The 144,179-nt window shown below is 45.4% G+C and overlaps 1 protein-coding gene across 2 annotated transcripts; it reads right to left on the bottom strand.

Annotated features, from left to right (window-relative positions):
- Positions 1-81,325: 81,325 nt before the first annotated feature.
- On the bottom strand, positions 81,326-124,182 carry STK35 (serine/threonine kinase 35). Of its 2 annotated transcripts, none has more exons than XM_086932740.1 (3): positions 123,520-124,182; positions 110,203-110,958; positions 81,326-85,463 (listed from the first exon to the last, which is right to left on the bottom strand). In XM_086932740.1, exons 1-2 carry the CDS (start codon positions 124,010-124,012, stop codon positions 110,237-110,239), a joined length of 1,215 nt encoding a protein of 404 aa, XP_086788866.1. In that variant the 5' UTR covers positions 124,013-124,182; the 3' UTR covers positions 81,326-85,463; positions 110,203-110,236. The 2 variants fall into 2 exon arrangements, with proteins under 2 accessions (XP_086788866.1, XP_086788865.1); XM_086932739.1 differs by having other exon boundaries at positions 85,187-85,463; positions 110,207-110,958; positions 123,520-124,159.
- Between the last annotated feature and the right edge of the window lie 19,997 nt (positions 124,183-144,179).

The raw sequence follows: 144,179 nt of genomic DNA, 5'->3' as shown, positions 1-144,179 counted from the left end.
GACTATTTTCAAGAATTCGCCCCATCACCTTTAAGTGTCTGATTGCCAATAGTATGCCTGGAAACTTGAGTCTAGCTCAACCATCCAAGACTACTACAGCCAATGTTTATGAATTCTAAAAAGTAGTACATTTACATTCATTCAAGGAGTACTACTATGGGTGCAGATTTGCTACTTTTTTGGTAAACGATGTTAAATATATTTAAATTCCTAATGCAAAAAAGACCAAGTTAAAACATATTAGTGAAATCTGGATGACAGAAAAACAGACACAGACTTAGCACACAAGACCCCCAGACCCAATTACAAGCCAAAAATGTATTTATTTGGAGTGCATGGCACCCAAACCACCAGCCTCTGAAGTTATGCCCCGGGGCATTTGCACGCATATGTTGCACAAAGCTGCACAAGTGGCTTTGGAAATCGGACACTGACAGTCCACTCATGGAGGTGGTCCCCACAAGGGCCAGTGGTCTCTCGGTTCAGATTGCAAGCATGTCAAATAGGGGGGGTGCCTCTTAGTTGGCTAACCCTTAACTATCCTGGTGCTTAGTACATAGGGGCAGTTGGACACTCAGGTCCGATGTTAGTTTGTCTCTCTCAACTGTGAGAGAATTACACACACTGCGACATAGGTATGATGTAGGAACGGAACCAACTTGAGTTAGGGTAGTAGGGTGACTGAAGCTCAGTGTGGAAGACTAACTCCAGTTGAGGCTGAAAACCACAGTATCGGTGTGATGGTATGTGTTTCTCACTGTGTGTGCCCTGTCCTGTGCAGGAGACCGGGCAAGCAGCAGTAAATAAGCAGCTTTGCAACCTTATCAGAAGCTTCTATTGACGTACAATATTGAAGCTCTTGCTTTTTAAGTTCTAGTAGGATCAGTTGAACAGTTATATTTGTTCATCTTCGAAAACAAAGTGTGAACCCTGGTACCATGGTTTCACCAGATGTAAAGCTGGTGACTAGAGAGAGCCTCAGTCGCTGGTAAATTGGAGCCACATCGCACACGTTGCCCCGTGCTCCTCACCACTCCAGTGCTTAATTTGAGCTGGTTGTTTCCGGTGCCAGCACCAGCACTAAATTGCCGGAGCCTGCACTTATGACAGCTACCACATGGTGGCACTGTTTGCGTAATTTAAAGATGAGCAGAAAAACTGTTGTTTGTTAATTCAATATACATTAAAAACAACTAGCGCCTACCACCCAATACATTCTTAAAGCTTTGGCGGCCTCAGTCTGAATTGTCACACTTGTAGCAGTGCGATGGTTAGTAGTTGTGTAAGTACAGTGGCACTGTGTTGTGCATGCTGCGCTAGCCTCCTGACGAGGGCCCGGGCACATTTTTTTTTACCAAATTAAGCACTGTGCCACTCCAACAGCTCAGGGCACTCTCCTGTTAAAGCAGGCTGTGCCCTACGTGAGGCTTTTTTGGAGCAAGGGAATGACGCCCATCTCACATAGCGTGGATCTCTAGCAGGGGCGTAAGGTGCTATGTCCTGGCAATAAGTTCCAAAGGGGAAATAGAAAGTGCGAAAAGGGAAAAAAAAGGGATGGAGGAAAGAAGAGTGGAGGAGTGAGACAGAAAGACCAAGAGGAATAAAGAAGTGATAAAATGTGTAAGGGAGGATGAGTGAGACATGAAGGCTGTAGTGGGAAGAAGAAAGGAGGGATCAAAGAACAAGGATGAGTGAGACACAAAGGTTGTCAATGGAAAAAACATGAGGAAGGGAGCAAGACAAAGAGGATGAGTGAGACACGAAGACTGGAGGGAGGAAGAAGGGGACGATGGGTGAGATAGGAATGCTACAGCGGGATCAGTGAGGGAGCGAGGAAGGCAGAGTGAGTCAGCATGAATGCTGTAGAAATATTAATAGAGTAAGGAGGAACAAAGGAGGAATGCATGAGACAGAAAGGTCGAGAGGAAGATAGAAAGGATGAAAGGTAGATGGGAGCACAAGTGGGAAAGGTAAGTTGTAGAGGGAGCAAAGAACAAGCAAGGAAGGGAAGAGGAGCGAGAAATGAAGGCTTTACACGAGAGACGATGGATGATCGAGGAGGAAAGAAGAGTGAGTGAGACATGAAGGCTGTAGAGGAGAGACAAAGGATGATGGAGGAGAAAAGAAAATATTGTGAGACATGAAGTCTTTCGATGGAGAAAGGATCCGAAGAGGGAGTATAAAAATGAGTATGAGCGAGGCAGATGGTGTCAAGGGAAAGAGTATGGAGGGAGACAGAGGAGCAAGAAAGCAGTACATTAAAGGGATCCGGAGAAAAGAAAGGATGAAAATAAAGATTTGAGAAAGGAAAAAATGAAGAGAAGGTTGGCAGGAGATCATTCAGCCCCAGTTGCAGTCTGATACCACTTGAACGCCGGGAAGTTAGAGGTGTGGGCTCCTTTAAATTACTTCCATGCAAAGTAAAGCCACCTCGCTCAGGGTCGCTTGGACGTTTTGCTTGCCAACCAAATGATGCTCCAACAGTTGGCTGGGTGCATGTGGGGGGCGGTCGGTGAGGGAGTCAAGGATTTGGGCTGGGTGGGAATTGGAGGTAAGAATGTGGAGGTGGTGTGGGCGCATCAGCTCACCCACAGCCTCGCCAGCCAAGGAGGGGGAGAAGGTAAGTGTGTCAACATGTCATTGGGGATATGGAAGTAAGAAGTAAGGGTGGGTGGAGTTCGCGAAGCTGCACTATGATAAATTCCAAGGAGTTGCATTAAAACTCCAGGGAATTCCGCGGAGTACCGCTCTGCCAATGAGGTCATGGAATGTCAGGTGTACGAAGTCAATGGGCGTCGTTTGGCCGGAAATCTGCTTTCAGCCAGAGACTGTCAAACGCAAGCATCCACCAATACAAATAAATCAACCTTTACCTTTCACGAGGAGCAGCCTAAACTCTATCAGCTCTACCGTCTGCCCCACAAAGTCATTCTGGTATCAGCTAGAGGGCTCCAAGTGCCCCGGGACCCACCAGAAAATCCAACGCCAACTGTAGCAGTGACATTGGGAACGCTGTGCGGGATTCGGTAAACCCTGCTTCTTCAGCAGAGACGTTCAGCGCCTCACAGCCACCATACTCTACGCGCCAGTTCTGTATGCTGACATAGTAGGTACGATCCCTCTGCGCAGCTCTGACTCCACAATGAGAAATGATGCCCATTTCTTCATCTGGAATCAGGGATGCAGAAGATTGGTAAAAAAAGTTCATGTGACCGATTTCCTTGACCTGTAGGGGGCGTGTCCATGCCAACATCCAGTCCACAATAGCTTGCATAGGGGTGCAGAAAGTAGCAAAAGGCAGAATCACACATGGCTGCAGTGAGGTTGCTTGGGATAAGTGTTTCTTTTCAGCCTCCTTGTTACTGCTGCAACATACGTTCCAGGCAAACAACCTGAGAGATCGCAACAAACCAAGGCGCAAGTAAATCTTTTAGTTCATGCCTGCTCTGAGCTCCCCATGTCTGAAGGCGAGATGAGCGGGGACCAGCAGGAGAGACTCAGCCTTACGTATTCCCCCTTCAGTGGAGAAGTGTGGCTCAGGGGTTAGAGGCGGCAGACCTGGAGCTTGAGTTCGGCCCGGGACCAGGGTTCAATTCCCTGCCTCGGCGGGTCTTGGGCTCAAAAATTCCACGGACTCGTTAATTCTCGCTCCGGTGCCTACTCGACTCACGGGTTCACACTCTGCGACTCTGGGCAATAGCTTGCTTAATCTCCACAACGGCCCCTCGCGGTGGGATGCCTGACTTTCACCTTGTGGATACCCTGCCAGGGTTATCTCACAGGGGAATACCAGGACGGGTTCCCTAAGCAAGCGCTGAGATGCCCCAGGGTAAGTCGTGCGCTATATAAGTCTCATTCATTTCATTTCATTTCAGCAAGAAGGTCCTGTCGAGCCGCGGATAGCGCCTTCATACAGGATCTAATGGAAATAGTCCAGTGTGGTGACATGTTTCAGCCAGATCACGGAGAAACGGGCGCTGCCAGACCCAAGCCTACCTGCTGCATGCTGGGGTAGCTCCGCTGGGAGTTTTTGCTTCCTGCAGCCTTCCCTCCGCAGGACAAGGTCTCTCCCAAGTCCTCTCGCACTTGATCATTTTGTAAAAACAAGGGGTGGGTGGCAGGAGCAAACTCCACCACATGGCGGAATCTGAGTTTTTTGCTGAACTCTGCGCTCCCAGCGGAGCGAAGAGTTGGCAAAACTCTGCAAACTCCGCTGGTGGAGCGGAGTTCACTGCCCACACTTAGAAACAAGTAAAAGAAAAACTCAGAGTAGAATCAAGTAATGGCAAAGAAAATAGGTATCACTTTCGGACCTACTTGCTTTGGCAATCGTTTTTAGGCATGCCGTACAGCATCCCCAATGCTGTGCAGCAAGACTAGAGGAAATACGTTTAATATAAGGTGAGAGAGGAGAAGCAATGAGCGAGAAACCAACATGCGGCAAGCAAGGGAGAAGCATACTGACATGAGTGAGCAACACAAACTGGAGGCTGCAGAGAAGCAAGCTATAGGGAAAGCTGCAAAAAACACCCACTATTGTGGAGTGCTTAAGACAAAAGAAAAAAGTAGGTCCCTAAAAGTGAGCAGGGAAAGGACACAAGTAAATTGGTAGGTCCCTAAAAGTGAGCAGTGAAAGGACACAAGTAAATTGGTAATTCTCCAAGGGGGAGACAGTCACAAGATGAACAAGGAAAGCCCTTGGATAAGAAACAAGCAAATGAGAGGGACGAGAACGCCAAACAATTGTAAGCAATGGACAGCCTCCAAGCCCCTGTATGTTCTTAATAAGCCCACGAAATGTCTTACAACTGTGCTATCTGGTAGGCTTGACCTAAAAAGGAGGGTACATAGAAAAGGGAACAAATGTAAATGTATAATAATGTACTTTTGTTTATATGGTTGTAGTTAGTATTAAACTAGTTAACTACAAAAACAATTAATTAAAATTAATTTAGGGGTTGGGCTAGAATAATGTTATGAATTAGGTCAATAATTGTTAATGTAAAATAAATTGATCAACATTTTATTTACAGTAAATATTAACCCGTTTACCGCGGCGAAAATGTTGCCGCGGTAAGGGCGTTCGATGGATTGGGCAGGCCTGCGTCAGCCATTGGTTATGCGCAGCACCAGGGAGGTAGTGCTCGCGTCGGCCAACGTTGGTGCGATGATGTGTCTGCTATTGCCAGTCAAGCCTTTCTATAAGTGAGAATGCATCACCTGAAGGTGTGCGCCAACAATATGACGCTGGTGCCATTTTCCTTTTTTTTTTAATTGACTGATTGAAGAATGGCAGATGCACTTAGATTGGTTAATAAAAAGATGCTAAGTCAGCAAAACTACTGTTGATGGAGCAGAGATCCCAGCAGCAATTGGATGCTACTAGACTTTTCCAAAAAAATGAATGAAAACAAATAAATGATGTGTTGAGGAGGGTACTGGGTGTTCAGTGGAGGAAAGTAGCACCCAAGGGAGAGAGCTTGAAAACACATGTAGCCTTGGGGTGTGCTGGAAGGACAAGAAAACAGTAGTTTCCAAATAGGAGTAGTGGAAACATACAAGCCGTGCAAGCAAAAGGATGGTAGAGATTATATGCTCCAGTGGAGGGGGAGGGACAAACAAAATAAGCAAAAGGCAAGTCATCAAATAAGAAGAAACCAAATATGAGAAAAACAAAGATACCAATCTATAGAAAGCAAAGGGCTCCAAGCCAACTGTATGTATTTGGCAAGTCCAAAGTAGATCTTTTCCAATCAGACAGCTTGCACCGAGACCTAAAAAGCAGAATACTTAAACATATGTCTATAGCACTGCAAAACACAATGAACATGCTTATGAACTGGAGTTGAATACACTGAACTTGTGTGTAGAGTAAGGGAGACTTCGCTTTGGGGCTTATTCACAAACTGCATTTTGTAGTATGTTTAACAGTACTACTAAATGTAGTGCAAGATGCTTTTCACTAACCTACATGCAGAGGTCTACTTTTCCTCCTCTCCTATATTTTATTTGCCGGGATCTCCACCGCAAATAAGGAAATCTGTGTACACATAGGTATAAGTTTCAGTAGTAAATGTGGGTATAGACAGGAGTGGCCTAGGGAGGAATAAAAGGAGGTTAGGAGAGGGCTATAGCGGGGTGTAAGAAGGAACATGCACCCACCCATAAATGAGTGAATCCATTGCTAAATACAAACTGCACTTCTATAGTTACAACTGCCAAAAAGAACCCAAAACAGCTATAAACGTGTTCCATTTCAGAGCGTGAGTAAGCACCACACATGGCCAACTACTAGTTATATGACACCCTTTTACAATAAATAATGTAGGAAGCGCCTTAAAATAAAAGCCCATAGAAAGTACGGTTTTAATACATAACCTATTTTAACGTTTTAGAAACATAAATAAATGTAACTTAATGTTTAACAAATATTTGTAAAGAAAACATACATATTAGTTTAATGAAAAATACATTAGTAACCTTTCTTTAGTAAACATTGTAACTTATTTTTTTTTATTAAATATTTATATACATAAATATAAACAATTGTTAATACATAATCATAATAAATAAATATACATTTTATATTTTAGGTTGGATTTTTTTATTCAAATCTTTTTCAAAAATCTCATTACATTTATTTTAAAAAATTACATATTTAATAAAAATGTATGTTCACAGTGCTGTAGCATTTTTTGTTTTGTTATACATTCACGATACATATTTTAAATGTATTTATATTAATGTTTAGGATTAACCTATATTTATAGCTTACCATAGGATGTTCTCTGCCACAGTGGTGGAGTCTCCACCTGCATGTTAAAAGTTACAAGTAATTACACCTGTAAATTAGGCTTCACCCCCTGTTAGGGACATATAAGTCTATACTTTTGAGAAACTTTACACTTGTGTTAAATAGCCAAAAGTACTAAAGTTACTTAATTGTGTATGAGTTAACTTGCATGTGTACGTTTACACAGGGACTTTACAGTTGTGAAAAGCCCCCTTTGTGCCTATTTAGGAAAGCAAAATACAATGACCATATGATATAGTACCAGTCGTGCGGCTGCCAGGAAGCAGCAGTGAGGCGGTGTGGGCGGGGATCACTATATTGAAAAAAAACACTTACCACCTGGCCTGCCAAGTCAAGTCAAGTCAAGTCATAGAATTTATATAGCGCACTACATACCCAGAGGGTTTCAAGGCGCTTAGGAAGGGGAGGAGGATTACTTGTCAAATATCCACGTTTTAAGTTGCTTTCTGAATGCTGGGTGGTTCTGGGTAAGGCGAAGGTAAGCGGGGAGTGAGTTCCATGTTTTAGCAGCCAGGTATGAAAAGGATCTGCCTCCCATGGTGGTCTTGTTGATGCGAGGTACAGTGGCGAGGGCTTGGCTGGAAGAACGTAGTTGGCGGGAGGGGGTGTAAAAGGACAGTCGTGAGTTGAGGCATTCTGGTCCGATGTCGTAGAGTGATTTGTGTGCGTGGGTAAGCAGTCGGAAAGTGATCCTCTTATTGACGGGTAGCCAGTGGAGGTCTTTAAGGTGAGCAGAGATGTGTTCGTTGCGTGGGATGTCTAATATGAGCCTGGCTGAGGCGTTTTGGATTCGTTGGAGTTTCTTCTGGAGTTTTGCGGTAGTACCTGCGTAGAGGGTGTTTCCGTAGTCCAGTCGGCTCGTGACCAGAGCGTGGGTGACTGTTTTCCTTGTTTCGGGGGGGATCCAGCTAAATGTTTTTCTGAGCATGCGAAGAATGTTGAAGCAGGAAGAGGATACGGCGCTGACTTGTCTGTTCATTGAGAGTGAAGAATCCAGGATGACGCCTAGATTCCGTGCGTGGTCTGTTGGAATGGGTGCTTTTCCGAGGGCTTCCGGCCACCAGGAGTCGTCCCATGCAGAGGGGGATGTGCCTAAGATGAGGACTTCTGTTTTGTCTGAGTTCAGTTTCAGACGGCTTTGTTTCATCCATTCGGCAACTTCTTTCCTTCCTTCGTGTAGGTTAGTTTTGGCGGTGCTGGGATCATTGGTGAGAGAAAGGATCAGTTGAGTGTCATCCGCGTAAGAGATGATGTTGAGGTTGTGTTGGCGTGCGATGGCCGCGAGGGGGCTCATGTATACGTTGAAGAGGGTGGAACTGAGTGAGGATCCTTGTGGTACGCCGCATATGACTTCAGAGGCCTCGGACTTGAATGGTGGAAGGCGGACTCTCTGGGTTCTTCCGGTGAGGAACGAGGTGATCCATTCAAGTGCTTTTCCTTGGATTCCGATGTTATTGAGGCGTTGTAAAAGGGTGCTGTGGCAGACTGTGTCGAATGCTGCAGAGAGGTCAAGGAGGATGAGGGCGACTGTGTCTCCATTGTCCAGTAGAGTTCGGATGTCGTCTGTTGCTGCGATGAGGGCGGTCTCAGTGCTGTGTTTTGCTCGGAAGCCAGATTGTGAGGGGTCGAGGGATTTGTTGGCTTCGAGGAAGGCGGCGAGCTGGTTGTTGACAGCTTTCTCGATGACTTTGGCCGGGAATGGAAGAAGTGAGATGGGGCGGTAATTTTTGAGTTCGGTGGGGTCCGCTGTGGGTTTTTTCAGAAGGGCGGTGAGTTCAGCGTGTTTCCAGTCTTCCGGGAAGGTGGCGGAGTTGAAGGAGCAGTTGATGACGTCTCGGAGGTGCGGTGCTATGACGGAGTCTGCTTTGTTGAAGATGTGGTGAGGACATGGGTCTGTGGGGGATCCTGAGTGGATGGAATTCATCAGGCGGATGGTGTCCTCAGTGGAGATTGGGTTCCAGTCGTTAAGGGTGTTAAGCAGTGTGCTGGCAGGCCGACGCCGCCTTTCCTGCGTTCTCTTCCTGGCTTGAGAAACAGGAAGGACCAGGACTCCCACGCTCCCCGCAGCCAATCACAACGCGGCAATGCAGTGTTGTGATTGGTCTGAGCGTCATGACACAGCGCTCAGCCAGGGGCTGTAGGGGTGGGCATGTTCGCCATGCAGGCTGCATGGAGAAGGGGGAAAGTGCGCATGACTGGTTTGTGCGGTCCAAGAGCGTCAACCAAACTGTCATTTTTGCACTTGGAGGATTGTACCACTCCTCCCCTGCTCTTCAGCCCCGCCCTCTTATGTAAGCTGCCGCAGCAGGAGGACAAACTTAAAATGATGATACCAGTTATCATTTTATTTTTTACTTTCTTTTGCTGCTCCGAGGCAGTGGGGCGACGCTCCTCCGCCTTCATTTAGTAGGATAAAATACACTGACCATGCATTGACAGTAAGTGAAAATATACTGGACATGTTTGTAATATGTATCTTAAAATGCCCCAAATCTGTATTCAGTAAGGAAGAATAGATCGAATATGTACGATCAGTAAGGAAAATAGAATTTGTATTTAGGGACAATACACTGAACATGTGCTTGTATTCCGTAAGCATGCACTAAACATATGTTTGTGGTAAGGAAAAACCTGTGTACTGCAACTACCGGCAATACATTGAACGTGACCTTGCACTGAACATCAATTTATAGCAAGCAAGGCTTCGGCATGTTTTTCCCTTGTATTTCCCCTGACTCAGCACCATGTGAAATCGCCAGGCGAAATAGCCCAACTAGCTGTGTTCCCAAATAATGCATGTATGATTCCAGTTGATTAACTACTATTATGGGCCCATCAGACTCAACATGTAGAAGCAAGGTGCATGTTGTTAATAAAATGCAGAGTATACTGAATATTGTCACGCGAGCCCTCGAAACTCCTGTGCACCCGACTTATGTAGTCTAATATATACTTATGTTACGAGAAAAAACAGACCATACCTTTGCCAGAATGGGTGCTAGATAAGCGGAAAAGGATAGGGCGACCAGACGTCTCGGATTTGCCTGGATAGTCTTGGTTTTCCACCTGCTGTCCCGGCAGATTAAGGCAATTTTAGCTCTTGTCCCAGTTTTTAGAGGGGGCGACTGAAAACAGTGAGAGGCACTTTTTGGGTATTCTAAAGCTGACCTAGTTAGCAGCTGTTGAAAGTAAGCAATTTGATTAATATGTATGATGTTGGTTGTAGAAATTACATTTATTTTCTTAATGCATCTTTTGTTATCCTATGTTGAGGAGAGGAGTAATTCTGCGCCATTCCGTGGATGACAAATTGTAGTCCTATTTTTACGAAATGTCCCGGTATTTTGTTCTCAAGATCTGGTCACCCTAGAAAAGTAACACAATTTAATTTATAAAAATGTGAACAACAATTGATACACATAAGAATAATTACATAAGCTCTATATGTGCGATTTAATTAGGGAACCCCCACCTTTCCTGCTCACACTAGGATTTTTATTTTAAGAGCGAGGTCCTTTCTGTAATTCCTCCCACCAGTGTGGCACCCCCTTTACTTCGAGAATGTTCCCTGCCTTCCGTACCAGAGGCAGGTGTTCATTTGCTCTGAATATCATGGGTTTGCCTCTGCAAGTCTCTGTCCACAGCTGCAAGCCGAGACAGCAGCACGCGTGACAATCCGCCATGTTTACGTTTTTATAGATCACTTCATACCGTCAGTAGTGGGCCTCTCCCTGCCTGGAGGATTCTTCCAGTTCTCACAGATTATAAATGTGCGTGAACATAATAGCCTGTGACAGCGCGCACCGCGGGCGTTCTTCTGGGACTGGCCTCTCCTTGCGTGCGGGCTCGCGCTCGCTCGCGGCAGGAGATCCGCGGTCACGTGACCCTGGCGCGCGGGACTGGGTGCTTCAACCAATGATCCGATGGACGCTTAAGGACCCGAGCACGCGCCACCTTCTAAGCCGATGCCCCCGAACCCAAGAGAAGCCATTAGCGGGGAGCCCTTGCCTCGGAGGGACTGCCCGCGTGGAAATGTGTTCAAGCATGAGGGAAGTGAGAGAACAGAGTTATTCACAGTGAAAGCGGCAGCGTAAAAGGCCAAACTTAAGCAATATGGATGAGAATAGGAGAGTACAGAGTATAAAAGAAAATCGACAAGAGAGCAAAACTAAAAGACGAGACACAGGGAAGTAAAAATAAAAGCTAAGTAGACAGAGGCAAAGGTGGGCAGAGTCTGGAGAAGAGCGAAGGAAAAAGGAAAGAAGAGGGACACTAGGGAGAAAACACGAGGATCAGGAAAGTGATGGAGGGAGAAAGAGAGCAGAGACAAAAAAAGAGGAAGATTATTATAAAATGTGTCAAAAAGATGACAAAGGAGAAAGCCCCAAATACTCTTGTCCTGGCGCTCCTTACGATTTCTTTTGCGCCAGACTCTACCAGACTTCATGGACGTCTCATCTGCATATGATGCACCTTAACTTCAGTTTCAAGCTAGACCCCTGTGTACTACAAGCTTTGTCTCTTGAGGCATCTGCTGTATCTGACAACTATGTTCATCTACACAAGGGCTTTAAGTGGGCCGGGTCTCACAGGGTCTGAGCACCGGCAGTTTCATTAAGGGGGCCTCAAAACGGCTCTCTACCGGGCTCTGTTTTGTGCTCGAATGGGTCTCTACCAGGCTCTGTTTTGTGCCCTGGCACAGGCGGTCAGTTTTTATTTTCCAGACTGCAGTGACAGTAGGCAGATCGATATGCGCGCGGTGAGCATTGTAGGAGAAGGGGAATCCTTAAAAGAGAGTAATTTTTTCTCTGGATTTCCCTTCTCTTTTTGAATATCAGGGGCACCAACATTGTCTTGGTGTCACCACCAGGGCTTTAAGTGGAAGTGTTTTCAATATTATATACAAGCCATAGTTGCTGCTTATTTATCTTATGCAACTAGCAACCATTGACAAAGCCAATAGTCATTGACTTGTAGGTATGATGTGACTTGTTGTATCATATATCTGGACGCAATGACAGGAACAGCAAAATACAAGTCGGGTGGCACACTGTGCTAAAACACAGATGTTCAGCTTATGTGATTGTAAGCCATGCCCTTAATTACATGGACAACCCACCTTTTAGAGACCCCCCCCCCAGTTTTTTCATCTCACTTAAAGCCCTGCTTAAGGTCACTCTTAGAGTCAGGGGATGGATTGAAAGATCGCGTCAAGGTTAACAAGGCTAAATACTACCGGCACTAGAGTTGCTATTGAACAGCAAAAATGTGTAAGGGGCAGTCAACAGTGTTGATAGTTACTGCTGCAGGTGGAGTTACAATCTAGTCAAATTGACTGTTCGTCAGTGCTTACCCAAACCTTGTATCTCTTCTCGAGCCTACGTCCTTCATGTAATGTTTTCAAGAGGCATATAGCAAAGCCCAAGTGGCCGCTTTGCAGACGAAACACAAAAAAGTGAAATATATTTAGGAGGAATGTGCAAATCTTCAGCGAAGAAGCTCTAATCTAGCAGGGAGGCAGCCCCAAAGCCATTATGCAGCCCGTCCACTCTCACCTTATCAAATAAGTGGTCAGTCCGTCACTGAACTCGGCTTCGTCAGAAACAACAAGGCATAGAAAAGGGTCAACAGCCACCTGCGGTTCATCACATGAGCATGAAGGCAGAGTTGCTAGAAAGAAATCTCCAACCTTGCAACATTTAAAAATATACTGCACAGAGAACTTTGAGCTACTGTGCCATGTTTGATCGCCTATTGCAGAAGAAAACAACTGAATTGGTGACCTTCCAGGTGCCAAGGGAGGGTCATTCCTGTGGTGCACATACATGTGGACAGGAAAACATGAATTCCTGCTGCCACAGCTTTGTGTCAGTCCATCGGTGAATAGAGATAAATTAGACAGAAGATTCTAGAAAAAAGTGAGGACAAAAACAGAAAAAGAGAACAAAAGTGGAATAGAAGTCAGAGAAAGAAGAGAGGGGAAGAGAAAAAGTGAAGAACACAGAATGACCGAGTGAAACTACAGAGGGTGGCACGTTGGGAGTAGAAAATTGAATAAGGATGAGAAAAGGAATGTGAAAGTCATGTGGGGAGTTACAAAGAACAACTGGAAAGAAAAAAGGGAAAGCAAGAAAATAAGAGAAGATGAGATAAAGATTGACTAGACAGATGTGAAGAGCTAGAAAGAATGGCATAAAAAAGTATTGAGTCAAGTGAATGGAAAGATATGGGGATAGATAGATGAAGAAAGGGAGACGCAGGTTAGAAACAGACAGGAAAAAGGCAAAGCATGAAGGAGCTGAAGCGAGAGGAGAAAGCAAAAGCAAAAAATTAGACAGAAAGATGAGATTGCTGCATGACCTTCTTTGAAAAGAAAAATTCTGACTGTATAAGTTCGGGTGGACATCACCCAGGACCCGGAACCCTCTTCCATCCCAGCGTCTCCCCTGCACTGACCGCAACCTTTTAAATTGTCTCAAATCACGCAGTCTTAGAAAAAAATCATGCTGAAAAAAGTAATTCCTCTTTAATCTAACACGTTCACAAGTTCACTAGTGTTGGCATGCCTCGGGTATTGTATACTTATGTAGGCTGAACCACCTAGGAACAGGGCCTGAGAATTACGACGAATGGAGAAGCAAGACGCAGAAGTCAGTCTCAACTGTAAGAAGACCAGCAACGTAAAATAACATTTCAGGCTTAAAATTCTGGAAGTGAGCTCTCATCATTGGATGCTCAAATATGGCCTTACGTAAATCTTTGTGGGTGTACTACTTCCAAAAAAAAAACGGAAGGCTAGTGAGGTCTGTGCCATTGGGAATCCTCAATCATATTAGTTTCTCAATCCTGAGAGCAAAACTGTGAGTTGAGCAGCTAACTGTCTGACACTTTCATTATTGTGTTTAGTCTGGCCAATTTCTGGAAGTTTGCACTTAGTTAAAAAAATACGTAGTTACCTAAATTAGAATAAGACTGCCACAGTTGCCTGCACCTGGATGTCCTACAGGATCTCAGGCTGAAAGGATTTGTGTTTCAGCACTGCCAACTGAGCAGCAGGGGTGAACTATAATGGCTGCCGCATGTCCACATCACCCTCTTTTTCTACTTCCAGGAGACCCAATCTCTTACCTCCTACAGCAGGGAAAGAAGACGACAGACCAGCTCCACCAATAAAAAAGGTAAGCGGCTAACACTTCAAGCAGAAGTAGTTAAAAAAAATTGTAGAGTTACAAAGCCGCTGACATTTCAGTTTTTAGCACCAAATCTGAGTAAAGTGTGGAACCTTTTCATTATAATACAGGGTTATATATGAAGTCTTTGGTTTCTCGACTCATAATTCTAATGTTTCGGCTTTTTCAGGACTTTGCAAGTATCTAAATATTTTTATCAATTTGAAAATATAATAGCAAAGGGATCAAGAAATGTAGACACATCTACAGAAGGAACCCGTTTTATGGATCACATATCAGTGCTGTAATTTCTCTGAGGTTAATCACCAACATTTCATCAATTCTGAGGTATGAACCTTCTTCCATTTCAGAGCTGGTCTTAATGTGTGGGCAAAATCCAGAACTTTACACATAGCTGACTCCGTTCCAGCCCTACCAGCAATTTGGGTTTTTATTTTTTAGAAGAAATCTGAAATTCCAGGAATCAATAGGAATGAGTATTCAGGGTCATAGACAAAGTGTAATGCTCTTATACAAAAATTAATAATGTTAGATGTAAGATCCCATTAAAGTTAACAGCCATTGAGATTGTGCTCCAAGGTGACGAACTCACACCAATTAGGTGAGTTACCGGTTTTTTCGTGCTTTAGGTTCAGCATGCAGACAGACAAGATGTTCCGTGTGGGGAGAACTGCTAACCTGTCGGTATCAATCTATCCTCATGGCTTGCTCTTTGTAGAAGAGTACCAACTTGCCTCTTAGCCTGGAGGTCATTAGTTGGCAACGGCACGCCCATGTCCTGGGGAGCACCCACCCTGTGCCAGCGGCCCCCCTGATGTGAACGTGCTTCCATGGATCCCTGAACTCATCACTGCCGGCTAAGCGCACAGTGCTGACAGTCCTCATTCAGGACAGCTCAGGCAGAAGGAAGCCATGTGAGATCACTGTCAAAAGCAATTAGCAGGGGAATAATAGAGAAGAGAGGCAGAGACTGAGCTGTATCCGGGGGACAGGGTGTATATGTGTATGTGCGTGCATCGCACTGCCGCTCGGTGAGAACCTGACGTGCAGACAGGTTCAAAACAAACCCCCACATAAGATACAATTAGAATTATCTTCTCAAAATACACATCATCACCTTTTCCGTCAAAGTTCTCAACGCCCCCACCGAAAAAAAGCAGTTGCGAGTACCAGCTTTTTCAAGCCACTGCCTGGAATGAACACAAATGTAGAACTTGGAAAGTAGCATCCACTGCGAACTACACCAACTTTGTTTCAAAACAAGTACTTGCTTTAGACAAGATGCATCAGAATTTCCAAACACACTTTGTATCAGTACTAGCAGTTACACAATCAATCACTCTGATCCTCATCCAATCAATTTTCCAATGACCACCTCTTTTTTCTGCTATTCCAAGACCATTAACCCTAACACTTACAAAATAGTCACCATACCTAATGTAATTGACTCATGTAAGGTTCCCAGCCCCCATGATCCACACATCCAACTAAAGCCATAGTGTACACTGACCATATGCCACCTACTCAACCAGGACCTTCCTGCCCAACAGTGCACTCCTTAAAACCAACCAGCTAACTACCAAAGTGTCAACATCTACATTTTTTCCTTGATGCCTCTTTACTCTCATGACCATTCCCAGAATCTTTCAGAACAGGAGGGAATCCTACACTATACCAAAACTACCCACCAATTATCAACAAACCCTTAATGGGCAATGAATTGAGAAAACAGCTAAAATAAATTCTGACCTCACACCTGAATCCAACTATTCTCCACACACCAATGGTGTTTCAGATGCTCAGGCAAGAACCACCACAATCCTGGATGACATTGTCTCCCTAGTGATGCCTGAGGACAGCATTCCATGGTGGCACTCAAAGACCTCTCCACAGCATTAATCACCGCCGATCAAATGGTCCTTTTCTTTGTTTGCTCCACCCACAGTGCGGTCAACAGTTCTGGTCAGAGTGATCATAGGATTCTTGCAAAGGAAATCCAAGTTCATCCGCATCCTCCATGGCTTGTACACTGGATCTTCACAGCCCCACCCTAAATTCCCACCACAATCCTATTGTTCACTTCGGGGTCTTTGATGAGGGAAAGTATTATACTCAATATTCCTTCATGTCATCTGGGCACGAGCTGAAACTTTTCCTAACCAACCACCCTATACAAGGATCAAGTGTATATAAAAAAAAATGCAATATTATTTGATTGTCGGCTCCATATAGAGAATCGTACTTTAGCCTCACAAAATGTATTGACTATCTAATTCAAAAAGGTAAAGCATTTTTAAATTGTGCACATGTTCCATACAGTTCTCAAGGGAAAAATATTTTCTTTAATTTTTCAGCTGTTCAAACTTTCTGCCCAGAATTGATAAATCTCTGTAATCTCGGGGTCAGATGCTGTTCTGGTTTACTTTATTTACGCAATGACCTGGGTGGAATTGTGATGATTTCTCATTTTGAATGTGGTGGAACAGGGGGTATACAGCCTTTATGGATACCTCCACCAGTATCACATGTACTGATTTATTCTATCATGTGTTGTATTGTTTCACTAAATTTTTTTAAAAAAAATCTGTTATCTCATGTCCTGAAGCGTGCTTTTTCCTTCTCTTTTTCTTTTCTTTTTTGGACCGTAGAGAACAGACTTCAGGCTTCCATTTTATAAAACAAGGCTTCCTGGAATGAGGAAGGACTTACTTGTTAGATTAGTAACACCTTTCCAAGCAGATTTACACAAAATGGCCTCATCCCTAAATTTACACCTAGCATATATCCACAAAAATAATGTGTGCGATGTAGACGTTCTTTCTCAGTTTTTACCATTTATTACAGATATTCTAAGAGATTTTGCAACAAGGGTGTCCTGGTTGACCGGTCTTCAAAAGACAAGCAAAATGTTTCAGTTGCCTGATCAACGCTTGTGTATTTTTGCGGCTATTATCTACTAAGATTTCACTTGTGGAACACAGGTGACTGAACAATGTATAAGAATTTTGAAATTTAAGTCCAGGTTACAGGCCATTTCTTTACACCTTTGAAGGACAACATTTTATGCCTAGCAGGAAACAGATCATTCCTAATATTGAATCGGTTGTCCCAATCATGTCTGTGAAGCATGAATGACAGGCATAGAAAAATGTTTGGAAGACGAGTCGTAAAACGAATCTGCCCAGATTCAAGAAGATCAAGAAATAAATGAGCTAACTTTCAGGGTTTCACGATGCAGCCCGGCCAGACCTATTTCTCAAATTTTAGTTGTTGTGGAGTACCATCACTCCCACAGCCCAGGCTTGCACACAAGCCCTGATCAATTCACTCAAACAATCGGTATGTTTATTCGAGGCAGACCCGTGAAAGCACAATACAATTAGAGTATAATACATTGTAATAACCCTTACACAAAGATATAAATATTAACCCCTTCGCTGCGGCGGCTATTACCCGGCAGCGCTAAAGGGGTGGGGCGGCCGCGCGGCGGTTCCGTGCTTGTGACGGAACCGCTCCATCACGGCTCGCGGGTGAGCTGTGCTTGTGACGGAACGGTTCCATCACGAACCCGCCCGCCCATTAATTCGTCAGCGCAGGCGCGGAATTCGCGCAGTGCAGGAGCGGCGAGCGGGCCGTGACGGAACCGTTCCGTCACAAGCACAGCTCACCCGAGGCTTGTGACGGAACGGTTCCGTCACAAGCATACAAGCATGCAAGGGTTAAAAGATACAATTTAAAAAAAATTGAATACATCAAAATCATTTAGTCGTGCTTTCGGCTGACCTTACAAATCTATGACTAATTTCCTGCTGTCAGTCCACACAGTATAAAATATTACTCACACCAGTCACAATCAAGGGCGAAGTATCAGACTGTGATGTTCTAACCGCCTGGGGATAATTCCTATCACCTTAAGAGAGGCATAAAGGGCAAATGTATTGCTTCTGAACTTGATGGTAGGCAGGACAAAAAATAGAACATGCCCCAGGTTTTCAACAGCACTTTCATTGCACATGGTACAGATATTACTCAGCTTGCCACCTTTGTCCAATTTGTATGTAACATTTCTAATACCTAAAGTGCCATGCCTAAACTTAATAAAAATGTTTTTTTGTAAGGGACCGATGAGATTTCATCAAGTTAAGCTTCAAAAGCAGGCACTGGTTTCACACCCAAGAATAGACTGTCCTCAGTACCATTCTTTTAGACCCCCATTAATCTCCTAATATTGTTCTTCAGTCTAACTTTGGAACCACCAGTAACAGCCCACATTTTACTACCAGACTGTCATATGGCAAAGTACCAGCCGGATCCAACCTCAGGATCTCCTGAAAATCCGCCTTGTAGGTTCGGGTGTAGAGCTCAATCTTGTCCAATACAGTACAGGTCTAAATACAATAATATGTTCCATTTTCTTTTGGCCCAGGCCAAAATATAATGGAAGCGATGGTGTACTTTGAGGTAAGCTAACTAGTGATCTTGAAAATGTATTCTCTCCTAGTCAGTACGTTTTCCACCCCCCACATCTTCACACCGAGCGTCTGACTGAACCTTTGCTCCAAAAATTAGGAGTTTCAGGTTTAGTAAAGGATGCTCTATGCGTCCTTAAGATTGCTGCACCTCTGTGGAGCATTATAGTCATTCTCTTCAGAATGTGAGATTTCCAAGATAAAATTTTCATTCTAATGTTAAAAGAATCGACTGTAGAAACCATATCCAAAGGAATTCCACCCATCTTAAAGCTCCCCCTTAGATGTCTTGTGAGGGTACAATACCAAACATTTAATCTTTGGAATATTGATTTCTAAGCCCATAGAATCGCAGTAATTTTGGAAACCAGCCAGAAAATTCTGGATGCCCGTGGGGGTACGAAACATTATGACAATATCGTCAGCTAATAATAATTAGGACATCATTTAATTTGCTAGAATCATGTATACAACTCATGAGCTGTTTGCTCCGGTCGTTAATAAACAATGAGAAGAGAGTTTGGGCAATCACACAACCCTGCCGGACACCTCTACGAATCCGAATGCGTTCAGTAAGCTCAACCTCCCTTCCCTATCATAGTTCACTGTAGTTGTCAGCTTGTATTTGGTGAGTGCATGACTACGATGCCTCGTCCTTAAAACTGTTGCTTCCTGTACAATTCTACATGCCACATGATTTCTACGCTTTGCTTTAATATTGCTGTTGTCCACTTTTAAAAACACCTGATTTTAAAACTGCTTCTTTTGCACATTTGATTTTTAAAACTGCTTCTAATGCACTTTTGACAGCCGGCTCCTACCTGCTAGAGGTTCGCCGCTTCCGCATCTCTTTTATTTTGCCAGCGCCTTGCTCCACCACAAGTTTTCCAGTTTGTTGTGGAGGGCGCCGGCATACATTTGCAGTCCCTGCCCTCATTGGTTATGGAGGGTCACGCGCTGCGTTGCACTCAGGCGCCGCCTTATTTAGGCTCCAGGTTTCCTTCCGCGCACAGCGGACGCGTGCAGCGGGCGTGCGCCGATGTCGCGCCAAAGTCAAGTCCGTCTAAGCCCGTCCGCGCCAAGGGCAAGGGATGTTGGCTTTTCTACTATTTCTTCCTACAGAAGTGCTCTTTATTCTACTCAAGACTTTTTGGCTTTGAAGACCCCTAGACAGCCCTGCCACCACACACTCTGCCCGGAAGCGCTCCTAGTTGTAGCTGCACAGGTAAATACAGGCGCCCCAGAACATCGTGTGCCCCACAGATGCAGCTTACTACCGGGATGCCGAAGTCTCCCTCTCTGGTTATTGAAGAAGGCTTCCTCATTAACGCGAGATCTCTAATTAAAAATAATATTGCCTTTAAAGACTTTGTTTCCTTAAGGAAACCCTCCTGGGTATTCATCACGGAAACCTGGGCGTCGGAATCCCCAGGTCCCAATCTCGTTGACGCAATCCCTGAGGGCTATGTTTTAACTAGGATGGACAGAATTGGGCGAAGGGGAGGAGGGTTAGGTATTCCACACAAAAGTTCTTTCATCTGTCATACAAAATACCTTTCTACCTCTTTGGACTCCTTTCAGGCCATGTACTTCTCCATTAACTCCACTCCATCAGTTTCCTTCTCTGGCCTCCTATTTTATAGGCCCCCTGGTCCTAGACCCGCCTTTAGCCATGACCTGATGAAGATTTTAGAATCTTTTATTGATAGACCCAACATTACCTTGCTGGGAGATTTTAATTTTCACCTGGAAAATATGAGTTCGAAGGACACTTCTTCCCTGGTGGAAACTCTAGGCGCATGTGGCCTGATTCAACTTGTGAATAGCCCCACCCATTTAGCGGGTTACACGTTGGACGGAGTCTTCTCCAATGACCCTAGACTTAAGGTAGGCTCTCCGATCCCTCTTGCGTGGTCAGATCATCTGGCCGTCCCCCTGGAGTTTAAATTTCACCACTCTCTCCCCTCCCTCTCTGATTCCAGGAAGTGGGAATCAAGAAGGAACTATAAGGAGGTCAACAATGAGACACTTGTCCCTTTCATAAATAGATTTGGGATTCTCACTTTGAGGGACACTAATACCACTGCTCTTGAATTCTCTAACTCCATTTCGAGAGCCGTGGACATCCTGGCCCCTGCCAAACAACACTACTCTGCTAGAAAGAGACCGTCGGCACCCTGGTTCTCTGATGCGCTCATATTTCTAAGGCAGGGTTGCAGAAAACAGGAGAGGTTTTGGCGGGCTCACCTTGATCCCAAGGAGAAACAAATACATAAACGTCTCCTCAAAGAATGTAAACTGGCAATAATTGAGGAAAAGAGGGCTCACTTTGTTAAACTGACGGCCTACCTCAATTCTCCCAGAGACCTGTTTAAGATCGTAGACTCCCTTTCTGCTCCCCAGACGGTGGACCCCACAGGGGGATCTCAGGAGCTATGTGATAAAATCTCTATTTTCTTTCACACCAAAATAGCAGATATTTATAATTCGCTTGAATCCCTCAACCTTGAGTTGGGTTCTCCATCTCCCCCTGCCCCTCCCACTCCTGGATGTCGGGCGAATGAATTCTGCCCCAGCCTCCTTAATTTTCCCCTTCTTACTTTGGAGAGGATCAATCAGCTCCTTCACAAAACCAAATCCGGTTCCCCTCTGGATCCCTGCCCACTTAAGGTCCTTAAGGCCTATAGAGGTGGTTATGCCTCCCCTTCTAGAGGTGATGAACCAAGGAATCACGGAAAGAATCTTCAATTTTCGCTAGAAAATGGCAGTTGTTAAACCTTTCCTAAAGAAGGCCACATTGGATCCTGGGGTTTTGAAAAACTTCCGACCCATCTTTTTGTTACCCGCACCCGCAAAAATATTTGAATTACACCTTAACCATCACTTAAGCTCCTTCTTGGATGACTCTAGCTTGCTAGACCCTTCCCAACATGGCTTTCGAAGAGCTCACAGTACTGAATCCAGCACTTGCAGATAGTGCAAAACACGGTGGCCAGGATGGTTCTTAATCTCCCTAGACTCTCCTCAGCTTCCTGGGATAGGAGGAACCTGCATTGGCTGACCATCCAGTCTAGGATTTCTTTTAAGATCCTTTGTCTTGCTCATGGGGCTTTGTATGGTTCGGGCTCAGAGGGCATCAGGTCCCTCTAACACTTTTACTCCCCCAGTAGAGCTCTCTACTCGTCCAATAAAAACCTTCTTTCAGTTCCTAGATTTGGAAAAGCAAGGTGGGGAGGGAGAGCCTTCTCCACTCTGGTTCCGATGCTTTGGAACGCCCTTCCCCCTGAATTGGCAGGACAATCCTCTATTGTGCTTTTTTGTAAAGCATTAAAAACGTGGCTTTTGTAGAGGCTTATCCATAATTGTGCACTTGGAGAACTCCAAGCTGTACGATCTTTTGGCGCCTTGATGCCCTGGGGCTAAGTTGCGCGTTACAAGTCTCCCCTCATTCATTATGGAGACTAATTAATATTGTACGCAGATGTGTCTATACTCCCAAGGACCTGAGAGATGCCCACAACATCGACCTGGGTACCAAATTGAAAGCACCTTCAGGTCCACTAAAGTCACATATAGATGATCTTTCTTAAACCTGATCATTTTACTCACCTCCAGGACTGGAAAGAACAGCTGTTGGGCAGCTACCAGAACTCCAGGGGACCAAAACACATTTTTGAGATCACATGTGAGAACCTGCTTAGTGGTGTCAGGGGTTACTGGGTCTCAGCTGTCACAAATGGGGTCGTTTCCCACTAGTGTGTGTGGCCACAGTATAACAGTTGAATTAAAATGTTTTGAGCAAGTAATCCTTTTCAGCACTTCACTCTTGAGATAGCAGCGTTGAGCCATCCAAGGCTTGCTCACAGAGGTAATGTGTGCTTAGACACTCAGATCACAGTTAACCCGAAAACATAAGGCATGAGGCAACCACCCAGTCAGCGCTTTACTCTATAAAAAAGAGTCATTAAGAGTTGCCAGGATGACTTGCTAGCGATGGCTTCAAATGTATCTGGCTTTGCCATCCTTATTTATACTCAACGTTTTTGCATTCGTTTGTAATTCGGTGGCAGAATCCATTTCTTTCCCAAGCCGAAGGTACTGGTAAAGCACATTGAGCAATTTACTACTCCTTCTTTACCCATGCTATCTAGTGCATTTGTAAATAACGTCCAATCGTTTCCTGAAAACAATCTGGAAATTTTTGTTTTCCGAGCTTATTATCGAACAATCCGCCGTTCTGCACACTTAGAAAATCTTCATCATACTGCTCTAGATTATATCTAGATTGAGGCAGTGCTTCCCTGGTGTATCCTCCAACCAAAGATACATATGGAAATCCCTGGATAGCTGTAATCTCGTGAGTGCAGTCCCAAGGTGCACTGGCCGCTTCTCTCCCAACATGCTGTACCACTTGGGTAAAGTCTGCCATTGTGCTCACAGAAAGGGCCAAAAGACAAACTCCATCGGCCCCTTGGATCGCCTGTAAAATTATGGACCACCAGCTGAGAAAATCTTTTGAATTGGAAATTAAATCAGAGAATAGGTCTGCCCTTACGAATTGCAAATAACTGGTTAAAGTAGCTAGAGCTTCATTCTACTCTTCTTGATCTAATAATTCTAAAAACACACATTTAATGTAGCAATATTTCTCCATCTCAGTCTGTATGTGACAATCTGGGCACATTATTTAAAGAAAGGACTGAGAAAACCAGCCAAAGAATTCTACAAGTGGCTTTCCAGTGGGCTAAGGCTTTATGACTTTGGATCATTCTTCAAAGTCATTCTTATCTCAGTTATTTTGCTATTTTCTGCAACATTTACATCATAGCATTTCTAGCAAAGGCAAACATTAAATCAAACATATGTAAGATAGATAATTGTCTGCCATTGTAAGCTAATATGGACAATAATGTGAGTGTCAAAGCCTGTCCCTTTCAACTGGACTGCTTCTGAGATTTCCAAATACCTTGAGATAAGAAGGTGACTGTTTCGATGAAGGTTTTCTGCATGGCCCACCATGTTTTTCTGGCCTACCCAATTCCATTTCTACCATGAATTTGACAATCTACAAGTTTACTGTATGAGCTCTGTGTTTTTACTGTGCTGCTCAAATGGGTACTGTTTCTGCAAAGCAAATCTTCAACCTTAGTGATGGTGCCTCCTGCCCCGGCTACGAGACGACTGGCAGTGGTGGTAACCACACACGTTAAATAATGGCATTTCACACTGCTTACCTAGATTATATAGACTACCTGTTAACTGTGTAGATTGTTAGTCACATTTTAGGTAGAGTGGACTGCAAAATGCTCCATTTGTTCGCCATTTCACCAAGTTTTCTGAAGATCGCTACAGGAGATGGCTGATGCACACAATACACATGAGAGGACCAGACTTGTTCGTCACACCATAAAAGTGCTGGAATACTTCATGAAAGCCTCTTACCTTTGTTGGACTATTTTACCAGAGCACTTCGGGAACTGCCTGGTAAATGTGTCGCTTTTGGCCAACTTTTTAGAAAATTGCACTGTAAATTGCATCACCTGTACACTTATTTAAAACATTTTGAGTGATCAGTTTCTGGAAACCTCCTAGAAAAGTTTGGTATCACTCACTTTGCTCGCTCACTGAGGGCCAAACAGAATGTGGCATGGAAGCATGTAACGGGTGCTCGTTATCCGATAGAGAACCACAGCACACTTGCAAGAGAGGGAACTATATGAGCAGTATTGTCTACACTTTGTTGGACCTTAACCTCATGGTTGATATGGCATTTGAGTGTGTGTTCCCATCTGATTGGTTTGTCTTTGGGAGACACTTTAAAGCAAGGTTCTCCGATCTTTTCTGTAATATCTACTTTTGTTCAATGAAAGGCATCCTGAGGTACTAACAGTAAGGATGGAATGGTGGCCACCCCTTCTAAGATTGTCAGCAGTGATACCATCAGTGCATTAAACAGGGTTGCCATCAGTAAAATAAAAAAAATCATCAATTTGGAATGCCTCTAAATGGTTAATTATTAAATACCAGAGCACTTACTCTCCTGGCACCAATGTGATAATACGAGTAATACATCTCTCCAACTCAAATAACCGCTTTAAATACATTTTGAAAATTTGACCATTTTTCTCCACACATCAGCTTATGAATTATGAATATACACACATTTTCGTCTCCAATACATGTTTTTGTACTTTTGGCATGCATAGAATAATTCAACCAAGCAACAGCTGCTATAAAAATAGGCGGAATGCACCCAGGATAGCTACTCACAGGTACCTGAAGAGCTACTGGTAGCTCACGAGATACTCGTTAGGGACGCCTGAGTTTATCTCCAAGCTCTTACAGACCTTTTTGGCCTTGTTTATTATAACACCAAACCCCAATCTGATCATTTATGAACTAAGTGGTTTTGTTTTCATAATTTCAATGAGGTTTAACTGCAGCTATGCATGTATGTTTAGTATCACAAGCATGCCGCTCCCTAGTGAAGAACTTGGCACATTTAACTATCACACCAGTCTGTACATAGAAATGTTGCTCAACGTTTATCAAATCAACTTGACACAATTCTGCCCGTCTGTTTATTTCCAAACATTGCACACAGTAACACTTCCTTTGCTCAAGTTGGTACCTTTGCCATCAATGGTAAACATAATAGTCAAATCATCAGAACCGCCTCTTACATTTGATGGCAACTCAATGTTAGGCTGGCTTATATCAATCAATGAATCATAGCATCTGTAAAGCTCACTACATACCCGTGAGGATCTCAAGGCGCTTGGGGGGGGGGGGGTGGGGGGGAATGCTACTGTTTGAAGAGCCAGGTCTTGAGGAGTCTCCTGAAGGTTAGAAGGTCTTCGGTTTGTCATAGGCGGATGGGGAGGGTGTTCCATGTCTTGGCAGCGAGGTGGGAGAATGATCTGCCACCGGAGGTCACTCTTCGGATGCGGGGGACGATGGCGAGGGCGCGATCTGCAGACGGGCGGGGGTGTAGAAGCAGAGTCGTCTGTTGAGGTACGCTGGTCCAGTGTCGTGGAGTGCCTTGTGTTCGTGGATGAGGAGCTTGAAGGTTATCCTCTTGTTGATGGGGAGCCAGTGCAGGTCTTTCAGGTGGTGTGTGATGTGGCTGCAGCCGGGGATGTTGAGGATCAGTTGTGCGGAGGCGTTCTGGATGCGTTGGAGTCGTGACAGGAGTTTGGCCGGGGCTCCTGCGTAGAGTGCGTTGCCGTAATCCAGTCTACTGCTGATGAGGGCTTGGGTGACCGTCCTAATTTCAGTGGGGATCCACTTGAAGATCCTGCGAAGCGTGTTGAAGCAGGAGGAGGAGACGGGATTGACTTGATTTGTCATGGAGAGTGTGGGGTTATATGACAGCTACTAAGAAGGAACAATGCTTTTCAGATGTGATCAGTCTGACAAGCAATATACAGCGGAACGGGGATAAGGAAATTCTAGAACTTTATATCATGTGGCACGATCCAAAGAGCCTTCTCTTTTAATGGAATATTTTCTAGTTTCACCACATTAGGAATCACAATAGAACTATCCAGTGTGGAAGGTAAAAGCATCTCTGCCCGATATTGACTAACCCCAATAGTTGAGGAAAAGTGAGGGTCCCTGTAACTTTGGTTTCCACTTCAGGCTTCAATACATCAGCAAGTGGTGGAGTTGCTGCTTTAGCAACTCAGTTGTTTGAGTGTTTTGGCGGACAAAGACTTTAAGAGGTACCTATTTCTCCGCTTCGGCAGACATTGGGTGTACCTGAGCTGTGTCAGCCATACACATACAGCAGATGGATTTCCTCAGGGGCCTCCTATGGTTGTCAGGCAGGTTAAAGAGCATCCTAGCTCGAGGTCTTTGTAGAGTTCTTTAATTTGTTCAATACTATGATTTTGAGATTAAGATCCCCACTGATTCTGTTTGTTAGGATTTCACTTGGAATTTATATCAGTTCACTTCCAGGTTAGACAAGCTTAAGATTTCAGGCGAAGTCTGGAAAGCCGACTAAGAGGGTTTGGTATCCAATAAGTGAAGGATTTCTTCTAATAGCACCACAAATTGAGTTAATGATATCTGGATAAGACTCTCTTGTCTATCAGCATTCTAAGACAGAGATCCATAAAAAGATCCTCATTCAACTCAATTACTGTGGCTAGATAGGATAATGAACAAGTGATTTTAACGCAGAACTAAATACAACCCTCCCACACTCACCAAAAAACTAACAATGGTGTTGGCTGATTCAGGTCTGGGCGCTCCCTCTCTAGAAATGAGAATACATGGTGTTGAATTGTCGAAGCCTTGAATAGGGGGAACCTTTGCACATATAGTTTAGTTTCTGGTATGCCATATTGCATTACTTATTGCTCTTCAAGAAGGAGCACAGCTTGATCAGAGAATTAACACCCTCTCCAATTTTACCAAGAGTGAGGGATCAGTGCTGGAACACAACTAGAATTATCAGCCTTTCAAATTTTGGAAGGCAACCCTGGATTTGCTGTTAAACACATAGCCGTTTCCGAACCCATAGACGAGCTGCCTGCAGAGGAGCTGCCTTTGTGCTGTGACAATATTGCTAAGTGCACCACTGGCATGTGGGCCTTCTCATTTAGTGTAATGTGTGTCTCAAAATGAAGGATATGCCTACTGCCCGGCAGAGGTGAGCATTACCCAGATCCATCTTACATGCATGGGAGAGGAAGTCAACAAGATTGAGTTCTCCAGCGACTGTTAAGGAATTGTAGTCTCCCAGAACCATTGTTAGGAGTGGGACCAGGTACCCGGATCAGCCATGGGAGGATGTAAACTGCTTTCAGCAAGGTTTCTGTTGCAGGGCCAGCAGGAGAAGTTAGACCCAGCAAGAGATGGAGCAAAATTCAGGTCAGGTACAGATAAAGAAACTAGAATTGCCAAGTGCTTGAAGCGCATAGAAGGGTACACTACTCATTCTCAAGGGGAAAACTGTGCCATGGGAATGATTGACCGGACTACAGTAATCCTTGGATAAGAGTTGGAAACATTATTTTCCATTACTCTCCTCCAGGTTAATCGTTTTTAAGTAAGGCAGTGGCCCTACTGAATAAAGCATTACTGGTACCACTAGCTTTATTTTAACCCACCACATCCACGTCTACCACTTGATTCTGGCCCCATACCCGCACTTCATCCATACGGCAGTTGGAAAAAGAGCTCCGCTAAAGAGCCCCTCTTTGAGGTGTCGCCCGTTGGGTATTGCACCGCCGACCCAACGAGGAGCAGGCCCAAATGATGAAGCATGACACCTGAAAGGGTGTGTGAGGGAATTAAATCCAACAAAATGGATTCCCAGGGTGAATTTCTGACCACCCTACCATATTTCACCAACATCACTGGCTGTACCAATCTTCCCTTCGTTAGGAACAGCGCGAAAACCTTTTGAATAGAATGATTGACACAGTCATATCAAAGGAGATGGTCATATGAAATAAATTACAGAAATCAGAAACAGCTGTGCATGCAGATTTGACTTCATGTTACTTTCCCTCTGATGCTTTTTCATTTACTGATCACTAAGTGAGTGTTCTAATGCACTGGGAATGAATGGGGGGAGGGGGGGCATAAGAGCCCTTACTGCTATTGAGGAAACTGGGTGTTAGTGTATAATAATCATTGTCCCGAACATTAGGCCTGGGTGAAATTTTACTCACACCAGAGTATTTAGAGTAATTTTGTGCAACTTTTGTAATATAAAATTACTGAAAATTACACCATTTAGCATAATTTAGAGTCATTTGGGGGACAAATGCCTACCACATGACCACAGGAACAGAGCACGAGCAGCTGCTGGTTGTTGCTGTTAATGTTCTGTTGCATTCAGCACTATTTCTTAGCGCAAAATGCATCCTCTGTCTATTTTAGATCCACGGGTACATTTTGCACTATAAAAATAGAGCTAAATGCATGGTTACACTCCTCGGGTAATTCTGCATAATCTTATGTAATTTTGCTGTGATTATGCTATAGCAAATTATGCGAGTTACACCCACCCCTACCAATCATGACTGCTATTTGGTGTCAATATATTGGAATGATTCTCCTCTTAACCTTTTCGTTCCACTTTTCATATCACTTCAGATGCATTACCACTACACCCCAATGTCTTTCTTTACTTAGTTCCTCTAATTCAAGATGGCACCAGATTTCTGTTACAAAACAAGTGGGAATGCTACAGGACACATGGGGATCAACGGTACCTGCGCAGTGAAGCTTAGGACTGCAAATGAGATAAATATGAACTGTCAAAAATTGACTGGCCAGCTTAACCAATTGTCCCTGTTCTACTGTGAAAAGGCCGGGAGATGGGCTGGCGGTTCTTATATTGGGAAACTTGAGAGGCTGGATAAGCCCAAACACCCCTATCAGCACAAAGTGGATAGGCTGGATGGGCCTGGTGTCCTTGATCTACCAAATATGGGCCATCATGCATGGGTGATAGTTATCTGCAGGAAAAGGGTGGGCTTGGATAGGCCAGGCAATCTGCATCTGCCATGACCAGTAAGAGCTTGAGGAGGGTGGCAGCACGTTGCAGCCATGTCAGCAGCAGTCCTCCTAAGAGCATTATTGTTTTTGTAGTATTTGCAGTCACATTTGGAAGTATTCCTTATCCTTATAGCCACAGCAAGTCCTGGCTATCTCAGGACAAATGTTTCAAAGTATTTGCCTTTCTTCAGCAATGAGCAGGCCTTAGTTTCTGGGGGTGTTGAACATGTTGCTTTAAGTACCTCAGGTAAAGTAAATCTCCAAGCTCAGGTGCATCCCTTATGCCTTGTCAGCTACCACTGCTTCCTCTGCAAGAAGACAATTTAGAAGAGGTGGGGGTTCACTGCTGGGAAGTTAATCTGAGTCCTTCCAAGTGCATTATGGTCACATCAGTAAGCAGTCCTTAGATTTGGGGAGTTTTAAAATACCTTTTCTGGTCCTCTTGGAGCCTTTTGGTCTGCGGATGCACCTGCACTCTGGAGTGATATGTAACCTGACAGGCATTGAGAACCATATCCCGCATCCCCAAACTGGACAATTTTCCAGAGCTAAAAACACCAGCTGTGCCAGCACATGATGAACACGCTACTACCTGTAAGTAATTAAAGTGACTGTAATTTCAAACTGCTACTACCATAATGCATCTGGAAGAACTGGTGGTGTTATGCCAAGAATTTCACTCCCCTTCCCTTGACAGTAAGAACTGAAGGGTGTTATCTGATGTAAATTGTAGAAGGGATGGGCCTAGTGTGTTCATGAGCAGGATATGAGCAAAGTAAATAATTGGTTCCTAATCTGCAGGGGAGTGGGAAGGCTAGCCAAGCTGGGCAGTCCCACCAAGTTTGCTCCTCAGGTAGGAGACCTTCAAGGGGATATGTGCACATGCAACATGATTTCAGATACACATGTGCTATCACTGTGTGTTGACGCGCAGTTTCTCTGGAACCATTTCCAACAGAAAATGACACTTTTAAATCTTATGACTAACCTAAGCTTTCACATTTTGGCAGTTTGGGCTTATAACAACTGCGTTATGGAGCACAATAAGTGTGCGAGGCATTGTCTGGGATGCTTGGAGCTATTTGGAGTCAGCAGTCCTCCTGGGACAAGGGCAGACTAAATCAGTGACTGATCTGAGCATTGGTTGACTTGCCATCTCTAGTAAAGACCTAATTTTTTTATATATACATTTTGGATCTATAACTTAATTTACAGGTGTGCAGCTGTAAATGTAGGAGACACACGCATTGGGAGGTGAGTTGGAAGTTGTGCTGTCATATTGTCACCATTACCCCAGGCACAAAATGCTTCCAAGACCAGGGTTCCACAAACTGTAGCTTCCACCAGGTGTGATGTGGGGTCCTGTCTGGGGGGATATGGCCGTCAGTTATTGGCTACAGCTTGTCGTTGGGTACCCCCCCTTTCTGCTCTCCTTGCCCAGGTCCCGAGATCAAGAAGGTAGCAGCAGAAATAGAGAGTAGAAAACTGTCCTTAGCTCCTACTCTTACTTGGCTACGGGTGGGACAAATGGTTAAATGTTGCATAACGTCACATGCCACAAGCCTTTCTAAACCCTTCCCTCTGACTCTTTCCCCTCTGCCTCCCTTTTCCTCATCCCAAGCCTCCTCCTACTGCTATGAGCTCCCCCCAAAAAAAACAACAACAACAATTCTAAATCCTTCCCTTTTCCATACCTCTACTATCCTTTTTAATCCAATAACAGACTATCATGTCCACCACTCATTGACTTCATATACTAATTCACCACAGTAGCATGCTACTTGAAGATAAAGCGCTTCCACTCCTCCTCATGAGTAGCAAGGCTATATAAACGCGACGCAATTATAATGCAATGCTGCTCCTGACGTGAAGCACACGTTTGACGTCACACGCTGCACCTGACGTGAAGCACGCGTGTGACGTCACATGCTGCGGCCTGTACGTGAGGCGACGCGTTTGAAAAGGATGCACGACTTGGTCTCACCGGGGTAGGATTCAAATGGTCGGTGCAGGAAGGCTCATGGTGCGTGCATCGAGTGCAGGGACGGGGACGCCCGGAACTGGGCCAGAGACACCGTAAACGCATTTAATTTGTTTTCGAGCTCGGAGGTAGCAGGACTATAATAACCGCGCTGATAATGAGGAGGCCGCGATGCCAGGGCTGGCGGTGGCACTGCCCTCTCCCTCGGGCGGTACTCTTTGAGCGGCGGATGAGCATCTGCCTTTGTGCGAGGATTAATCAGCCCTGGCGGCTCGGTGGGAGCGTGGGATGCTGGCCGGCACTGGAATTTTCATTCCACTGACTCGCATCAGCCCTCCCCATCTCTGTGCCCCCGCCCAGCAAGTCACACTGGCAGCCAGAAGCGGAGCTCAACAGAGGAGGGCACGGCCGTGCCACTGGGCATAGGGCTACACATGTACCTATACCCCTGGTTTGCACTCCGGCACCTCTGCCACTACCCTTCCTGTCCATGGTCAGGAAGGCAGAGAGGCACGTAGAGAGAAAATGAACAAGGCTATAAAGCCGTCTCATCACCACCTAACAGCAAATATGAGGCTGTTGAGCAGCTAAGAAGTGGACAACGGTCAATGCAGTGATGTCACTGGAGGCTCAAAGGATGGATGCCTTCACCTTCGCTTTTCCCGAGCCATTTTGGGGAATCTGCAAACAAGGTTTTCCCCTCCCATGGATCCAGTTTAATTCCAACCCGGGCCTGTGAGGAGCAATAGTTGTTTTAAGTGTCCTCGGTGCTCTAGCTACACAAAGCTTTGGGTCCACCCGTCTCTAAATGAGGCTGGCAGATTAAGGTGTTTGTGAACAGGGGATTCAATTGCATTTGGGACAGCGTGACCTGTCAGTCAAACTCTAAATGAGATATTAACTTTACAACATCTGATCCAGAGCATGCGAGAAAGGCATTAAATGGCTCTGCAAAGGCTAATAAAATACTGCTTCGAAACAAGTACTTTGGTGTCACTCTTCAGAGCAGTCTGATCTGGAATCCACACCCAGGCAGTCTTGCAACTCGTATAGGGCAAACCCAGGCAATCCCATTCGGAATAGCTTTGGTACTGGCTGCCCTGAAAGAACCTTTGAGTCTAAGCCCACCTCTGTTTTTAACTTTCTGTCGGTGAACCCTTTGTATCTTATAGTTACCTGACAGTTCCACATTTGAGTTCCTTCAAACCACCTCTAATTCCCACAAAACGTGGACGCTTCTCAAACAAGAGCTCCCCGGAGTATCTAAAGGTGTATCCGGGGCATTAACTGGGTACATGAATACATTTCAGTATAGTGCCCTAAGATGCTTGCATCATTTAGAGGTGAGTGGGGGGGGGGAAATGAAGCTGAAATCTGTAGGAAATAAAGAATCCGGTGACCACAACTACATAGGTTAATGCACAAAGCTAAAACTAGGACAGAGCCTGGTTTATCTTGGCAAGCGTATTTGGATTTTAGTTTAGAGGTGTTTACAAGCACTGCAGAGATGTGTAAAGGCACGTGCAATTGCCCAGGGCACCCAACTTCTAAGTGGCACATTGGTAAAGTGATCTCTCACACCTCTATCTTTCTATATATATCAACCTCCCTTTCTCTCTCGATCCATCTCTCTCTGCTTGCCCCTACACAACCATGCTTTACATTTATTTCTTTCATCACCTATATCTGACTCCATCTTCTCTCTCCCTACCTGATCTCACCCAGTGTAAAGTTTAACTCAATATTGTTGGCATCAGAAGTGTTGAAAATTGATCTACGCTTATTATGAAAAAGCTAATATTCATGTGTGCCTTAACATGCGCTGTTACATTCTATTAATCGATTGCAACGTCATTTTTGTGTTTGCATGAAGACCACAGAAGCCTTAGCTTTGTTAAACACATTTTAAACAAACTATAGTTTGGATACTCCTGGCTGAACATTGCACATTTCTGCTGAATCGTGCTAGAAAAGCATAGCCTGGTTCTGGCATTGGCGCAATGAAGCGAGAATTTCTGAAAGTAGTAGAGTCAAGCTACTGCTAGTGTTAACTGAATCCCTGTGTCAAGGACTTCTGGCATCTCTTGACACATGCTCAATAGTAGATATCTACAAGCTTCGATGTGGTCACGTGTATCCACTACCATTTACTTGCACTGAAAGAAATTGTATTTCAAATGATAAGAAAATGTATGAATGTTCGCATTCATGAGGCAGCTGATCAAAAGCCACGCTCTGGCCCCTTGAAACATCTATTGCTTTGCGTATTTTTGATTTTTGATTGACTATTTTTGGATTAAAACCATTTTAGAATACAATGGTGTGTTTTCTTTCTACCATGTTATGGTCTGCTTTTTCCGATTTTTTGTCTTCCTGTCTTTTTGTGTGTATCTGAACCCCTAACTCTCCTTCCCTCTTCTTGTTGTTCACTGTCTCAATTCTTTCACTCTCGCCTTTCTCTCCTGGTCTTTTTAGCCGCTCACTGTCTTTGTCTTTCTCCCTTCCTGTCTATCTGTATCTCCCGTCTTTATTTCCCACGCTTCTGGCCTTCCTCTTATCTCTCCCTGTTTTTTCAGTTTTTCTTTTGCTCTTTCTCAATCTTTATCTCTCCCTGCCTATCTCCATTTCACTCTCTATCATCCTATACCGGTCTCTCCTATTTTTCGCTTACTCTTTCTGTTTTGCTGTCTCTTTTGTCTCTCCCGGTCTTTATCTTTTGGTTTCTCTACCCTGCACCCTCTCTCACAGTCTTTGTCACTTCTGATCTGCCGCTTTCCGCCCCTCTCTCTACCTCCACTGTCTTTTTAATCCCAGTCTATTCTCTTTGTGTGACATCTTGGGTTCACCTGCATTTCTTTTGCTGTATCTCCTGTTTCTCCATATTTCCCTGTCTTCATTTCCTTTTCTCCGCTTCTCCTGGTTATTCTCCCACGTCGGCTTTCTCGGTCTCTCTCTGTCCTTGGATTTCTTTTTTTTGGTGTCTTTCTCTCATGTCTCTCGGTACATTTTCTATTCATGTTTTCACTCTCTCCCTTTATTTGTCTTGCTGTTTCTCTGTCTCTCCAGCTTTCTCCCCTTTTCTGCCCACCCAGCGCTGCTCTTGAATAAACAACCAGTGTTTTGGGGCTCAGGACTCTATGCGCTTCATGCGAACTGAAAGGTTTCGGCTGTGAATAGCCGTGGCCATTCTTGGAGATGCCTCGTTTGTGTCAAATGCATGTCAGGCCTCCAAGCAGGTCTGCTGGACACTAAACACGTCCTCCTATTAATGGCTAAATATTTTTCAGCAGGGCGGCCTCTGCGCTCCGCCACAGCCCTCAAGCGCTTTCTTCTCTCGCATGTATATTTAATGGGAAGTTAACGTTCTGCAGCGAGCTCGTGCTCTGTGGAGCTGCTGGTACTCGAGGCACGAGAGGGTGCACGAGCAAGCAGTGGGGGCTCTCTGGTGGGGTCGCGAGCCGCTAAACCGCAATGCTGTGCAGAGCTCGGACCCCATGGGCACTGGATCCTGATAGGCTGCTGCTCCCCCTTTCACGTCCATCTCACCAGATACCCTCACACTGCCTCAGACATCAGTCCCTTTCCATTCTGATTGCGAACCTGTTTTCTAAAGCGCTTGTTCGCCCTCCCTTCTGTGCTGCAGACCTGCGGGCACAAGCTGAGGGGTGGAGAGGGAAATCTCAAAAGCATGGAGTAGCGTGCTACTCGCCAAAAAAGCGCCTTGTCAGGGGTAGTAAGCGATATATAAATGCAATTAACACTGGTTTGTTGTTGGTGGGTGCGTGCGTAGATGGATGGATGGATGGATGTACTGGAGGGGGGGGGGTGGGTGGATGGATGTACAGGAGGGGGGGGGATGGATGGGTGGGTGGGCATCATTTTGTAGGTCTCGCCTACTGCGATCAATGCACTGTCTGCTGGGAGAGTTATTGCTTACTATGAAGGGACTGGAGCCCGCCCATTGCTTACCTTTTATTGGCATCATCGATACTCTTCTTGGCTGCCTCCAAAGGGAGGGGGTGTTCTGCAATGCCTTTAACATAAATGGAAGAACCCAAGAGTGGAGTGTAGACTTAACCATAGGTTTAGTAATAGCAAAGCTTTTAAACAACCTCGATACCAACGAAATCACATCAATGGCCACGCCACCTTTCACATGGAATGCCTTAATTGCATACCACTGGGATCTCCAAGTAGAAAGGGAAAGATTTTTGTGAAAACCATCCAAGTAAAATTGCAGAAAAGAAGATACAGAACATTCTACTGAACAAAATTCCTGTGCAGAAGACTGAGCATCAAAAACTTCCCAGTGTATGGAATAGGCAGCAAGAGGAAATTATCGCCTAGATTTTTGTACTAAATCAATAATATGGGAAGGTAAATCTTCTTCCTCCAAACTCCTCCTTTCAACCTCCAGACCGAGAGGGAACAGCAAAGTTGCAATTGAGTGCAAAACCTCAGTGGTGCAGGAGAACGAGGAAAGATAGACGGGGATAACATGCCAAGCGCTCCAGGAGTGGAAACAAACTCCATCTGGTCCAGTAAGGGACCACCACAACTAGTTGGGTAATCTTCTGCTGAATCTTGCATAAGAGTCACTGAATCATAGGGTTGGAGGAACGGCGAAAAAGGAGTTTGAGGCCATTGCGAGGACAAAGCATCCATGCCCCCAAGCTCCCCGTTCTGGAATCCTGCAGCAAAACCTCAGAAAAAGAGCACAGCTCTTGGAGGCAAAAAGGTCCAGAAAGGAGGAGTTGAACCTCCTGCAAATGGCCTTGAACATGGTATGTGTCAGTCTCAACCTCTATATAGTAAAAGGGGAGTTTCAGGCTCGGCAAGTAACTTTAAATGCCAAATCAATGTGGCAGTAAAGCTGCACAACACAGGTTTAAACAGCCCACTTCTTTGGTTAGCACGAACAGCAGTGCAGGCCCACCAGCAGCATTTAATTTGCAGGCCTTTAGTACATGGAATACCATTTTACAAGGGACTTACAAGTAAATAAAATATGCTAAACAGGTGTAGACCATGCATACCATGTTTAAAGGAGAGAACACATTCCCTTTGGCATTCACTTTAGCACTGATTAGCAGTGGTAAAGTGGCCAGGGTCCTAAAGCAAACAAAAACAAGTCAGAAAATAAACAGGAGGAAGTTTGGATAACCCTGCAAACAGTACCACATTGTCCAGACCCTCAATGTATACTACTGACATGGATAGGAGATGAATACTGCCCACAGATCCAGACCAACTTGTTCAATGATTGGCATTGGGTACTTCCTGATGGTTTATGTACGCCACAGTCACTGTGTTGTCTGATGTTATCAGCACATTGCAGTGGGACACATATTTGCTGATGTGCTGTAGGGCATAGAAGACTGCCATCAATTTCCTCCAATTCCCTTTATTAAAGACCACTTTGCTTGGGTTGTCAAGGTCCCCAACGAAGTTCCCTAGCCCAATGCACTTGCATCGGTTGCTAATGTTAGCGGAAGGTCTGGATGCATCACTACTCGCTTGTAGAGGTTGTCCATGTTCATTCTCCACTGCAGAGCATGCTTGATGTCTAGGGAAACAGGAACCACAGAGTTTATATTCCTGACTGACAGGGAACCGAGGTATCGCAGTGATCTGATTGTAACCTCACACTTAATACTGTGAAAATTGCTGCTGCCGTATAGCCCTGCACCTCCATCCATTTAGACAAGGAGGCCTCTTTGCTCAAGAAGTTCCTTCTACAGAGTCTGGAGATGGACAGTTCCCTCCATGGGGAGAATCACCTTGCCCAACCGAGTATTGAATTGTGCTCCAATTAATTGATGATTCCTGGAAGGCAGAAGATCCCACCATGGCAGATTCAACAGGAACCCATGACGGTTTAGAGTAGCAATGGGCAAGGAGATATGTTGCTTTAGAACAGGGGTCTCCAAACCGGTCCTGGAGGGCCGGATGCATGCCAGATTTTTAAAATTACTACATGTATCTCAATGGGGATATCCAAAAAATCTAGCATGGATCCGGCCCTCCAGGACCGGTTAGGAGACCCCCTGCTTTAGAATGAGGCTTGAACCAGCCAGTCTTCGAGATATAGGACTAAAGACAGCCCTTTAAGATGAGGGTGGACTACCAGCAGTGCCACCATCCTCATGAAAACTCTCAGAGAGGACCGAAGCCCAAAAGGGAGATCTCTGTACTGCAAATGTTTGCCCCAAACACAAAACCGTAGGAACTTCTGATGTGACTTGCAAATTGGAACATGCAGATATGCGTCCATTAAGTTTAGAGCGGCTAGACAGGTATTCAGTTCTAACGGGAATAAATAATAATAATTCATATTTGTAAAGTGCGAATAGATCACCCTTTAACGGTTTCCAGGCGCTGGGGTCCGTTGGGGAGATTAAGTGAGCTATTGCCCAGTCACAGGATGCTGAGCTGCCGCTGGCCCCAGGGATCGAACCCTGAGCGCCGTGCTCCAGAGTCAGCCGCAATAACTGCAGGGCCACTCCTCTCTCCTCTGCAGGGTCTCCATCTTTAATGGCATCTTAAATGGTATCTTTTCCACCCACTTGTTAAGCAATTTCAGATCTTAGACAATTCGAAATCCCAGGAATAATGTCCCTCTTATGAACCAATAAAAAAATGCCTTCCTTTAATGCCATCTGCTTTTGTGATATTTGCAGTGATGATGGTTCCTGAAGACACTGGTGAAGAGACAAATTAGATGTCATAACCTCTCCGGATAATCTTCAGAACCCACGTGTCCGACTTTGTTGAATGTTGAAGGAAAGAAAATTCTGCCAGCAACCTCGTACTTGAAACCATCTGCTGCCACTATTATGAGATAGTCAGGAGCGCTGATTGGAGTTCTGTGGATCCTGTTTGCCTTTTGTTGGACCCGGCCCTTTAGGCAGGTTCACCCCTAGACTTTTTGCTTTTTCCTAGCCTGTTTATGGAACCTGGTGTTGGTGATTATAGGCCTCTGCGCACTTTTTCACTGTGGTACAGTGTAAAGTGCTTGAGCGCTCTGTGAATGAGTGGTGAGTGACCTGCCCTCCCATAGGAATGAATGGGCAATATGTATGCCCATGGTAGTTCCTGATGTGTGGGGAGTGCGGGGTCGAGTTTGGTATGTACAAACTCGTGAGACTGAATGCTGCAAAATGGTATATGTGGCATGATTGTGTCTAGTCTAGAAGCGCCACTTTTAGAAGTTGGCATATTTGTGTAGTGAGTCTGCTGGCACGTGATTGGCTGGTGAGCCTGGCCCAGGAGTGCCTGGGCCTGCTGGTGGATGGACTGTCTGGTTTGAGTAGGACAGGGTCTGCAGGGCCCCGGAGGAGGGGGGTCTAAGTCAGCCGTAGATGAAAGGCCCCATCTGCTGTCAGGGATGGGAGGAAAGAGCGTCTGGTGGTGCTGGGCCGTGCCTGCCTGCCCACCATGCTGGCTCTCCCTCCTGACGGCCCACTGTCACCTCTGACCTGAGGCTGGCAGGAGAGGGAAACCAGATACACCCAGTGCTCAGGGCCCCCTTGCACCAAGGCTTCAAAGACTTTTCTGTGTATAAGAAGGGGCTGTGTCTTCTTCCAAGATGTTTTTGTTTTCAACTTGAATCTGACAGGGGCTGCTGCTGCTTGGGCTCAGGGGAATCCCTGGGCTCTGCCCAGCCCTGGGCACCTGATGGACCTTCCTGGACTCCTGGGGGACCCTCTGCCTTGCCTGGGCTGATGGGGGGGACTTTGCTTTGCCCTCTGGGACCTTTGTGCAGCATGGTGGAGCTGCATTGCTGGAAGGACCTTGGTACTTTGTGTTCTAGCACCTTGGGAGCGCTTTGGTGCTTGCAGCCCTGGACGAGCGCTTTATTTTGATTATAGCACTGAGGCGCGCTTTGCCCGCCCTGGCGAGTGCCCACCTCGCTTATTTTTAATTTTATTTAACTTCGGCTGCCCACGCCGTGATTGCCGCTGCCCGGGGGCCTAAAGGTGCCCAGGAGCCGCTGTTTGCCTGTGCACGGCCGTGGACGAAGCCACGAAGGGGCCGCGACCTGATTGGCCGTCCCTCGGCAGGAGCCGCGCTCCGATTGGCCGTGGCAGGAGGCCTGTCCCCGAGAGCCGCGCTCCGATTGGCCGAAGATGCTACGCGTCATCAGGGGCTCGAGGAAGGAGCCGCGCTGGGATTGGACCAGCCTGGATGATGAGGGCGCTGCTTCGGAGAAGGGTGACCGGAGTGGCGGCGAGGAAGAGAGATGGCCGGTTAACAGGGCTCCCGTGTGTCGGGGGAGCCCTGCAACGAGAGGAGAGAGCGGAGGGGGCGCGGGGCACATTGTCGGTGCCTGCCCCTGCCGCCGGTGAAGCTGCCGAAGAGGAGAGCCCTGCGCTGCTTGGGAGAGTCCCCGCAGACCAGCGTCCCCCACGGGCAGTCCGGTGAGTGGAGCTGCCAGGTGGAGAGGGGGGGGCGCGAGAGCGAGCCACAGCGTAGGAGTCCCTGGCTATAGCGGGACTCCCACGCGAAGAGGGGACACTGATGTTGGTGCCGGTCGAGGCACTGAGGAAGGGCGGCCCCGAATGGCAGTGGGTCGGCCCACCGTGGTTATAGAGCCCACGAGGGGCTCTTGAGGGCCCGCAGTTGTTGCAGAAGTCCCTGTGAGGGGGCTTGGGGGCCAAGCTTGTGTAGAGCCCCGAGAAGGCGGCGGAGGCCATGTTAGGTAAAGGGGGCTTCGGGGCACATTGTTGGTGCCCGTCCCCTCCTGCCTCCGAGTGTGAGGGTTAGAGTCCGGTGAGGCTCATGGGGGCACCATTGTTTTTAGAGCCTGAGAGCTCCAACGTCTGGGGCATGTGCGATATGCCCAGAGCCTGTGTGGCTCCAGCAGTGGCGCAGTTGGCGCCTAAGGGCCAGTGAGGGCCCTGGCGCAGTTTTGTTGTTCCCCAGCCGCCCAGCACTTTGTGGGCAGCTGCCACGTTTAGGCTTTTTGTACTTTGAGACTGGCGCTGCATGGCAGCGCACCCTGACATTGAGACTCAGGGCGTCTGAGCCCCAACAAGGCCAGTTGGCCTAGGGACTGCCACAGGTAGTGGCTGATGTGAGTCTTTGCGCAATTATATGGTTATTGCACCTCTGAATGTGTTCTCTTGCATCATGTTATTCCTGCACCTCTGAATGTTTTTAGACATGTGATTCTTGCGCTATTGTATGGCTCTGGCACCCCTGAATGTATTTTATTGCATCATGTGCTTTACTCGACACCTCTGAATGTTTTATGCATTATGTGTCTTTCTTTTCCTGCGCTGCACCTCTGAATGTTTTAGTCATCATGTGTCTTCTTGCGCTGCACCCCTGAATGTATTTTATTGCATCATGAGCTCTGTTCTTAAACACAGCTGAATGTGTAGGTTTATGCGTCATGTGTTTCCCTTACTACTCCTCTGAATGTATATTTATGCATCATGGGTTTTTTCCTAGACCCCTAAATGCTGTGTGATACTTAGGTGGTTGCCCTTTTTAGTACAGGTGGTCCTAGTCCCCTGCGTGCCATGCTCCTAAGGGGTTTTGGGTTGCGTAGTGTGTACTTACCTGTTCCCAGTAGTTACTGGATGTGATTCATAACTGTTACTTTGTGCTACAGTGATTTTATATTCTTTTATTCTAATTTCTGACAAGTATTTCTATTTCGGAAAGTGTTGAGTATGACAGTGGCCCATGTGGCCCTGTCTTGTAAATAATCCCAAGTGAATATTACCCGTGCCAGTTGGCACCAGGTATATGTGTGATTTTATCTGATGTGTTTTTACAATACAAAAGTTATATTTATAACAACCTTGTGTGGAATCTCTTTTGTGGTGTGCCTAGTATGTTGTTGCTGTTGTGCGCTGACGCAAATGCTTTACACATTGCCTCTGAGTTTAGCCTAGACTGCTCGTGCCAAGCTACCAAGAGGGTGAGCAGGGGTTATCTTGGCGTGTGACTTCCTTGCCCTGACTAGAATGGTGGCTTCTGCCTGGCTTTGGCATCAGCCTTAGCCTACCAGAAATTGCCAGTTCTAACACCTTTCCTCTGGAATTTCCGGACAGAGGATCAGACTTGAAATCTTGCTTCCTATTTCATGTTCTGCTGTCTTTAGACGGCCATCTGAAGGACTGTGATTTATATTGGTATGAATTTTTAGGAAGACTCAGTTTGCGAAAAGTAAAGGAATGCTTTCGCTCTTTAAATATTTTATGCAATTTCTCCACTAGTTTTGGCCCAAAAAGTCTATCACCTTTGAACAGCATTTTCAAAGCAGCAGTCTTCTGAACGGAGTTTGTGCTCCAGTCTTTAAAGAATAGATTCTGCCTTGCAGCTACGGACACTCCACATGATAAAGAAGCCACCCGTACAACATCGAAAGAAATATCTGGTAGCAGTTCAACTTGCTTTTCCAGGGTTTCAACTAATACTAGGCACTGTGTACCCTCATGCATAGATTTAAACAGTTCCTTAAAATCAGATAACAAGGAAAGAGCAATATAATCCCCATACATTCAACATTCAACCACGAAGGGTTAAATGGGAACCATTGTTAACATTTTGTAGAGCTCATCGACTTTGTCTGCCAGATCCTTTGAAATGCTGGCCTCAGCCATAGAGGAACGACCAACAAGAGTAGCCACAACAGAGCCCACAAGTAATGAGCCTAGCACTTTCTCTTTCAACCCATCTAAAGGATACAGACTGGACATAAAGCGCGGAACATTAATCACGTTGGGGTCTCTCCACTCATTTAAGACCACATCAAGAGCATGCGGATGGATAGGGACACCCATAGTAACAGGCTTTTTGAACAGTCGCAGGACTGCATTCATAGAAGATTCAGATAGCTCTTCACCATCCACTCTCAGGCTCCCTTCTTCCATCCAACCCTCAGGCGCTGCAGACACAGAAGCACTTGCTAAATTGGGTCTATAAACGAGTGGATGAAAAGGAAGCAGATCTGAGGAGGCATGCTCAGAGATAATAGGCTTGCAGCACAAGAAGAGACCATTAGTCTGTGCCAAAAGCCAGCCTCGCTGCAATCAAAAGTGCTCCAGCTTCCAGACGCAAAGGCCACAATGATATCATGGAACCAACTGCACGCTGTAATCGCAGAACAAAAATTATTTTTACACTAGATCTACTGGCTCGGAAGAACCTTTACGCTCTTGATCACAAGGGAGGGTTCAACATTTCAGGATGCCAGGATCAAGCATGAGCACAAGCCAACACTGTGTGGGAGGCGCAGTCCTCTCCGCCATTTGATGCACACAAGGAGACCCAACATGCACCGAGCTCCACAAATCACCTTTTTAGGTGCTAAACATTCTCTCTGACCACCTAAACACCTCGCTCTGCAAACAGAAAACACCTTCATAAAAATAATAGAGGTGGGCGAGTCGCCAAATGAACAGGGAGGGCCAAGCCAAAGCAACGCAGGTCTGTCTCGGATCTTAGAGCCCGTACTCAAGCCAAACCCTAAACATCTTTGCTATGTGAATGATATAACAAATAGCACTTAAAATAGGATAACATCCTCCAAATTACAAAATAGTTATTTATTTAACGTGAGAAAGCTTTGACATTAATAGGGCACATTATAGCACGTCACTGCGAAGTACTAATTAAAAGTGATAGTTTTGTACAACTGGTATTCTGAACTCACATTTGGAAGTGCTTTCTTAAGCGATAATGGATAAATAAGAAGTTTTTGTGAAATACAATATTTGCCTCAGATTACAAAATTTAAGCAGGAAACCGCGATTTAGCTAGGTTTTCTGGTTTCACCTTGTGTCAGTAATACATATCCATTTGCCTTCTCTTACGTGAAGGCTTTGTTTTTACCTCTTAGTGCATTTATCTGCAGTTTTTGAAATGTAGAGCATACTCGATCCGAAGTTAATGGAGCGCATTGAATGAGTCCTAATCACATTTCACAAGGTCAAATGCATTGTTTACGGGTATGGCGAGATTAATTGTTTTGCCCAAAATCACAGGATGTTGATCTGATACCGAGACTCCAACCTGATTGCACAATCCTAACCGTTATGCCACATCCTGGGTCCAGGCCAAAGCCACATGAAGGCTCAGCACGTTATGGGCTCAAGTTTCAGGCTACAGCTTGGCTCGAGCTTTCACTGGCTTGCCCATCTCTAAAAAAATTAACGTGTCTTGACACAAGTATAGTGTCATAACCTGCTCCGTGTTCTGGCACTAGGATCCGGGGATGCAATACTCCCATTTAGTGTGTGTGGCATAACAGGCTGGTCCACATCAGCTGGAGCAAACATCCCCTCCATACTGGAGTAAACCCCTAACGCTAATCCTGCTGTTTTAGTGCATGCTGTTATGTTAAGGGTTTTTGTAAAGCGCTCGTATGTCCCCAGGTGCGTCTTGGCGCTAGCTGAGGAAAGGGGAACAAATAGGTCAGATAGTTAAGACTAATAAAAAGTAAAGTTTTGAGGGCCTTCCTGAAGGCTAAATGGTTGGGTTTTAATGTGCAAGAGATTGTTCCAGTCCTTTGAGGCTCCTAGCACGAAAATTCTTCTTCCTCAGAGGGCAAGTTTTGAATCTAGGAACTGGAACAAATTTGGCTGATGCAGATCTAAGGGAACGATTTGGTTCATAAACCAAGACCTATAAAGCTCTCCAGGCAGCTATCAACAGGATGTCTTTCGGGGTGAAAGATGGGGCTAGCTAAGTGAAGGGGCTAGCAAATTATTTTATTTTTGTGGACAGAAAGCTTGGGCATGATAGGATATAAGGATTACAATGAAAATGCTTGATTTTGTAGCTTCATAGAACGCAGCCCTGAAATGTAGTGCAGTTAAAAGTATAAACAAGTCCTATGTCACACTAGGAATTCTTTATGCGCACCCATTCTGAGGTGTAACCTTTGCCGTTTCAAATACAGTGAACTGGAACGTATGTGCATCAGACTACACTCGGGGATGGATGAAGCGCTAGATAAATGAACTGCAGTGCAATAGAGCCTCTGCGCAGCATTGCGTATCACAAAGTCAGGAATTGAGCCATCGAGATTTTTTTCACGTGACTAGAATTCGTGCAACAGGAACGTTCTGGGATATACCCCACCCGTGCTCCATTTCACACTACGATCTGGCTCTTATCAATGAGCCAAACGGCAAACTCTTGCTGTACTGTCACTCCCTTTGCTTCTTCACAATATATTTGTGGCTCTAAAACACTCAACACTAAAAATATTTTCTTTTCCAGTTGCCACACTTTACTCCAAGACTTCTGCACTGACGCAGAAAGAGTAGAACCAGAATGTTCCAGTGGAACCAAGCTACGCTCGAATGAAGAACGCAAGTCCAGGGCAACTTGTGTTCCGGGTCAGGGAGGACATAGCTTGGCTGTTCCCATTGGAGCAGGGTAGAAACTGAGGGGCATGGTGGGCAAAAGAACAACGGGCTGGAATACTATCCCAATTGATTACCAGCGGGTAGACGAATTGCAAGCATTTCTCCCATAACCTTTCCCGCGTTTGACGATATAAACAGTAGTGTCGTGAATTTCGCAGTCACTAATGCTTACCCCAACCAATGACTCCGATTTACCAGAATTTTCTTCGCTAATGGGGGGGGGGGTACTGCCTCATTTAGCAATAGAGAAGTGGCATATACATGGAGTATAAATCGAATGATGGGCAGGCAGCATGAGGTATTGGTATCTGAAAACTAAAAATATTGGGCTGGCAGGGAAGGGAGAGGACAAGAGGGTAACATGGACGGGCCGGATGAGTTATGTTCTACAACAAAGTACCACATGCTTCTAGTCTCTCGCCTTTACATGTGCAGGGCGCCAGTCTGGCTAGGGTTAGAGCCATGACCCGATTTGGACTCCTCCAAACACATTATTCTCCTGTGTTAGTCTTCAGGAATGTGGGCATGACACCCTGCCGAAGTGGCCTGCTACAGCATATGAGGTGAAGTGGAAATCTGGGCAAGTAAAGGGTTGTGTATGGTATAGTCAAGTTGCCATTTTGGATTGTTCTTCCAATGGAAATCGCACTCCTTTGGAACACGTGTACAGCTGTAACCACCACGGCTCTCTCGGAAATGGTGCACAGCTTCTTCCATCAACAAATTTGATAACTTTTGTTTGGCCTACTGGATGAAATTTCACTCATTGGCAAGTGTCCTTACCTTTAACAGAAAGCACAGACATGCTGGTAACTACCTGGATTACTGGGCCTTTTGTGATCACACTAGCTAAATGTAATACAGATCTTTGCTGCCCCTCTTGCCTAGAAGCATCAGAGAAACCCAAGCTGCACTGACTGCCACAGCACAGGTGGCGACAACACATGCAAACTTCTAAGAGAAGACCTCACACAGACCACCTTGTTCATATATAGTTGGCTGATCACTGCACTCACAAAAGCACTAGCCCCTATGACAAGCTTCACACTCACATCCATCAGAATACATTCAACAGAAACCTACTGTCCATCCAACACCACCTGGATGTGGCATGTAGTACGGCTATCTCAACAAGCAACAGCGCAGCTCATTCTCACCCAAACATACTTATTGCAAAGCACCTTATGAACTAAACTAATGCTTAGCCTTTTTAAAAGATGAAGAAAATTAGAATACCACAACATCATAGCTACTGACTTGGCTAGTTAGTATTCTGTCTAACCAACAATCTTTATAGCCCAGACAGCAGAGAACCAACAACCAAGCTCACTAAGAAACAGCAAACTCCCCTGCAACACGCACCCATAAACATTTAGTATAATGAAACACACTGTACTTCTACCCAGAGTAGCACAAACCATTACTGAATTGCTTTACAAATGTATTCCAACAAACAACCAAACAGCCAGAGATGACTGATGAATATTAAATATACAATAAGGAGTAAGAATTCACTCAAGATTAAGAAAGTGCTTTGGTGCCATGCTAATGCGTGAAAGTGCTATACACATGCTGATGGCATAATGCACAACTGTTCAAAGGGGAGAGCACAGAGATATCCACACAAATGCATTAGCTAGTTAGGCATTTATTTAAGCACCAGGCAGAGTATTTTTTTTAAAGTGTTTATAAAAGAAGTAAAAAAAAAAAATTAAAAAAAAAAAGGCGCAGAGTACACCTCACACAAAGACATGAAACCGGAAACGGCACAGGGCAAAACTCAAGCATTAGTAAAGCCTATAGATCATCATTTGATTAACCCGTGTGTGGTTGTGCAGAGGGGAGAATGTGATAAAGGTCAGACAGACGAGTGATAACAGTGATGGGTGAATGAATGGCTGAGTGAATGAGGCGTTTACGGAAAAATGCATGAACAAAAGGCTGGGCAAGTGCCTGCATAAACTGTTAAATGTGAGTGAACGGATGGAAGACTGGCTGGATGAATGAGTGAGCATAGTAACCAATGTTTTCTGTACTGGCAGCCCTAGAGGTCTATTCTTGAATCGACCTCCTCAACTGGTTATATTCATTCCCAACCCCTTTGCAACATGCAGTACACCAGGCTGTCACCCTGCAAACATTCTGGCAGAAGCAGGGCCCCAAATAACTTCCTAAACTGCCTATTCTATCCTTTTTTGGTAGACACTGGGTCTGATGGTCTGGGTGGGGGTCCAGTTATTGGCTGTTCTTACAGGTCTGTCTTCACAATGGAGGGTCCTCTCCAGTTTTCCCTATGGAGGCTGGCCACATGACCTGCATCCTCTGAGGTTAGTGCAGTACCCGTTCCCCCACTGCCTTGTAGTTCTTAATTTCTGTGGGTTCTGTTCAGTCACCTGAGGACGACAGAAGTGAGTAGGGAGGTAGACCAGTACCCCTCTTTCCAGGGCCAGACTTTTCCTCCCAGCCAGAGCCACCTCATGTCACGCGAAGGAATTAATAATCTGCCTAGCTCTCAGGTGCTGCTTGATGTCACAGTTGTGAGGGCTGGGGAACGGACCACAACAGTGGATCAAGCCAGACCGGGAGTCCGGTCAACACCGCCTTGCAATGTAAATCTACCGTAAAGTTGGGAGAGAAACCATGAAGACCTAAAAAGAGATACAACTGCCCCTTCAAAATTCTAATTTGGTTTCAGTCACACAAATCAGACCCTCTTTAAGGACAGGCCATAAGAGTGATATATGGGCTTACGCACAGACAGGTGAAAGGGAGGTCCCTGAACCCTTGAGGAAAAAGATCAATAATCACGACACTGCATTAGGGCGGCACAGAAAATGCTAGATGAGGCAGCCACTACTGAACTTCAAGAAACATATAAAGCAGTTACGAACCAACGTTGACGGGCGAGAATATTTGAATCTAAAAGGTCAAGTGCAACCGAGTAGGTAGAAAGATAAAAGAGTGGCCCACACACTTCTATATGGAGAGTCTTTTGGTGTATCTGGAAAAGAACTTTTATTCAGGGACTAGTGTACCCAGGTTGCATTGCTAACAAACACAGTGGTCATGGAAAAGTAGGCTTCTCCTTTTAAAGTGGTTCATCTGAAGAAAGAACCTTTTGAGGTTTAGAAAGCTACTTCTGCATCCATGTGTTCTGTGTTGGTCAAATTAAAGATACCACTGTAAACATGAAAATAAGTGGTTGACACAAATTACGCCTTGACGTTTGCTCAGAAACCTATCCAAGAGGAGTGGGAGTGAAATCGATAGCAATGCAGTCATTTATAGTAAGAAATCGCTATTTCCCATGTCAGTAAATTAATAAAATAGCTTATTAAAAAAGTTAATTTACGCCTAAAGGAATAATGCAATTGATAGCTTACACTTATGCTGGAGACGCCAGAGTATAAGGCCAAAATGCATTGATACGACAAGATTTGGGATTAGAAAAGAAAAAAAAATGTGAAAAAGATAAATCGGTAAGTTCTGTGAATTACCCTCCCCTTATCCAAAATCAAGTTCAAAATAATTGGGTTGTTAATTGGACTACTGAATACGTATTTTTAGTTGTAAAACTGATGTCTAGAATCTCTGAAATAAACAAAATTGACAGATCTATTTTTGCAACAATTTACTTATATAAATATCAAATCAAATACAATAATTATAGAGGATGCACTGCGTAGAATACATACTTCTTTTGCTATGAGATTAGACCTTTTTGAAATCTTTTTACTGTTTTTTGACAACCAAAAATCTAAATTAGCACCGACACAGCCATGGTCACAGAAGTTTAGACTTTTTGGTAGATGAAAGCATCCTATAGGAATTCATAATGGCAGCCATGATTCAAATTGTTTGAAAGAAAAGAAAAAACTATTTCATACCTACCTGGCTTTGCACAATGTCCAGAATTAATTAGGCTCCCCTTCTATTGAGTTTAATGAATGGAATATTGTTTTAACACCCCACCACAACAACAACTGTAGCATTGTAAAAAAAAAACCAAAAACTCTAACTGGACCTGCCAAAAACAGGCCTTTTTTAAACAGGCAGAGTGCATGGCATTTAAAATTAGGACTTGTAAAAAATAAATTAAAAAAAAGTAATGCCAACATAACTGAACAGCGACTAGCACCCAAAAGCAAATATATGTTGTGGCAAGCTTAGCTATTATGTGTAGGAAACAATATTACAGACAAAAAACTTTACTACTGTATCTCTGGAATATGTCTAGCTAGAAAAATAATTGAACCATTTTTAATACTTATTAAAAATACAAATAAATGGCGAAATTGGATTTGTAATGAATATTAAGGAAAAATTACTTTTAGAAAAAATACCCCTTATCTGCTTGAACTGTTAGACGGCTAATTGGCACAGCACTCAGCCAGCGATTACCCTTTGAATAGGTGTGGGAAGTGTCAACTGCCTCCCAGGATCAAACAATAGGCTGCTCGGAAAGGGCAGAGCTAGCTTCTCTAAGCTCAGCAGAACATGCAGGGTTGTGCTTTGGGATTCCCTTTGACATCAATATCAACTCCTGCTCGACATGTCAGCTGTTCCACATGAAAATCTTGTGGCACACATAAAAAGGAAGGAAACAGAATGCCAAGATAATTCTTGTGTACTCGCAGTCTGGTTGTTGAAGAACCTTGCTTTTGTCCTTTCCACTTGGGTTTTACATACAACACTTAGGATGCACTTGAAAGGAAGTAAGCAGGATGCCAACAACTCTTCTGTATCCTCTCTGGCTCCATGAGGACACTGCTTTTTCCCCCCCCAACAGGCTTCTAATTTTTCTCACTAGGTTTATCATGGCTAGAGTCACTACCTAGTGCTATGCATGAATGTGGCTCCTCGAGGAACCCACTTTAGAACACTGCTGAACCTAAGGAAGAACAGAAGACTGCCAGACCTATTCTCTGATCTAAGAGAAGTCCTGAAAGACAACATGGTCATTATTCGATGGCCTTCACATAGTCATCATGTTTGTTTCACATAACTGAAGTCGATGAAGTGGTCTAAGGATGTTTAATTTGTGGATGGCAGTAAGTTCCAATTTTTCATTCAATACGAACTGTTCAACAATAGTGATAAATCAGACTTGTGGCTCATGTGAAGCCACAAGTTAATTGTATACATGCGGACTTTGACCATAAGGCAACTGAAGGAGCTCGAGTGGGCTGGATTGGGTCGCATGGTGGGCCAATTCAGGTGTATACACCACTTCAAGGCATACTGTGCCGCAGCCAAGGATACTCTTGCACAGTACACACAGAACACAGTAGCATTACCTCAGAGTAAATCAAGACATCTGTAGTACAACTGGAGGATGTCACACACATTCTCTACGTGCCTTGAGTTACAGCGTGTGTTCTTTTATACATCTATTAAGGCACAGTAGTAGGAGGTCGGAAGGGGGCAAGGAGATGCTGAGAGGATATATGCACAGTACAATTAAATAAATAAAAAACTTTACATTGGATTATGAATTAAATTGATTTACATCTGTTACTATTTCCTACATGCATCAATGTACTACCTTCATCAGGGAATATATGGTGGAAGGGTTGTGATGTGTACCAATCACCATGATGGCATGGCCCAAATCAACATACACATCCTGTGTGTGAATGCTGAATTCACCAAGCTGCCACATCTTTCTATAATCCCCAATGTGCAATCGACGAGTGATGAAAAATTAAGCCAGTATGAGAGATGCAACAGGAAAGACAGCATATTATATATGTGTGCAAAGTCATCCTTGAATTCAGACAGCTTACGCACTGGAGTGCCAGCATGCATGAGCAGTCAATAGTTCCAATAACCCAGGGAAAATTGGCACCAGCGTAAAACTGCTGTGGCACCAGCTGCCGGTCCTGCATGGACTGTGTACTTTTGCTTTCAACTAGTGTTGCATCTTCAAACCAATGCAAATACCAGAACTAGAGTCCTTGTGAACCATCAGTTGAAATCTTACTGGTCCTGTACAATGATCCTTGCAGATAATACCTTAGCAGGGTTGAGGTAACTTAACGGCTGGCTGTTCCCCTAGACATGGATGCCCCCTAGTGCTCCTAGGAGTAGGGGGGCAACACAGATGCAACGAGCCATTAAAGAACATAGATTAACTCGGGCTTCGTAGTGGCAAAAAGAGTAAGCATAGAAATGTAGTACTGCACAGATGCCACTCATCTGGGATCGAAACAGAGGTATGGATAATGGCATGCTAATGGAACAGATCTAGAGACAAGGGATGTTCAAAAACATTTGAGAAGACTTGGGGCAGGTGGTGCAGAAATTGGGTATATAATACCACTTAAGACCCTTGGACCAGGACAAGAACTTTAAATTTCGAACATTGAGACTAGTGAAAGTATATATTTTGAGTATCTACAGTTTATATCCAAACTATCTCACAGACAGGTGGAAAGGGATGGGTTGCTTACATAATGCTTCAAACTACTTTATTTTAAAGTTCACACCTGGAATGTTTAGGATGGAGTTAGTTACTTGCAGCTTCTATAATCAATAACTCGCTCTCGTAAAAAGCTCTCCAGCTCAGTGGCCTCTGCACAGTAGTTCGCTTTATATTGCTGAACATTCTCTGTAAAAGTCTCAGAAGGGCACCCAGAAAACACACAATGGTCCAGAACCAACATTACTTTCTTACTGTATGTGTCACTCCAAACTTCTGCTACTTCTAAGCACTGTGGCATTATGAAAATATAATGGTACTAAATATACCCACCCTAGAATGATGGAAGGCTGAGTCTGCTTTGACAAAATTCTCACTCATGATCCGCAGGTCACTGCATAACTTAGCAGCAAGTATTGGTTGAGTAATGTGCCACCGATGCAGCTGGTATACCATAGCCTGGTTGTCAATTTCCCTGGCTAGTATTCAACAAATTTCTTTCTATTAGACTTTAACGCCTTAACCGTGGTAGGTGGGGCTGCGACAGTCGTGCACAGCACCAGGGAGGGAGTGCTCATGTGCACCATTGGCCGACGGGAGCACCGAAGGGGTTAAAAAAAATAAACCTAAGCCTAACATACAAAATATCAAATATTCAATGACAATCCCACAACAGAACTGCTAAGATGGCAACAGAAGTGGCCATTTCAACAGACCTAAAATGGCTGCAATACAGACTAGTAAACAGAAAGATGTGTTTGAACAAAACAAAAACTGTATAAAGATATTCAGCCATGGATTAAAAACGATGTCAAAAAAGATGCAGGCCACAGTCTATGGAATGTGGGTCTCTACACCTCTGATTGGACAATCATCTGTTCAGCCGTCACTGTACTATGGAATGCGGGTGGTGCCTTAAACGGATTCGACATCTTTCCTTATAAGGAGGCTTTTGCCTACACCCATTGAAGAAATGTCCTCCTTTTGGGCAGCAACAATAAAAAAAAGTTACTGCTGCCAAAAAGAAACAGTGGTAGGTCCACAACTTACTACTGCCTTGGTGCAACTGAGCCCCAGAGGCCAACAGTTAGTCCCAATTTTACAAGTACCGCTCCCCCAGAATAAGATGCCTATCTTTCTAAACCTGGGCTGTCTTGAAAGTTCTGAAGAGACAGGCAACTCTCCATTGCATATATTTCCCCCCCCCCCCCCCCCCCCCCCCCCTCCCTCCGGCCATGAGAGGCCATTCTGGACAGGGGTAAAATTTAGAGCTCAGGCATGAAGATTTACACATAGCCAGGAGCAACCATTCAGCCATCGCCAAGAATTAAAAGTTACTGTCAATTGAAGCCTCAGAACCCTCATTACTGAATAAGGGCATTTATGCACGGATGGAAACCTGTTCTCCCATATCAAAGTCTGCTTTTGATAGAGTTCCCAGGCTAAAAAAAAAAAAATTGGAATTGGATACCATTTCTCAAGCCAACCCACTGACTTTGTGAAGCCTATCCCTCAACCTGTGGTAGTGATGGCCAGTTCCTCGACATGGTAGGCATCCACCTACAGGGACAAGTAGGTAAGATGAACAATTGTTACTTACCTGTAAACAGGTGGTTCTCCAGTATTGGTGTCTTTCATAGATTCACATGCTTGAATATTCCCCGTCGTCGGAGTGGGAGTCCCACGGTAAATAAAATAGCAATAAATGCTAAATATATAATAATATATAATAAATATATATATATATATATATATATACACATAATAAGGAAAAACCCAAAAAATGCATACAATAACCATCTGGTACCTAACCAAGAGTTTCCACATAGGAATGCATGGGGAAAAAGAAGTTCCAATGCAGCCTATCCTTGTCATTATGTTAGTCCAAACTGCAGCCAATCAGGCGCCAGCAGCCCTCTAGAACCTTCTCCTCAGAGCTCAAGCCCTCAGATTTTCGTAGCACAAGAGTGACCACAGAGTCTATGAGGAGAAGCGAGCCTCTGAGGGGAGGATGGGAGGGTCGCATGTGAATCTATGAAAGACACCAATACTGGAGAACCACCTGTTTACAGGTAAGTAACAATTGTTCTTCTCCAGTATTAGGGGTGTCTTTCATAGATTCACATGCTTGAATATAGAATAGTAAGCAGTCCGTATCCGAACACAAAGTTTCCAGGATGCAATGTATACACAAAAGGTTGGAATCAACAGGTGTAAACCCATGCCATAGAAGTTATAAAACTATATGTATACATAGAGAAGACATGCATAAGACTGGAAACCATAGGAGGAGGGTAGAACAGAGGCTCACCTTATTGAAAAAGATTACGGAGCACAGCTTGTCCCACTGCGGTATCCCCTTCAGCCATGGCACCCAGGTTGTAGTGCTTCGTGAACGTGTGCCTGCTGGACCACGTGGCAGCTCTGCAAATCTGATGCAATGGAACTCCGGCAAAGAGTGCAGTCGAAGAGGCCACAGACCTGGTAGAGTGGGCTCTTACTCTAGACTGTAAAGGTTTTCCCGCTTTCTGATGGCAGAAAGCAATCGCCGAAGCCACCCAGCGGGCTACTGTAGGTTTGGTGACTGGTCGCCCTTTTTGAAAACGGCCATAGGCCACGAAGAGCTGATCCGATTTTCGGAACTGGGCTGTTCTGCTGATGTAGAACTTTAAACATCTTTTAATGTCCAAAGAGTGCAGGCGTTGTTCCGCAGGTGATTGCGGATTGGCAAAGAAAGACTTCAGTATAACAGGTTCATTAATATGGAAGTCTGACGGCACTTTTGGAAGGAAAGTAGGGTTAGTGCGTAAAAGCACAGAATCCGGTTTGAACTGTAGAAATGGTTGTTTAATCGTGAAAGCATGGATATCACTCACTCGACGTGAGGACGTCAGAGCAAGTAAAAGCGCAACCTTCCAGGTGACATACTTGAGGTCTGCGCTATGGATTGGTTCAAACGGAGCAGTCATTAATTGTGACAAAACAATGTTGAGGCGCCACTCTGGAGGAGGACGCCGAACTGGAGGAAAAGTCCGAAGAAGTCCTTTGAAGAATTGACGTATCAATCTGGATGAGCATAAGGAGGCGGAGCCATCATGGCGGAAGCGTGATATTGCCGCCAGAAAAACTCTTAAAGTAGCATGTGACAAACCCGACTGAGCCAGATGGAGAAAGAAAGGGAGGAGCTCAGCGGGCGTGGCACGCAAAGGATGTACTCCGGCGTCTGCACACCAGTGGCAAAAGCGTTTCCATTTCAACTTATAGGTTTTTATAGTTGATGGAGCCCTGGCCTGAGCGAGGATGTTACGACACTCCTGAGGGATGCTTAGATGTGCAAATTCACAGTGCTCAGGTTCCAGGCTGACAAGCTCAGGGAAGAGGGGTCCGGATGGTAGATTTGACCCCTGTTCATGGAGAGAAGATCCATTCGAGGATGAAGAAGAATGGGTTTGCATTGAGACAGGAGTAGCAGCTCTGAGAACCACGCCTGTCGTGGCCACCTGGGAGCAATCAGAAGGATGTGGCAAGGCTCTCTCCACATCTTCCAAAGTACGCGTGGCACTAGAGGAATCGGAGGAAAAGCGTAGGCGAAGAGATTCGACCAATCCATCAAAAGGGCATTGCCTTGGGACCCTTTGTGGGGATGCCAGCTTGCGTAAGCGGGGCATTTGCGGTTCTCTGGAGTCGCAAAGAGGTCGATTGCAGGGAATCCCCACGGTGAAAGACCATATCGAGTGTTGGCTGGTGGAGTTCCCACTCGTGGTTGGATGATCGGGATCTGCTGAGGGAATCCGCCAGGAGGTTGGACAACCCCGGAAGATGTACTGCAGTGATTTGGATTTGATGATTGATGGACCAGTCCCAAATCGCCTCTGCCAGGCGGGATAACACCGGAGACTTCGTTCCGCCCTGCTTGTTTATATAATGCATGCAGGTCGTGTTGTCCGTTTGTATGAGAACTGACTCTCCCTGCAGCACTGGTTGAAATGATTTCAGGGCCAGAAAGATAGCCATAAGCTCCAACTTGTTGATGTGCCAGGACTTTTGATGGAAAGTCCATTTCCCTTTCACGGACAGGTCTTGGAGGTGAGCTCCCCAGCCCTCCAGGGAGGCATCCGTCGTCAGTGTTAGATCTGGGGTGTTGGACAGAAAAGACGTGCCTGCTGCTAGCTGGTGTGGTTGTGCCCACCATCTGAGCGCCTTCTTCATGGGAATGGTGATGGAGACCTGATCGTTGAAGGAACCGGTGACTTGACGCCACTGCTTGTCCAGAGCCTGTTGTATAGGTCGTGCTCGAAGTCGGCAATGAGGGACAAGAGCGATGCATGACGAAGCCATCCCTAGAAAAGACTTCAACAAGCGGACTGAAACGCACTTCTTTGCGAGAAGTAGCGAAACTAGCCGGAGGATCCTCTGTTGACGTTCCTGGGAGACAAATGCTTTGGCCAGGTTGGTGTCCAGCGTTGCTCCTAGGAAATCTTTGCAAGTTGTTGGCTGCAATTGAGATTTCTCCAGATTGATGGACAGACCCAAGGAACGGAACACTGTCTGGCAGATTGCTGTATGGTGTAGAAGTTGTGCGCGGGATTGTGATTTCAGGAGGCAGTCGTCGAGATATGGGAATATCTGTATGCCTTGGAGACGAAGAAAAGCCATGACCGGAGCCAACATTTTTGTAAAGACTCGGGGGGCTGAACGGAGGCCAAATGGAAGGACTCTGAATTGGAAATGAAGGTGCCCCACCTTGAAGCGCAGGAATTTGCGATGAGCCGCTAGAATTGGGACATGGAAGTAGGCGTCCCGGAGATCGATGGTAGTCATGAAATCTCCGACTGAGAGCAAACGCAAGATCTCTGTAAGCGTGAGCATACGGAAGGTCTGGTCCTTGAGATAATGATTGAGTGCTCTCAAGTCCAGTATTGGTCTCCATTCTCCGTTCTTTTTGATGACGAGGAAAAAACGGGAATAAAACCCCTTCCCTCTCTGCGACTTTGGCACAACTTCCACCGCACCTTTTTGAAGGCGAACCTGATGAAATAGTTCTTTGAGGTGCGGAGGTGGTGGTCCGGAAGGTGGCGTTGGAGGAGGTACCTCGACAAATTCCAATGCATGGCCTCTCTTCACAATGTCGAGTGCCCAACGGTCCGTAGTAATGGAGGACCATTGAGAACCAAACAGAGAGATTTGACCTCCAATTCTTCGTTCGACAGAGGAGTCATTGACGTTTGTTGGATTGTCCTCTGAAATTAGACTTCCCTCTGTAAGTTCTGGCAGGCTGCTGACGGGAAGACTGCTGGCGGTTACCGGTGTAACGCTGGTTACCTTGGTTGAAGGACCGGTATTGACTGCTTCCTCCACGAAAAGTGGACGTAGTGCCACGTCCTCGAGCACCCCGAAAGGGCTGCTTCTTAAACTGAAGGGTACCCAAAGCACGTGCAGTGTCCGTGTCCTTTTTAATAGATTGTAGCGCTTCATCAATATGCGCTCCAAATAATGACTCGCCGTTAAATGGCATATCTAGGATTCGTGCTTGAACTTCCTGCCGAAACGAAGTTGAGCGTAACCAACCCTGGCGACGCAGGACGGCCGCTCCAGCGAGCTGGCGAAAACCTGTGCAGGCTACATCCACTGCACAATCTATAAGTTCTTCTGCCGTCCTTTCTCCTTCTTGCAGAATCTTCTGTGCTTCTGCCTTGGAAGCATCTGGGAGTAACGCTACGTAGGCGGCCATGTCAGCCCAAGCCTGACGGTCATAACGGCCTAGAATGGCCATTGCGTTAGCTACTCGAACTGTTGTAGAGGACATGGAGGAAAATTTTCGCCCAATAGCATCCAGGCGACGGCCCTCACGGTCCGGAGGAGCAGTGATTGTAGACGCCGGATTCTTTGAACCCCGTTGAGCTGCCTGCGTGACGACAGAGTCGGGCTTAGGTTGACCTGTAAGGCATGCTGGAGATCCTATAGGAGCTTTGTATTTCTTTTCTAACCTTGGCAGCTGTGCTGGTAGAGAGTTTGGCGTCTTCATTATTTTCTCCCCTTCAGACCAGATGAAGTCTATAAATCGGGACTGTGTGGATCTGTTTCAAGGGCTGGTTTTTGAAATCGTATAGGAAGCAATCTTCCTCTCGGTGTGCTCGTGGCAGTTTGAATCGCTGTGCTGCCCTATCCATTAACTGGTGGAAGCCTGCGATGTCTACTGGAGGAGAATCCGCTGCAGGCACCTGAGAAGGAGATGGTGTTTGAGCACGATAGTCATCCCACTCCGCCAAATGTTCCTCCCCATCCTCATCTACTTCAGAAACTTCACCATCTTCACGCTCTGGAGGATTCTCGTCATCATCCTCTGGATAGATGGTAGTATGAACACGAACTGATGTAATTCGGTGACCAGGGACAGGCGACGCTGGTTGAGGAGGAGCCAGAACCGGGTTAGAAACTGGATTTATTACTGATGGGACCGTTGTAACCTGTGGCGTTGGTGGGAAACGCCGATTGTAGTCTTCCAACATACTTTGGAGGTTAGATATCATGGAGATAGGCAACATCGCCGTTGGAACTTGAGTGTGAGTCGTTTGATGTTGGCCATAAACATCTTCCTCGTCGTTACTGAAGTCTTGGCACTTAATATTTAGATCCGAAAGACTGAGCTTGGTCATCAGACTCTTGATCAGAATCAGTCGCAAACAGCGGAGATGGAGGATTAATCATCTCTTGCTCTGTAAGAGTCTCGAACTGTGGCTTGCTGGACTGCAAGGGCAATAGAGGCATTGTAGCAAAAGAAGAGGCCGGCGTCGAAATTGTGTCCTGCGTACGCGTCGACGGCATGACATCAATTGACTTTTGCGATGGGATCGGCTTGGATGCCATCGTCGACGAGGAGACCATCGACGGAGCAGTCTTCATTGGTATTGATGGAGTCATCGTCGACAGAACCTTGACTTTCAATGTCTTCGTCGACGGAGTCATCGTCGACGGAGTCATCGTCGACGGAGTCATCGTCGACGGAACAGATGGAACAGGTCCCCTCGTCGACGGGATAGCCATCGACGGTGCGCTCGTCGACGAGAGCGTAGACGGAGTCAAAGCCTTCACAACTCTAGTCGACGACGACCGGGTCGTCGACGAGTGAGCTTTTTTCGTCGTTGAAGATGAAATAGGAATCACAGAAGACACAGTCTCAGAGCTGAGAACCACTCTCATCGACGATGAAGACGTCGACGCTAGAGCCAACGACGATCCAGAGGCCAGCACCGTTGTGACTGTCGTCGATTTGGAACCAGAGACAGCCATTCTCGTCGACGGAGTAGAAACCACCGTCGTCGACGGCAAATCCGTTTTCCTCACAGAAAAACTGGACTTTGAAGCAGAAAGAGCCTGAGAGCTTTGTCTCGTGGGCCCAGACGTGGTAGGCAAAGGTGAAGACACCGCAGGGGTCATTGTGAGGGAAACTTTCCTCTTTTTAAGAAATGGCGAAGGCACCTCCTGCACACTACCACGTTTAGAAGCTGCTTTAGAACGGCCTGACCCAAGACTTTCAGCGTCAGAAATTAAATTATCTTTGTCTTTAAGCCTCTGAAGCCAGACAAGTAAACGGCCTTCTCTGTCCTTTTGAGTTTTCTCTGAGAATTTTCTACAGAGTTTACAGGTACCCACTTCATGGTCCGGATAAAGGCAGTAAATACACTTACTGTGTGGGTCATCATGAAATAATCTCAGCTTTCCACATGAGGAACAAGCTCTGAAGAGAGACTTCTTACTTGAAGACATTTTGGAAGAAACTGGAACACTTGAAGAAAGAAAACTGAGCAGAGCTCAGGGAGACTCCCTTACACACGACGTGCGGTAGAAAATCTGAGGGCTTGAGCTCTGAGGAGAAGGTTCTAGAGGGCTGCTGGCGCCTGATTGGCTGCAGTTTGGACTAACATAATGACAAGGATAGGCTGCATTGGAACTTCTTTTTCCCCATGCATTCCTATGTGGAAACTCTTGGTTAGGTACCAGATGGTTATTGTATGCATTTTTTGGGTTTTTCCTTATTATGTATATATATATTTATTATATATTATTATATATTTAGCATTTATTGCTATTTTATTTACCGTGGGACTCCCACTCCGACGACGGGGAATATTCAAGCATGTGAATCTATGAAAGACACCCTTAATACTGGAGAAGTCCCATTTAAGCTAATGCTTTCACAGTCATGGACATCAACAGGCTGAACTTCCGGCATGATTTCAAGCAGTACAGGAGGACTACAAGGTTAATCTTCACACAGGCAAATATCAAGCAGAAATTACAGTACTGATGCCCCAGAACTCATTAAGAGTCACCCAAATCAAGGTCTTCATCTGTCCAGGTGTGAACAAAACTCTGGATATTAGCTGGAAGGCCAACACATTGCCTCTTCTTTGACAGAAAGAACCTGTTCAATAATAAAAGGCAAGGTCCAACCACATCAATAAACTCACTGCTATTTACGGAGTACTGATGGAATCACCACTGGCCAGGCAGCGTTTCACTCAATCCGGTCCTCATCCTCGTGGGCACCTGCCTCTTCATCATTTACCAAACATCCCATGAAGAGGATAGTCTAAAAGAAAGCACAAACCAGCTTCCAAGGACAAAATGTCACATGGGCTTACCCCACTGTCCTCCTCTGTTCCATCTCCGCAAACCTGGTCCAAGACAGGGTATGAGAGGGTAAAGGGGGCTCTCCACTACCACAGATATTTCCACCCAGCCATTCAGAATCATCCCATGCAAATCATCTCGTCTCATTTGGAATCTAAACTTTCTGCAAGAGGCACAGCTTGTTAGGTTAGGAGCAACAGGGCATGCCCTACACAGTGGATACATCCACCCAATTTTCAACCTTTGCTACATGAAATAGATACTCCCCATGCACAAGTGCAAGTCCGCTTTGGTTCAGATCCTTGCAGCCATCCTGAACAGTGAGGTTGTATCGGAGACCTGTATGACACATCTACATACCCATTCTCCTGGAATATAAATTAACTCCAATTTATAGTGGGAAGCCATTTCGATGCTGCCCGTTGGGCTCAATGCACCCCAGGGAATGCCCCACAGCAGCACCGGCTCCTCCATGAACTACTTCAATTGAACATGGTGCCTTGCAAGAAATCCACCCATCAGTGCAATTCTGGATTGCAGTCTGGCAGACTGCTTTCTTCACCTTGCAACAGCAAAGGCCATTGCAAGGATGGTGGACAACTTTTAAAAAATAAAATAACTTTTAACTAGTGCATTGTGAGATTTGTCTATGCACAAACATGTTGGAGGTGATACCAGTCTGCCTAGTACCAAAAACCTAACAGTTCAAGTTATAGAGTGAATAATGGCACACAGACAACAGCACAGCCCTCAGGCATGCAAAACTTACACAAATAAATAGGGGCCACACTGCTGAGGACTGCTACCAATTGAACAAGTTACTTACCTTCGGTAACGATTTATCTGTAAGAAACAGTACTTCGTAATATATTCCTTACGTTAGAATATCCCCAGGTGTCAGACTGGATCCGAAAACTTTTGCGTAGCAGTACCATTGCACATCGGTAGGAGTCGTCTGCGGCTCTGCGTTCGTAGTCGGGATGACGTCACCGGAGTACTTAGACGCCGCGCTAACGTCAGTTCTTATACACAGCTTTTCCACCCCAAAAACGCAGAGCCATGTAAAAAACCAACACTGGTGCCATTGAAACTAGGGCCGTGACCGGGGATGACCTTAACCCTAGATATCGGTTCGCTGAACGGGGAGGATGGGTGGGGCGGTAAGGAATCTAATACTAACTACTGTTTCTTACAGATATATCGTTACCGAAGGTAACTAACTTGTTAATCTGAAAGAAACAGGTTAGTATTAGATTCCTTACCTTAGAATAGATACCCCAGCAATACCAACCCCAGTGGTGGGTCTGCAAACCAATAATCACACCAGAAAGTCCTGGAGGACGGAACAGCCAAAGAAGCCATCCCTCCGGACTTGGTTCAGACACCATTCGTGATCCATCATGCACAGTCGGCTGAGTTTGTCCGCCCTGGCGTTCAGAGAACCTGCCAGGTGTTGAACCACCAGGGTCACGCCCTGATGTTCCAGCCACTGGCTGAGGCGCAGAGCCTCCTGGCAGAGGGTCCACGACCCAACCCCGCCCTGTTTGTTGCAGTACCACATGGCGGTGGTGTTGTCCGTGAACACCTGCACTACACTCCCCCGGACAGAGGGAAACGAATGCCTTCAGTGCTAGACTAATCACCTGCAGCTCCAAAAGGTTGATATGGAGCCGGGACTCCGCCGGAGACCAGAGGCCTCTGATCTCCGCCTCTCCCATGTGGCCACCCCAGCCCTTGAGGGACACGTCCATCACAACCACATGCTCCTGCTGGGGAAGTGAGAGGGATCTGCCGCTGACCCAATCGCGGTCCGTGAGCCACCACTGCAGCTGTCACGCAGTGCCCTCCGAGATCAGGACATGGTCGGACTGGTTGCCCTGATACTGAGCCCACTGAAACTTCAGGTACCACTGCAGAGCCCGCATCCGCCATCGGGCGTGATGCACCAGAAGGATGCAGGAGGCCATCAGCCCCAGAAGCCGCAGCGCCAACCTGACCGAGACTCAGGATAAAGGCTGAAAGATCGGAATCAGAGCCTGAACATCTCGAACCCGCTGTTCGGGAGGATAAACCAGAGACTGCGCCGAGTCGAGAACCGCTCCGATGAATAGGAGCTTCTGGGAGGGACACAGGTGTGACTTCGGCACATTGATTTGGAACCCCAGCTGGTGCAGGAGATCAGCCATCGTCTGGAGGTGGCTGACGACTGTCTGGGGCGAGCTCGCCTTCAACAACCAGTCATCGATGTAGGGGTAGACTGAAACCCCTAACCTGCGCAGGTGAGCTGGGACCACCGCCATCACCTTCGTTAACACCCATGGGGCACTGGTAAGGCCGAAGGGGAGCACAGTAAACTGAAAGTGCTTGTGGCCTACCGTGAACCGCAGGTAGCGCCGGTAGGACGGGAATGTGAAAATATGCATCCTGCAAGTCCAAAGCTACCATCCAGTCTCCTGGGTCCAGAGCAGCCAAGACCTGAGCCAGTGTCAGCATTTTGAACTGCTCCTTCCAGAGGAAGCCGTTGACGTTCCGTAGATCCAAGATAGGGCGTAGGCCCCCTTTGCCCTTCTTGAGTACCAGAAAGTAGTGGAAGTAGCAACCACAACCTACTTCTGGCCCAGGAACACGCTAGATGGCCCCCTTGGCCAAGAGGGCCGTAACTTCCTCCTGTAGAAATCGCAAGTGATCCCCCGACACGCAGTGGTATGGCTAGAGGGGTCGATTTGCAGCACCCACCTGTCCGATGTGACAATGCCCAAGTGGAGGAGGTGATGGCGAACCCTGCCCCCAACTGGCCGGAAAGCTCGGACTAGGAGGGTATTGAGGCAGATGCTGCAGGGGTAGGTGTGGACTGACCTCACCGTTGTCCCAGACCGCCATCACAGCAGTTTCCACGGCCGCCACCGCGTTGGAAATTAGTCTGTGGTGCATGGCTGGCAGCAAGTGTGGGGGCACCCCTTCCTTGGCCACGAAAGGAGCCAAAGGCACCCGTTTGCTGACGCGGGGCAGAGAGGCCCAAGGACTTGGCCGTAGCCCTGGAGTCCTTAAAGCGCTCAAGCGCATGGTCTGCCTTGTCGCCAAAAAGGCGACGGCCATCAAACGGCATGTCCATGAGTGTATTCTGGACATCGGCCGAAAAGTTGGCGGACCTCAACCAGGCATGGCGACGAATCGCCACTGTCGTTGCCATCACTCTGCCCAGTGAGTCGGTGGTATCCAGCCCACACCGGATGGAAAAACGTGCCACATCTCGACCCTCCGCAAGGGCTTGGGCGAGTTTTGCCTTGACCTCTGCCGGGCAGTCTGGCAGCACGTTTGCGACCGTGTCCCACAGAGAGTGGGTGTAGCAGCCCAAGAGGCACGCGGTGTTGGAAGACCGCAGTCCCAAACTCAGGGAGAATACCTTTTTGCCGTATTGCTCGTACCTCTTGGATTCCCGATCTGGCGGAGCCGTCAGGAATGCGGTTTGGGAGTTGGAGGCCTGGATGACCAGGCTCTCGGGGGTGGGATGGGTGGACAGGAAACCAGGGTCGCCCGGGCCGGGTGGTGGCGTCTGGCCACATTCCGATCTACAGGCGGACCTGTAGCGGGCCTGGATCAAGTGTCCAAAAGAACGTCAGTCAAGGCCTCATTAAACAGCAGCAGAGGCTCAGCCAAGCTTGACTGCCGTTGAAGGACCTCAGTGAGGAAGTTAGTCCTCACGGCCGCGACGGGGAGCTCAAGGTCCAAGGCCCTGGCCGCCCGCGTCAACACCACACTGTAGGTTGTCCCCTCCTCCGTAGCCACGGTAGGGGTGAGACAAAAACAGTTTCTGGCGAAGTGTCCAGACCACTGGCATCCCCAAGTTCACCTGTCCAGTCCTGCTGGGACTGACAATCACGTGTCAGAGGGTCCTCCGACCCCTCCCAATACACCTCATCACCCATTTCCTGATAATCGGGGTTGTCAAAGGATGGGGCCGGTTCGTTGAAGTAGAACTCTCCAAGCGGCGTCGAGAGCGGCGCTGCTCCGATGCCGGAACCGGATCGAGGGAGGCATAGGGGACGGCAGCGCCAGAGGCGACACCGGTGAGGTAGTCAGGCCAACCGGCGACGACCCGGATCTGGAAGCAGATCCAGCGGGGCCCTGCGGCGCCGAAGCACCCGACCCGCTGGGGCCCCCAGACGGGTCCGCTGGGCCCGAAGGCACCGCAGAGCCCGGAGGAGAGAGAGACCTCATGGCCATGAGTAAGCTACGGCGACGGGTGTTGCCCAGGGTCCGGAGGGTATGTAGCAGGCCGCGACTCTGACAATAGCCGCGTGGGCGGTGTGACCTGAACCCCCGGCCGCGTCACACGAGCGTCGCGGGGTGGTGGTGGGGGTTGGAAGTCAGAAGAGCGAGGACGTCTCAGACTTCTTGTGCTTACCGGACATCTTCGAGCCCGAAGACCGATGGTGACTCCCCGAGCAATGATGACTCCGACCCCGCGACCAGTCCCTCGACCTCCGTCCGGACCAGAACCTCTCGCGGCGCGGGGCCTACTGCCGGAGCTTGAGCCTAGCTTTCAACGTCAGGGCTCGGCAGTCAGGGCAGGCCTTGTCGTCATGGTCGAAGCAGAGACAGTGAAGGCACCGGCGGTGAGGGTCGGTAACCAACATCAGTTGGTCGCAGTCCTCACAGGGTTTAAATTCAGGCATCCCTACCGGCACCGTTCGGAGTCGAAAGACTTTGAAAAATGATCAAAAAAGTTAGTCAGACCCCCAAGGATATAGCGGCATGGATTAACAAGTTTAGCGGCACAAAAATGAAAATTTCGCAGCAATTTTGCGGCATTTTATGTGGCCATTTTTCCTACAACAAACACAAATATCTTAGCTTCATGTTGTTAAATAACTCAAAAAACTATGTATATTTGATTTATTTACAATGTAGACACTTTGTTTGGCTTCAAGGCTACATATAGGACATAAACATGTTAATGAATAAATGCCCCAAAAGCACTGCCCCCCAGGGCCCGCCACACACTGGGCACGCAGCTGGCCCACCAAGAAACAATTGTAAAAAACGCATTTGTCACAACTCAAGCACATTGCAGTCCCTGGTTTTATCTCCCTGACCACCCTCCCCCATGTTGCTGCCTCAGACCTCCCTTGGAGCTAGTCGTTGGAATGAATTCTGCTCCATGCTCCGCTCATGTGTCACTTGAAACACTGACCCCAGCACTGGGCAATTAAGTATACCATCGCTCTACTAGCTGAACTGTAAACTGCTCTTGGTGGCCTGATCCCGGAAGTGATGGTTTGATACTCATCACGTGACCAGTTATTGGGCGATATAAAACATTTGAGTTTTAGGGCTTTCAGTTTCCACCATAAGCACAACGCCCACGTATCCTTTCCTTTGAAAGGGCATATAGCCTCTCACACAAACACATGCACCCTTCAGCAACCGATGTCTCTGATGAGGTGTTCCTCAGACACAGATGAGGTCTTTGAAGTAAGTATGTATGTGTACTGTATTCTTCCCGCCAGCTTCCTTATTTGGCCTGTCTTTTAATTTTGCTAGCCTGTCTCTTGAAGGGATACGTTAAGACGTGTCGCACATTGGCTTTTAACCACCCCTCCCTCTGCTGAGTGCTGCATTAAAAACTCAAAGTTACTAGTTGGGACACCGGTTCTCCCTTATGGTCTCAGTAGGATTTTAAATTTAAGTAGGTAAATGAAGTGACACTCTGAGTGGAATCCCCTGGAGCCGCCTGGAATTAAGTCAATGTAAGAACTTAGGGTCTTTTTCACCTCGTGCCCATGTCTCCTAAAATATTATTTGTGGGTCCTGATGAGGTCGCAATCTACCTTACACGTCCCCTTGTGCACACGTCTTTCGGCAGTCTTTGTGTCAAAATTAAGATGTCACTGGATTTGAAATCTCATAACCTTTCATTAGCCATCCATTTCTATTTTTTTTATATTTAGCAGATGCGTTCAGTTACTTAAGGTGATCGACCTCGCTGGGCGACTGGAGGTTCTCATGCAAAAGCCTACTATATAGATGTCACCAGCTCAGACCAGCCTGCAACTCAGTCGAGGACTTCTTTGTGCGACCAAATTCAGCCAGAGCTTTGAAAAAAAAATCCAAAATTTGAAGGAAAAAAAGCTAGGAGTTGTTTTAGAAGGCAACCGCCCCTCCCCCCTCCAGCCCTACCTTCTCTTTCCAGCAAGGAAACACTTTCTGCGGGACAGAGATAGAATCTCGCAAGTAAGGACTGTAGCGGTGAAGATGGACGAGGAAGTAACGACAATACCGTTACTCCCTCTCTTTCATAACCTTACTTCATCTTAGCTTCTCCCTCCCGGACTCACTCTAGCGCCCTTGCTTCTTTTTACTTGCTTACCATGCTGCTTTTCTTCCTCTCTCCCAGTTAGTCAATATCCCTCTCCTTTTGAATTCCTCTTTCCCATGGGCATAGCTTCCCTTGGTGCAGCGGGTGCAGTGGCACCGGGGCCAAAAGGCCTTCAGGGCCCACTTAACCCGGATTATTGCTGTATTTCACATTTCAGACAGTGGCAGGGGCCCATTTACTTCCAGACACTCGCCATGTCACTCCTCCCGCCCTCTTTTCGTTCACCCTCGCATTCTTTCACTCACCTTTTCCCTGCCCCCACTCAATCCACAGTGCATTTCTCCTCTCCCTTTCTATCTCTCATCACTTTCACCCTCTCCATCACTCTCACCACCTGCAAACAACCCCTCTCTCCCTTCTGTCTGATTCTCCATCACCCCTCCTCTCCATCTGCCTTCACTCTCGTCTCTCTCATCCTCTCCCCTGGTTTCCTCCCACCCCCCTCTTTGTTCCAGCTAAGGAGTCCTGCTGTGTCCTTCACCTCCTGCTGTGTCCTTCACCTCACCTTGACACTGTCCAGTTACTGCTTCAGTCATCACAGTATCCATATCCCAGATAATCTCCCTGCTGCTTCTACCTCCTCTCCCTCATTGACCCCTCCCGACCCTCTGCTGCCCACGTCTGGTGAGCAGCACTCAGCTCCTCCAGATATGAGTGGAAGGGGGCGCTCTCCTGGGACAGATCCCACCCCTCGCCGCCCCCGCCGGGGAACATGGTGCAGCCTGTGCCATCTAGGCAGGTACAGAGGCTCGCGCAGTTGGGCCCCTGCTGCTGAGAGCCCACATGCAGGGCTTTTAAGTGGGGTTAAAAAAAAAGGCAGCCAGTCCGAGACTCCATCATAATCCCAGTTTCCAAGCTGCAGCTCCTTCACTAACACCTAAAGGCAGCAACAGTCCATGCAGTGCCGATTTCGCGGGCACTTTTGTAAAAATCACGGCATTTTTCCAAAAGTGCCGATTTCACTGCATATCGCGAAATCCTGGAGGGTCTGGTTAGTCAAAAAATTGACTATGGGTACCACTTTTTCCGGATCTGCGCTGCTGGCGCGGAAAAAAGAACTGACATCAGTGCGGAAGGGTGGCATCTAAGTACTCCGGCGACATCTTCCCGGCGCCAACACCGAACACAGAGCCGCAGACGACGCCTACCGACGTGCAAGGGTACTGCTACGCAAAAGTTTACGGATCCAGTCTGACACCTGGGGATATTCTAAGGTAAGGAATCTAATACTAACCCGTTTCTTTCAGATACAACTTTTGGGAATGGACAAGAGCATGCAGGTCTCTGCTGGACTGTCACATAAGAAAGGCCAACACCAGCACTGCTTGCCTGAGCTGGCACAGACATTACAGAACTACCAGGAAGTCCTAGGTCTTTCTCTTCAGGGCCTGGTGTTGCTCACTCCTATTCTCAATCACCCACACACAGCAAATTAAATAAGGTTGCCCTGGATAAACAGGAGAGCCCATTTCTATGAGGGGCAGCCACAGTGAACCCTGGGCATTTGCGTATGCTTTCCTCAAACTACTCACTAAAAGTGTATGGCAGAGGATAAAGACCAGTCCACATGTGGTGATTATACCAGTGGCACCAACTTGCCGATATTGGTTTGTGGATCCATTAAAATGATATCACAAGTACCACAGGCAGCAACACAAGAAGACATCCTGACCAATAAGGAAGGTTACTGTGCTCTTCTTAGCTACCATACAAGTTAATGCAAAATTACCAAGAACTCCTTTTTTCACATTGTTCTGTCAGTAGTGAGGCTGGATATCCTAACAGCTGACTCAGGCTGTGATTCTGTCATTATTCCAAGCCAAAAGATACGCTGCTCTGGTAGAGGATAGGACTTCTATCATCTGACTTGCTTAAGTGTGCTGCTGGAAACCTGAAATCCCCTTGGTTGCATCTTGAAACGGGTCTTGCAATTCCTCACAGATCAAGTAAAAAAAAAAAAGTCAACATGCACCAGCTCACTCTAAGGAGGCACAAATGAGCTTCTGAGAACTCATTGATTCTAGCTTAGGGGTCTCCAACTTTTAGTAATAAGAGCTAATAATGTTCCATTAAACTCATAAGCCACAAATATTCAAGGTCACAGTAATGATGGGGAGGACTTAATTATGTACCGGATTTACTAAATTATGCAGCAAGAAAAGTTATTCAACATAACACTGCACATACTTTGATCATGTGAGCTTATTATTTTGTCATTTGTATGTTTTAACACTTTCTGGGCAAAGGTTTCCCCTCGGGAGTAAAAATCGGACACCAAAATACAGCAATAAGCAAAAGAAAAGGGGACTGGGTTAGTGGATTAGTCCACCTTTGCAAACAGCTTTCCACCAAGAAGCAACACATGCTACTGAGTTATTTTTGTAATTTTTGCTCCATCTGAGCTAGAAACTATTTTTTGGGGTTGAAATGTGGAGAATGTACATGATGGATGTTGTGGCAATTGAAGCAAACCCATATTATGCCAAAAATGCAGATAGAGCAAAATTGCATAATTCCAGTTTCCCTGCCTATATTAGAAATGCAATAGTAACCAAATCAGAAAAGATTAATCTAGTAGCCACTGTATACAAGATTACCAGCAGCAATCACCCCAGTCATTCAGGCACAGCAGGCAGCATCAACGTAAAAAATTATTGCTCAATGTGGAATGTCTAAATGGGTAATACAAAATTGCCATACCCGCAATGCCCACATCAACAAGTTAATATTAGGAATGGTTTACCAAGCACTGTTTGTTTTTTACCACTCAGCCTTAAACATATTTCGAAAATGCAACCATTACGTTAATTTAACCACGCAAAAGCTTCAAATTGACTTCATTGGGCTGCACACAAAAGAGAGTTACCTACAGGTAGCTGTCTAGCAACTAGCTCATAAACTACTCATTGGAGAAGACTGTTCTAGCTAACATCTTGCAACTATCTCTTAAGCAGTTGACATAAGGAATTTCACATGGAGGACATTACTTGGGGATACAATACTGGTCAGGTGCAAATGTGAGCTGCAAACACTTTGTGCCCCATAACCATTCATTTCCACCAGGAATAGGTGGCCCAGGACCAACCCCAACCTTGCCTCAAAGGTCTGTCCAAGGAGGACACACTACACAACATGGACATAAACATAAGTATCTTATGATTCTAAGACAATAGGAGAGAGCACTGCGAACCAACTCATTTAAATGCCACCCAAACTCATGCTAAAGCCATCATTGCCACATTATGCACCATGCCGTGGAGGAAGACTGAGTTAATTACCTGTAATCCTAGTTCTCTTCTAGGGAAATCCTCATATTCATAAGCATTAGAATTATCCCACCGACTAGCGGGGACCCCAGAGCATGTATTAAATATGTACCATGTATAGCATACGTAGTAAATTTATATACACAACAATGCAGCCTATATTAAGGGCTAAAAATCACCCATTGACATATTCCTTTAATAAACCGCTTACCAGACACCAGCATTTCTGTTAACAAAAGACAGAGCATATGTTCAAAACCACAGTAGAGAAAACTGCAAGGTAATGCAAACGCATTATTTGCCCATAGGTTGCATTAAAAGTATAACAAGATAATACTGGCACTGTGCCTTTAAGAGCTCCTGTACCTTCTGTATCCCATCCGGCCTCAAAGGGGACAGTTGTGTCAGTTGTTTTTTCTACAGTGACATGAATGAGCAGAATACAGACCTGTATGAACTACTTCATGCAAAACTCGTCCTGGGAGGGGGGGGGGGGGGGGGGGGGGGGGGAGTTGCTTAGGACTTTGATGAGGATTCCCCTGGAAGAGAACTAGGATTACAGGTAAGTAAGGATACGTTACTTACCTGTAATCCTAGTTCTCTTCCAGGGGTATCCTCAATGTCATAACCACTGAATATTCCCACCCAGGTGCAGGGACCTCAGAAATAATAAAAACTATATATGGGGAAAAATATCTACATACATACACATATTTTTCTTTCCCTCATACCAATGCAGCTCCCATCTAGGAGGCTAAACAATGTAATAACACATACAAAAACTATTTGCAAACATATAAAAAACCCAGGAGGGCACATAGCACTTGAACTGTTTTTTAGCGAGTACAACTTCTGAAGAGTAACTGCAAATAAAGGAGGCATTGTTAGTCCACAGGCTGCATTGCAAACCAATAGCAAAGAAAATGAATGCATTTTCACACAAACTGGCACCGTGCCTTTAAGGCAGCATGACCCCCAGCTTCCCATCATGCCTCAGGGGTGATAGTTAGGTCAGTTCTTTCTGGCTCCTTCAGTCAGGACCCTGGATTTTCAGCTCTTCCTTTTTTTGACTTTCTGCCAAAAAATATTAAATTCTAGTTTTTCAACTTTCACTCAACGTCTTTGTCTTAAAGTGATAGCGACACCTTTGAGTGGTATACAACGGTTACCATGCATATTTTACAACGCGGTACCGTTACCACGCTACTTTTAGCACGCAGGTAGTTACAACGAAATGCGCTGGGGGCGCTCCAGGATAGTAAATACTTTAATTTACTATCCAACTCCTTTCCCTAGAGTCCACGGGGACTGGAGTTGGAATAGTAAATTAAATAATTTACTATCCAGCGCCCCTCCACGCAAGTCGTTGTAACGACTTGCATGGTAAAAGTAGCGTGGTAACGGTACGCGTTGTAAAAGTATGCGTGGTACCGTCATACATCCCTTTGAGTTCCAAAAAAGGTTTCTTTTCTTCAGAAATGCCTTCTTTATTTGACCCTTGCCCTGCCTGTGGCAAGAAGGCCAGAACAGATACATACTCTGTGTGTATTTTCTGTCTCCCTTGAGTCTCACTCTTCGAATAACTGCCATCATTGTAAGAAGTTGTCAAAGGACCATCAAGGACAGGGAGAGGATTCGACTTTATGGCCTCTCTGAAAAAGGTAGGTCTCCGGTGAGGCAGCAGAAGAGAATACGGTCTACATCAAGAGGAAAAGTCCTGACCTGTTCTGCGTCCAGAATCGATGTCGAAGCTGCCGACGACTAAGAAAGACTTCGGTGATGCCGGCGCATCATCTGACAGACCACAAAATCATTGTCAAAATCATGGTTAACGAAGGTAATAAGTCCTCCATTGACATCAACCAGGCAACACTCAACGTCAAGAGACAAATCTAAGTTGTTGCATCATCTGCGATCGACATCTTCCATGGGATCCTGATCAATAGTCAAGAATTAGAATAGAGTAGCAACCCCATCCCACACCCCTGCGGACAAGTCAGGCATAGTAAAAGCAGTAGTCATCATTGAAATAGGTTTCTTAAGGAAGCCTGCCCTAATCATGTGTCAGCCTTAGTGTCAGAATCTAGACCGTAATGCCTTGGGAAAGTATGCACCGCTCTCCAAGTAGCAACTTTGCATATCTTGGATATGGGGACAATCATTAGTAGGGCTGCTATTGCCGCCTTGCCCCTTCTATGGTAGGCTTTGGGTCTGGCAAGTAACTGTTTGTTGGCTAACTGATAAGTTAACAGGATACAAGAAACCTCTTGAGAAGGACTCCTTAAAGGCCGTAAGGCCTATCCTCAAAAGAGCATAATCAAAAAACAGATGGTCAGATTGTCTGATTGTTTTAATCTTGTCCAAAAAGAATTTATAATAAAAAAAAAATCTAAAGTGTAAAGCTTTTTCCACTGGTTTGGAAAGAATGTAGGGAAAGAAATTGTTTGGCTAAAGTGGAACTCAAGACACTACTTTTGCCAGGAAACTTGGCTGAGTCCTCAACGTCACCCTGCTAACATGGAACTCTGTAAGGCTCTTTAATGCAGAGACTGAATCTTGCGGGCCATGTGTCAAAGTGATGTCTACCAGAAAAGAAGGTAAGGTGTTGTAAGGTTGCCTTATATACAGTTTTAAATGAGGACCCCATGAGCTTTGAAAGAACCACATTCAGTTCCCTAGGGAGAGAAGGATAGCGTACTGTGAGAACATCTTCAACCCCTATAAGAAATCTATCACAACAGGGCTCTGGAAGAAGGACCTTTGAGTAGGGGTCTTTCTGTAAGCAATTATGGCTGCAAGATGTACCTTAATAGATGAGAATTGCAGGCCAGAGTTTGCTAAATGGAGCAGGCAGGCTAATATTACATCCTCCTGCTCTGAAATAGGAAGGAAATCATTTTGAATACACCACATGTAAAAACAAAATTCACTTGAAAGCGTAAGTGCATCTGGTGGAGGGCCTCTTGGACTACCAAAGAATGTCCATGCACTCCTGCGATATGTCTATGTGTCCATACTGCAGGAATTCAGGAACCATGCTGTCAAGCTCAGTGAGGGGAAGGATGGGGTGGAAAATCTTCTCTGAGCTTGTAGACGAGATTTGGTCTGCATGACAGTCTCCTGTGAGGTCTTTGACAGGTGGAAGAGATCCAGGTACCACCCCCGTCAAGGCCATTCTGGAGCAATCAGGGTCATTCTTCCTGGCTCAGTACTGGTTTTTGATGACGGTCGGCATTAGGGAATGCCGCAGACCAGTCGATAAAAAAGGCATGCCTCTTTGTTCCTAATCCGTAGAACCTGGATGTGAAATCTGGGCATTTTTTTGTTGCTTTCGTCCGGAAACAGGTCAATTTGCAGATGCCTCCATTCTCGAAAAAATTTCTTGCACATGTCCTGCGTTCTTAAATCGATCATACCACCCTTCTCACCAACACTTCATTGAATGTTTTTAGGTCTATTGGAGATACTCACTGGTGGAGTGTCGATAAGAGTTTAGTGGTCCTTTTTAAAAAAAATTGTACTTTAGTTTTATTGCAAAACATAATACAAACAATTGCATATGCAGTTACATTGTTTCTTAATACAAGGCAAAGTTATTGCTCAAGGACATGCACTGGACAATTAGGGGTTACCATCTTAATGTCTCCAATGGGACATATCATGGCAAGTGTTGGTGATATGCTCGATTCAGCCTGCCAGTATCTAACATAATTCTCAGATTCTGTTGAGTGACCCTCTTGCGAGTGCCATGTTTACGCCTGTGACCTCCTTAGATTTCTATGTCCCCACAATCTAAGATGACGTCTCGAAGGACGTAGTCTGCATCTTTGGGTAGTCCTTTTTGATGATCAGGTGAATGAATGAATGAATATATATATATTATATATATATATATATATATATATATATATATATATATATATATATATATATATATATATATATATATATATATATATATACACACATACATATATACACACATATATACACACATATATACACACGTACATACACACATATATATACACTGCATATACATAAACACACATATTTAATGTACTATGTACATATTTTATGCTATACATATATGGTATTTATTTATTACATGCTCTGGGGTCCTCACACGCAGACAGGAATATTCTAATGCTAATGACTATTGATGACGATACCCTGGAAGAGAACAAAATCTACCTGAGCCAAGTCCGCTTTGGGAGCATTCTCAAGGCATGTACCTATCAGGCAAGTAGCAAGAAGCTATGTGACATTATACTGTAGGCTTCTTCCTAGGACGCTCAAGTTGGTCAAGACTTCCTGCGCAACATATTGGATAAGCTTCTAAGTTGCCTAAAGATGAGTACCCACCCATCCAGTCAGTCAATCGATGGCCAAAATAAACAGCATTTTTCTAAGAGAATTATTATTCACACAGTAAGGTCAAATCAGAGCTGCAAGACACCAAACTACCAGTCTCACAGCGTGTGGAACATTCCATTTCTACAACTAGGTGACAGGAATAGCAACACAATGGGAAAGATCAGGAACAAATATAATAAAAGTAACAATACTTTTTTTAAACCGATACACTGCAGATCAAATTACATTCAGCAATTTCAGGGCAAGTAATTTTCCTAAGGCACTGTGTAGTCTAAAAAGAATACTGGCAGTTGCGAGCAAGCCATACCTGTGGAGATATGTAAACAGATCAAGACATACAAGGGAGCGCAGAGGCACAGTTGAATGCCTGGCATATTCCCAGTTAAATAGACAGCAGTGAAATTCTCCCAGTAAGACTGTAAAATCTAGACTCAGTACTTTGCTGTTAATACAAAGACCCTGTGTACACTAAGACTACAAATCACTGGATGAATAAACTTTAAAAACTCAAGTTTCATATTCCCAAGCGAGAACCAGGAATGTTGGATATACATACGTAATTAAACTACCCATTTAATAATCCCAGTTTTACTTTTTTCTTAAAGCCACAGAAGGCAAAGCATAATAAAAATCTTTGCTTTTGGAGCAGTTTAGTAGCTTCTATAATGTCCTGCCGCATAACTGGTGGTGGGGACAATTCAACAGTACGAATTCACTCTAGGCCCACAATAGGACACTTGCACCCATTAACAAATCACTCCAAACAATCAAAAAATGTACATCAGTAGCTCAAACTTCAGGCAACATTATCGCTGTTTTGAAAAAAATTATAGTACAAAACAAAATGAGCACTAGGATGTCTCATGGTACCTAGACGCTTAAGGTGACTGAACAATGCAGATATTAGTGGTATGGGAAATATGATGCAAAAAGGAAGCACCCAACCATGGTGGTCAACCCAACCATGGTGGTCAACCCAACCATGGTGGTCAACCCAACCATGGTGGTCAGTAAAGTTCACGGTCATCTAGTTCAGAAAAAAAACACATTAGAAGCAGAGTCTGAAAAACATACAGCCCACAATTCAGTAATGTTTGGAAATTTCTTTAGAAGAAAAAAACCCAGAGCCATGCATGAGGAAGTGTTACGGAAATGGAATTGGCTTAATTGCATGTGGCAGTATGAAGTATGAAGTATTAATTGGTGGGGAGGGGGGCGTGGCTTGGACCGCAATGAGGCAACCTGCCTAAATCCCGAGCTCCGCATCTCCCTTAAGGAGGAGAGCACACAAAATAACCAGTCAAGAGGTCCCAGAAAACCGTGAAAACGGCTAAACACATGTCAGAAGATACCGAGCACTGAACGAGAGGGGTGAGAACCCCAACCAACAAAACGGAGGGGTAAGAGGCGTCCCGACTAACAGCCCATCGACGTCCCTAAGATGAAGCCCGAAAAGTAGCAGCTGAAAAGGTACCACGTGGGAGCGAAACCGGCCAATTGCAAGCAGTTCCAACCCCACACAATAAAACATACAAACTCGCATTTGCGGCGTGGAGGGTACAGAGCCCGGTAGCAATACCAAAACAGATACCAGCGTGGGTGCCACCATCTTGGAATAGGTGGGGCTGCAAGTGAACAACTAGAACATAAAACTGACACATAAAAGAAAGCACGGGGAAGCTGTGGGGAATGAGAACGCACTGATAGTGACCGCAACCACGCGAGGAAGCTATCCACTCAACAGCCCGCAATCTGCACCCTACGCAAAACAAAAACTAAGCGCAAGGGGGCCATTTTAAAACCAGTATTGCCACGTGATGGGGCAACAATAGACGGCAAACGCTCACCACCGTGAGTGCACACGGGACACACCGATCTGTGCACCAACAGCGGGAAAACCCGAAATAAAGCGAAAACCGGCGGCAACGGAAGGGTGCTTGGCAGGTGGTCACCAACTAAACCCCGGATAAAACAAAGGAAGTCAACAAGGAAAGGTGATACAGACGAATAACACCAGGACAAACCTGAGCAGAACCACCCTCCCGAGACAAGCAACTCAGAAGGGAATACATGGCACAGCTCTAACCAAGAAGCGATCGGAGAAGAAAGAGACAGAGTACACACACCCGGGAGGAACACAGAAAACACACACCCAAACCCCAGCAAGTCCAGCCGCTGCTGCCCGCAGAAGCCGCCATCAATAAAAGTAGACAACTACACAAGAACACCGACTAAGGGTGTCCCAGCGTGGTAGAGGCCCACCACTGTGCAGTGACCTAAGCAACAGCAGCCACACAAAACCACCCGACACATGCCCTCACAGTGAATAACAAAAGTGCAAGAGCGATCAACAAGACAGTGGCGAAGGTAAGGGCACCAGGGCAAGCCGCGAAAGGGAAAGTACAAGGAGAAGCGATCTACGGCCCCGGGACCAAGCAAGAAAAAGCCAAAAGAACCATTAACCCCATAACTACAGCCCCCGAACAAACTGCAGCGGAACCCAAAAGGAAAAGAGCAACAAAATAAGACCATCAAAATCTGAATACTGGTCAGAAAGGGGACAGAAGATTCCAACTAATCCAAACAAAGAGGCCTCCACACAATGGCAAGTCAACAATCAAAGAAAAACAGAGGAGACTACCCCCCACAGACTCTCCCATAAAACAAAGAGCTGATCTTAACGTCATGCTGGACATGATACTGAAAAAGCTAGCCGAAGTGCATGACCTTGCCAAATCGACCAAGCAAACGACGGACGCAATCCAACTGGAAACAGCCAGAGCAGACAATCATGCGGCAAACAATCACAGCGGTAGAACAGAGTCAGCAACATAGAAGACGCGGACCTAAACACAAACAAAATCAGATGCCTTGGCTAAGTCCAAGGCGACTGTGCTAAAACTTACAACGGAGCTGGACGGCCGCAACAGAAAAGGCCACATAAGGATCCTCAGGGTCCCTGAAGTTGAAGACAAAGCCAGCTCATGTAGGGCCCTCATCTAAGACATGATACCCAAAATCACCAATGTCAAACTAGACCAGCCCTTTGAGCTAGACAAGGCATACATGGTCCCAGCGTTTAGATCCGCAAACAAATCGACACCGCACCCGATCATATGCAAACTGCTCCGGGCGCACCACACAGAAGCCATCTTCTCGATAGCACGGAGAAACGAGGTAACGCAGTGGAACGGTCACAAAATAATCTTAACCCAAGATTATTCGAAAAGAACAGTAGACCTAAGAAAAGGCTTCCTTGCCCAGCGAGAAAATCTAAGGAAAGAAAACATCACACTAATTTGCGGGACCAACCAGATTCAGAATAACGAACAAGGGGAGAACTCTAAACTTTGAGGAGCCCAACGAACTGTACAGATACTTGCAAGACCCGATACATCAAGAAATGGAAATCGCAAGCCCAGGATCGAGCAAAAGAAGGGCATCACCTGAATCAAGATTGGAGGATGCAGACATCCGTAACAAAGAAAGGAAATAAGAACTGCAACATAGACAATCAACCAGATCTACCTCAGAAGAACCACAAGTCCCAGAACTGTGCCATCACAACGAAGCTATCTTGACCGGCACCTTCATATCCTTTGCACATAAAAAGAGTCTATCCAGCTGCCCACCTAGTCTAGTGGAACAGGGGGTAACATTGTAGTCTAATAGTGGTTCCTTTAATGGCCAACACTGCGGGTCGCCCTTATAAGCAGAGACAACCAGCACGGACAGAGACGACAAACTAACTAGTTGGTCTTGTCAGTCTTTGTTGTCCAGTATGTCCATCAGATAAAGCCTATGTATCTCGGCTACTCTACAACACCCCTACACTTTTTCCTTTTCCTTCCTGGTGCCGACGCAGCACCGATCTACAAAACCCCAGGTACAAAGTGAGGCACTATATGCAGACCCAAAGGCGCAAATAGCAATCAACAGGAGTGTTTCAGAACAGTTTAACTTTCAGAAAGGGACAAGACAGGGGTGCCCCCTGTCCCCAGCGCTCTTCTTACTAGCTCTCGAAACTCTAATCCGAGACATCTTAGCCAACGAAGGCATTAAGGACGGAATCAACATATATTGAACTGTTGCAAAACTAGCCGCATATGCAGACATACTCATCACAGAAGACCCCATAACATCCATACCAGCCCTCATGGACACCATAGGTACATACTCGGCCCTCTCAGGCTACAAGCTCAACAAAGACAAATCTGACTGCATGCCACTTACCATCCACACCATCAGAGAGGTGGTCGACAACTCGTGCCTCGCATGGCAACCAGGATACATCAAATATCTAGGGATACAATATGGGAAAAAACCTCCAGTCCACACTACCAAAATGAGAATCTTCCTTGAAAAGATAAAAAAGCTTCTAGAGGCTTGGTCTCCAAAGTTCATAACATGGGGGGGTGGGAGGGGTGAGGAAAGACAATTAAGACGACGATCACCCCATTGATCAACTACCTCACAGGGTTGATCCCACTCACATTAACAGAAGACTTCCACAGCAAAACCGACAAACTAATAAACAAATTCCTCCGGCAAGATAAAAAACCTAGAATAAGTCTAAAAAAAAAACATAGGTTAAACAATAACCTAGGAGGTCTAAATCTGTCCGATTACAGAACGTTCCAGACCGCGGCTATAGCAGGGCAAGGCATATAATGGGTCACAATCAACCCAATCTACACGCTAACGTGGCTCAAAATAGAGAAAGCCATACTTAACAAACGTGACCCACTATCACTTCTCACCACAAAAAAGCACAAAAGGAGAGTCTCATACTCAGGAACACCAAACTAGCCCTCCTTAAGGTGGGCAAACTACTAAAACACAGTATCAAAAACTCGTAAATGGGAATGTTTATGGGAAAACGCCAGGATAAAATACAAAGGGAAACCGCTAAATATAGAAACATGGGAAAAATTGGGTCTCTTTCCCGGCCCAGCTGGAAGAGGGGGCTCACCCATTACTTTCAGCACTCTACAATCAAGACATAACCTCCCAAACATAGAACTGTACAACTACTCAAACTTAGAACGGCCATAACCAAAGCAAACCTAACCAAGCAAACCTCATCAATATTCAAATACCTGCTAAATCTGAACATTGTAGGCCACCAAATCTCCCACCTATACAAACTTCTCCGGCCCAACACGCCCTCACTTAACAAAACAACTAAATTCTGGGAGACTAGCCTAGACGAAGCACTAACGAACTGATCCTTGCCCATACAAAATTCTGGCTGCTACACAAACTCTACTGGACCCCGACCCGCCTGGCAGCCATGGGCCTGAAGAACACGACCGCTGCCGGAACTGCGACTTAGAAAAAGGCGACCTGACACCCCCCATACTCCACTGCACAAAAGTCAAGAGATATTGGCACAAAGTCTACTCCTTCATACACAACATCCTAGGGTGCACCCTTAAAAAGTAGCTCTCCACCCTCACCACCGCATTCATAACAGCAGATCTACATTTGCAACAAGACCGATCTGCAAGATCTCTTAACAACATCAGCAACAAAAATAGTCCTCACCAACTGGAAGGATACCTCCAAGGCCACATTTAAAGGTTGGCTGAACTAGGTGACGTTCTTAAGAGGGGCAGACACCACAACACTTTGTTACACACCATGGAGAAAACCCAACAGGGGACTATGGTCCACGCTAGACAGATTCTTGAACCCATTCGACCCACCGTAATAGATAGCAACAAACCACAGGTTTTATGTACATGATTCCCCTAACCAAGCAGGCAGCCCCACACCCCATTACCCCCCCCCTTACCCACCCACCCTGCTTTACCTCTCAGTCAACCAATACGCAGCACAGAGTAGCCTAGAGGACAGGGGCCGACCACAACGCACAAACCAACTCAACGAGCCGCGTTTGGCAGGCACCCACCAACGTTTAAAGTCGCAGGATACATGTTCTATGTCACATGTCAAATGTTGTACAATGTCAAACACAGGGAAGCCAAGCCTCTGTAACCCAGGCTATCAATACCATACCCTGTACAGCCAGCGAGCCACGCGTTTCTGTATTGTACTGTATTATGTTTGTTAAAAAAACATTTTTTTTTTAACAAGCATCAATTGTCAATCAATTGCGAAGTGATAAGTTAACTACTAAGTGTAGAACTTCTTCTGTTTTCATTGTCTATAACTGCAAATCAAAATGTGCTACTTGTAACATTGCAATCATGCATCAATAAAAAACAAAAAAACACGTACAACAGGGCCTGGGACAAGTACAATATCAAGGCATTTCTGCCAAGTAACAACTCTGAGAAAAGTGGGTGGCCCATTCTGGGCAGTGATCTAAAGATTGAAACCCCAATATGGAGAATACAGCCTGTCACTTCAAGGTTTATTATTCACTTGTGATCCTCCAATTATGTGACAGAGCATCCATTCACAAGTTTGAAGCTACATGCGACATGGGCTGCTATCAGGAAAACTTCCAGTGGCAGTATTCGATCAATCATGTGAATCCTCACTCAACATAGGGTCCAGAGATCCACTCCACCGTGCCTTTTGGTGTAATAGATGGGGCTGTGAATAGCGGTGCTGGATACTGAAGAAAGAAATGCCTTTGTGTCAAACTGAACCATCCTGCACAACTGGCACATTTGCTGATGCTGCTAGGACTCAGAGCAAAGATCCCATACCACATCTTGGCCAGAGGCGCACACCAGCCTAGTGAGGCCACAAAGCGATCACAAGTTTGCTTGTTGAAGAAAAAAAAAAAAGACCCACCTCTAGAATGGATAGGTCCATACACTAGTGTATGCCTGGGTGGACCAACTATGATGCACCAAGCCAAGAGACTCCTTTGGTGTTGGGAGTAATTGCCATCTGGCATGTGAAACCAAAAGGATGAGTGAGGAAATTAAGCGAAGCAGATGAAAGACCCCCAGAGGCAGGAGGTTAACTTGAATCAGAAACCTACATCTCTGGAACCACCATGATCCTAGGAAAGGCCTTCATTCAGGTCATGCTTGGCACTGCACTTATGAAGGTCAACCACTCTGTTGAAATGAGGATAGACTTTTGGGCGGTGACGGTAAAGCACATGGAGAAGAAGCCGTGTAACAGGTGATCTGGACTAAAATCAGGTACTTTGCCTCCGCCAGTAAGTCATCCAAATATTTTGCAAGTCAAGATAAAGGCCAGCACTGGAGTAAGAAGAAGACTAAGATTATCTTCTGGGTGCTCATAACCCTCAAGTATGTGGAGGTGGGGTGGTTTTAGGAAGGAACTGGAGACCCCAGAGTTGCCACACACTAGGGTAGTTGCTCAGAGTGTACTGCAAAACTTAGACGTCACGCCTCAGACGGGATCTTCAGCAGCTTTTGGGAGATCGTTCCATCTCGGGAGGCTAACCTCTTGTAGAAGGGAGTTAGATGCGCCCCTGCAGTCAAAGCCCCAATTTTTTTTTTTTTTCGCCTGCATTTAAATCAGGGAACCTGAATCTTAGGATTACTACAGTGTTTCAAGAGATAATTGATCTAAACACTGTCCAATCAGTTGAACAGTCTGAAGCACCAAGTGTGTGTGCTTTAAACTGCATTCATGAAAATCAGTGATCAGTTGGGTGCCTATTAAACGGCGAGATGTCTTGCTGACAGGAGTCATAACTGGAACCACATGGCACAACCTAGCATCTCTGAAGAGTAACTGGTGGGTAAAAGCCTTTCCAGACGAGTGACAGTTCAGGAATCAAGAAGATGAATTCATAGTTTAAATTGTTTACCTGTCAATTTGGTGGCTGGTTGACATCACCAATCGAATACCAGAGGCTAAGGTTGGATACAGATTGGCCCAACACCCTCTTAAACCCATCCAAAGTAAAGCAAAACAAAAAAGGCACAAGTTATTTGTGGCTTGAATATGGCTTTTAAACCAATTTTTATTATTCACACAAACTTTTTAATTTACAGTGTCTCGGCCATTCATACACAACAGGGTATCCACAGTGTTCAAGGAACTTAAATATAATGATCTGGAGCAAACTCCATTAACCAAGTACAAAAAATAGCTCTATAAAGTTGTTCACACAAAGGTCCTATTACCAGCTTCTGTGCAAAAAGTGAAAAAACAAATACAGAGGAATCGACTAGAGTTTGAAAGGTCTTCCCTTGCAGGGTTTAAGTTGTTCCCTTGTCCTGTTATATTAAGCATATTCTGCCACTCTACATGAACTCGGCCTTAAGTTATGGGGAAATGGGAGAAGGCATTCTTGAATAGTTTGCAGGTGCTTTTTACTCCTATATAAAAATAAAGTCTTCCGACCATGTGCTGATGTCTTTCAATAGATTTAATGCAAGCAGACTTGTGACAAGGTTAACGCATCACAGGAACTAAATGATTGACCTGAGCATTCTTAAGGTGCACTCACAGGCCTAAACATACCCAAAGCGCTCGTCTCACCCAAGAAAACCCTAAACCAGGGAAGCCAGCAGCTCTTCTCACCCAAGAAAACCCTAAACCAGGGAAGCCAGCAGCTCTACCAAATGTCACATGCCAAAGTCTACGTCTGAGGGGGAAATCAGAAAAAAGCACCTGTGTTTATGGAGAGCACCACTACCCCAATACATAAGCTGTTCATAAAGGTCTTCTCATAGACACCCCTAGGTCACTTTTCCGAAAGTTCTAAATGTCACAAAAGGTCGGCAATTGCATTCTCTCATGTGTGGAATAGTACCAGGGTCATGTATCAAAGGCCTCGGTTTGCACATAACATTTCCCAAAGAAGCATCCAATCACTACTCTGCATCTTTCAAGTAGCCTGTACTATTCTGAGACAGTGATCAGTCAGGAGGGGGCACCAACACAGATGCACAACACAAGTGCAAAAAAAGGAATCTCACAAGTGACAAGTATTTCTATCAAAATACATGTGTAGTACAAGTTCACTTTAAAGCTTGGAGAACATAGGATGGCTAATGCAAGCACAAGCAGACACCTGGTGGTGCCAAAGCCTGCAACCTCAAAAACAGATCACTCAGTTCAATGGGATAGTTAAATCACATGCAGTCTTGCTCAAGGAGTCCTATCTTCCACCAGTCATTTTTAATACAATAAAAGAAAAAAAAAACTACTCCAGCAGATTGTCTGGGCACAATTGGCAATACAAATCAATGAGTGAAAGAAAACGAATTACTGCTTAACCAAGGGCTCAGAAAACAGTGGCATAGAGAATAAAATGGAAAACTAAACAGAAATTGAGAGCAGCAGAACTCCCTAGATCTTGGCCTGCAGATAGTGAAATACACACTTAAACAAAACTGATCTTGGTCAACAATCCCAGAACAGTGGCAGTGTCAAAATCCTTCGAATTCGAAACGGGTTGGCACTTCTGAATGTACTGCCAGGACAAAAAGACAAGTCTACTGTATCGGGTGGGGGGTTATAAAACGTTAAGACCAATAAATAACACCAGAGACATGGTTTTTGCACAATTAACCCAAAAATACAAGAATGCGGTACATCTGCACAACTCAAAACTGCACTAGTTTTAAAGGGATTGTAAAAATTATTAACAATGTCCTCCGCAATGTCAACAAGCGTGCAGCATAAGAGTAAGTCACTGGTCCCTTCAGAGGCCCAAAATCTCAACCACCACTGGAAATTTGATTGCGAATAACAACAAGTAAAATTACTTTTTTAGTGTCCGTGTCTTACAACTTTCCCAAGTTTTGCAAAACAACAATCACTAAAACGCTCGAGACAGCAGCACAGGCAGGTAACACAGGTAAGCAAAACCGGAAAGTGTGACTGTGCTGAAGTAGTAAGATAAATTGCAAAGGCAGCTAACACTAGACTGGTGCAGCACACTTCGAAAAGCAGCTGTGGCATGACATAGGGGGCCATAGTGACACTTTAAAGATACTGTAAGGTTGAAAGCTAGTGGTAAAAGCAATCTACTAGGAGTTGTGTGACCGAACAGGTAGGGGGGGGGGGGGGGGAGGGCTCACAGAAGGCACATAAATCGGAGGTAGAGCAGGTGCAAGAACTCTGCTAAGAAAAAATAATTTAGACAGTTTGGATGAGAGAGAAAAGTTAGAACTGCATTGGAAGTCAAAGTATGTGTGGAGGAAGTTAAAGAGCAATCTTTCAAAAACCTAAAAAAGGATCAAAGGGCTACATGAACATTTATGTGCTAATGCTGGAGGTGAACGCAAACCAAATCTACCTTTCTACTGATGGCAGACAGGACCAGTTCTTGTTAAACAAAAGGGATCACCAATTGCAGAACTGAAAGATTAAGGCATATGCCAAACCCAGACAACAGCTTTGTTTCAAGAGACCAGACTATCTGTCCCCCTTTAAGGCACTGAGGCTTTTACACAAACATTAGGACAAGACCAGGCAGGACTTCTCCCTGCGGTGCAGCAGCATAGGCAATCTCAAAATAGTGAGCAGGCATAAGACTACCCACACCAGTTTCCATATGACAACACTATCCAACCTGGGTTTCTGCCTCAAGGTTAAGGGTATCTTTGAAAGCAGGTAAACTTAATGGAGGACTTGCTGGAAAAAAATGCATGCGCCCAGAATGTCACAAAACCTTGTGGGCACCACCATGGCAGACATTACGACACAAAGACACCTTTCAGCCCAGACCTTTGAGGTACAGCAAAAGTGTTTGGAAAACCAACAAGATGGTGAACAGATGAACAAGCGAGTCCATGCTAGTAGTTTCCCTCTTTTTTTGGAACAAACTAGCCTCCATCTAGATATGCTTACACAGGAAATATGCAAGCAGGAGGGGTTTGCAAATACTCTCAAAGATCAGTTTCCAGTTTGTTGAGCTTTCAAAGAGTCCGGGGCTGACCCACAGGCAAATCCAGCAGAACAGATTGGCATACAAACAAAGCAAATGAGGGCACGGAAAGAAAAAACAGCCTAAGCAGGAAGATCTACAGAAGGAGCAAGATAACTGTGGCATAAGGTGACGATCATGGTGACACATGTACAAAAAGCTATCAGTCAACTTCAAGAACAGACCAGTCAGTGGTAACTGCCACTGATTTAGCCATGTGAGTGGGTGATCGATCGCTTCCTCTGTCCCATTGTTTAGTGTGAATCTGCAGTCACACACTTTCTACCAAGACTGGGTGCAACTAAATGCCAACTGCATATACTCAAGCAGGCAAATATGTGGGTGGTTGGCAACAACCCGAAGTCTTTAGGATGCAAAAAACATGGCAGCATGACACGCATCGCGATGCTCTCCAAGAGTCAAGTGCCAACTTCCTCCACTCTCCTCACTCACACAGGCTGTCTACCTAGACTATGCAAATGAAGGGCGAAGACGCAGGTACTTTTACTACTTGGAGGTTCCCATGCACCTTGGAAAGTGCTAGCAAAATCACACTGAAGCAGGCAGACATGAAAACAAACTAAGTGCAACCAGTAATGCACAAGGAGGACAGCAACTCATTACTGGCCCATGGCAGATCTTGTGTAACATCAAGACCATGCTAAGGGGCAAGAAGTAATGTAGCCCCTTCTACACAATAAGGTTTGCATAGACAGGCATGCCAGGCCACTGCATTCTGCCTTTTTGCATCTGGGAAGAGATGGACTAACATAGCAGCAGAACAACTGAGGCATCATTCATGGACTTCATGAATTTGAGGATTTGGGTGATAGGTGGTGTTTGGCAAAGATCATTTCCAAGTGCAGAGGAAGGGAGCGATACATACTTCACACCACACAGCCTTGAAGGTGATGAACAAACTCTTCCCATGAAGTACCATTAGTTATATTTAGAAAGTACAGTGTTGGTAAAATTGCAACCCCCCAAACACATCCTGTGTTCCTCCACCTTTTCTACCCCCCATTCAGATTAATCATTGCATAGCATCATATCCGCTGAAGAGGCTCTCACAAACCAAAAGGGTTGAAAAATAATAAAGTCTTCAGATGTTAGCAATGCAGACATTTCGCTCCCAGTTTCCAGCAGCCTGCCACTTCCTGCAATGAGAGTACAACCTGGTCCGCCAAACCTGGAAAATGAACATGAAATTGGTTAGCACACTGCAGGGTCAAAAATAGCCAATTCCTAAAATACAGCATCATAGAAGTGGTGACACTGACGCTCTCAAATCATGTTTTAAGCAGAAGCACATGGGGAGGCACGGAAAGTAACATGGAGTGTTGCAACCCATTACAAGTGCACAAAAACAAAGCTGTATTACAATGGATTAAGAATACACAAAACTCCAACTGACGCCCACTGAAAATACCAGTGGCTTACTATGATGATATACTACAGGTTGAAGTTAATGGGCAAACTTGGGGCCCCATTGTATGAGACCGACTGGGACAGCATGTGCTTCAAAGTGGGTTAACTTAAAAAACAAGGGCTGTTCTTCCAACTAGAACCAGGGCATAACGTATTTTCAAAGAACAATGGTTCTTATTAATGATACAGTTAATACAAGTGCAATAATGGCTGTACATAAGTGTTCTGTTCACAACAGAAGTTACTGAAGAGTCGTCACTACGTGTATATATCAATTATTCTATACGTTCATTTCCAAAATCTTAATCGAATAAAAGTCCATAAAGGTTGCATGCAATAAAAAAAAAAATCAAAAAAAAAAATCAATAAACTCGGGTAAAACACTCAATAAAAAGGATATGAGAAATACAGTCCAGAATTACATGAAAATGTGGTATACTTCCAATGGCCATGTAGGAATCTAACATTCGGGCTCATGCAATATATTTTCCAGATGGCTATATCTTTTCTTGGTCACAGAAATAAAGAGAAATTACAAAACACATACACATTGTCACTGTATCAAAGTTCACATAAATAGTCAAAAGCATCTTTATAAAAGAATAATTTCTGTTCCTTAACAGCGGTTTAAAAAAACGCTTCCTAGCATCCTGGTGAAATTTACAGAGCAGGACAAAGTGCTGCGTGGTTTGTGCAAATAGGCCATCGCATGGGCATTTGGATAGATTGCCTTTCCAGGTACACATGCATGGAAATGCTATCAAAAAAAAATCTAACATACCTCTACGTAGTCTTGTAAGATGGAATCGGTCTTGTATGTTTGGAACAAGTAAGAAGTAATTTTGAATGCCAGGACCGTCAATATCTCTGGACTGCGGATTTAATAGACTCCCTTCTAGACATTCTGCGTTTCAAAGGGAGCTTTTTCAGTTCATTTTTATTATAATATAAAAATACTAGAAGGGTCCCCCACAGTAATATTTTAATCCATCTCAGCCGAGAAATTGTTTTTTTACATTTTTTTCTCTTCTCTATAAATCCAGAGCCAGACAATCTTTTTTTAAACTTGGTTCCCAACTTGCACCATATACAATGCCAAATTATAAGTGCATTAATATTAATTATTTCTTCCATGTAAGGAACTGCCAATTCCTTCTGGACAATTAGTAGAAGTCGATCTTGGGACTGCTACTAGTCTACACAGAAAATTATTCTCCAACACCTATAAGAGCCTACTATCGGTCATTCCACATAGCAGCCCCTTATGTGACACTACTAATGCATACCTGGGTGCAAACCATTACTAAAGTCTTTGCAAGGTTCAGTTTCATATCTGTACCTTCCATATATGAAAATCTTCAATAAGATTTTGCAGGCAGTCTGTAGTTCATGAAATTAGGACCACATCATTGGTATACATAAGAATAGGGGTTGGTCGTGTGCCTATTTTGGGAGGGTGTTCAGCTGTGAGTTTTGTATCTTATCCACCTAATTTATATGAAGGGAGAATATCAGGGATGCAACGTACCGAAGCAGAATTACTCTTCCTCTGAACCGTTAAGTACATTTGCCATTAGTTCCATGGTCCACCCGGGCAGACAGTTGGCTATAAAATTGGGATAAGGAAATATCTATTGGGGCACCTAGAAGCTCCAGAGTCTTCCATAATTTGGGATAATTGACCAAGTCAAACTCGCTGTTTAAGTCAGCGAAACAGAGGGAGAGTTTACCTTTTTTTGCTAATGTATACTTACTTATAAGTAAGTTCAAGTGGATACATTGTTCCAGACTTCACTTCTAAACCCAAATTGTGATTCAAGGAGCACGCTATAATCATTTGCCCTACTTTCTATTCTTCCAAGTATAATTCTGCCAAGCATTTTGACTGAAGATCCGAGAAGTAAGATTGGTCTGTAAGTTTGTGCATCCCCCATTTCCCTTTTAAATTAAATACATTTGTAATACTATCGGACCATGATGCTGGAAGGCATGCTTTCATGACAGCTGTGCACAGTAGAGTTTAAATGGGGCCCAAAGTTTGCATAAAGACAAACCTCTATAGGGACCCTGTCTGGGTCGGGGACTTTCCCATTTGCACTTTTTCCTCGGAGCTAGATTAACACCTTCAAGAGTAAAATGAGGTAAATCGGGAGGTTTAACACAAAAAGATTTTGTCCGAGGGAAGATTCACTTAATTACTGGGATTAACATTTCTCACATAGTCAGTCAATAAAGGTTTATTTCGGCAGTTTTCAACCATAAAAGCAAGGTACGCGTTTCTCACATAGTGGTTTAACCTATCACCTGGGTGCACATTCATGTCGGCCCTGGGGGGCCGTTGACTCCAAGAAATAGCTGATTGACGGTCTTTCAGAACAGCGTAGCGTCCTTAAGTTTGGCTGCCTGTTCTAGATCGGCAAAGCCTTTACCATCTACTTGTTTTTTGCTTAATAGCTTGTTTATATAGGGAGTGTGCCGATTTCACATTATCCCTGTTCCTAGGAAAGGCCTGTAACGCTCCAACTTCTGATTGGCCTTGTGCAATGTTGATCAAACCTCCTGACACTAGTTGGTTTGTCAACTTTAATTTGCCTGCAATGGCGGGTGCTCTTTGCAAAAGGTTATAATAGTTGAGAGGACACGTGTCCCACTCTGTACACGTTCTAAACTCTGCTGTACTAAACGTAGCAATCTTTTCAAGGAGAGCAGTTCCACAACACTTTTCCACCAAATGCTTATCCTGTTGCCTTTTGTTTCAATATGGGGAGGTAACTGTGAGCCAACTTTATGGAAGGTTTTAATGTTAAAGGTCTATGCACATTGATGTGCAGTCACTGAAAGGACTTCACTCTACCTCAGGGATACCAAACATTTTGAGGCCATGTCTTGATATTCCGATGTGGTCAATTATTGAAAAATGGCCCCCACCACCAAAAAGTCGGTAAAATGTTGTCTTTTCCTTGATTCTGTACCATCAATTCTAATTTATATATATATTCATGTATTAATTTAGTATATATATATATATCTATATATCTATATCTATATCTATATCTAAATCTATATTTTCCAGTACTCTATTATCTTTGCAGAATCCAATCAGCAAACCAGGGACTCAGATAGACAACGCGGACCCAATTTCTTCGTGCATTTCTTATTTAAAGTTTTCGCCCCGCATCAGTATGCCGCCATGACGCGTTTTGGTCCGACCTGGACCTTGATCACATGACCAATATATATATATATATATATATATAGTATGAAAAGTGTGACAAGCCTTTCCAATTATTGAACGATTACCCACAAGCTTTTTCTGTAGAAATAAGACGAGCCAAAATTAAAATCGCCACCCAAATAGACAACATTGGTTTTAATGTTGGCACCAAACCTATGAAGATTTTCATTCAAGTCAGCGAATACAGAGCTTTTAGAACAATTAAATCCGTTATAGTAATTAAACACAAAGCCCAGTTCTTCCTCAGTTTGGAGGTATAGGAACTGAAACAAGCATTTGCCATGCGGCTCGCATTTACGCGAGGCCTATTGCATTGCAAACAGGGAGGGCGGGGGGGGGGGGGGCAAGGCAAACTGGAGTGCTGGCGGGGGGAGGTTAGTAGGGTTGAAGGCACGGACAAACGGGAGTACGGTCGGGGGAGGGGAAGAAGGGGGCGAGAAGGCATGACAACGGTATTGCGGACAGGGAGGGGGTAAGAAGGTACGGACTAGGGGGGGGGTAGAGAAGACAGTAGGAGAACCTCATTAAAGAAAATAGTGCTCACAGTACAAATAACACCCAACGTGCATCACCAAGTTGTCAGTAGCTATGGGAAGATACAAATGACAAGGGCGTAATAAATAGGGACTAACAGGCCTATAAACTAATCTAAAGGTAGCATTTAACCGAAGGACAATGACACAAGCCAATGAAAATAAGAGCGAGGCTTCCCTCATGTTTTGAGCTACAGTAGATCTTCACCAGAGCAACGCTTGCGCTCGGACTCTAGGCTCGACCTAAAAAAGGGTGAACTGATAAAGTCCTTTATCAAGGTTAGTGGAATATAGGTAGATAACAAAACTTCTAAGCCCCCTTTGCTCTCAGGGCATTGGTGTAGCTGGCGTAACCATAGAGGATTAACCTTCAATATGGAACTAACCCCCTGTACCACGTTTCTTGAAGGCGAACCAATTGTGATTTCCCAATTAGTTCATGCCATTCATTACCCAATTTTTAGCACCCGCTATATTCCATGTTCTAAAGGCCATTGCTTTGTATGAGAGGGCAGGTTTTGGTACTCTATTTTGGTCATAAGCCCATTAGGTGTTTTTTTTTCAACTGGGTCGATTTCTGCTATATTCCACGGGTCCCTATTGCAAGTCCTGCTCATCCCAACTGCCCAAATCTTAGTTCCCAGCAAGACATGTCCCTTACACATCAACCACAAGCAGGGCACAAGTCCTAAATAAAGAAGTGGGGGGACGCTCACAGACAGGAAGTGACGTCACGACCGGAAGTGAAGTCACGAAAGGCAAAAACCTAGAAGTCGGGGACGCTCAAATACGTGAAGTGACGTCACAACCGGAAGTGACGTCACGAAAAGGAAAAAACCTGTTAAAGTAGGTGTGTTTAATAGTTGGTGTAGCGCTTTTGTACAGGGGGGACGGCGTCCATCAATTGGTTGAAGATTTTGGTGTCTATTGGGTACCTTGACAACGGCGAACCTGGTAGGTGAAGGGGCGTGGTGACCGGTGTGGTGTCCTGCGGCAGTCCGAGAAACTTCCGATTTCAAAATGGTGGACGGCGTTTTGATTGTGCAGGGTGGACTGCGTCCACCCTGGAAAACCCTCGAAAATAAGTGGTGGGATGCCGTCCACCCGCGTGGTACCCCGACTCGGGCCCTGACTACAAGTTGTCCCTGTTCAGGGTTAGTTTGGATAGAAGAGTCTTTGGGTGGTTTATAAAAATAACCCAAAGAAACGGCCGCAAATGTTTTCCCAGTGGCTATTCTACTCGACTGCCTACGGTGCAAAACAAACAAGCGACCAGAGATGCAGACTAAAGTGGATTATAACAGTCCAGCTGAACCAGTTTTCTACAATCACCCACCCACAATGTTTGTCCCACTATAAGTATATTATGGCTTTGTCATTTGGGTCACATATCAGATATAACAGCCAATGGACTACCTCGGTGTGCAAGTCCCTCCAAGACTATAGGGTAAGAGGCAAATATTGGTACATTTTTCAACACAATTTCATATGGTGTTGCCTCTGGGGGTAAACAATGTCTCGACAGCTTTATCAAACTTTCTTGGCCAAGTGCTCGTATAGATACCCTTTCACGGTTCTTATTCTGCATATGTGGTGCAGCAAAAAGATAATTCCTTGCTCCTTCTGTTGGGGGATTTAGATGTAGTGACTAGTGTTCTTCATAGCTTGGCTCTTCTCTGGCAAATGGTAAAAGGCACTCTGGCGCCTCAAATCTATCCGTTGATGTCCCATGGTCTGTCGCACACCTGGGCCCGGAAGGACTTTAACATTGTTAAAGTGAGGTCATTCGATTCTTAATTTCGCTGCTCTCTTAACTCCTTTTCAATATTATCGAATTATGAACTCTATTCATAGTTCTATATCTTTGGAGGGCAAAGATATCCATGGGACAACCCCCTGAGCATGCATAACACCATGATCTTCAAAGATTGTTCATCTCCTTTAGTAGCTCTTTTGGGCTTTGCTGCAATGTGTTTCACAGACTGTCTGCATAGATTAGCGGGAGGTGAGATTAGCTCTTCATTGAGTGAAAGCTTTGTAAATTCCAAACATGTAGGTAACAGTTTGGATATGTAGATAGTTCTGTTCGGTCTTGGGGCTAGGTGCATTATGTGTAATTGGTCATGAGCTGATAGGGTAGAAGGCTCAACAATGGCTTGTTACTACATTACATAATGCACCTTTCGTAGCAACCAATTTAGCTTTCACATTTACATGTTCATTGTTAATCAAGCCCATAGCGTCGGAAAGATAGTAATGAAGTTATTGGCGTTTCCAGATTCCGTGCTCTTGGCCCCCAGTCTCGTGGCAATTTACGTTTCACCATGTTATCAAGAAAGTAAAGACAATTTATGATTTCGTAAATATATGAAGATTAGTAGGCTTACCAGGGATGGCAACAGATAAGGCAACCAAGAGGGAGGGCCAAACCTGGGGCAGATGCGTGCAAACGGACCGGCCAGCCCTTGGCCCCTGGCACAGGACTGTGCGTCCTGCGCTGTGGGGTACACACATGCGCTGGCTCAGGTGAACGGAGTGTCTGGGTCTGGCTCTTGGAGCCCAGATGGTGCTGGTCAATAACATCCAGCGAGGAAAGATTTTCCATTCGCATAGTGTTCCATGTGAAAAGCGGGAACCAAACAAAACAAATACAACAAAAAAGCTAGACATGTGTTCCATTCAACAAACAATCATATACCTGTATAAAATGAAGGATTATTTTTGACTTCATGCCCTTGTGTCAGTTAAGGAAATGCAAAAACAACAAGGCCCAGGGTCAAGGCTGATTTGCATATGGCCATGTCTGAATTAGGGTGGTGTGGAGTGCAAAAAACGATTGATTTAGGCCCAGATCTCTACTGGGGTGAATGTATGACATTGTTCTGCACTCTGTCCATCAATTGTTGTTTTTGCATTTGTCACCCCGAGTGGGATGGATATGCTCAGACGTGAGTCCCATGCTCTCCACACCACTGGAGTCAAGCTATCCTGGTTAAAGACGGCCGATAGCCAGAAACGGGTCCTAGGATGCTTGATTCCGGTCCAGGAAAGACATGGCTTGGCAGTTCGGGCTGGGCTGTTCCCATGAGGCACAGGGTCAAGGCTGATTTGCATATGGCCATGTCTGAACTGGGGTGGTGTGGAGTGCAAAAAAACGATGGATTTAGGCCCAGATCTCTGTACTGTGGTGAATGTATGACATTGTTCTGCATTCTGTCCATCAATTGTTTTTTCTTGTGTCAATTAAGGGCATCTCTGGTTTGTTTTAAAAAGTGTCAACAATGTTTCAACCCAGTTGCGGATATTTGGTCTTATCAGGATCAAGAAATCAAGGGAACCTAAAAAATAAAACAAAAAATGACTATTTTCACGCAGAAGATGGAGGCCATAATCAGGAATACTAATTGACACAACCTTAAATTGTCTCCTTCTGGCCTGTACATTGGATATAGACACAAACAATCACCCAAGGTGTTGGGGGGAAAAAAAAAAAGTGTTACTTATTCGGGCCCCAGTATAAACGAAAGAAGGAAAAATAAGCACAAAGGATAGAAAAGGATGCCAGCAAATTAGGTAAATGGTCACTATTAAGTACAGATAAGCGATTGCCTTCTTGGTGGTAAGTTTTCACAATCATGGACATGCTCAAAGGCAAGATTTGCGATGACTAATGTTGAAGGCATACAAAGCAGGGCAGGGTGATTTATTGCTTGTAGGCAATACTCATGAGGGAAAGAATAGTGGCCCTTTAATTGATAGGACCTGCGGAAGAAACTAATCAGGAACGTCGGGGGACAATTTCTTCTCAGCACGAGACAATACTAAGGGGGGACGCAAGCATCAGCCTCACTTCTCGATCATTGTGAGAGTGAAGACACAGAAGCGCTCTTCATCTTCACAGTTGGGCTCAAAGCGAGGCATGGGGAGTATGGATTCCTAAGGAAATTGAAGAGGACTAATGTTTACCACAATAGAACAGAAGCCGTACAGAAAACTATGTATATATGCAAGAAGAGATATTGTACAGTTACTTTAAATTAAGATAAACAGAATGAGACAGGGTCGATTAACTGACATTCCCTTCAATGTACAAAATGTGCAATAGAAAAAGACAGTATATTAAAGGAATGATGGTGTACAGTTATTTGTACAGTGATTGGAAACTCAAATTAAAAGGAACTAAGCAGCATCTTAAAAAGGGGACGCTGTTCAAAACATGCAGATATAGGAAAATAATATATATCCACAGAGAGGGTGGGGGGGGCATTCTGGCAGGCAGGCTTATTTTTGTCCCAGAGCAGCGTAAATCGGCCACCACAGATTCAAGTACAGAGCCCCATCACTTCACAATGTTCAAGTCAGGTACTCAGTTCAGCCACATATGTACGCCACCCCTCCAGTGTACAATCCTTGGTGTATTCAGTCACATCCCTAAATCCACTTGCATTCTGTTCTCTGTAAGATGTGTGCGAGATCTCCACCTCTGGAATAAATGCCATATTGATGATTTGCCAGACAAGGTCTTCCGCAGTGTGACTATGTTCCAAAAAATGTGTTACCAAATGAGTTTAATAATTTGCATCTTATGCTGCTGTGATACTGGAATATTCTCTCCTTCACGGGTTACAAGGCTTGTCCTATATCCACAATTTACATGGGCAGCTCAAACAGATAACTACATTTTTATAATTACAATTCAAGGACTGGAGGTCTAGCTCGGTGGTACCATACTCAATGTGCGAGTCTATTGTGTATTTTCAGGCTGCACAGTTGTCACACCGGTAGGATCATTTCACATGCTTGATACCCCAACTGTCCTGCAGTATCACACTAGTGTTGGAGCCAGTGCCCCAGTTTGTTGAATGGACTAAATTATCCTAAGTGTTTTTGCCCCTTTTGAAGCCAAACATGGGCAGTTCAATGGAAGAGTCCATACTTTCTACAATATGCCAATGCTTTGTGATAAGATTTCCAATTTTGTTTGTATGTGGGCAAAATGTGGTACCAGTTTAAGGGGTGTTTTGGAGCAACTCTCCCCAGGGGCAATCCCAGGCTTGCTTAATGGCAGATTTAATTATCTTTTTTTGGCTAGCCCCTGTTAAGTAATCTGTCCTGCAAGATATTTGCTTCTCTAAAATAACCATCCATGTGTGCAATTTCTTATGAGGTGGATAAACTGTCCACAGGGAAGGCCATCTCGTAGAGCTCTGAGGTGATAGCGCTTACATGAAAGTAGGGTGTTCCTTTATGTTGGTTTCCTAAATAAGGAGGTTTAAAGTTTCCCATTCGCTTGCCTAATGGTAAGGTCAAGGAAAGTAATCTGTTTAATGGAATGAGCATAGGAATGCAAGAGGTCTTTGAGAGTTGTTCAAGTATTGCAAAACATCATGGAAGGAATTCTCTGATCCGAACCAAAAATAGAGAGTGTATATATATATATATATATATATATATATATATATATATATATATATATATACACACACACATATATACATATATACATACACATATACACATGTCATTTTACTCATACAAAACGTTTGAAATGCCCCCGTTATAGTTACTTCAGCTAACTATAACTTGCGCGCCCGCAATGCACTGCGGATGACATCACATATTACATCACTCATGACATGGTCAGTGACACTCATGAAATCACTAATGACATCTCAAATGACATCACTGATGACATCCAGTGGATGTGTCTTTCTGAATAAATATTTTATATATGTATATCTAAAGGTCGATGGAAGAATAAATGGGTAAGTAAGTGTCTAAATGGAGGACTTTTTTGTAAAATTGATTGTATAACTGACTGATTAACTGTATATCTTAGTGAATACACAGGTTAGTGAGTAATGTTTATATATGTAAATATCTGCATCAGTCTCACATTTTTGGAATAAGTGGCTGCATGGGTTGGTGAGTAGCTACATGAGTCTATATAGGTTATTAGTTTGTTTTTTGAGTATCAGTATCCGAGTGTTTATATGGTTTGATGGGAGATATTACTTAGCACAGATGCATTAATGAGTGACTCACTGTTTATATGTGTTTTGAAGACAGCATGTGTGCAGGACTATGGGTGGATGAGTGTGTATAGGTGTGTTAGTCATAAAGACAGTATTGAGACAGTCATTCACTCACTAAGTACATATGTGTTAAACTACTATATGCGAGTATTGGTGTGTATATAAGTGAGTATATATGAGAGTTAAAGATTTGAAGAGTTCCTGTATAACTAAGTATGTGTTTCTATAAGTGATCGTTTAAGGAGAGGCAGTATGTGGATGTTTGTGTGTATAGCTGTATGTGCAAGTAAATGGATGTTTGATCATTTATTTGCATGTATGTAAGTAACTATGTGGGGAGGATGTATAGGTGTACGAGTACATATGATGGTAGAGTACATGTAAATTGATACTTTTATAGCGCACTACTCACCCGCAAGGGTCTCAAGGTGCTTTTACGAATACCGCTGTTGAACCCGTCCTGGCTTTCCCGGTGAGGCGTCCACTCCTGGGCACCCCCAGGGTGAAGGCAGGCATCCTTAGCGTTGTGGGGGCCGTTGTGGAGATTAAGCAAGCTATTGCCCAGAGTTGCAGAGTGGGACTCTATGATTAGAATAGGCACAGAGGCGAGAATCAGGTCTGTGGAATTTTGAGCCCAAGACCCGCCGAGGCGGGGAATTGAACCCTGGTCCTGGGCTAGACCTCTGCATCAGGGTCTGCCGCTCTAACCATTGAGCCACACTTCTCCACATGTTTGAGTGACTATATAGAACTGTTGGTGAATGAGTGGATGTGGAAGAAGATGTTGGTATAGGTTGTTGTAACTGGTATTGGTATCTCCATTTTCTTGAAAATTGTTGCTTCTATTTTTGAATGTGTGTATCGAAGGTTATATTAGAGTGAGAGGAGGTCTGCCACTCTTTCACAAGGATGTCATCAGTGATGCCATTTGAGGTATCAGTGATGTCATGAGTGATGTCACTGACCATGCCATCAGTGATGTAATATGTGACATCAGCAGTGCATTGCGGGTGCGCGAGTTATAGTTAGATGAACTAACTATAACGGGGGAAATTTCAAAGGTTTTGTATGAGTAAAATGACCAGCTAACTATAACTGGTGTGAAACCTATGATTTTTTCTGTGAATTTCAAAGATTTTTTAAATGCTAATTGCTAACTATAACGTGTGTGAAACCTATGGTTTTTTCAGTGATTTTGTAAGGTTTTTAAATGCCAATTCACAAATATAACGTGGCTAAAACCTATGGTTTTTTAAGTGAATTTCAATGGTTTTGTAAATGATAATTTTTAAATGTATTAATTGTTATATTTTTTATACTGATTTACTACATTTTAAATTTATTTAGATACTTTTTTTTAAATTACATTATTTTTAATATAAATTAGAAAAAAAATGTTTACACCTCTGCAACGCAGCCCCCTGGCGCGTGCAGAGGGGGAACTAATTCCCTTTGCATACTGAGGGGTCCCTGGGGGCCAACTAGCCCACCTGGAACCTCCAGTATGCGCCAGGGGGGCTGCATTGCAGAGAGGTGTAATGAGGCAACACCCTATTTTACACCTCTCTGCAACGCAAACCCCGGGCGCGTTTGCAGAGGGGGAACCAATTCCCCTTGCATACTGGGGGCCAACTAACCCACCTGGCACCTCCAGTATGCGCCAAGGGGCTGCATTGCAGAGGTGTAATGAGGCTATGCCCCTTTTTACACCTCTCTGCAACGCAGCCCCCTGGCGCATTTGCAGAGGGGGAACTAATTCCCCTTGCATACTGGGGGTCCCTGGGGGCCAACCAGCCCACCAGGAGCCTCCAGTATGCCCCAGGGGCTGCGTTGCTTTGCCCCGGGGGTGGCGGTGCCCGGGGTAGTGTGGGGGGGGGATTGGCCCCCACCTACACTTTATCACTATGCACCCGCGATTTGGTCCCCCAGGGAGTAATTTGGAAAAAACAGACCGGGTTTAAAAAAAAAAAAAATTGGGCCTTTGGGATCCTTGTGGGACCCCCTGAGAAGGCCTAGGGGGTCAGGATGCTTCTACCCTGCCTCCTTTTTGAGTTCTACATGTTTGTTTTTCTGCTTTCTTGTGCCTCAGTCTACTGAGGCACAAGATGGCTGCCAACAATTTCTGGTTTGGAGTGACAGCCAATTAGCATGCAGCTCTTGCTCGGGAAGGTGCGCGCTTCTAGATATATTTTTTCTTTTGATTTTATCAGAAACTACTGGAGGGAAGTAAAAGCATGAACTGCAAATCAGACTACCATTTTGCCAAATTTCTTGTAATTCCGTTCAGCAGTTCGGGCTGTAGCCTTGTCTAATTGTTCTATGGAAAATAACATGGGAAAACACGTTTTGGACCCACCCCCCCCCCCCCCCTTTTCTCAGCCCCCACTTGACCAATCCCCCCAAAACTTTCAGGGAAGGCGCAGAGCGGGCCATCTTTGAGAAATTTGCGAAGATTCATCAACCGGCGCCAAAGTTATTCCAAATAGAATGTTGTGGATTTCCTATGGAAACTTGGTCCTAACTATAACTACCTACTGGCGACCGCCAGTAGCAGATCTAGATATATAGTTTCCAACAAGTTATGTTGAAACAATAATAGTTTGCCTCCATCAGTACAAATTTATGTTCAAAGTCATCAACCGATATTTGGTAGATTGGAGCGAAAAAGGCACCCCCCCCTGTCCCCCCAATTGAGGTCCCTGAGCAGTGCTGAGAATAGTGGTGGTCATTCTTTAAGTACTTCAATGGTAATGCAATCCTAAGGCGGATAATGAAGTCTATGGGAACTCTTGGTTGATCCAGTGCTTCCAATTAACTTTACAGTTCTCAATACTCTTCTTGCATGGCGGACATTTGAGCTGGCTGCTCCACACTGGTCTGACATTTATCCTGCTTCATCCGGTGCAGTTCTGGACTTTGATACCTGCCGGGGCGCACACTGACCCCACAGAAACAGCCCAGGGAAAGTAGTGGCAAAACAGCCCCAGAAAATGAAGGAAACAAGGCAGACATGGGCCCATGACTTAGAGACCCTACCCCACGGGCGCAGCACTACAGAACGACACAGAGACTTGCCTGGCCGGCCCACACTTGGGAGCACAGTTGCTGGTTTGACCTGCCCTTGTAGTTACAGCATTGGTAGGTGGAGTCGCGGCATTGGGCCATGTGCAACATGGTCTGGGGTGAGGCTGGGGCGAATGAAGATCGTGGCAAGGCCGAAGTCGGCAGGCCTAAAACAAAGCCAGAGGCCCTGCAAGTTGGCATCCGGACTGAGCACAGGCCGGCGGGGCAACCTGGTAATGGACGGTAAGTGCAGCTGGCGAGACCTCGGGCCTGGCGGTAGTTGCGAGGGGGTGGTGGAGACAAAATTTCATGCCCAGCGAATCTTGCTCGCCCTATAGCGGAGGTGACGAAAGACTCCCTTGGAGCGGAGCACCCTTCGTATGCCTTCTTGCAGGGCATGGGCCCAGGCAGAAAGTGCAGGCCTTGGGGTCACTAGCGGCTGCAGAACTGGCTTGGCTGAGGGGAGCAGACCACTGCAACTCAGGAGGCCTGGGACCCAAGGGACAACACATACTAGTGGCAGTAAATAACGGCGAGATTCTCAACCCCCAGATGTACTGGTGTGCCCAATGTTTTTATTAATGTGAGTGAAGGCGGATAAACCCCCTCTGCTTCTTACTGGCCCTCCCTCCACCTTCAAAGAGTGACAAAACCAGGGAGGAATGGATACCGGATCTGAGATTGCTGCGTACATCTGGCCCCCCCCTCATTTGCCCCCCCCCCGAGACACGCTGTGCATGCCTACAGTATTTGACAGGTGCTGACCTGACCCCGCTGGTTGGGGCCACAGCCCAGCCCAGCCCCCACCCCGGGACATACCCCGCATGTATATAAGTGAGGCCATGCTGATACACCGCTGGGACCTATACTGAATGGTGAGGTACAATGCGGACAGATAATGAGCCACACTGAAGGCAGACAGCCACATAGGGCCCTACGACATATCTGGACTTCTGGGGCACGTACCCCTTCTGCAGAGTCATCTAGAGTACTGAATTGAGGCCTCAGCTGAAAATATAGGAGCCATGCTCAATCAAGTGCACAAAGATGGGCAAAGCCAGGATGAAACAAATGGGGGTTACCCCAGAACAAGAGGAAGTCCCAAGAGACTGCACACAGGGAAACCAGAAGACACTACCCCAGGTAGACCCAATACAACACCGGTCTAAGATCCTGGACGCCATCTCAGACACCAAGAAGACGCTACACTAGGACAGAAGTATTGTTTCTGTAGAGCTGGGGCTCCTCTGAGAGGGACACCAAAAGCTAGCTGAAAGGGTGAAAGTGGTGGAATCTGAACCCAACACAGCAGGCAGTCACAACTGGTGGCTGAACTTACGGACAGGGTCGGGACCCTGGAGCACAGGGTGGAAGATGGAGAAGGTCATAGTCGACGAAACATAAGGATCCTTGGTCTACTGGAGAATGTCAAGGGCAGAGATCTGCTGTGGCTCAACACAGCGTTTTACACCCCTGAGAGATCAAACCAGGTGCCACCATGCCGGCCGGCACTGGGTCACCCCCATGGCCTGTGGGGGCTAGGCTACCACATAATAAGGACAGAGATATCCTTCTACACAAATCTCGAACTGATGACTATTCTCCATTTCCAGCAGAGGTATGCTTTGTTGTTGGAAGTCAAGAAAACACTGAGGAAAGAAGGCCTCCAATACTCGCTAATCTTCCGTGCCTGGATCCACATAGTGCTAGATGGAAATACCCATTTTTGAGAGGATCCCAAAGCGGTATGGGAATGGATAGAAGCATACAGAACATTAACATTACAGAACTGAGATCCCCCACCACCAGCAGCATGGGGCAGACCACAGGGAACAGAGGCCCCAGAAAAAGACTCAAAATGTGACCAGTGCAAAGTACATTGAAAAAGCAGAGTCCTTCATAAACAGAGCATAAGAGTGCAGTGGCACTGCTGCGGTACCAGAGATGGTACACGAGGGAGGATATCTATTGGAGGCTGGGAGGGGCACTGAAGGTTCAGACTCCCGACTCCTCCCAAGCAGACAGCCTAAACATGCCAATAGTGTGCCCCAAAGACAGCAGAAGCTATATAGCCATTAAACTCGCCAAGAACAGCCACAGCCTGGGGGGGGGGGGGCACAGCGCCCCACTGGGTTAGTGTTACCTGATTAGACTGGACAAACACGGAGGCTGGTGCACATCACACACACCTATGAGGTCATAAGTGAGGTCCCCCCCCAATTAACCTCACCGTGGCTGGTTTGGGGCTTTATTGGAGATGTATAATTTGTTTTGTTTGGTTGAGTGGCTGTGGCCAAACTGCTATGGGATTGGAGTGTAGTATGTTGGGGATTTTTTTGCATACGGTAGGATTTGTTCAAAATGCAGGGGGGGGTGCTTTTTCTTTTATTCTGAGAAACCACACACTGAAATTCCTAACATGGATCATCAAAGGGATGGGATTGATGTCTAAATGCCACAACATACATCATCCGAAGAGATAGGGGGTACAAATAGCTCTTCAAGAGACAGTTGCTTAAGGAGGGGTTAAAAAAATTGAGCAGACTATGGATAGGACCGGTCTTCGCTACCACCTTCTTTGCATATGCAAGAGGGGTGTTGAGCTGGATAAGAGCAGGGGTCCTCTTCGAACCAATGTGAACCCTAACAGACAAGGAGGGCAGGCAGGTACTCCTCACAGGAAGACTATTCAGACAGGATATTACATTGGGCTGCACATATGGGCCCAACTAAGACCAGATGGCCTTCTTGGCTCATCTCTCCGCCCAAATAGCCGATATGATAGTGGGCCATGTGGTACTGGGAGGGGACTTTGTGTGGTGGAAGCTGTACTGGGCTGCCCCCCCCCCCTGATAGTAAACCAAGAAAGAGGAGGCAACTATAAAATCCCGTCAACTTCACTGTGTGCCTTGGCCACATGCTCCACAGGAAAAAGAGCCAAAATTGAAATGCTGATAATGGCAGCTTCTTTAGAAAGCTCCCATCTACTTCCTAAAAAGTTAGGACCATTGGCATACCTTGACCAAGCACTTGTTTCCCTCCCTAAAAAACACAGGCATTTGACTGCTCTGTGAAATATATCTACTGCATTATCATCTACACTGGTCACTCCAAGAAACTCAGTACCGGCTATAGAAGCAGACGTGCCTAAACAGATGCAAACTTAACCACATCATACTACCTGAAGGCCCTTCAATTGGAAAACTCAAATGCTTTTCATTGTAATTAAAGCAAACTAGGGCAAACACTCCAGCCTGAAGAAGCCTGTAATATGTCTTTACACCAGATTTACCAATGACCACTAAAGAGTGGCATTTCCAAGTTTACAGGACAACCAACTCGGATTTCAGACCTCAAAGTTGGTCTGAGTGTCTGTCACTATCAATTCAGAAAACACCTGAAGACAACTGACAGGCTTTTAAACTTAATAAGCTGCGATAAAAGAACTGGCATTCTTACAAACTGCATTCCAACCTCCCGTTATTCATCAAACTGTACTGGTCAACTAGTCTTAAACTGAAGTAATTGAAGGCACAATACTGTACAAAGCTCAAGTAAAGGTATATTACACACGTGGGACTCTACCCAGGAGTGCTAGGGACCAAATACCCCTGAAGGCACCATTAACAGGAGTATATACCATATGTCAGCAACCCAAAAACCACCAAGAGCCAGCTCCCTAGGAGTACTGTTTAGCAAACGGGGTATGAGGTGGGAGTCAACCAAAAAGCAATAATCCCAACACCCCCACCACCCCATCCTCTGCAGACACTTAAGTTACCAGTGTATGAATGAAAAGACGAACATCCAGCAGCACAACAGAACAGATTAAGCTAGTAAGCAGAAACAATGGGTCTACTGAAAAAGAAAGACTGCAATATTGTCTTCCGAAGCTGTGTAACTGGGGTATTAGACTGCTTCAATCTACAATCCTGTGGGAGGAATAGGTTTAGTTTTATTAAAATCAGGTATAGAACAATGAGGCTAGGAGCAGAGGACAAGGTAGGGGTCCTGATGTAAACCCCCAACAAGCCAAAATAATTAAAGTACCTCAGGGGGAACTTAAACTCTCAACCTTTTATCGCAATGTCTGGACGACCTGGAGGTGAAACTAAACCTAGAAAAACCAAAACAAGACAATTTACATGTTTGTGGATAAATGAACAGCGTGAAACAGTAGTTTCAGTGTAGCAGCACTTTAGAGGACAATTCCACCTCTTATATCCATTGGTTCCTAGCATAGGAGCTATACTAGGGAAGGAAAACCTCGTAGATTTTTAATTTAAAAGCACTTTAGTGATTTCATTTCTGAAGTACTTCAGAATGCATAAATATTTTAGTCCATGCATTTTTTCCTCGCTACTGCTTTGCCATTCTATGCGAATGTAGACATGTTAGAGACTGCATAGCCACCCTAAAGAACCGATGAGATGAGGGATTGGAAGTACAGGAAAAACCTTTTAATCCCATTGCAGTCGTTATAAATAGATCGGTAATCAGTTAAAACATGCACTTCGCAGCTTATGCTGGGTAAGCTGAACATCAGAAGTGAGCCAATGAGCTGTGCTGGACAAGGGATGGTGGTCACTTCGGAGCAAATATGTAGTTCTGCCTAGCACAACTGGCCATTCTATCTGCTCAAAGTAGAGGAAGACGTATAGAGGCTCGTATTACAATCCAAGAGGCTGCTGCATTACCTGAAGCCAAGTGCCTTGCACCAAGTTAATAATTACCCTAAAATAGTGAACAAACCGGGTGCATCAAAACTCAATAGTTTGGTGGGCATTTCGTTTTTCAACCAGTGCTGCAAAATCGTGCCAAGTAGTGTAAGCCCTGAGATACTCAATAACTTGCCCATAGAGGATAAAAGGACTCCTAAAGGCTAGACTGTACAGACCGAGGAATTCTTTACCATGAGCCTGGCACCATTCGCAGACAAAGTTCCATCTTTCCGCTCCATTAAGTAGAACAAGGAGTCATTTACTGAACCACCCCCCCCCCCCAAAAAAAACACCCTTGTCTCCGATCCTATGGTTCAATAGTGCTGTCGACCACTGGACTACAGCAAAACCACAGCAATACAGGCCACCCGAAGGGCCTGACAACAAAGCATTGGCAAAACATTAAGCTCTACCAATTCAGCAGTGGTTCTGGTCTCGTGGAAGTCGACTGCATGTGCAACATGGTGCTTCCTCCACTGCCACCCACACAAGCCCATGACCTGGGCTGGCACAGGTTCATTCACTTCAGTCCTATACTGCAGGCATGCCAGGATAAGTAGCATGAAAAAAAAAATAATAAAAAAAAAAATCAAAAAAGAAATTCAGTAAAGACATCTTCCCTATGGGCCAGCATCAATTTGCAGCCTGTAATAGCCGTTACCATGCAACATGTATCAGCAGCCACACCCTGACCAAACTGTGCTTGTCAAAAGAGGCTCATGGGAACGACTGTACTCGAAGGAGGGCATCTGTACTGTCACTATGGTTTGCAGGAGATTAGCCCTTCAAGCTATGTTTTCTGTTCCTCGAAATGGAGAACATAAAGGATATAAACACCAGGCCCATACAATTGTATGCAGCAAAGAACAGAATCTAACCTAGCAACAGGTATCCGGCGACTGCTAGATGCACAGCAACCTAAGGGGGGGGGGGCGTTAAATCAAGCCATGGGATGCCAATCCAGTACTGTTTATAGTCTAATTGGCAGATGTGCTGGTTGGAGGTGAAGGGTATGAGGGAAGGGTATGCCCCAGCTGCCAGGGCAAGGATGCTCAGCTGGCACCAGATAAGATTCAGCACAGACAGGTGGGCACACAGGCTGTCACACTTCTAAGCAAATTTTAGAGTGGTGAAAAGTGTAAATAAAGGCTGACCAGGAACTGTACACAGTTACATTTGTGGCAGCAAGGTGATTAGTGCCTAGCACCTCTGATCACGTCCCCTGAGCAAAGGCTCATACGTACACGCTCAGCCGAATCTGGCTAAATGGATTTAATTTAACCATGCCTGCCAACTAAGTCTTAAAAAAAAAAAAAAAAAAACCACACACTTCATCACCACCTGCCCAAGATGCCCATTTGCTACAAATACGAGGATGCTTCAAGGCTTGGGGGCAAGTTTACTTCACTAGTCCCAAGGATGAATGGAGCAGTTACAGATCAAAACCATTAGCTCTTAACAACAATGGCCGAAGTACTGACCTGTAGGCCCTTGTCCAACGTTGCACGTAAAGGTCAATCAAATTTGTTCACTTACTGAAACACCAGGAAGGACCAAAATGCCAACATGCAGCAGATACTCTATTAGAAAAAAGTCACTGCACATATGGGCAGGATGGCACGAGCTGAATTTAAAGAGTGCTTGGATGTAGCAATCGGGGCGGGGGGTCAGGCCAGTGAAGATGGCTAAAGTGGGATGAAATGTGGAGGGGGGGTGCGTAAATGCTCAATCGCAGCATGTGCAGGAATGTGCCGGAGGACCAAAATAACACTGTTCACAAAGGAAGCAGCTGCTCTGCCCCATCTACCCTCCCTCCTCAGTTGGTTAGCACGCCATCAGCATCCACATATCTGAACAGACAGCTCCCTATCCAGAGGGCATTAGGCAGTTATATAAGTTATCATGTTATTAAAGCCCGAGTGGCCTCAGATGGCAGTAGCAAAAAGCAGCAGCAGATACACAGGGGACCAACGTTTATGCAATTGAGTCAGACACACCTCAATTCCAAGTCTACTCCGCTGGACTTACCTGTGATAAAGCTACCAGTACAACAACTACCAAACGAGAAGACTCACGCCAACACTTACGTGGAAGCAGCCGACATCCTTTCAGGAGGCCAATGTACAAACAACAACAAGTAGTTTCAACAGCTTAAGTGCAGCAGGGACAGAGGTCAGTCATAAAGGTGGCTATGCTTGCACGGCAGCACTTTCTTACCCAGAATGTCCAAACGTTCCTCCTAAAAAGGATTTCATCACATTCAACGGAATTTGCAGGAAACAGCAAAAACGTTAGCACAAGGTTGTGGAGCTTCACCAGATGCTTTGCCACTACAATTGCCAAGTGGTTTTAAAAAAAACAGATTAGTCTATATTTCAATTGGGGGTGGCTACAGTATTTGGGACTGGAATGGTTAACCCCTGATGAACTAATGCGATCTCGAACATTTCTGAAAAATAGAGACTCACAAGAATCACGTGTGGTGTGGCTTACATTGTATTTGCATTTATATAGCGCGTACTACACCGGCCAAGGCACAGCGCTTTTTTTCAGCGAGTAGCACACTACTCTGGAACCTATAAAAGATTAGTGTTGAATTAGTATTAAAAAGTTGCATGCCAGTTGACTGTTCTGCAGAGAACGCAAGGTCCGGACGTACAGGTGCAAATAAAAGGGCATTTCACCTTTCTAGCAACGGTTATCCCTTCGATGTTCAAATTGTAGTAAACTGATTTTTTAAATCCTATAGATCAGATGCTTACACCAGGCCCAGTATGCATAAACATCTGGTAGGAGTCAACATTGACATATTTTGAATCTCAAACTGGCTGTTGCAAGCTTAGTCTGGCCAAAAGTGGCAAATGATTGCTAACGCCTTTGTCAAGTTTCTTCCTCTGGGTTAAACTTGCAAATTTTGCTTATGACGAAGCTTGAAAAGAAATCTAAAAAATAAAAAACCACAACGATACAGGTACATTGAGCATCATGATCACCTTCTAGTATGTACCTGGCACCTTGTGCTCTTTGGCTTTACTAAGCATATCTCCGCCTGTTTTAACATTAAAAAGGAAAGATATCATAATAAGAGTCACCGAGGTTTCTTGGTCTTACTCAGTTATGACTAGCGTTTCCCAAACATTTGATTCATTGCTGCCCAGTTGATATTAGAGTCAAACTATTTTTCTATACCTGGGAACATCAGTTTGTCTAGACCCTGTAGAATCCAAACATTACTTGTTCCTGCCAATGACCAAGAAATCAATTTCTTGGGACATAATTCTTCATTGATCTGATCACTTTCTTATCCACAGTAGCCTTCAAATAATCAAAAATGGGTTTCACTATATTTGAAGGAGACATAAAACACATACCATCCTAGGGGTACCACAGCCCCCCACGCCCCCAAAACAAAGACAACTGGTACCTCATATGGCAACCCAACGACTTTTCTGCATTGCAACATTTGAGGATGTATATGCCCAGAAGGTGAAGTGTTAATTTCAGCTGGACAGGGATACCTTCCGATGCAGGTCAAAGCTTGGGGTTAAAAGCATGTATTCATTTTACCACTTTTAACCAAACCCTAGTGAATGTCATAAGACCGGCTCGGTTAACATGTGCATAAAGAAGCGGATAATCTGACATACTTTCCTTCTCAATAACAATTCAGGGATTTCAGACTGACCTCACTGAACCGCCAACCCAAACCTAGTTAATGAGAGATACATGTACCATCTAAATTCTACACCACACAAAAAACAGACTCACAACATATTTGCCCATTATTTGTATACCCGCTTGTTCTGTGTTGATCCTGTTATTGAAACTCCCACAAACATGTTTAGCTTAGAAGCATTGTAGGCCAGCTTACTTTCACAGATTGCTTTATGAATTAGGCAGACTTTAAAGTTACATTCTGGCATAGAGCAGGGTTGGATACTTTGTTCTCAAAATATGGCTGGTTATTAGTCGCACGTGCATGAGGAGCACATTTGCTAGGTATCATGGAGTACTCTCATCAGTTGCACATTTATTTCTTAGACCTGGATGCTCATGAAACATTTTCCCTGCAGAGGAATGCAAGCTGTAACATGGCGCGATATTTTTTCTTAACATGGTCATTGGTGAACAAAGCAGGGCTATGACTGTGTCGAGGGGGAGACAGGAGAACCATTCAAATTGCATAGCACTTCTAGAATGAGGGGATTAAAGAGTTCATATGTTTACAAGAAATAATTCAACCTTTGTAAGGTTTGAGTAACATCCGGTCAGGATAGACCTTAAAACCGCTCAGGACTAAAAAAAATAAATACAATAAAAAAGTACAGTTTGTACAGTCAGCATATTGAGAGAGATCAACGGCATGGTAGTAGAGTAACAATCCGGAAGGATCAGTTTAAAGGTTGAGCATGGTGGAAAATATTATATATGCAACTGAATCCTCCAGAAGATACGAGTTGGAGAGATTGGGCAGTTATTTGAAAACCTCAAGGATAGAGTGGTTTTTCAAGGAGCTGCAGATTCTCAGTTTTCCAAGAAAAGGGTGAAAAATAACTAAGGGGGAAGAAAAATGCACGTTCGGTATAAGCGGGATCAGGAAACCTGGGTAGAGGACGACGAGATTATTAGAAATGGTTACTTTGAAGAATGGACGCTGGTAGCCAGGGGTAAATGGCCAAGGGCCTGAAGGCGTCCTAAAACACGGGACCTAAGGATCTACAGCATGCCTGGTAAGGTTGTCAGCGGAGAAGCATCAATATTTTCAATGGCATAACCAAGCTCAATTGACATGTCAGAAATAAAAAGTTATGTGGAAGTGGGTTTGAAAGCTTTGAATAATACCTTACTTTCATTGCGGTCCTTCAGAAAGACCTGTAAGTAGTAGAGAATAGTGTTTGTTGTAAAAATGTTTTGCCTGCCAACAAGTGCTGTTATGAGGACTGCTTGGACAACTGAGGAGTTAACTAGTAGTATTTTCGAATTTGCATATTTATTTTGTCTGCATTCAGTTCAGTGCATAAAGAAGCACTGGGTGCAGGGATGAGCTGTCAAGTGCAAAGGGACACTAGTGTCTACTAAAGAAAGGAGAGAACTGTTTGGTGTTAAGAGGGATGGGATCAGAGATTGAGATTAGCAGCTTCCAGGGTATGGGATAATTTTTTCAAGTGGCTATTAGAAGTTTTTGGTTGTTAATTGCCATGCAATCCAAGCTTAACAAACCAAACAATAAGTGATCTGATCAGTCTAGAGGCCATGGTTATTGGCAAGTTGACCAAGGCTGTGCTAACAAGGTTTATATAGGTGCACTGAAAATTGTTAGAAATGAGACAAGAGATTTCACTTAATGCTTTGGAGGTTAAACAGCAAGGAAAAAGGAGGAAGAGATGAAACCAGAAATTAAATATTCATCTGATTAGACGAAATATGGCAGAGATGGTTGGTGTCCGGATAGTTTTTCAGAACAGTGCTCAAAAGAAGACAAGGATAAGAGATGCTCCATTCATATCTACTAAAACCTTGCATGTAGTAAACTTGCAGCTGTAAGACCAGACAATGTCAAGAGGGTTGCAGGTATCCACTCACAGCACTCGGAAGTCAAGAAAGGAGGGAGAAAAAAAGGTACTGCTCTAAAATGCAAGAAATGTGGAATTACCTACCCCAACTCTAGAATGAAGCCAGTTCGTAGCTTCAATACACAGAAATAACCAAAGCATAAGCATTGTAACATGTACAGAAACCTGGTAAATTTATAAAGCCTAAAAGAAGGGATCTACGTGGAGTGAGTAAATGTAGTATGGCTAGAAGGTAGAACTATCAACAGGGTGCTGTAAGTAGCAAGTGATTTTAACAAGGGTTGTCAGACAGATCAGTAGCTATTAATTAAAAATATTGTAGCCAAGTAGGAATGTAATCATTTGAGGTTAGATTTGCAGTTACAATTTGGAGGGGCAGCAGTATCCAAACCACTCTCTCCAAGAGTTTGTGGCAGGCTTATAAATGGCCACAGTATTATCAGTCATCAACTGTTTCCACCTCTAACCCACAACCACCTTTCACGAAGAAAGGCTTACAAGCCTGAACCAAACTATGGCACCTTGGGAGTACTGTACACAGAAAGTTCAATGATCCAAGCAGTACACAGAGAAACACCTAGGCTGCAAACGCTCCTTGCCCACCAAGCCCAAGTGTTTCTATGGTCAGAGTTCAGACTCTGATCAATTAGGTTCAATAGAATTGGAGTAGAGAACAACAAGTATCGGAGCAGAGAAGACGACAGAAAGGTTAACTTATCAGTGCGGTCATGTGGTCTTTGCTCAAAGTCAACAAACCCCCACCAAGCAAGTAAAGTGGTTCAACTCATGCTCACAACTTCAGCAGCTATACTTATTGGATCCTGAACATTTATAGAAAAGGATGTCAGATTCACACTTAATGAGGCCGCATGTACCAGAAACAACTGGAAATACCCAACTCTCATGACAAAGTCCTCGTCACAGCAACTTGGCGTACTCATTTCTTCCTAAAAATGAATCTCCCATAACACTTATCCAAGTAAAATGTCTGATCTAATGTGTCTTGCCCAAGTGAACTTGCATTGGAGTCTCAACTAGAGTCATGAGCACCACAAACAAAAACGTACACAGTATCAACAGCACTTCTGTAGTTCTAGTCGATATTAACAGTCCCAAGAAAAACTTCCTAGTAACCTTTGGATGGTTCGATTAATCTCCAAATATAGAAGCAACCTGAAACATCTGAATGGTCAAGGGGGAAATCAAAGGCTTAGTGGAAAAAAATGTTTTAATTGTATTTATACCTCAAGCATAAGCACGTTTCTTTCAGTGAGCTAGATGAATAGTACACACCTTGTGTTCGAATCTGGGGAAACATCACTTACCACTACCTCACTCACCTACTTTGTAAACTGCAAGCCTTTTAAATTGAACTCAAGCAGCACACGTGACCTGGTCCATTCTGGTCTCTAGTTCAAAAGCATCAGGTCTGTCTTGCGGGTTAGCAGCCAACATGTCCCTTAGGAGTTGCTTGATGCCCTCAGACATCAAAGTCCTGCGCTTCAGAGGGATGATCAGCACCATCTTTGGATTTTCTAGTAACGCTTCCCCAACGGGAACAATCTCGGTCCCCTGTTTAATGTAAGTTCCCAACAGCTCCTTTTTGGTCTCTGCATCAATGAAAGTAATGCGCTCTATCATGGCCCAGATAATTATTCCAAGGGCAAAGATGTCAGCCTTGGCAGTGTAGTGTCCCTCCCATACCTCTGGGGCCATGTAAAAGTCTGATCCACAGGCGGACGATAGCCAGTACTTGTTCACATTCACCGACTTATTCTCAGGATCTGTGTTGCTACCATCTTTGCCCCGTGCAGTCAAACCAGCACAGACTTTGCTCAGGCCGAAGTCTGCCACTTTGAGGACAGGTAAGCCAGACTTTTCAGTGATAAGGATGTTGTCTGGTTTCAGATCCCGGTGCACAATGTGGTTTTTGTGCAAGAAGGCAATGGCACTGGTGAGCTGGAGCATGAAGCGTTTTGTAGTTGCAGGGTCTGGCCTCCGAGACAGGATGTACTGGTTTAAGTCACCACCCTCACAATACTCCATTACAAACCATAGGTAACATGCCTCCTCCGAATAGCCCAGGATCCTCTCGCCTGAAATAAAAGGAGAGAGTCAAAAAAAGGCAACCAGCATGATGGCAATAAGAGAAACTTGTGCTCATTATAAAGAGACAATATATGAAACAGCACATTATCCCGTTCAAGAGGCATTAAGCAAGGTGGTGCAAGTAGCATCACAAATTAACAAACAATTGACTAGCATTATATGTACACAGGGAGCAACTACCTGGAGAACTTTAGGTCAAGTGCCTGGAGGGTTTTGCCAGTGCGTTGGTCCCTAAGTAACTCTACAACCTTGTTTAACATTACCAAAGAGGTGCCGGTAGGTGCTCGAAAATCATGCAAAGTACGACAGTTTATGATGAACAATGGCCTGCGTTGGCTACACAGGGAGAGGTCAAAAACGTTATTGATCAGTTAATTAAAAAAAACGTACAATTTAGTCAAGGTTACAAGCTAAAACATCATGCAACATTTGTTTACGTATATTTGTACTGTCAGTAATTATTAAAAATATAACACCTATTACCAAAACAAATACCAGATTAAAAATACATTTAAAATACAAGGCATGCACGATTCATCATGCAACAAGTACAAGGCCAAATCGGAGAATCAGCAGACATGCAACAACTTTGATAAAGCAAAAATACAAAGAAAAGTGCTTACTTTGCACAAGTTCCCTGTTGTCATACATGGCAAGAGTCATACGTAATAGCTTTACTAATGTAAAATCATTTTGGGCCAAACACTTGAGGAAAGGTGCTTAAATTGGTTAGCAAATCCTCCTAAGAACATAAGATATACAAAAAAGCAAAATGTTCAAGGAAAGGTGCATAAACCGGTTAGCAAGGCATACTAAAAACACTAAACGTAAAATCTACCCAAACTAAAAAATAATGGCTACCCTTACGCGATTCTTCTAAGAGAAAGTGCTTGGTACTTTGGATTTTCCATCACAGGGCCCAAAAAGGAAGCTATCCATTTGATAAAAGACAAAGGAACCACGAAATGCATGCAGCATACTCCTTGAATACATCTGTCATTGCTAATTTTGACTCTGCAATTCATAGAAACTTGAGGAATTTCCCACAGAACACTGCGTCCTCTCCTCAAAGGGAAGCTGTAATTGCTTACAGAGCAAGTGTATGCTGTTCCTTATAAAAGAACTGTCTCAGGAGGCCTTTCCGTTCCATCCTTAGACCTGGGCAGGTACAGACAATATTTTGCGATAATTACTAAGTCGACACGAGATCCAGATTTAACAAAAGCTTGACTTTATGACAAATAGGACCCCCAGTATAAAAGAGATTGGAGGAGGCCATATGTACTTATTTTATCCATGCACAAGATCTCATGAACAACACAGCTTTTTCCATGAGGGATGAGGCCGGTTTAACTTATGACTGCTGAAAGCTGGTTGGGCAAGGGTTAAGGCCCATAAATCCTCGGCCTTAAAAAAAAAAAAAGGTAGTTAAAGCGAGGTTTAGATATTATGCAACTGTGTTTCTTGAGTCACTTTATGGCCTTCCACACAATAGAACTTAGGCTAGTTATTGGATTTTTTTAAGCTTATAGCAAAATTTCAAATAAGCACCCAAGCTGCTTATGCTCCGATTCCGAAAGTCCAAACTCGACAAATTTGAACAGTAGAGGCATGGCAAGGAAGAACACACACGTCGGTATGTCCCCGCTATAGAATTATCAATGGTTTTATCAATTCTTCCTCTAAAAACCTCCGCTCCATACTTGGGAACATGTTTAGCAGCCATAACTTGCAGAGTGGCTGGAACTGCAGGCCTTTGAGGGAGTTCCGTAATGAACAGAACGCAGCAGTTAGCACGTTATTTCGCACGGCTTCGTAAGAGCACCTCTTGAATCAAAAATGACACCTAGGCATTTATTTTTAAACACGGTTTCCAAAGGTAGGTCCATCCCTATGCATTGTCTCAAGGGCCAGGAAAAGCAAACAGAACTTTCTCAAAGGTCCTATTGTGGCAAAACCAGGATTTGTCAGGCACTATACAAGATTTAGCTTTAGATTATTTGAACCAGTAGACCATTTAATGATTTACCATGCATACTGGTTTCTATAGTGATGGCAGAGATCTTGTACATGGATTACATCAAATATCAGGAGAAGTATAAAAGGATACCCAGATTAGCACAATGGCCTCCTGCGAACAGAATTCGGCACACGAGAAATACCCAGAATTCTGGACTGCCCAGGATGCTTTAAAAGTCTGTACAGTTCTTTCAAGATCCGGACCTTCAACCTTGAAACAGATTTGTTGGGTGTACACAAATTTAGATTCAGTGTTTTCAAGGAGAAGTGTAAGCTTCCCCGTAGGAAACTTGTTAGGGGAGGCAGAGTCGAAAACAATCAGAACCCATAGGGAGAACTCAAAATAAACCAGTAATTAAGAGCCACATTTTCTACAGATGTGTTTATGAATGATTCCATGCTATATAGAGAGTAAAATAGTCATTGTTCTACAGCACTGCCTTAGGCAGGTGGCCACCACATCTGATATTAAGGAATTCTCAGGAGACTGACAGTGGGCGGAGGTGAAATAGGGATGTAATTAAATGTGCAATGTAACTATCTGGGTAGAATGCCCTTTATACAAATGTAACATGTGCCAGTCACTTGAGCCCTGCAGGTTTCTTCAAACTCCCTCCAGAAACGTGCATGCAGACACATGCTCATTTCAAAGCTTGTCAGTGGACTAACAGGTTTTGAGCAGCCTTCAAAAATGCGTCCATTTAAATCTTTAGGATCTCTTTCCTCAGGCAAATTCAGACACTAGCATTTAAGAGCTGAAGGATGGAAATAGTAGAGATTAAAATTTTTGCTCTGCGTGAAAATATTGAAGAGGCTTTATGAATGATTGGGAGTAGCACCACACCTGGCCTCGTGTTTAATGCACAGGGCTGCAGTTACAATACTGAAGCTTCACTTCACTGCTGTCAGAAGCATGAAATGGAGTACCAGTAGTGATCTGGACTACAGGAAGCCGCACGCACCCAAATCGCTCCAGACTTTGTCATGTCTGAAGCGCACAGTCTTGCATTACTAAGTGGAAAACTGAGGACAGCTTGTCTGTCACCACAGGAGCAAGGGTGTCTGTACCAAACACTAGTTTGGATAGTTTCCCCAAGTCGCTCCGCTGGTTATTTATTTCTCTTCAGTGAAGAATTAAGCTTCACTATTTCTGCCGAAGCATTCGTAGCATCATTTTGAAGTAAGTTTTACGAGCAGGCGGTTAAGAGTTGTAGATTAGATAAAAGCTTGCGGGCAGTTCACCTACATCACTATCCAATAAAAGCCTAAACTAATACTTTATGAAACGTATTTCAGGAAGCATGGTCTGAATCAATGAATGATTGTAGGCTTGATGGTTTGACAGAGACAAGATGTAATAAACATCTAAGTGGATGTAGCGGCTCAGTGGCTTCTGCTGGGCTAAGAAGTCCAACTTCAGAATGATTGCTGGGATGATGGTGAACTTTTAGCCCAATGCATGCATTAGTCACAGCCTCTAACCTCAAGGCCACGGCCTGGAACATTACAATGGCAACTGAAACTACATTCATTGACAGTCATGCAGTCTCAAACTTCACAGGCCCATGCAGTAAATGGTATTTCACCATCACTAAGAGGTCATAATCCTATTGGTAGATAAGGTCACAATGCGGTTAAAACAAATCCCTTCTGGACAGAATGTCTCCAAAATTCCTGTCATGGTGGGGGAGAGCAGAAACTTTGAAAATGATGATTACCCCTCTCGTCAACTATTTGATCAGAATGTTGCCCATGCTGTTGCCAGATGACTTTTTAAAAAAGATATACAAACTCTTCAATAATTTCCTGTGGCAGGGGGGAAAACCTAGGATCTCCCTTAGGAAACCCCAGCTGCCAAAAGATAAGGGAGGCATAGGACTACCAAACTTTAGGTGTTCAGACCGCATATTGTGCAAGCAGGGAGCAAACTGTTTTTTTACCTCACTCTGAATATACTCCTGTATGGGTACAGATCGAAAAGGCGATTAAAAACCTATCTCTATCTGCAATAATGACGATAGACACTTCTGCCTTTTGCCAATCCAGATACATTTTCCTAAACACTAAAAGGGCCCTTCTGAATCTAGAGAGACACTGCAAAGTCAAGCTTTCCAAATCCAACCTAGTCTCCTTATGGCATAATTCACATTTTAAGGTCAATGGTAATACCCTCTTCTGGGATCACTGGTCACAGAGAGGGGTGAATCTAGTCAAAGATCTATTTATGGGCAATTCACCTTTACCTTTCTCCACTATACAAGGCCATTTCGGCCTTCAACCTATTGACCCATACAGGTTCCTAAGACTCAAATCCTTAATATCTGCCCGTGTCATCTCTCTACTCAATCCTTCTATATGCAGTAAATTGTCCCAGCTCATGAAAATTGGTCACATGGTGTCCAAGATATACAAAACCCTCTTACCTTATTCCCATAGGAACCACAGAAGACGTGAAGTAGCCTGGGAAAATGAACATAACTCCTCCAATATTTTATTCGATTGGGAGAAGATATATCTGTCCCCTCTCTCCAATAAAATGTCACCGATACTCTCTCAGACTAAGCTAATGCTTATAAATAGATCGTATTGGACCCCAGAGAGACTCTAAGCTCAAGCTTATTGACAGCCCACTATGCTGGAATTGTACGTCCGAGACAGGTGACTTGGCTCACATGCTATTCCATTGCTCATTATTGCAGTCCTTTTGGGACAAAATGTATAACTATGCAAAAAACCTTCCAGCACTGCCCAACTAGAGAGTTTGCATATGTTTTACTTGGAGCCATAGACCCATCATTAAGGAATGATCATGATCGATATTGGAGTGCAGTGGGAATGGTGTCATACGCCACCACAGGAGCTTGCGATATAAGGGGTAGCTCTGGACACTGAAGGTTTGATGCACTGTTACAAGAACAGCCTGCAATGCAAGGAGGTGAGCAGGAAAAGTTGAAGTGAAATGTTTGGCGAAGCTCATTCTGATTCACTGTGAAAGTATCTTCTTGTTTTTTTTTTTATATAACATTAACTTACATGAACGTGACAAAAAAAGAAAGACAGTATCAGCTATGAAAGGGTTAAGTTTGCTTAGGTATGTATATAAATTGATATTATGAAACATTCAGAATGTTATTGATTGTCATCTAATTCTTTTGGACACAGTAAGAATAGTTGTATTAGTTAATAAAGAGTTCAAATAAAGCACTTACAACTGAGAACTAAGCTCCTTAGGTTGAAGAGTGATAAAATGGTATTCAAGGCAGGTTTGTCAGGATTGAGGTTATTAAGATCAATATCAGATTTCCATTAGGCACTTTAGTAGATCCAGACTGAACTAATACATTATGATATTTTTTCGGGCAGGACCTTTACATTAACGGTTATATTTACAGTTAGGTGGCATCGTCTCCACTCCTATCACAGTGTCATTGCCTTTGAACTGAGAAACGTAAGTCGATGGTTATACGCTGTGCAGGTTCACATAAATAGCCATATTTAAGTAATAAGTAATGTCGTTGATAGAGCCCTGCTTATGGTTAAAATGGCAATATAATAAACTAATCTAGTCTTACCAGATGGAATTATACATTGGCTCATGTTTAGGAGTATGTCAGCCTAAAGAATAAAAACTGATTATGGGAATTGTGTGCATCAACAGTATTTGGTGGTGGGGGAGTGAATAAGTGTAAGTTGTAATGTATGATAGTGGTAAAAAAGTACCATAAACCGTAATTCTGGGGGTTGTCTGCAGATACCTATTTAACATATCTTGTGGATCGAAATAAGGTGTAAAGGTGGGAATGTGCTAAACAATGAAGTGAGGTTTGGTTGCAATTAGATACTGTTTATTAGGTTGCAAGGGAGCCCTGAGGAAGCAGAAGTACGCTGTGAAACACGTGTTGGCCCTTTGTAAGATAACCGACTCCTGCTTTTCGTCTGGGAGTAAATTCAACACCATCACTTCAACGAAAGACATTTCCATCTAATTGGACTTCTATTCAAGACTAATCTATTCTTTGACAACCTTTGGAGGCGAGATTCAAATAGTCATATGTAACACCAGAAAAAAAAAAACCAGAATAAAAGACCTCAAGTAAGCTATAAAGAAGGGCACACAAATGGATTTGAACTTTGATGAGTTAATCCTGGAGGCAGTGGAAAAACGTTCCAAGTGATTTGGGGAAACTTATCTTTAAGTTTTATTTTATTTTTAAACAGTGCATTAAAAAGAATTAAAATGTGATATCATGTAAAGAGAAATGATCCTCTGGTTTGGTGAAAGGTCTCAATGCGACATGCCGAGCTTTATTAGCCGGTCTTTATAGTACATAGTAGCACGCGTTTCAGTGCTCTACACATTTTCCTTGCGGGAACTCAGAAATTGTCTCGCCTTCGCAGATCCAGAGTAATTTCACTCTCCTTTTTTGCATCATTATACCCTTCCTCAATAGTTCATTCACCCCCTACAGCCTCATAGTACAGATTCAGTTAAAGTGCTCCGAAACACCATGTATAGTTTCTCTAAAAGCAGCCTCTTAATGTGAAATTCCAATTCACAGGCTGAATAAAAATCGGTCAGCTGATCAGTATATGCAAGCCTTCTTTCCCACTCAGAAGTAGGTCACTTGCGTCAGTCGAGCATCTGTCCCAGTGGTCCTTTTACCCACTCGAAAATAGGTCGTCCCTGTGAGCAGAGCATCTGCCCGTAAGGTCTCGTGTTCATGCCCAGATCTGGTAGGCAAATAGCAATGCTTGCCCGTATCATCAGAGGCATAGCAACAAACAATGCAGGCACGGCATTGGCCAAAACCTCAGACTACGCAGCATTGTTTGCTCTGCTGAGAACCGAGATGCAGCGTTGCAGCAAGCTCAAGCGCGGATTATAACTAACCGGCTGCAATCTTATTGCATCACGCTACTCTGAAGCGGGTAGACAAGAACATACTTTCTGCATGGCTCTGGTCACCTGCGAGAACATTTTTTTGCAACTTTCTGGTCTTAATCAGGCTCAAGCCACTGATTGTCAGCAGTCAGCTCGTTTATGGTACTTCTAAAGAACCATTCATACTCCATGGTCCTACATTTTCTGGTCTTCATCAGAAGGCATGAACGACATGGACACCGCTACCAGGAGCTTAGCTGCTGTCTGACAAAACTCAAAGCAAATTAGCTCATCAGCATGCGTTCTACTATCCAAACAACTCTTACTTTCAGGATTCTCAATCAAAGATTATACACCAACAGCATTTGTGCGGTGATATTATGTACCTACAAAGTGAAAAGAAGCTTTAAAAGTACTCGTGAACAATGTTCAGTAAACTATGTAGAGCAAAATGCATAAAATCAATATTGACAGACAATTGTGCATATATTCTAAACATAGGTCTTTGAAGCAGGTTATCACAACAACCAAGGGAAGTGCAACTGATCGCACCAGGCAAAGACACCAAGGCTAACTAAATGTTATCAGAAACTGACCTGGCGAGGCACAGAGTTCAGACCTTCACCTCATTCTAAACTCTTTGAAGAGAGTAGGTAGTTCTTCCTTGCTCTCCACAAATCTTTGGGTAAAGGAAAAAAAATGATCCTTCCTCTACTTCAGTTCTGAAATTTAGTGCATGGAGGCAGATCATAAATGAATGTTAAAAGAAGGGTACAGCTGCAGCATAGACTGAAAAGAAAGAAAACATTCCATAAAAAATGTTCTCAGATGTTTGAGCAACTCACATTCAACAAGGCTCAGTGAACAACAACCTTGAAAGGAAACCATTTTATTCACAGGAAATTACTTTCTGAACCCTATCTCAAATGACAGTGTTCTATGCAGCAGCGAAGCTGTATGCTTCGCAACACATTAATGCCCATGCTTAAACTCTCTGCAGAATGATCCCATAGAGGAACCGAGCCCCAATTTATTGGGGAGGGGGGTGGGGGGGGGGGAATAGGTGCATAAACAGACCAAATAGCATATCAGGACTAGGCAGTTCAGCGTTACAGTACGCACAGCAGTAATAATGGATTAATACCAAGTTAGTGTAGCCTGAAATAAGTCAAAAAACATGCATGCTCGAGGACCACATTGCATGCAGGGCAGAAATGGGTGCACTAAGACCATCTACTCGGCACATTAGCAGACTGTCTGCTTTTACAAATAGGTTCCAATTGCCCCCTCAAAGTGTCACTTTTACAGTAGCATGCAGGAGCAATGGCAGATGAAACATGAAAATACTGGGCTACAGAAAGGGCAGTGTGGAAAATTGTCAGTGCAGCCATTTTACTGCATCGACGCAAAAGGACCATAATTCCAGAAATAGATATTTCCACCACCAATTGAACATATATGTGGTTGGTGTGTATGGCCGACTACAAAGGATGTGCCAACCTACTAAAGTAATGAAAGTCTTCTGCTGCACTGACAGAGGAAATATGTCCTTTTCACCACAGTTATACTTCCCAAATGTTGTATTTGGGTGTGAATATCCGCATGGTTAGATTTCTCTTTTGGGGCCCTGACTGGATGATTCTCTCCCATTTGTTTGGAAAGTAAGATTGTATGCGAGAGTTTTCCTAAATGTGTTTGGGTTGAACACAGCCACGTCTCAGCATGGGAAGTTTTCAGAAGGTAAGGAAATGAACCTCCTCTGCTCAAGCACGTATATCAAGAAAAGTCACAAAAGAGGACACAAAGGCAGAAATGTACAGCAGAAGAATTAACATCTGCTAAGAAGGAAGAAGGCCACTGGGCTGATGTACAAACATCGAAGACATACTGCAGCTTGTGAGAGCAGGAAGGTATATGAAAGGCACAGAAGAAAGTTGCTGTAGCCGTCTCCATAATAGACTTAAACTAGGTTTAAAATTCTAGCTGTAGTCCCTACTGGAAGCTCGATGACACCCAACTATAGTCCATTTAGTGTGGTTGGTTGAACTGACTTAATTTGAATGCACAGCTGGATTGCATCAACACGAACAATCGGAGCGAAAAACAAAGCAATTACAAAAGGGAAATTAAAAAAAACTGAAATAAAAGCTCGGGAAAGTACTCCAGGTGAAGTGTACAATAAGGTAGTGGACTGGGCTCAAAGTAGAAATCCAATTTGATTACGTTTTTTTCCACATTCACGTTGATCCATTGAAATATCAGACAGCCCAGGCACAGAAAAACAAGCTAGTGCAGTAGGGTGGGAAGAACCTTATTAAGGCTAGAAAATCTAAACAAACATTACAATGTTAGTCTCGGATGTACAAGCCAGTCATAGGAGAGGCTGAACAGATCCAGAAAGCTTCCCATGGATTCTGCAATTAATTTGAAGAGATCAAGAATACCAAATGGAATGGCATGAAAGCCACGGGAGAAAAAAATTCCCAAAGTAGGGTAAAAATGATTGCATTTGGATTCCCAGGGTTCTGGTGTTTAACAAGCAAAGGCTTTCGTAACACTTGCAACATTAATTGCCAGAGTAGGCTTTTAATTCCAGACCAGTATCCTTTTGATAGGTACATACCCAAAGATGCCTTACTTCGCAAACGACAACACACCTCGCCGACAAAAGGCCGCCATTGTATTCTTTTGACACAGATCATTCACATCACTTAATCAGCCTTAATTGCTCTTCTAAAATGGAGCATCTTAGAGATTCTGACTGATGCACGGCATACACCTTTACTTTTGTGATGCATTGTGTTTTGAAGAATGCATCACAAAGCCAAAACAAAAAGGCCCTTGATCCTTTGTAGTAATATGACGCAAATAATAGACTGGGAGCCAGTGGGACGGCTTCCTAAGCTTTTCCATCAATTGCATGGCTCCACTACACTTAGATATTGTGAGATATGCAAACTAATGTGCGACCAAAAAGCATTCGTAGATGTATGTGCAACAAGCAGTTATAACCAGGTGGATAATGAGAAAGTGCCCACACACCAGTATTGTGTGCTAAAATTCTTGTGGGATGTGTGAACCACATATGATTCACTACAAGCATGTATGTTTGATTTGTTACCCGCTCAGTGTGTGCAGTATTCTGTAATAATGCTGTACATTTAGGACTTGTGTCTGCAAGTTTGCTATACTGAGGTTGACCAAAATTTGCTACTCAATCTGAATTCTATCGGCATAACGAATAATACTCCAACACTGGTCTCTTCTTTTCTATCTGGGAGAACACAATCGGTTGACTTGGGTAGCTATGACGCCCCTTCCTTGTTCTTCGATATGGGGTTCCTCAGGACTCCTCATTGAGCTCCACTCTTTACTATAGGTGTCAGAATTAGCAGCACTTATCAGACCCTTTGGCTTGGCACTAACATATGCAGACGACACAAATCGTATTGCCTACTGTTAACAGTGTACCGCTGGTCCAAAGATTTAGGGAGTGTATGCTGGCAGTCAGCTGTCGGATGAGCTCACACTGCCTCAAGTTGAACTCAAGAACACTGAGATAGTCCTCTTTGTCAACTTTTCCCGAAGCTGGTCACAGATTTGGTGGCCAGATGATTTGGGGGCAGCTCGTATTCCAGCTCCCAAGGCTAAGTAGTTGGGTGTGATCACAGATAAGAAACTTAACTTTGAGGCATAAGTCAATGCAGTCTCTTCGTCTAGCTTTTACTTAAGGTGATTAAGAAAATCTTACCTTTCATACCAGTAGACAGCAAGAAAACCGCAGTCACATTGTTAGTTCTTGCCAAACACGACTACTGCAACAGGCTTTACCTTGGCATGCCCAAGAAGCATCTATGTAAGCTACATACGATTCAGAATGCTGCTGCCAGGCTTCACCTAGGGGTTCCCAAGATTCAATCGGTTGGAAAGCATCTTCAGAAATTGCACTGGCTCCGTGAGGAGCTGTATTATTTTCAACCAGGTGTATTATTATAAGGCCCTCTGCATCACATGCAGGACACTTCATGGTACCGGTCCTCTGTTCTTCAGCCGGTCGTTACACTGGTATGTCCCAAACAGACATCCCCGCACGGAAGGTGCAAAACTGATGCCCACTCCCAGATTCCATAAAGCTAGTTTGGGCAGTAGGAGTTTCATATTAGGGGCTACGAAGCTCTGGAATAACCTTCCTAACATCATTAGAACTCTTCCCTCTCTGATAGCCTTCAGGAAGGCCCTTAAAATCTGGATGTTTAACAAATAAAGGTTCTCGCTCATTTTGGACTACTAGCGCCAAGACACATTCTGGTATTTGCGCACTTAATACATTTAATAACATACGTTTGCTGATATATGCGCTATTTACTGTTGGAAATCAGAGGTGAGCTTCTCTGAGCCATTCAGAGCGGTCTAACAAGGATAAACTTTGTTAGGTGCAGCTGTTCAATGACTTGTCCCTCTTAAGTCTACGATTCAGATGTACTTTTTTATCCTGAAGAAAGCATTTTCTGTCATCTGTTCCCTGTGTCACCCAGTTCTTCGCCAAGTTTCACAAGCCCATGCGTGACTAGCTGCTCTGGTTCAAGTATTTCTTTAAATTAGGGGACTTGTATTCTTGTTTATTCCATTACAAAAATGGACATAGATGTCCCAGAATTCAAAGAAAAAAAACAACTTGAACAGCTCACCACGTACGGACCAGGGAAACTTGGTAGCTATTGTCACCTCATAGGCCACAGCGTGTGTTCTAAGCCGCTGTGTGTTTAAGAGTGAGGTTTGTAGCACCACTCGGTACCAATATGTACTTCTCTGGCAATGTCGCATGGATTCACATTTGCGCAGGTGGATGCTTTGTTGCATCGCCCGTTCACCATCAAACCAGATCGTCCTCCCATCCCCCAAAGAACGCCGTTTCTCCTCATAGTGCAGTGCATTCTTATCTCTTGTGTAACCTTCAACTGACCACCCTCACTGTAGTGTCAGTCCAGGGTGAAAGCTTACAGTGGCTAGGCCATGGCAGGCCACACTCAGGCCCCGCACTATTGCTCGTCAACCCACAACCCCAGGATACACATACACAATGAGGTCGAGCTATGTGCGAAATTAACCCCCACACAACTGGCACCAGTTCAGGACACTGCACAGGGATATTGCCGTGGCACAACTCGAATATCAACTCTGGCACAGTCATTGTCTGGGCTCCCCAAACCTCAAATGGCCCTCCCCCTCCATACAAGAGGGCTCTAGTAAATGCCTACAGGGGGTCTCGCACCTTTCCCCTGGTGGTGACTGTAGGACTGGGGCTCTTTGTCTCTCCTACCATGGGTCTCGCCCAGCATGCAGGCCTCGAGTCAGCAAGCCCTGGCACCTGCCATAGCTCGGGGACTACTTCTGTTTGATCAGTGTAACCTTTCACCCCCCTCAAACATCCACTGAACGGTCGTGCAGGCCTCACATCCGTAGGATCAAGCAAGTCCCATACCGGTTCCCCTACCCACTCTACCCATAGTAACCTCTTTCCCAAATCACCTCCCCGGGACTTCTGGGAGGTCAATTCCAACAATGGCCGCAGGTCAGAGTTGTCGCTACCAGCGCGGGCCTCAAATCCCCGGACTCTAGTACTTCCCACACACCCCGTGGTTCTCACCCTTCAGCGACGTCTCCACCAGGCGCAGGTAAAGTTCGGAGCTCTTGTTGCCGTGGCTCATGCGCTGGGCAAGGCCGCTGCGCTGCAGGACACACTCCTCGAACTGCACCACGTTCTGGTGCCGGCGGCGGAGGCTGGTTAGAGCCCAGAACTCGGAGAGGGCCAGCTCCACGTTCTCGGGCGCGTCGCAACGGATGCGTTTCACTGCCACCCGGGCCCCAGAACGCCGGGCCTGCGCCTCGTACACCACTCCGTAGCTGCCTCGCCCGATCTCGGCCAGTAGAGTGTAGCGGGGCCGGGAAGGCGCTGGCAGGAAGGTCGGCGTCTGCGGCCTTCTCTGCTGCTGCTTCACGCCGGTCTCCATGGCTTCGGGCTCCGGCGAGTTCACGAGGGGCTGCAGCAGGCGCAGGGCCGGGCCCCGCCGCTTCTTGCGCTCTGCGGCGCCGATGCTCTTTGTCCCGCGGGGGCCTCCGTTAAGCGTCGCGGTCTCCATGGCTGTGCCGGCCCGGCCCCTGCCCTCATACCGGCTTCTACGTCTGGTGGCAAGTCGGCGGCTCACGGCGGCTGCGAGGGAACAAATCACAAGGAGGTTTGAGAAGTGGGTGTGTGTTCGAACGCACAACACAATGAAAGCACATGCGCGCGCCCCTCTCAGACGGACTATCTGAGCCAGTAACTTAAACGGCGAGTGAAGGAAACAGCGGTCGAGACCAAGTAAAGGGGATAGTGCAGGGGTGTGTAAACTGTTTGGAGGACAGCCCAGTGAGGGGCAGTTTTGTCTTAGACACACAGTGACTCTTTATGTGGACATTTGCTACCCTAATAAACACCAAAGAGGGGATAGATTGTAGGTTAGATAGCATAAAGAACATTAACTCCCTCCTGCGCTTTTTGTATAGTGGTATTATCCTCTCTGTCACTTCAAATACGAAGTTGGAGAAGGAGAATCCATTCTACCTCTAAATAAAAGGAGGGGTTACTGTCACTGGAGAACATTTGTCCGATGACCGTGTGAAGACAGCTGCCGCTGCACGACAGAAAGCTGTTGATCTATTCTAATAAGAGATACGGGTGTGGGAATATGGACTGCTTACCTGTCCTAGCCTTCATGTGGACCGACCTTTGTCGGAGCCCCCCTCCCCTCTTGGTATGCCCAGCCATGCAGGCGTGTTTCTCTCTACTCTTCACGGAAGAGGACCGCTACGCAAGCGCGCGCGGGAGATTGAAAAAAGTGGGAATGCCCAGGCGGGGAAGGGGGCGCGCGTGGTCTGGCTATGCGTGTGTGGGGCAAGGCAGACCGGGGGGGCTAGGCCGGACAAGGGCCGAGACGTAACAGGCGCAGCCTCAGTGGGTCACACATTGGGCACTGCAAGTGAGCATTGGTTACAAGGTCTGGAGCAAAGCAGGATAGGATAGGTTAAACAAGCATTGGCAAAGCCAATAGGTCATCGTAATCCGAGAGCAATAGGCGTTTTCAATGTTAACGTCTTTTAGGTGTTTATTTATTTATTTATTAATTTATTTGATGCATTTTTACCCGAAGCTGTCAGAGCACTGTACAATAGAACCAGTTACGTTACATGAGAGAACTGTTACAGAAATGGAACAAACAAAAATAGAAGGCCATAGAATCAAAACAACGCAGGCAAAAGGAACACAATATCAAACACAGCAAGCACAGAATGTCTAAACAAAAATATACATATATATGACAAATTTACAATGACTAAAGAACTTCCTGGTGGGGTCTGAGTAGGAGGGAATTAGTTCTGAATGTGTCTTTGGAATAGAAGCGATTTGAGGTCCGCTTTGAAGATCTGGATGGAGGTGATGGCACGGAGCAAAGGAGGACGCGAGTTCCAGATTCTCACTGCATTACCTGAGAACGATTGCGCCATCATTTTTTCTTTTTTGAAGGAGGGGGCTCAAGCAGGAACTTTTCCGCATTCCGAAAAGGTCTTGATCCTCCAGACAATTTCAGTTTATTCGCCAGATAGCGAGGGGAGAAAGAGTGCAAAGCTTTTGTGGGTGATGCACGCCGTTTTGTAAATAGCTCTAGCCTCGATGGGAAGCCATCTGAGAGAAGACAGTATGGGAGTGATGTGGTCACTTCGTTTGGACCATGAAATAAAGCGGGCTGCTGAATGGAGGACGGATTTGAGGGGGGAGAGGTGCGATTTGGGAAGGCTCGTCAGAAGAGAATTACAATAATCCAGTCTAGAGAGAACTAGCGATTGGACCAAGGTTTTTAGGTCATTCTACGGGAAGAACCGATGAATCCCCCATAGAAGGCGCAGCTGATAACATGTGCTCTTGGCAATGGAGTTGATGTGTGAGATTAGGTTGAGTTTTTATCAAGAATGACCCCTAAGTATTTAGCGCAGTCAACAATGACTGGTTTTCTGTAGAGTAAATTCAACTGATCCATCCAGGATTGAACAGTAGTCGGGGAGAGAGAGCTAGATAAGAGGAGGAATTCCGTTTTGGAGGGATTGAGAATGAGTTGGTGAACTAACATCCAGTTGTGAATAGAGTTGAGAGTAGAGTTGAGTAGTGAGAGATCATGAGAGGAAGACACCTTGAGGTAGATTTGGGTGTCATCTGCATAGAGATGGTAGAGGATTCCAGTTTTGCTTAGGAGGTTTCCTAATGGTTCAAGATAGAGATTAAACAGAGTGGGAGCAAGGATAGAACCTTGAGGTACGCCTTTACCAACCACCAGTGGAGACGAGAGACTGTTCGCTATCTTGATCATTTGGGATCTGTCTGAGAGGAATGAGGCAAACCATTTGAGTACTGGGGACCCTTTTTGGAGCTGCGTGGAACTGACCTCTGCCCCATAGAGGACTGTGGATTGCTGTGTCCTGCTCGTTGTCAAGGAGCCGCCTAGCGCCTCGCCGGACCCGCTTCGCGGGTCCCGCAGCGCTCGTGAAACTCCCTGGACTGCTGCTGAGTGGCTGGAACATTGCTGAGGGAAGTGCGGGGCAGGCAAGTGAGTCGGCGGGGCTGCGAGCTTTCTGGCAGGGACTCCAGTGTCCAGGAGTCCCTGCGTGCCCAACTCGTAACATCTGGGCTGCTCTCCCCGCTGGCCACGCCCCCGCCAACGGAGTAAAAGCGGACCCGTCTCATTGCCCACTGAGACCCTTTTTGGAGCTGAGTGGAACCGACCTCTGCCCCATAGAGGACTGTGGATTGCTGTGTCCTGCTCGTTGTCAAGGAGCCGCCTAGCGCCTCGCCGGACCCGCTTCGCGGGTCCCGCAGCGCTCGTGAAACTCCCTGGACTGCTGCCGAGTGGCTGGAACATTGCTGAGGGAAGTGCGGGGCAGGCAAGTGAGTCGGCGGGGCTGCGAGCTTTCTGGCAGGGACTCCAGTGTCCAGGAGTCCCTGCGCGCCCAACTCGTAACACCTGGGCTGCTCTCCCCGCTGGCCACGCCCCCGCCAACGGAGTAAAAGCGGACCCGTCTCATTGCCCACTGGGACCCTTTTTGGAGCTGCGTGGAACTGACCTCTGCCCCATAGAGGACTGTGGATTGCTGTGTCCTGCTCGTTGTCAAGGAGCCACCTAGCGCCTCGCCGGACCCGCTTCGCGGGTCCCGCAGCGCTCGTGAAACTCCCTGGACTGCTGCAGAGTGGCTGGAACATTGCTGAGGGAAGTGCGGGGCAGGCAAGTGAGTCGGCGGGGCTGCGAGCTTTCTGGCAGGGACTCCATTGTCCAGGAGTCCCTGCGCGCCCAACTCGTAACACCTGGGCTGCTCTCCCCGCTGGCCACGCCCCCGCCTATCAGCCTATCACAGAACTGCATAGTGCATAACAGTCCTTAGGGTTACCGCTTCGCGGGAGCGGGCCGGGAGAAGCCCGGGACAAGGGCGGGACCGTCCAAGGCCGTCACAGGCCGGAGTAGGCTGGGCTGGGCCTACTCTCTTGGTTCTGTGTTTTGTCATCAAGCTTCTGGTCCAACAAACTGATGAAGTGCCCCATAGCCATTATCATACTCTAAGACGCCATGCCGTCCCCGGCAAGAGAAAGTACCCCCATGAGGCAGGGAGGAGTTAAAAATAAGACCTTAGAGAATTACTTTCCTCGGGCTGTGGGGGATGTGGACAAGGAGAGCACCCTAAACCGGCTCAGGGCTGAGCGGAGACGCTCTATATATAATTTGAAAAATAGACCTCTTGGAGAATATCCCCCCACGCCTAGCCAAGAGTTGACCCTAATTGAAGACGTCCCGATCCTGCTGAGGGATTGTACAAAAACCCCCTCAGCGTCACCTACGAGCTCAATCCCAGTGAGTAGCATAAGCCCAAGCAGGGGGACTATTGATCTAATTTCTCAACCTCCTCCAGTACCGAAACCTAGGAAAGTTAAACCTAAGCCAGCTGCAGCACAAGGAGTATTTGCCCCCCCCCCCAAATAAACGTAGGAGGAAGACGAGGTGCGCCCAGGGAAAAAACAAACCTAAGACCCCCCATTCTGAGTTTGGGAAGTCATTTAAACCCCCCATACCGACTGTGACAACCGTGGATGATTCACATCCTAAACCTGCTGCACAGGACGGTTTGGCTCCCGCTCTGATTAAAGAGACTGCAAGCAACATTGTCAATGCTCCCCTCTCTGTTGCCCCGCTAGGTAACTTGGAATTCTTGCTCAGGTCACTATTGTTACCAATCAGTGAAAGCATCAAAAAGGTGGAAATCAGACTAACCATTCTTGAGGCTACACTAAGCAGTATGAAAATCCCGGTCAACCCTCAAGGAAGGCCCCCTGAGCCTATCGCCACTCCAACAGCCCCGAAACAGCCCCCAAAAAGCATTACGCACCTTGCCCCTTCACAGGTTGCAATTGCGGCCGCCCCACCACAAACACAGAGGAATAACCCTGCCCCAAAGAAGTCATCTAATCCTATGGGGCCTACCCCCCCCTGCAAACTCTGCTCCTCCAGCACAGCCCATAGATAGTGCCGCACCAACACCATTAATGAAGCTTCCTCCCAGGCCACGTAGACCTAATTTACCACCAGAGGCAAATGACTTTACAGTAGTCATGGCGGGTGTTCCACCGCTAGAGGTGGGTGAAGCTGAGGATTTCTGTGCCTTAAAAAGCAGGGTAATTAAGTGGTTAAACCTGAATAGACCCTTACCAGTACACTTAAGTAACGAAATCATAATGGTTAGAAGGGTGCCCTGGGTGGGGAGAATGCGCAAATCCATTATAGGGGATTGCATATTGGTGAGCTTCAGGGACGCTGGAACTGTCGCTCACATATGCCAGGGAAAGAATAGATCGCAGGTGTCAACCATCCAAACCCTCCATGTGTCTTTCTTCTTTCCCCCCATCCCTGCCCCTGCACACACGACTCGATCATATGATAACTGGGAAAGGGTGGGTCGGAGGGGTAATCATCACAAGTTTAACCCCAGGCCACTATTCAGCCGCCCAGAGCCACCTCTCCATACATTTAATCGGTTCCATTGTCTGGATGGCCTTGAGGGGGTAGATTGACAAATAGATAATGGTGCACGGGGAGTAGGGGGTAAAGGGGTTTTGATAGAAGAGCCGGAGAAGCATAGGCCTGAGGCAAAGCAAATGTAATTGAATTGTGCCTGGATGCCTGTGCTGGATGAACCTAGGGCTGTAGATATTGTATGTGTAGGAGGGGCACATGGGCCGGACATAGGAAAGCCAGGGTATGAATTACAAAGAGGGCCCCAGGGGGGAGTGGTGCAGGGGGGTGAGGCAATGAGAATTATTTCATGGAATATAGCTGGTCTGGCTGGAAAATTTAATAACAATGAGTGGCTCGACTATATGAGGAAATTCCATGTAATTTGTTTGCAGGAGACCTGGGCCTCGGAGAATAACTTCCACTTGCAAGGGTACAAGTGCTTCTTTGTACCCGCTCAAAAATCAAGATCAGGGAGAGCCATGGGAGGATTATCTATTTACATAGACCTGGGCCTTCCGGGCAGTTGCACTTGTCTTGACTGGAACTCCCATAGGATTCAGGCAGTTAGGTTCTCCGGGAAGGGGCTTAGATTTGTTGTAGTTAATATTTACAACAATGAGACAGCGGGATCCCATACCTCTCTTGTTGCTGAATTAGATCACAGGCTGGGCCAGGACATAATGGGCCAAAAAAAGGGGCAACCACATGCGCTGTTGGTTATGGGAGATTATAATTGCCACCTGTGCCCGGCACTGGTCCAAATAAACACAGACTGGTCCCAATGCCCCATGGAGAAGGGGCCGCACTTTTCTCATACGCCGATAGGCTCAGCTTTCAGAATGCTCCGGCTCAAGTATGACCTTGAACACACCATTAACATGGTAGGGACGCAGGAGGATGGCACACTCCCTCCCACATTTAAGGGCAGAGGATGCTCATCCTTCATAGACTATATCCTGGTTTCAAGATCCCTGATAAATAAGATAACTAGTGCAGGGATTGAATGGAGTGGTTTCAGTGGCCATAACCCTCTTGTCTTGGAGTTGCTGTACAGGGTGGGCTCAAGTAATAGAGCCCAACGCACTTTCACTGAGAGGGCAACAGACCAGGGCAGGAGACTAAAGTGGGCTAAAATTGATGGGGAAAAGTTTTACAAGGACCTGGTGGACGCTGGCAAACTTGCCATCAATGATTGTTTAGATACAGAAGTCCACGGAATGAGGACACTGGAAGCATTCGACCAGATCGCCAATCTGGTCGACGGTCTACTAAAGACTAGCGTGCCACTAAAGAACCACGGGAACCCTCGATGGTTCGATAAAGACTGCTCCAAAGCTCTGAGGGAGCTGAAAAGCTGCCTTAAAATTAAACCAAGGGTCCCCCATAATGTTAAGGTGTGTAGAGAAAATTATAAAAAAGAGATTAAGAGGAGGAAACTCGCCTTGCAGGCGGAAGCGTGGGCAGATTTAAGAGAAGCAGGGGAAAGAAAGGATCTTGCGGGCTTCTGGAAAATAATTAATAACCCAACTTTCCAGGAAAAAGACACCCCGGATATAGGGGCTAATATCCTCCCAGAGCAGTGGGTCACCCACTACAGGAGTCTGTACAATCATGAGCCTGGCTCTACTGTAGAGTTATCGGCTATTCCAACTGAGGCTCCATTGGTAGAATTTTCCATTAAGGAGATCACTGCAGGGATTGAGGGCCTGACTAAAAATAAAGCCCCGGGGCCCGACGGAATCCCCCCAGATTTGTTTTTGAGTAACATTGAACTTTGGGCCCCCCTAATGACAAGGGTCATTAACACTGCTATTACCTGTGGCCTGCCCCCGTCTTGGTCCACGGCGGTAATTGTGCCGATTTTTAAGAAGGGCAACAGGGATGACCCCAAGTGCTACCGCCCGATTTCCCTGATCGACGTGTCAGCAAAACTCCTGGGGAGGGCAATTCTTAACAGACTGTCCGAGTGGACCGATGAAAATAACATCTTCTCGGACACTCAATATGGATTTAGGACAGGGAGGTCCACTAGTGACCAATGCCTGAACCTTTATATGCTGACTGCCAAATATACCATGGCTAGTGATGAATCCATCTACATGGGTTTCATGGATTTGGCAGCGGCATTTGATCACGTCAATAGGGAGAAATTGTGGAGCATGATGTTTAGTATGGGGATAGAGAGTGGCCTAATTAACATATTGAGGGAACTGCACAGCGACACCACGGCCAAGGTTCGATTCAATAGGGAGGGGGGACTGACTAACTCTTTTCCTTGTATGAGTGGAGTCCGACAAGGCTGCATTCTTGCCCCTTTTTTGTTTTCCCTTTACATTAATAATTTGGAGCAGTTTCTGTTAGGCCTGAAGGCAGATTGCCCAAGGGTCGGGTCGCGTCATATCCCTGTTCTGCTTTATGCAGATGACGCGGTACTGATTGCACGTACACCCAGGAGCTTACAAATCTTGATTGATGGATTCGTCAAGTTCATGGGTGCCCTGGACCTCTCTGTTAACCTGAGTAAATCCTATGTGCTCCTGGCGGGGAAAAAATCTACCTCCAAATTCACATATACAATAGGGAGTCACATTGTAGAAGAGGTCAAAACGTTTCCCTATCTTGGTGTAACATTTGATGGTGCCTTACAGTTTGATTCCTTGGTGGAGGAGCATTGTGGTAAAATGATTGCATCTAACGGGGCAATAGCTAGCTATGGCAGGAGGCTAGGAAGATGGTTCCCGGAACAGGTGATGAACTTGTACAGCTCTGTATCATGCTCCAAGGTAATTTATGGGGCAGAAGTATGGGGCTTTGTCAATACCACTAGAATCCAACGGGAAGAAAACAAATATTTGAAATCAATCTTGAGGGCACCCCAAAGTACTGCTGGATTGATTGCCCACAGGGAGTTAGGGAGGCCATATATAGAAGACCTGGTAAAACTGAGGCCCATTATAGCTTGGCTAAAAATCTGGGTCAATCCTGATGCGACACTTAGTAGAGAAATCTTATCGGACTGTTTAGAGAGGGACAAGTGTATGCGCATTCCCTGGCTCCATTATGTGAAGAACACCCTAGAGGAGCTAGGCTTTGGGAACCTCTTTACTCACCCTGCAACTATTGTAGCCCAGAATAAGCTGCAAGTAGGGAGAATTTTTCTAGAGCGGAAAGACCTATGCAGAGCTGAGGCTGAAGGGTGCAAAAAGACAGTGAGGGCCCATTACCTAGTGAAGAGCGTGGAGGGTATGGAGCCATACTTGTACCTCATGCATAACGCACAGGATAGGTTCTTGATGTGCCGTTTCAGACTGAACCTACTCCCATTTATGTTGGCATCACCAGCAGGATTTGCTACATCAATTGAACAGAAGGGGCCCTGCGGCTGCGACAACAGGTCTCCGCAGGACTCCCTTCTCTTTGTCTTACTCTGCCCCTTTTACACAATGCCCAGGCGTAGATTCCTTGTAAACCTTTTAAAAAAAGCTAAATTGGTCCACGCTAGGGAGGCACTAGTATTTTTACAGAAAGCTTCGGAACCCTTAATATTGTGTAGTATTATGAACTTTATGAAGGTAGCGCTCCGTTTAAGGCTTACTAGAGGAGAAGATTGAAATGTTCCTAATTTTAACCCTTTTAAGTGTTATACACGGTTTCACTGTTGTATTTTATGTTTGGAGGTGATGGCACGGAGCAAAGGAGGACGCGAGTTCCAGATTCTCACTGCATTACCTGAGAACGATTGCACCATCATTTTTTCTTTTTTGAAGGAGGGGGCTCAAGCAGGAACTTTTCCGCATTCCGAAAAGGTCTTGATCCTCCAGACAATTTCAGTTTATTCGCCAGATAGCGAGGGGAGAAAGAGTGCAAAGCTTTTGTGGGTGATGCACGCCGTTTTGTAAATAGCTCTAGCCTCGATGGGAAGCCATCTGAGAGAAGACAGTATGGGAGTGATGTGGTCACTTCGTTTGGACCATGAAATGAAGCGGGCTGCTGAATGGAGGACGGATTTGAGGGGGGAGAGGTGCGATTTGGGAAGGCTCGTCAGAAGAGAATTACAATAATCCAGTCTAGAGAGAACTAGCGATTGGACCAAGGTTTTTAGGTCATTCTACGGGAAGAACCGATGAATCCCCCATAGAAGGCGCAGCTGATAACATGTGCTCTTGGCAATGGAGTTGATGTGTGAGATTAGGTTGAGTTTTTATCAAGAATGACCCCTAAGTATTTAGCGCAGTCAACAATGACTGGTTTTCTGTAGAGTAAATTCAACTGATCCATCCAGGATTGAACAGTAGTCGGGGAGAGAGAGCTAGATAAGAGGAGGAATTCCGTTTTGGAGGGATTGAGAATGAGTTGGTGAACTAACATCCAGTTGTGAATAGAGTTGAGAGTAGAGTTGAGTAGTGAGAGATCATGAGAGGAAGACACCTTGAGGTAGATTTGGGTGTCATCTGCATAGAGATGGTAGAGGATTCCAGTTTTGCTTAGGAGGTTTCCTAATGGTTCAAGATAGAGATTAAACAGAGTGGGAGCAAGGATAGAACCTTGAGGTACGCCTTTACCAACCACCAGTGGAGACGAGAGACTGTTCGCTATCTTGATCATTTGGGATCTGTCTGAGAGGAATGAGGCAAACCATTTGAGTACTGGGGACCCTTTTTGGAGCTGCGTGGAACTGACCTCTGCCCCATAGAGGACTGTGGATTGCTGTGTCCTGCTCGTTGTCAAGGAGCCGCCTAGCGCCTCGCCGGACCCGCTTCGCGGGTCCCGCAGCGCTCGTGAAACTCCCTGGACTGCTGCCGAGTGGCTGGAACATTGCTGAGGGAAGTGCGGGGCAGGCAAGTGAGTCGGCGGGGCTGCGAGCTTTCTGGCAGGGACTCCAGTGTCCAGGAGTCCCTGCGTGCCCAACTCGTAACATCTGGGCTGCTCTCCCCGCTGGCCACGCCCCCGCCAACGGAGTAAAAGCGGACCCGTCTCATTGCCCACTGAGACCCTTTTTGGAGCTGCGTGGAACCGACCTCTGCCCCATAGAGGACTGTGGATTGCTGTGTCCTGCTCGTTGTCAAGGAGCCGCCTAGCGCCTCGCCGGACCCGCTTCGCGGGTCCCGCAGCGCTCGTGAAACTCCCTGGACTGCTGCCGAGTGGCTGGAACATTGCTGAGGGAAGTGCGGGGCAGGCAAGTGAGTCGGCGGGGCTGCGAGCTTTCTGGCAGGGACTCCAGTGTCCAGGAGTCCCTGCGCGCCCAACTCGTAACACCTGGGCTGCTCTCCCCGCTGGCCACGCCCCCGCCAACGGAGTAAAAGCGGACCCGTCTCATTGCCCACTGGGACCCTTTTTGGAGCTGCGTGGAACTGACCTCTGCCCCATAGAGGACTGTGGATTGCTGTGTCCTGCTCGTTGTCAAGGAGCCACCTAGCGCCTCGCCGGACCCGCTTCGCGGGTCCCGCAGCGCTCGTGAAACTCCCTGGACTGCTGCCGAGTGGCTGGAACATTGCTGAGGGAAGTGCGGGGCAGGCAAGTGAGTCGGCGGGGCTGCAAGCTTTCTGGCAGGGACTCCATTGTCCAGGAGTCCCTGCGCGCCCAACTCGTAACACCTGGGCTGCTCTCCCCGCTGGCCACGCCCCCCGCCTATCAGCCTATCACAGAACTGCATAGTGCATAACAGTCCTTAGGGTTACCGCTTCGCGGGAGCGGGCCGGGAGAAGCCCGGGACAAGGGCGGGACCGTCCAAGGCCGTCACAGGCCGGAGTAGGCTGGGCTGGGCCTACTCTCTTGGTTCTGTGTTTTGTCATCAAGCTTCTGGTCCAACAAACTGATGAAGTGCCCCATAGCCATTATCATACTCTAAGACGCCATGCCGTCCCCGGCAAGAGAAAGTACCCCCATGAGGCAGGGAGGAGTTAAAAATAAGACCTTAGAGAATTACTTTCCTCGGGCTGTGGGGGATGTGGACAAGGAGAGCACCCTAAACCGGCTCAGGGCTGAGCGGAGACGCTCTATATATAATTTGAAAAATAGACCTCTTGGAGAATATCCCCCCACGCCTAGCCAAGAGTTGACCCTAATTGAAGACGTCCCGATCCTGCTGAGGGATTGTACAAAAACCCCCTCAGCGTCACCTACGAGCTCAATCCCAGTGAGTAGCATAAGCCCAAGCAGGGGGACTATTGATCTAATTTCTCAACCTCCTCCAGTACCGAAACCTAGGAAAGTTAAACCTAAGCCAGCTGCAGCACAAGGAGTATTTGCCCCCCCCCCAAATAAACGTAGGAGGAAGACGAGCTGCGCCCAGGGAAAAAACAAACCTAAGACCCCCCATTCTGAGTTTGGGAAGTCATTTAAACCCCCCATACCGACTGTGACAACAGTGGATGATTCACATCCTAAACCTGCTGCACAGGACGGTTTGGCTCCCGCTCTGATTAAAGAGACTGCAAGCAACATTGTCAATGCTCCCCTCTCTGTTGCCCCGCTAGGTAACTTGGAATTCTTGCTCAGGTCACTATTGTTACCAATCAGTGAAAGCATCAAAAAGGTGGAAATCAGACTAACCATTCTTGAGGCTACACTAAGCAGTATGAAAATCCCGGTCAACCCTCAAGGAAGGCCCCCTGAGCCTATCGCCACTCCAACAGCCCCGAAACAGCCCCCAAAAAGCGTTACGCACCTTGCCCCTTCACAGGTTGCAATTGCGGCCGCCCCACCACAAACACAGAGGAATAACCCTGCCCCAAAGAAGTCATCTAATCCTATGGGGCCTTCCCCCCCTGCAAACTCTGCTCCTCCAGCACAGCCCATAGATAGTGCCGCACCAACACCATTAATGAAGCTTCCTCCCAGGCCACGTAGACCTAATTTACCACCAGAGGCAAATGACTTTACAGTAGTCATGGCGGGTGTTCCACCGCTAGAGGTGGGTGAAGCTGAGGATTTCTGTGCCTTAAAAAGCAGGGTAATTAAGTGGTTAAACCTGAATAGACCCTTACCAGTACACTTAAGTAACGAAATCATAATGGTTAGAAGGGTGCCCTGGGTGGGGAGAACACGCAAATCCATTATAGGGGATTGCATATTGGTGAGCTTCAGGGACGCTGGAACTGTCGCTCACATATGCCAGGGAAAGAATAGATCGCAGGTGTCAACCATCCAAACCCTCCATGTGTCTTTCTTCTTTCCCCCCATCCCTGCCCCTGCACACACGACTCGATCATATGATAACTAGGAAAGGGTGGGTCGGAGGGGTAATCATCACGAGTTTAACCCCAGGCCACTATTCTGCCGCCCAGAGCCACCTCTCCATACATTTAATCGGTTCCATTGTCTGGATGGCCTTGAGGGGGTAGATTGACAAATAGATAATGGTGCACGGGGAGTAGGGGGTAAAGGGGTTTTGATAGAAGAGCCGGAGAAGCATAGGCCTGAGGCAAAGCAAATGTAATTGAATTGTGCCTGGATGCCTGTGCTGGATGAACCTAGGGCTGTAGATATTATATGTGTAGGAGGGGCACATGGGCCGGACATAGGAAAGCCAGGGTATGAATTACAAAGAGGGCCCCAGGGGGGAGTGGTGCAGGGGGGTGAGGCAATGAGAATTATTTCATGGAATATAGCTGGTCTGGCTGGAAAATGTAATAACAATGAGTGGCTCGACTATATCAGGAAATTCCATGTAAGTTGTTTGCAGGAAACCTGGGCCTCGGAGAATAACTTCCACTTGCAAGGGTACAAGTGCTTCTTTGTACCCGCTCAAAAATCAAGATCAGGGAGAGCCATGGGAGGATTATCTATTTACATAGACCTGGGCCTTCCGGGCAGTTGCACTTGTCTTGACTGGAACTCCCATAGGATTCAGGCAGTTAAGTTCTCCGGGAAGGGGCTTAGATTTGTTGTAGTTAATATTTACAACAATGAGACAGCGGGATCCCATACCTCTCTTGTTGCTGAATTAGATCACAGGCTGGGCCAGGACATAATGGGCCAAAAAAAGGGGCAACCACATGCGCTGTTCGTTATGGGAGATTATAATTGCCACCTGTGCCCGGCACTGGTCCAAATAAACACAGACTGGTCCCAATGCCCCATGGAGAAGGGGCCGCACTTTTCTCATACGCCGATAGGCTCAGCTTTCAGAACGCTCCGGCTCAAGTATGACCTTGAACACACCATTAACACGGTAGGGACGCAGGAGGATGGCACACTCCCTCGCACATTTAAGGGCAGAGGATGCTCATCCTTCATAGACTATATCCTGGTTTCAAGATCCCTGATAAATAAGATAACTAGTGCAGGGATTGAATGGAGTGGTTTCAGTGACCATAACCCTCTTGTCTTGGAGTTGCTGTACAGGGTGGGCTCAAGTAATAGAGCCCAACGCACTTTCACTGAGAGGGCAACAGACCAGGGCAGGAGACTAAAGTGGGCTAAAATTGAAGGGGAAAAGTTTTACAAGGACCTGGTGGATGCTGGCAAACTTGCCATCAATGACTGTTTAGATACAGAAGTCCACGGAATGAGGACACTGGAAGCATTCGACCAGATCGCCAATCTGGTCGACGGTCTACTAAAGACTAGCGTGCCACTAAAGAACCACGGGAACCCTCGATGGTTCGATAAAGACTGCTCCAAAGCTCTGAGGGAGCTGAAAAGCTGCCTTAAAATTAAACCAAGGGTCCCCCATAATGTTAAGGTGTGTAGAGAAAATTATAAAAAAGAGATTAAGAGGAGGAAACTCGCCTTGCAGGCGGAAGCGTGGGCAGATTTAAGAGAAGCAGGGGAAAGAAAGGATCTTGCGGGCTTCTGGAAAATAATTAATAACCCAACTTTCCAGGAAAAAGACACCCCGGATATAGGAGCTAATATCCTCCCAGAGCAGTGGGTCACCCACTACAGGAGTCTGTACAATCATGAGCCTGGCTCTACTGTAGAGTTATCGGCTATTCCAACTGAGGCTCCATTGGTAGAATTTTCCATTAAGGAGATCACTGCAGGGATTGAGGGCCTGACTAAAAATAAAGCCCCGGGGCCCGACGGAATCCCCCAGATTTGTTTTTGAGTAACATTGAACCTTGGGCCCCCCTAATGACAAGGGTCATTAACACTGCTATTACCTGTGGCCTGCCCCCGTCTTGGTCCACGGCGGTAATTGTGCCGATTTTTAAGAAGGGCAACAGGGATGACCCCAAGTGCTACCGCCCGATTTCCCTGATCGACGTGTCAGCAAAACTCCTGGGGAGGGCAATTCTTAACAGACTGTCCGAGTGGACCAATGAAAATAACATCTTCTCGGACACTCAATATGGATTTAGGACAGGGAGGTCCACTAGTGACCAATGCCTGAACCTTTATATGCTGACTGCCAAATATACCATGGCTAGTGATGAATCCATCTACATGGGTTTCATGGATTTGGCAGCGGCATTTGATCACGTCAATAGGGAGAAATTGTGGAGCATGATGTTTAGTATGGGGATAGAGAGTGGCCTAATTAACATATTGAGGGAACTGCACAGCAACACCACGGCCAAGGTTCGATTCAATAGGGAGGGGGGACTGACTAACTCTTTTCCTTGTATGAGTGGAGTCCGACAAGGCTGCATTCTTGCCCCTTTTTTGTTTTCCCTTTACATTAATAATTTGGAGCAGTTTCTGTTAGGCCTGAAGGCAGATTGCCCAAGGGTCGGGTCGCGTCATATCCCTGTTCTGCTTTATGCAGATGACGCGGTACTGATTGCACGTACACCCAGGAGCTTACAAATCTTGATTGATGGATTCGTCAAGTTCATGGGTGCCCTGGACCTCTCTGTTAACCTGAGTAAATCCTATGTGCTCCTGGCGGGGAAAAAATCTACCTCCAAATTCACATATACAATAGGGAGTCACATTGTAGAAGAGGTCAAAACGTTTCCCTATCTTGGTGTAACATTTGATGGTGCCTTACAGTTTGATTCCTTGGTGGAGGAGCGTTGTGGTAAAATGATTGCATCTAACGGGGCAATAGCTAGCTATGGCAGGAGGCTAGGAAGATGGTCCCCGGAACAGGTGATGAACTTGTACAGCTCTGTATCATGCTCCAAGGTAATTTATGGGGCAGAAGTATTGGGCTTTGTCAATACCACTAGAATCCATCGGGAAGAAAACAAATATTTGAAATCAATCTTGAGGGCACCCCAAAGTACTGCTGGATTGATTGCCCACAGGGAGTTAGGGAGGCCATATATAGAAGATCTGGTAAAACTGAGGCCCATTATAGCTTGGCTAAAAATCTGGGTCAATCCTGATGCGACACTTCGTAGAGAAATCTTATCGGACTGTTTAGAGAGGGACAAGTGTGTGCGCATTCCCTGGCTCCATTATGTGAAGAACACCCTAGAGGAGCTAGGCTTTGGGAACCTCTTTACTCACCCTGCAACTATTGTAGCCCAGAATAAGCTGCAAGTAGGGAGAATTTTTCTAGAGCGGAAAGACCTATGCAGAGCTGAGGCTGAAGGGTGCAAAAAAGACAGTGAGGGCCCATTACCTAGTGAAGAGCGTGGAGGGTATGGAGCCATACTTGTACCTCATGCATAACGCACAGGATAGGTTCTTGATGTGCCGTTTCAGACTGAACCTACTCCCATTTATGTTGGCATCACCAGCAGGATTTGCTACATCAATTGAACAGAAGGGGCCCTGCGGCTGCGACAACAGGTCTCCGCAGGACTCCCTTCACTTTGTCTTACTCTGCCCCTTTTACACAATGCCCAGGCGTAGATTCCTTGTAAACCTTTTAAAAAAAGCGAAATTGGTCCACGCTAGGGAGGCACTAGTATTTTTACAGAAAGCTTCGGAACCCTTAATATTGTGTAGTATTATGAACTTTATAAAGGTAGCGCTCCGTTTAAGGCTTACTAGAGGAGAAGATTGAAATGATCCTAATTTTAACCCTTTTAAGTGTTATACACGGTTTCACTGTTGTATTTTATGTTTGGTTAACCCTCTGTACAAAGGATCTTGAAATGTTTAATGACTTTTTACTATGTATATATGCGTGTGCTTTTATGGTGTTTTTTAATCACTGAATAAAGATTCTTTGAATTGAATTGAATTGAGTACTGTGCCTTCCACGCCCATTCTCTGTTGAAGAGTGTTAAGGAGGGTGTTGTGATTAACAGTGTCAAAGGCTGCAGAGAGGTGAAGAATAATCAGAAGGCACAATTCCCCCGAATCGAGTATATGCAGCGCATCATCGATCACTCGCAGCAGGGCTGTTTCAGTGCTGCAATTTTGAATAAAGCCAGACTGGAACATGTCAAGGAGATTATTGTCCATAATGTGTTGGGAAAGTTGTGATCTTTGAAAGAAAAGGGAGATTGGTGATGGGGCGGAAGTTATTGGGGTCGTGTGCATCTGCAGAGGTTTTTTTTTGTTGAAGGGGTAACCTGTCCTGTTTTGAGGACAACTGGGAGGGATCCTTGACTGAGGAAGAGATGAACTAACCTGGTCCAATAGGAGAGAGTGTTGGTATAGAAATCAATGGCAATGACACTGGGTATGGGGTCAGAGGAATGGGTGGAGGGTTTGGTTTCGAAGATGCATTTGAGGAGATCATCTTCCGAGATGGCGGCAAGTTCTGCCAAGTGACTAAGGATTTTCGCTCCTCAATGGGGAAGGGGTGGGTGACCTATTCCACCAGAGATTTTACCTTTTGATCAAAGAATATAGCTAACTCAGTTGCTTTGTTTGAGCCATCCTCAGGTTTGATGGTTTGGGGAGAACTATTTGGGTTTTTGATGAGGTCGAAAAGTTTTTTGGGTTTGTTTTTAGCTGGATCGAGGAGAGATCTGAAATGTGATGTTTTTTCCTGGAAGATGTGCTTGTGGTATTTGGATCTTGCTGAATGTAAAAGAGAGAGGTTGGAGGTGGAATGAAATTGTTTCCAATGTTTCTCCAAGATTCTAAGGTTTTTCCTTTCGTCATAGAGAGCTTTATTGAACCAAGTAGCTGATGGGGTGGGTCTTTTCCCTTTGCTTTGGAGTGGAGCAACCTTGTCGATTTCGACTGCAAGGATTGAGAGGCAATGGGGGGTGAGATCGTAGACATCCGTATTGGGGTCAAAGCTAGGAAGTGAACGCATAGCAGAATCACATAGAGTCCCAAGATCAATGTTTTTTTGTTGCAGAACCAGTCGAGGCTCTTTTAGGTTGGCCGAGAGTTATAATGTGCGAGAGGTGAAAACGGAAGGGAATGAGGAAATGGTCTGACCAGTCTACATGGATGGGGGGAGCAGTGGTAAGCTGGTCTGATTTAGAAATAACAATATTGGGGGACCTTTATGGTTCTAACGGCTTCTTAGACTTTGAGGCACTGAAACATTTATTCAAAGTAACTGATTCAATGAGGTTTAAGCATATACAAATCCATGATTACTTGATACGTAAGATGAAAATCTTAGAAAGCCCAGATTCTGATATTTGGGCTTGTTTTTACTCATCAAGGACAAAATCTTTAATTAGTGAAGGATATAGGTGCCTCAATACCTATAAGAAAGGTGACTGCTCTAAATTAGCAGAGAAATGGAGCTCCAAGATGGGAGTCAATATAACCTCTAATCAGATTGCTCATTCTATTTCTAATATTAATAATCTTGTTCAATCGTCAAGTCTAAGACTGCAACAATTTAAAACCACCTGTTTGCTATATCACACACCTGAAGTGATCTCTAAATGGGCAACAAATATATCATTTAGTGACTGTACTAAGTGCCCTAAATGCAATCTAGCCGGTGCCGACTTAGAACATATGTTGTTCTCTTGTCCTGTTTTAAGTGAATTCTGGTCTGCCTCAGATAAGGTTATAAAAATTAAAATGGCTAGTCCACCTCTTTTGTCGGCCTTAACAGTACTACTAGATATACACTTGGTCACTTTTCCCCAACAGGCGTTAGCTACTATATTATTATCATTTGCTAAATTAACCATTGCCCTTGCCTGGAACATCTTCGAAACCCCCTCATATTATGGAATGCAAAAGGGGGGATCTGTGCACACGCCTAATTCAATGTGACCTCAGTGTCACTATTCATTACTTACAAAACCAACGCAAACAATGAATCAATTGCACATGTAGTCTTGAGTTATTCTTCATGTTTTCTTTTAATTTCAATGCCCAGCCAACACGTGTTTTGGCAGGGCACTTAGCCCACGACTTCATCAGGGCTCCAATCGGGCCGACTTTGCCACTTAATGCAATGCAAGAATTTATTGTGCTCTCCGCCGGTTATAATTCCGTCCCGGCTGCCGGGAAAAAGTATAGATGTCGCTGAAGTTTGATCAACGCGGGGTATGCTGGTAAGTACCAGAACTTCGAACAGAACACCAAATCTGTATTCTGACTCCCGGCTCGAAAAATGTTCTCTATCTCTGTGGCGTCCGCGTGTGTATGCGGAAGTGCGGAAGATCCCCTCTTTTGTATCTGTTTTGTGCGGATCTAGGTCCCCACTGGAGGTGTTGGGTTTTTCCTCCCATCTGTAGCACCGTCACGGATAGAGAATTAGATATCTTACGTGACACACTGCGGGCGCCATAACTGATTGACCACAAAGAAAAACCCTGTCCGGTGTTTATATTATGGAATGGTGGTCACTCGTCAACGAAATACATTCCATGGAGGCGTCTCTGGCAAAGCTTAGAGTGTTCGGTCTCTAAGGAAGTTTGAGAAAATATGGGTCAACTTTACCTAAAATGTAATGCATGTAATCTGTATTTTTTTCTTCTGTTTTCTTTAACTCTGGAAGGCATAAATCCATCGTATTGTCTGAATATTGTTGGACCCTAATCTTATTTTGAGTATTGTTGTTTTCGCTCTCCAGTCTCCTGCTTATATATTTATTTATTCATTCTGCTACACTGTTGTTAACCATATCCTTCCGGAAGATGTTTTGACTCGTTTTATTTTTTATACCCATAGTCGTGTTGTTAATAAAAATATATTAAAAAAAGAAATAACAAGGTCCAGAATTGAGCCCTTGGCGTGTGTAATTTCTGAGCAGTGTTGGACAAGATCGTTAGCTGAGAGAAAAGTTGCAAGTTTGTTGGCAGCCGAGTCTTCCATGGAGCCCCAGTGGAGATTGAAATCTCCTAGGAAGATCTGCTTGCCGCTTTGTGAATATTGGTCACTAATGCAGTCAATGAGTTCCTCCATGAAGGAAGAGCAATTACCAGGCGGGTGGTAGATGACATGGAACCTGAAGGGTGAACCATGATGAACTTGGAGTTCTAGGGAAAGGCATTCAAAAGTGCAAAAGAGGATGGTGGGAAAGGCTTTGATTCGGAGGGAGTTTCTGAAGATAATCGCAACACCTCCCCCGATCTTGTCTGTTCTGTCGTTTCTGAAGATAGAGTAGTCAGTAGGTATCAAAAGATCAAATGAAGGGTGAGAGGAGTCATTAAACCAGGTCTCAGTGAGAAAGAGCATGTCGAGATTGTGGTGGGTGATGGTGTCAGAGATTTCCAGTTTGTGTTCGGTTACAGATCTTCAATTATGGAGCATACAGTGTAACTCTGACACAACTGTTTTGGTGATGTGAGTGTCTGGACTGATAAGGGGGATAGGGATTAGATTCATGAATGAGGGTGCCCCTTGGGGGGAGGCTGGTAAGTTCTGACGGAAGAGATGGTCTGAATGGAAAATTGAGTAGAATTGTTAAGAGAGGCGAGTGGAGGGGAATTGACGTTGGTAGTCTTGTAGCTAGCCAGTAGGTTGGTGATGTCTTTGGAGGACAGACTGGTTTCTGACTATCAGCCTTCATCAGCCAGGATGCTTGATTCCGGTCCAGGAAAGACATGGCTTGGCAGTTCGGGCTGGACTGTTCCCATGAGGTACAGGGTCAAGGCTGATTTGCATATGGCCATGTCTGAACTGGGGTGGGGTGGAGTGCAATAAAACAATGGATTTAGGTCCAGATCTCTGTACTGGGGTGAATGTATGACATTGTTCTGCATTCTGTCCATCAACTGATGTTTTTGCATTTGTCACCCCAAGTGGGATGGGTATGCTCAGACGTGAGTCCCATGCTCTCCACACCACTGGAGTCAAGCTATCCTGGCTGACGACGGCTGATATCCAGAAACCGGTCCTAGGATGCTTGATTCCGGTCCAGGAAAGACATGGCTTGGCAGTTCGGGCTGGACTGTTCCCATGAGGTACAGGGTCAAGGCTGATTTGCATATGGCCATGTCTG

The sequence above is a fragment of the Lissotriton vulgaris genome, chromosome 7 (genome assembly GCF_964263255.1).
Source record: "Lissotriton vulgaris chromosome 7, aLisVul1.2, whole genome shotgun sequence".
In the NCBI taxonomy this organism is placed as follows: Eukaryota; Metazoa; Chordata; class Amphibia; order Caudata; family Salamandridae; genus Lissotriton; species Lissotriton vulgaris.
The sequence above is the reverse complement of the archived record's forward strand: the minus strand, read 5'-3'. Positions and strand labels throughout refer to the sequence as shown.

Coding starts and splice junctions, on each gene's coding strand:
- STK35 (XM_086932740.1), bottom strand. CDS start 124,012: ATGGAGACCGCGACGCTTAACGGAGGCCCCCGCGGGACAAAGAGCATC. Junction 110,959..123,519: donor GGTGGAGACGTCGCTGAAGG/GTGAGAACCACG, acceptor CTTTTATTTCAG/GCGAGAGGATCCTGGGCTAT.